Source organism: Arvicanthis niloticus (assembly GCF_011762505.2).
Source record: "Arvicanthis niloticus isolate mArvNil1 chromosome Y unlocalized genomic scaffold, mArvNil1.pat.X SUPER_Y_unloc_2, whole genome shotgun sequence".
Taxonomy (NCBI): Eukaryota; Metazoa; Chordata; class Mammalia; order Rodentia; family Muridae; genus Arvicanthis; species Arvicanthis niloticus.
Window position 1 is genome coordinate 4,691,382 of NW_023044979.1, and position 144,179 is coordinate 4,835,560.

At 41.0% G+C, this 144,179-nt stretch overlaps 1 protein-coding gene and 1 pseudogene across 1 annotated transcript; both read right to left on the reverse strand.

Annotated features, from left to right (window-relative positions):
* Positions 1–14,282: 14,282 nt before the first annotated feature.
* Positions 14,283–75,139, reverse strand: LOC143433994 (uncharacterized). The gene is given in 8 exon segments (XM_076928150.1): positions 14,283–14,315; positions 20,057–20,836; positions 46,300–46,956; positions 71,898–72,089; positions 72,242–72,569; positions 73,706–73,766; positions 73,966–74,092; positions 75,101–75,139. Coding segments are annotated over 8 exon segments (2,217 nt in total).
* Positions 75,140–104,234: 29,095 nt separating this feature from the next.
* LOC117695996 (bcl-2-like protein 2 pseudogene) lies at positions 104,235–104,834 on the reverse strand (annotated as a pseudogene).
* Between the last annotated feature and the right edge of the window lie 39,345 nt (positions 104,835–144,179).

Sequence of the window (144,179 nt, forward strand, 5' to 3'; positions counted from 1 at the left end):
ACTGTACTAACCAACAGAAGCAGCTTAACATCGCTAATGACAAGGTCTCCTTGTAGATTACTAAGATAATGTCTTCCTGCCAATCTCTTCTCCCAGCTTTCAACATTAGCAAGCATTCCCTCTTGAACATAACAAACAAACAAACAAACATGTCAATAAAAGAGGCAACACTCAGCCAAAGCTCTTTTCAAATCCATACATAAAACAGTAGCCCAGGAACAAAACTCCCACCCAAACAAGACAAATCCAACATCAGTAACCAAATCAATAATCACTTCAAACCCAGAAGACTAGACACCAACATTGAAATATAATAAATAAGAAGCAGGAAAATATGGCAACAAGAAATCCAAGCTATCCTACCACAGCAGGTCCTGAGAAATTAAAAAATGCAACAGATATGGTACAAAAGAGGTGGTTTGGGGGAAGGGATAGAGATGAACAAGAGAACCTGCAGACAGGCAGAGAGACAGGGAGCAGAAAGAGAGAGAGAGGCCTGAGAGTAGAGAAATAGAATAGAGAGGGGCATGTGCAGAGAACAGAGACAGGGGACAAACAGAGAGAGCTGTGTAGCTGGTGGTCCCTGTATATAAAGCACACCTGACAACAGCAGCAGGTGATGGAAACAGGGAATGACTTAAGAAGTTGCTAAGTCCCTGAGAGCAGAGCATTGAAATTGCCTGTGCACTGACAACTGCAGAGGCAAGGTTCACCCAGGGAAAAGGAAAGGAAGAGAGAGTCTCAGACATTAAAGATGAATAGGACAAAATGGTTACATCAGTCAATAATAAAACAGGTTGAGTCTCAAAGTTTCCTGGCACTAAACAACTAGGAAACCTAGGAATTCCAAATGTTTTGGGCAGATTCAGAATCAGCCAAGATAGTGAAGTTACTCAGAGGTCACCTCCTGATCTAACATGTGAGGAGCATCACCAGGGACCTCACAGGTGGTCACATCTGGCTGATGCTTCCCATGCAGCCCCAGAAAGGACCCAGCACCCCAGCTCCCACTGCTCAGCTGCCTGCCCCTACCCATTGTGGGCAGTGATCCTGTGCTCACCATGACTTGATTTCAGAGCTTTCCTGAGGTCTCCACACAGCACCCACAGCACAGCTGTCACAGAGCAAGCACAGATGACCATTCAAGCCTGAACAGGCACAGGAAACTTGCAGAGTGCCCCCCCTAGAAGAATCCGCCTCCTTGTCTGATTGGTAGGTCTGTCTGGGAGCCTTGATTGGCCAATGAGTCTTACCACTCCTCAATGTTAAAGTGTGCTTGCAGACCAGGGTCAGGCCTTTACCAGAGCTCAGGAGGGGTTTGCACTCCATTAGCTTTTGTTTCTGACTTCAAAGAGGAATCTCATCCCACCCAGCCCTGGGGGAGAACCCAGCATTGCAGCTCTGGCTGTTCAGCTGCCTCCTCCTCCCCTCTGAGAGCAATAATCCTGCACCTACTTGGACCTGACTCCAGACCTTACCTGAGCTTTCCTCAGAACACTTGCCTTCTTCTTCCTGTAATCAGGATGAACAGCTTCCATAGCCCAGTACTCAGTGTGGAATGGAGGTATCAATCTGACCCTCAAGTCGAAGGATGCACTGGTTATTTCTTTAGAATTCTGTCTAAACTCCATCCCAGTTACCTGGCAACAGCCAGGTATGCTCCTCCCCACAGTTACCTGGCAACAGCCAGGTAGGACTGACCCCCTGTAAAGGTAGCTGCTCACCCCTTCCTCTCCCTTTTGATCTCTTGCTCTCTCTTTATCTTGCCATCTTAGGTTCATCAATTGCCCACTCTCTCCCATTCCCTTCCCCCCTATTTCTCCACATGCTCAAGCCAGGCCTCTACTTTTCTACTTTCTGCCTCTCTCGTTCCTTGCCTCTACTACCCTCTTAACTCCCCTCCCCATGTCCTAAATATACTATATTCTATACTATAATGTCATCTGGCTGGTTCATCAGGGAGAAAAGATATCTCAGCCCGAGTCAAGAGTCTGCTGAGACAACCCTTTACCCCACACCTGCCCCCACATACATAGAGCACATTCAGTCTCTCTTTAAAGAGGTAACTATGGGGAGCAGCATACCTGGTTGTCACCAGGTAACTGTGAGGTAGAGTTTTAGACAGAATGCTAACACTAAAGAGGGATTTTAGGAAACAAGAGTCTAGTTTTGTGGCTTCATGCTGGGCTCAGTAAACTACAGCTTCCTTTACCAGATGACAGGTTTCAATCAACCCTGAAGAAAAGCCAGAATCAAAAGGGAAACACAGGTGAGCACTATTGGTAGCCAGCACATCTTCATTAGTGGGAAAGTGGAGAAAAACAACAGTTGTATTAGTACAGGTTCTGTAGATAAACATAGCTCAAATCATAGAGAGAATAAATCTTTGTATACAGAAAGGCTATTTAATAGAATGTCCCAATAAATGCTGTTGGACAAGGGAAATTAGAAAATCAAGGACTCGTTGATTTCATGCTGCAAGGTATTACAGCTGATCTTCAGTGTATGCCAGAATTCTGAAGAAATAAAGACTTACTAATACCAGTTTTAAAATGCGAATAAACAAACAAATCATCGTTGTTTTGTACAAAAAAGTAGGGCCAATACAAAAAACAAAAACACTGCCCTGTTCAATATCCTTTATATATGTAGGTTGTCAAAAGAATCTATAGCCCAGATTAAAGGTGGATCTGAACATCTCAAAACATCAAGATTAATAAAGGGTTTCTCACTTCAAAAATTGTAATAAAAAATATGCCCCACAGCAAGCATGGTTTGAGTTAAGGTTAGGGGATTAGACAATCATGGATAGGATTAGAATAAGGGTTTGTAGAATTTGATTTAGGAGGTTAGGAAATTCAGAGGTGAGGGTTAGGATAGGGTTAGGCTCAGGGTTAAGGTTAAGGTGGCTACCATTATTCTTGATGGTCCCACTGAGTCAATATTATCCCTATTACACAAAGAAGAAATATTGTTGGGAGTTGACTTTTAACAGAAAGTGGCTAGATCAACTTTGCAGCCATCTGGAACCATGTACCCTGATGAAAGACTTGGTTTTCAAAAGCATATAACAGCTGAAGCACACTCTGATAAGAATATTGTTTATCCCACATAGCTTGTTTTGCTGTTTAGTGACCCCAGCTGCATGGTGCACATGGTAAAGTGTTTTCTCCTGTGTTCTCCTGCTTGTATTTATAAATACTCCAGATTTCCTTTCAATAAATGAAACAGGATGAGAGAGAGGGGACGAGACTTAAGACCTGACCACACACCCTGTCTTGTCTCCAGTATTTGTGTCTCCTGCCCCTCCGACCCACTCTCTCTCTTGACCAGAGCACTTCGCTCCCAAAGTGTTGAGGCAGAGTGCAACCCTCAACAAAATATCATGCCTAAAAGGTATTAATTTTATATCTTAATAGTTTGTTTAATTCTTATTCTAATAGCTTCTTTCTTACTTATAGAAAGGCTTCTCAAAAGAATCTAAAAGTTTTCCCCAGCCATTTGCCTCCAAAACTAGCATACTAACAAAGGAAGCAAAGACTTTGATATTCACAGAACCCCACAGATAATCAAAGGATAAGTTGCCAAGAGCCAGACAGCCTGCTGCCAGCAAAGAACATTTATGCTACCCTATGCTGGGTCTCACTGTCAGCTACTGCTGCAGTTAACTTTCCTCTGAGATAAAGTTCTCTCAGTACTCTTCTGCTCTAGACATGTCTGGTTTACTTTCTTCCCAACCTAAAAATATACTTACTAAAGATTTCTCTGTGAAGTTTTCACTTGACAATGGGAATTTTGAAACAGGAATCCCAGACAAGCAATAGACACAAATTCATGGCTTATAAAATTCGACTTTTTATTAATTACATGTAGAATATACACATGAGACATGGTTTGTTATTCACATGATGTACTTAATAGCCAATGAATTACAAGTAAATTAAACTTGTTAACTCGAGTGTAGTTCAGTTTGTTCCTAATGAAAATAAACCTAAAATTGATTTGAAGAGACAAAAATATATTTATTCAATATATCCACACAGGAACAATAAATATAAAATGATAATATGGGTCTGAATCTTTCCTTGGAATAGGTAACATGTTTTAAAGAGTTTACTACTCCTAGACCAGAAGATGTTATTAATATTAGACATTATCCTCTCTCAAATAAGACTAACACATCTATGTTTTTTAGCTATGATATATACATATTTTAAATTTTATGCAGACATAAACATGTTAATAGCGTAAAAGATATTTAAATCCAGTAAAACCTCTTTAAAAACAGATAAATATACAAAGATAGGCAGATCCAGCACAGGGCTTATCTTATCTTCTAAATTAAACCACAGCCATTTTTATACCTTCAGCTTTGTTGAATTAAAATAATCACAGCAGGGCTTTTTAAATGTTACTAAACCTCTATCAAAAGAAATGACCTGGCTGGCCAGTATTTGTACAACTCAGAAGGGGAATAACTGTTTAGGTAATGTAAATTTGTCTCCAGATATATTCAGTAAAGTATTTTTAATGTGACTGATTGAAGGATGTCTACAGTATCATAAGAAACACTTTGTCAATTTTCTGTATGTAAAACCAATTATTTCACCATTATCCTATGGTGAACTATAATAATTTTGAAATGCAGTGCCACTGAGATCTTAAAAAGAGGGGATATAAATTGCTTATTTCCCACCCCTGAATAAATATTCTCACAATAGATTGTGAATTTTTTAAGCCTATTGTATGCTATGGTATTAATATTTATAAAATGTTAGAGTGATCTAAAGATCTAAATGGTTTCAATAAAGAAGGAGTTATGTATAGATTATGATGGAAATTTCGTAAATGAGAAGAAAAGGCATACAAAGCTGTTGGAGGTTCTGAAACAATAAATGAAGTATTTAAGGCACTTAGATCATAAAAAGTTTTGGGAAATACCTATGGGATTAAAGTATCTGTCTTCAGATCAACATTTATGACAAACTGGCTGTGATCTAAGTTTTATCCTATCCTGTGTCCAGTGTGCATTGAGGAGAGTCAAAATACAGGGATGATTCCCTCAGAGTTTCTATGGGAAGTCACACTCAGACCAAGCAAGGATATGGAGTAATATTCACTAAGAGGGAAAATAGTACAAAGAAAAGCTTGAAGATAAGGAGATTCTTCAGAAGATCAAGGGACAACCTAGACATGAAATTTCTATAGAGCTTAACAGAAGGTCAACAGAAGTTGATTTTGCTAATTATGTAATCTTAAGAAGGCATATGTAAAGTATGATAACTTCCAAAATGCAGTGTGTCTCTTTAGTAATTCAAGGGACAAAAGTCCTCAAAAATTATGTTTGATCTTGTGAAATGTTATTTAGAAAATAAATTCTAACTCTTGATTCTCTTTGTCATATATAGATGCATCTCAATATCCCAGATGAAAGAAAAGTCTATGGAATACTTCAGCATGGCAGGGTCTATATACAGCTGAGGAAAACTGAACAACCTTATTAAATACTGAGGCCAAATCTAAAACCTATATTTACCAAATATAAAACACCATCTCATTAGCAAAGAGAACTTCTCAATAATAGATTGTGTTCTTTGTTACACTAACCATGCATGCTCACTGATTTAAATGTGATGTATGAGCTTCTTCCATCAAATGCACAGATTTATAGAATTATTCAGGTATCCTATCTCACGTCCTTGAACTTCAACTGTCTTTTCTTATAATGCAGCAGATACATGGGCTTCATGTGCACAGGGAATCCAGAATGTGACTTGTGTGCTGAGTTTAATCAGCTCTGCAAAAAGATATTTATTAGATCAGGACAGCCACCTGGGTTCAGGGACATTATCCAGACAAAGTCAGGCAGAGAAATGGAATTTCTGCTGATAAAGGATATAACGACCCAGCTGCCTCACATTGGGCATCAAACTGTAATGGCCCACTCTGTTCTGCTTGTCTGGGTCTAGCGAGAGAGAGAGTGTGGGGCAAGCGACTTAAAGAATGAGGACAAGACAGAGGTTCTGATCAAGTCTCTAGTCTCATTTATTCTCTCTCTCCTGTATTGTCTCTCTCATTGTCTCTTGTATTCTCTCTATTGAAGGGAAATCTGGGGTATCTATAGGCTTTTGCCATGTGCCTTGCAGGTGTGGATATGATGTGAACCTTGCAGCTCTGAGCACTAAACAGCAAAACAAGATATGTGGAATATCAGAATGTGCTCAGCTATTGTAGGCTGTTGAAAAACAAGTCTCACGTCAGGGGATATGGCTCAAGATGGCTGAAAAGCTGATAGCCACTTTCTGCTAAAAGTTGGCTCCCAACAAAAGGGAGTCCTCCATTTTGAGCTGAGTTCTACTGAGACTTGTGGCATGCGACCTTCATACAGGTTCTCCAAAACCTTGATTCCTGAAATCATGGATCTTGGCTGTGAGAGAAACTGTATCAAATACTGAAAGCTGATTCAAAATACATACAGCCTAGGACCCTGCCCAGCTCTCCAGGTGGATGTCCCATAATTGGCTGTGTAAAAGTGTCTTCTAAAGGTCATTGTATTTTTCTATCAGTTCAGCACTTTCAAGGTAACAAGGACTATGATAATAATGGTAATTAATACCATTATAATTAATGATCATTGGCCCACTGTCTCACTTCTCGGATGTGAAATGAGTTCCTTGGTCAGAAGCAATACTGTGTGGAATGCAATTGTGGTGAATGAGGCACTCAGTATGTCCATGGATCGTGGATTTGGCAGAAGCAATGTATGCATGAAAGTCAAAATCATAAGCAGAATATGTATCATTCCAGGAAGTAGAAAGCTTTGTTCTTTGCCCAAGAGAAAAGATCCAATGTACTCCATCTGCCATCAAGTCACTGGCTGGTCAACCCAGGATATAGTTCCATATCTAGGGCTCAGTGTTGATCTCTACTGCTGGTAGATCTGGAACTCACCAGCAGATGTGCACATGTCAGGCTTGGTGAGAGGACAACACTATTGTTGTATACATGCATAAACCCCACTGCGTCCACCATGGCCAGTATGTTCATAGTCCCATTGGAAAATGATAGATATAGCTGAGGACACAGCTGACTTCCCACAGAATAGATCACCCTATCTACTTGGTTACTGAGTGTATACTAAGCTGAACTTACCTTTTGATCAGCATTTACATGGGACATAAGTATCTTTACATCCTTTGACCATTTTGAGAGATCTATCCACATACTTCTTCCTTTTATGTCTTTCTCAACAATATTCTCATCATTCTGTTTGCAAGTCTCTGACAGTTAAGTCATCCCAGTGTTTATAGCTGATGATTCAGTGAATAATCACATATTTCCATGAGCATGACTACTGCATGAAGCTCTGAACTGTGGTGATTTCCCTTTACTGGTGTCTTTCAGGATTGTCCCAGAAACATGTTTTCATGCTGCAGTTGTTCACTTCTTGATGGGGCCTGCATAACAGGCAGAACCCTTAGTAAAGCAGGACCTAGTTATTTCTTCCTTAGTCACTTGATGATAGGGCCTTTGCCTGGAAGTTCTAGGTGCATGTATAATACCAGGGGCATTGTACAGGAATAGAAACTGGGCTTCTACACAAATCAGGTACCTAGCATCAGTTTCCAAGTTGCCCTCTCCCTAGTAAAACCGAAGCCTATCTCCACTCTCTAGGCTAATCTCAAACAAGACTAGAGTTTTCAAGTTACACCCTCAACAATTCCAGGGTCTCCAGGTTATTCCCCCAACAAACCTGCACCTCTGGTTACAAGAGCATGCCTAACAATCACTAATGCAGAGGGGAGGTGAACTTAAGTTTATGAGGTGACTCCCAGCACCAGCCAATTATGTTAAAGGCCACAGCAGCTTTCCAATTAGATGCTTGCACAAATACTTTCTACTTGCTGCTTACAATAAAGCCTTTCCCCACAAACATATGGAGATCCACCATCACCAAAACATTCCTGGCTGATGCTGATGCATTGGGGATGGGGGCAAGCTAGGTCAAATAGAATAAAGACCCTGCTGTGAGTTGCATCAGATTCGCTCCTGTTTGTGTCTTTTTGGGGATCACTAACATTTTTGTGGAACGACATGTTCAATTTCTACTAAGATGGAATAGCAGGCCAAGATATTTCTTCTCAAGGGAAGGTAGTTGGATAGAGTTGATGGTAGAGCCTTGTTCCAATATTCAAAATCTATCATTCACAATAAACACCTGCCAAAGGCTCCAAACAACATTCCCTTGCAGCACTGAGCAGCAGAGAAAGGATTGGGTGCTCAAAGCGATTTTCAATCACATACAGAGGCAAGCCTCAGCTACAGGCAACATTCCCATGAACAGAAAGAAATAATAAGCAGGAGTTTTAAAAAATGAAAAATTATTCTTTTAAAAAATAAAAGATTTATTTAGTTTATGTATAAGTACACTATTGCTGCCTTCTGACACACCACAAGAGGGCATTGGATCTCATTACAGATGGTTGTGAGCCACCATGTGGTTGCTGGGAATTGAACTAAGGACCTCTGGAAGAGCAGTCAATGCTCTTAACCACTGAGACATCTCTCCAGCATCAGAGGTTTGCCAATTTGCCCTCCCCCACCACTCCTCTTCTAATATCTCAACGCCCATAATCAGCTTGAAGAAGCTAATGATGAGTCAGCGCCCCTATTCCCTGGGCTTGGGGACTAAGGTGGTAAATGTTGGGCTGTCTTTCTAGGGAAAAGTAGTGGTTTTGTGGGAATAGAGAGGATTAGCTAGGATTTATCGCATAGCCATAACCTATTAGTAGAAATCTGTATAATTAGTATCAAGATGAAGATATAAATTCTTAAATGGCACCAATTTACTTTGATTACAAATTTTAAGGTTTTCATTGGTACGAGCTTCTTATTGATATAAAAGTGAGATGAATATTGTTACTCTCATAGGCATTGTACCAGTATAACACATTTAGGAATACAAGGCTTAGACCCAGTCCTTTAACTTTTTTTAACTGATTTGAGATGGACAGCCTGTGAGTTAAGGGACTATAGCAAATTCATGGCTTGGAGTTTATTGTTAGGGTGTTTCCTATGTTTTATTTAGAGATAGCTGAGTGGAATTAACAGACAACAGTCCAGATTACCTTACGTGGATAGTTGGTTTTCTTTTTCTTTCTTTTTTTTTTTTTTTCGAGACAGGGGTTCTCTGTATAGCCCTAGCTGTCCTGGAACTCACTCTGTAGACCAGGTTGGCCTCGAACTCAGAAATCCGCCTGTCTCTGCCTCCCAAGTGCTGGGATTAAAGGTGTGTGCCACCATACCTGGCTGTTGGTTTTCAAAACATCAGAAATCCACAGAATTGATGTGACAAACATTTCTGTATTAATGTTCATTTTGGTTAGAGACCTGTCTGCTCCTGACAGCTTCCTATATTGAATCCTAAGAAGAAATTGAGCATCTTTGGAGTTACTCCAGTTGTGGTGAGACAGCCACTAGACAAGAATTGCCTCTTCCCATCTACAGACAAAGTACACTATTGCTGCCTTCTGACACACCAGAAGAGGGCATTGGATCCCATTACAGATGGTTGTGAGCCACCATGTGGTTGCTGGGAATTGAACTCTGGACCTCTGGAAGAGCAGTCAATGCTCTTAACCACTGAGCCATATCTCCAGCCCAGAAAGAAATTCTTAATGACTTGGGATTGAAAAGGAACCGACAAGAGAGTACAGAAGTGTAGCATTTGAAATCAGTAATTGACGTTTAAAACAAATATATGTAGAATGAATTTGGTAGCATTCCTTCTGTTTCTATTTTGTGGAACAGTCCAAGGTGTATTGGTCTTAGCTCTTCTTTGAAGGTCTGGTAGAATTCTGCACTAATACAACCTAGTCCTTGTCTTCTCTTGGACAGGAGGTTTATAATGCCTGCTTTGATTTCTGAAGGGGTTATACTACAGTTTAGATAATCTACCTGATATTGATTTAATTTGAGTTCATGGTATTTGTCTAGATCATTATCCTTTCTTCTGGCTACACATTTCATCTAGATTTTCCAGTTTAGAGAAAGAACTGATGATTTTTTAAAAAAAATTCCTCAGTTTCTCTTGTTATGTCTCCCTTTTCACTTCTGATTTTGTTAATTTGGATACTGTGTCTGTGCCCTCTGGTTAGTCTGGCTAAGGGCTATTCTATCTTGTTGATTTTTATCAAATAACCAACTCTTGATTTTTTTACATCTGGACATTTTCCTCTTTGTTTCTAATTGGTTCATTTCTGCCCCAAATTTGATTAGTTCCTACTGTTTATGTATCTTAGGTGTGTTTGCTTCTGTTTGTTCTAAAGCTTTCTGGTGTGCTGTTAAGTTGCTTGTGTAGGATCTCTCTGGTATGTTTATGAGGGCACTTAGTGCTATGAATTTTTGTCTTACCACTGCTTTTACTGTGTCCCATAAGTTTGGGTATGCTGTGTCTTCATTCTCATTGAATTCTAGAGTATAGTTTTTTGTTTCTTTATTTCTTCCCTGAGCAAGTTATCATTGTGTAGAAAGTTGTTTAGTATGTGGTTTCTGATGTTTTTGTTATTACTGAAGTCTAGATTAGTCTGCAGTGATTTGATAGGGTGCATGAGAAAAATTTTGGTCTTCTTGTATCTGTTGAGACTTGATTTGTGACAGATTATATAGTCAATTTTGGAGAAGATACCATGAGGTGGTGAGGAGAATATGTATATACATACACATACACATATATGTATAATTGTATGTCTCCCTTTTCATTTCTGACTTTGGTAATTAGGATATTGTCTCTGTTCTTTCATTAGTTTGGCTAAAAGTTTATGTATCTTGTGTATTTTCTCTCTCCCTCTCTATCTATCTATTAATCTATCAATATATCTATATCTATCTAAAAAAAGTTCCAATTGATATTATTGTAGGATAAAGAGTTCCATTTTGAAGAATCAGAATAAGGACTTAAGGAGGTGAAGAGGAGGGCAACCCCATAGGAAGAACAACAGTGTCAACTAACCTGGACACTTCAGGGCTTCCAGAGTCTAATCCAAAAACCAAAGAGCAGATGGGATGATTCATGGCCCCGGGCATGTGAGCAGCAGAGAATTGCCCTGTCTGGCCACAATGGGAAAGGATGTACTTAACCCTATAGAAACTTGATGCCACAGGTAGAAAGGAAGCTGGTGGAAGTGAGGTCCCAGTGGGTGGGCTGGTGGAAGAGAAACTTCTCAAGCTGCATGGAGGAAGATGGGGAGAAGACCTCAGGGAAGAGGGACCAGGAAAGGAAGGCAACTTTGGAATGTAAATAATTTTTTAAAATTTAATTAAAAGATGAAAAAAAAAGAAATATAATTGAAAAGAAATATACCTACATTGACTTTGACTAAGTATAGGCAGTTTCCTGGCAGAGAAAATGGCATTAATACAGTATTCTTTGACCTGGCTGCTATGTGCAATGTTAGCTTCTATGATCTGTAACATGACACACACAGTTACAGCCAATGGCCTGTGTCTCAATCATCTGACCTGACTTAAAACAGAAAGTGCATACGCCATATCTCCACAGTTGGAAATTCAATATTTTTTGGATTATGCTAAAGTTACTAAATTATATACCTATCAATCTAGTTTTCTTCATTCACCTGACATGAATAAATACAAGATGGCAAATTAGAATATTATTACCCTGTCACCATCCGGGATTTTTTTTTTAATGGTGACTCCATGGTTAGTGATTGGAAGCAATGTTATTAAAACCATCATCTCAACAAAGTAACTTATTTAAAAAGTGCTTCATTTGCCTCCCTGTTCAGATTAAGGTGAAAAAAAAAACAACAATGGCGTTAATAAAACATTGGGTTAAATGTAAGCTGAATACGTCACAGAATGGAGCCTATGGTGGGTCCCACCATAAATTTTATTGTGTGGACACAAACTATTTTATATCATGTACATTGACCTAAAATAGACCTTTTCACTTCCAGAAATTATAGCCACATTCCATTCCCTGATGTTGGTACTTGATTATGTAATAAAGAGTAACATTTACCACCCACTGGTTAATGAGTGAGAGCCCATTTATATTGCCAAAGAAGATCTTGAATATTCCGACATAGCTGAAGCACAAGAAAAAGGCTTTGAAACCAACTGTGTGAAGATAATAGAGGTCCTTGAAGTGGATATGATGAAATCACTTAAAGAAATTGAGGAAAGCAAAAACAATTGGAGGAAATCAATAAATACCTCAAACACAGCCAGGAAAACACAAATAAAAAGTGGAGGAAACCAACAAATCTTATAAATAAAGCCAAGAAAAACAAACCAAGAATAGAAGGACACAAAAATGTTGAATACCTAAAAGTGTAAATAGAAACAATAAAAAAAGTACAAACTGAGGGAATGATGGAAACAAAACATTAGGACTGCAAAAAGTAATTATGGAGGCAAAATTCACAAACAGAATACAGAGATGGAAGACAAATCTCAAGCACTGAAGATACAATAGAAGGGATGGAAATATCACACAAAGTAAATATTAAATCTAAACCTTCCTGACATAAAATATCTAGAAAATCTCAACATTATGAAAGGATAAAACATAATGATACTAAAACTAGAGGAAGAATATTAGATCAAATTCTCAGAAAATATTGATGACAAAATCTTAGAAGAAAATTTTCCTAACATAAGGAGGGAGGTACCTATCAAAGTAAAAGAATCATCAAAACACCGAACAGAATGAACCCTAAAATGAAGTCTCCTGTATAATAATCAGAACATCCAGTACAGAGAAAGAATACTAAAACTTGCAAAGATCAAAAGGCAAGAAACATATCAATGAGGATCTATTAAAACTGCAGATGACCTCTCACTTGATTCTGTAAACATAAGAAGGTCTTGGACATATATGCTACAGAAACTACAGATGCCCAGATTATTATATGTAGAAAAAAGCTGGCCAGGAAGTGGTGGTGCACACCTTTAATCCCAGCACTTGGCAGGCAGAGGCAGGCAGATTTCTGAGTTTGAGGCCAGCCTGGTCTACAGAGTGAGTTCCAGGACAGCCAGGGGTACACAGAGAAACCCTGTCTTGAAAAACTGAAAAAAAACAAACAAAAACAGCTTAATTGCTATTAATGGAAAAAATCAGATAGTCTATGCTAAAGTCAAATTTACATTCTATCTATCTACACATACAAACTTACACAAAATTATATACAAAGAATCCAACAAAGGAAGTTAACAATACACATGAAACACAGGTAGTAAATAATCTTTTATTATCTGCAAAAGAAAGGAAAGCACACAGATACCCCAACACCAGCACAAGCAGCAGCAGCAGCAGCAACAACAAAATACAAGGAGTTAGCAATCACTGTTCATTGACTCTCTCAGTATCAAAGACCACAGTTTACCAATAAAAAGACAAGACTAACAGAATAGATGCTAATAAATATCTAACTTCAATTGCATAGAAGAAATATAGCTCAACATCAAGAAAAAGCATTAATTCAAGTTAAATAGGTGTAAAAAGACACTCCAAGCAGATGGACCAAAGGAGCAAGCTAGTGAAGTCATTTTAAAATATAACAAAATAAATTTTAAATAAAATTAATCAAAAGAATTAGAGAAAAACACTACAAATTTCTTAAAGGAAAAAATTACCAAAAATGTCATTTCAAGTTTTAACATCTATGCCTTAAACATGTGTTCACCAACCTTCATAAAAGATAGTGTTTTAAACCTAATATCACATAACACTCATACACTTATATTCCAAGATTTCAATACTCCATTCTCACCAGTGGACAAATTCTCCATACCAATAAAAAAACTGAGAAATATTTCAGCTACCTGACAACATGAACACAAGTCAAGCTGATACTTAGAAAACATTCTACTGAAATATAGGAGAATATGCCTTCTGCTCAGCACCTCATGAATCTTATGTATAAACTGAACACATATTCAGACACACTGCCAAACTCAATACATACAAGAAAATTGAAATAACACCATGAGTCCTATCAGACCACCATGGATTAGATCTGGATATCAACAAAACCAGAAAGAACACAAAGTTTAAAAACTCATGGAAGCTGAACACCTCACTATGAATGAAAAATAGCTTAAGACAAACATAGAGGAAGACATTAGAGACTTTCTAGAATTCAATACAAATGAATATGAAACATGAACAATTTTACAGAATACAAAAAAAACATGAAACTGTTTCTAAGATGAAGGTTCATAACTCAAAATGCCTACATGAAAAATTTGGAGAGCTCTCATAATTGCAATTCAACAGCACGCTTTAAGTTCTAGAACAGAAACAAGTGAGCAGTGGAAAAAAGGATTAGACATGAGTAAATTATCAAGTTGGGGGCTAAAATCAACAAAATAGAAAGAGAGAAATGCAAAGAATTAATGAAACATGGAGTTGCTCCTTTGAGCCTTTTATTAGATAACATAGTCAAACCCTTATTAAATGATGGAGAATATCCAAATTAATGAAATCAAAAATGAAAATGGGGACAAAATAATAGACAATGAAGAAATCTAAAGACTGGTAATGACATAGTTTTAAAAAGCCTCAACTCCATTGAACTGGAGTTACTAAAATTAATGGAAAATTTGCTCAATAGGTTCCTCTTACCAAAGTTAAATCAAACTAAGATAAACAACTCAAATTGCCTAAACATCTAGAAAAAAAAGAAGTCATTACCAAAAGGAGCCCAGGGCCATGAGTTTTAGGGTAGAATCCTACCAGACTTCCAAATAGGAGTTCATGAGAATACTCCTCAAAGTATTAAACAATATAGAAAAAGAAAAAACTTTAGCCAATTTGTTTCATGAACCCATGGTTACTCAAATATCCAGTCAATATAAAGACTCAGTAACAAACGAGAATTATAGACCAATTTTTCCTTAAAACCAAATATGTAAATATATTTAATAAAACAAAAAAATACAATAAAATAGAAACCACCTCAAAAGACCATTCATCATAATCAATGACATAGGCTTCGTTCAAGAGATGCAGGGATGGTTCAACATAATGTGATTAAAGTGTATGAAGAAAAGTTAAAACCTCTTAGATGATGAAAAATTATCTGACAATATTTAACCCCACTGTATGACACAGTTCTTGGAGTGATTAAAGATACAAGGAACATACCTAAACATAATAATGTCACTTTACTGCAAACTTATAGCCGATGTTAAATTATGGAGATAAATTCTAATTAATTCCACTAATACACAAAGAAGAGAAGGTGATCCATTCTCTCCATATCTATTCAAAATACTATCTAAAATTTTAATGTTAACTAGTCCTATATTGAAATTACAATTTACTGTTAACTAGACCTTTACTGCAATTTACAATTTAATGTTAACTAGTCTTATATTGTAATTTACAATTTAATACTAAGTAGCCCTGTATGGCAATTTACAGTTTAATGTTAACTAGTCCTATATTCCAAGTCCTATATTGCAATTTACAATTTAATGTTAACTTATTTAACATTAAATTGTAAATTTAAGGGGGGAGTAAAATTATCATTATCTGCAGATGATATGATAGTAAGCACAAGTGAACTAAACCTTTCCAAAGGCAATTCCCAGAGCTGGTAAACACTTTCAGCAAAGTTGTTGGATACACGATTAACTAAAAAAGAAAAAGAAAAACCAGTGGCCTTTGTATGTACAAATGAGTTTGCAAGTGTAAACAAAATAGAGAGACATCTTAAAGTTTGAACTGATGTTTGACACTTGTTAAATTTTTATTCTACATAATAGATAACCTTTAGTAACTCAATGTGTGTTGGGTAAGATCATACAAATTATTTGTAGTCACAGATTACTTTTGATATTATTGAAGGTGCTCAAAGACTACTGCAATATACAAAGACTTTAATGGATTCATGACTTACTAAAGAGTTTAGACTTCTATAAAGATATCAGAAAGTACAAGACTTTAACACATTGACCACGTTTATGGGTTTATCGCATTATGACTTTTTCTCAGGTTTCAAGGACGACTGCCACATGCAAAGGCTTTACCACATTGCTTATTCATAGCATTTCTCTCCAGGATGTATTCTTCTATGTTCATAGATGACTGTGTTGTGAAAAGATTTTATCTCATTGATAAAATTTGTAAGATATGTAATCAATATGTGCTGTTATATATTCTAATTTGTTTATAGTATACAAATGTTGGGAAGAAGCAAAAGAAACTTGCTCTAAGGACTGCCTTTTGTTACCACTCTTCATTTAATCATAAACTGAAACTAAGTTTAAGTTCCAGGTCATAGGGGACCTGTGTACTTAATAATATCTGACCAGCTTTTATTATTCATGGTATGTTCCCTGAAACATAACAACTGTTTCTAACCATAATTTCTGTTATTCATTTTTTATTTCTTAAAATATAATGCATGTTCCTAACCACAAAATAACAAATGGCTGACAGTGTAGACCATATAACATACATTCTGTATCTTTTGACATAAAGTAAGAACAGAAAAAAACGTGATTTGAAGAAAAATGTAGCTGTAACTTGGCAAAGGACTTTGTGTTTTTGACGTTTGGAAGTTATATAACTTTCTGGTTCAGGGTGGGGCTGAGGCTGGGGTATTGTAGCTGAGATTCTGAGTGTAATTTTCTGGCCCTGATTTATCAGTACTGACTTGATTGCAATAAATTCTTAACATTTGCCTTGTCCTGTGTTTGAGTTGTGTTGGATTTCAGTGGACCTCATGATGTAACGGCTTTAGCACAGTATGTTAGCACTGTCCAGTATGAATAGTTTCATAATTATGAAGACTACAGAGGTGTGCAAAGGCTTCATTATACCAAACATATTCATAAGGTTTTTCTCTAGCACACATTCTTTCATGATAATGAAGACTAGAGAATTGTGCAAAGGCTTGACTGTATTAAATACACTAACAGGATTTCTGTCTTAGTGTTTCCATTGCTATGAAGAGAAATCATGAACAAGGCAACTCCTATAAAAGCAACAGTTTAATTGGGACTGGCTTACAGTTTCAGAGATTTAGTACTTTTTTTGTCATAGCAGGAAGCATGGCAGGCATGCAAGAAAACATGATGCTGGTGAAGAAGCTGAGAGTTCTGGTTCTTGATCCAAAGGCAGCCAGGAAGAGACTGTTTGCCAGGGAGTTAATAGGAGGGTCCATTCTGCAGTGGGTAGAACTTCAAAGCCCACCCCCATAGTGATGTACTTCCTCCAACAAGGCCACATCTTATAATAACTTCCTCCCACTCCCTGAGCCAAGCAAATTTATACTACCACATTCTACTGCCTGGCCCCCATATGATTGTGCAAACACATGATTGTTTGGAGACCATATTTAAAAATAGCATAATACAAAATATCTGAGGTTCAAATTAAAAAGTCCTCATCATCTATAGAAGTCTCATAAATGTTAAAAGTCCAAAGTTCAAAGTCTCTTCTTAGATCATTCCAATCATGTAACTATAATCCCCTCTACTTTCAAAAATACCACATAATATTCATCCAAATTCAGAGGACATACTTTACCATACCTAATCACCATTGTGAGCAAATACTGGGCACAAAAGAACACCAAAACCCAGTAAGGCAATCTCTAATGTCTGATGTCAAAGTGTTCTTCAGATCTTCAACTCCGTCTTCCGTGATCACTGCAGCACAATTCTTTCTCTTTGGCTGATTATATTTCTTGAAAGTAGTTTTCCTGAGAAGGTATCCCATAGCTTGGGAATCTAAAACACTTGGGGTCTCCAAAGTAACTTCAAAATTACAGCTTCTTGTTCCAGTATCTGGGATCCACAGACGATCTTCTGCCCTCCTCAAAAGAAGCTGGGTCTCTCTCCAGCTCTTCTTTCTATAGTATACTAGGTTCTGCTTGACTCTACTCAACTGCTGCTGCTGTTCTTTCTGCTCATCCCATGGGACTGACAACTTCAATATGCTGGGTTCTTCTGTGACAAACATTCTTGGCTGCACTCCCCTCACGCTCCCTTCATGGTGCCAAGCCTCTGCTGCACTGCATGAAATATTTATGCCTTAAAGCCAGTGCCACCTGGGTGAGTCTTACACAGGACTGAGTCAAGCTGCACCACAAGGGACAACCTTGGCTACCTCTGGAATACAACTTTTTTCTCCTCTCAGAAAACACTTACCAGAAGATTTCACCTCAGTGGTGCTGGTTTCTTAGTTCATCCCCACTAATTTTTTGACTATGGCTAACTAGCATCAATTGTCTCAGTCGTCCCTTCTATTATTGCCTTTAAAGCCCGATCCACATGTACAAGGTTCCTGAGTTCCTATACTTGCTGTGGCTGGAACACTGCCCCTTCTATTACTTCATCACCAGCTTTCCATTTTTCAACAACTTCATTACTTAAGCTCAGCTGTCCTTGAACTTGCTCTGTAGATTAACCTGAACTCAGATCTGCCTGGCTGTGTCTTCTGAATGCTGGGTAATACATGTGTAACACTTTGCCCATACCTAAACTTTTCCTTAGTTACAAAGTGTTCTGTACCAGGAAGACTTGAATCAGAGATCTGCTTGATGTTTATCTGGAATTTAAAGAATATACCTCCATGCCTGTACTTAATTATTTTATTTTAGATCTTAAAATGATAACCTGGAATAGTAATCAAAATCCAGCAATTGTAAATTACACACATACTGGTAACTCTTATGTCCACATGAAAATAATAACTAGGTAATAAGAATGTCTAACACAATACAGTTCTCTTTCATACAACTTCACATCCATAAGTTTAGGTGGATGGAATCTTGCCCTAATATCACTGTTCCTTTTATTCCATTTAATATCATTGATCACAGAATTCAGCTTCATTCAACTTCCTGGTTAGGATTTCTCTTTTGAGCTAACATTTTATATTTTTTTCTTTCTAAGATTACTATACTTGCTCAAATCGTCATGAGACTAAACATAGCTCAAAGGCTTTGCTGGCTTCACTGAGACTTCCTTTGTCAATGCAACGAACATCAACCTCTTTACCTTATCTTCAAGGACACTCTACTGACATGGGCAAAAGGCAGCAACATTCTTCTACAAAACATCATAAAAAGTATATACAAAATTCAAATCACCCTCAGTACATATGTGTTTCATATTCTTACTAGGACAGCCCATTACGTTCCACTTAATGCATATACAGATCCAAAGTAAAAATCCACATTGCTCCATAAAAAAAAAAAAAAACACAGTCAGGCCTATCATAGCAATGCTGAAGTCTGGGGTACCAACTTCTGCCTTAGATAGAATTTCCATTGCTAAGAAGAGACACTGTAGCCAGGGCAACTGTGTTAAAGGCAAATACTTAATTGGGCCTGGCTTACAGTTTCAAATGTTTAGTCCATTGCCATCATACCAGGAATGTCAGCATGCAGTCAGCCATGATGCTGGAGAAGGAGCTGAGAGTTCTGCATCCTCATGTGAACACATCCAGGAAGAGACTGTCTTCTAGCCTAGTGGTAGGAGGGTCTGTTTTGTACTGGCTTGAGCTCCAAAGATCAGCACCATACTAGTTCAATTCCTTCAAAAAGGTAACATTTCCCACAAGGCACATCTCTTAATATTGCTACTTCTTAGGGTCAAACAAACTTAAGTCCCCAGAGTTTATTTCTACTAAAAATCCTTTCATGCTTTTAAAAATGGTTAGGATATGCAGAGGCTTTCACCTGTTGATTACTTTCAGATGCTTTCTCTCTCAAATGTGTTCATTTCTGTATTCAGAAACCACTGTGGCATGTAAACAATTTCCCAACTTTAGAAAAATCAAAAGGTTTCTTCTCAGTTTGTGTTCTTTTATGTCTTTGGAGACTACAGAGATAATCACAGGTTTTACCACATTCATTACATCTGTAAGGTTTCTCTAAAGCCAGTGTTCCTTTAAGTGTTTGGAGACTACAGTGACATACAAAGGCTTTATCACATTGACTACATTCATAAGGTTTCTCTCCTGCATGTTTTCTTTTGTGTATTCAGAGATGACTGTGTCCTGGAAAGGCTTTACCTCATTTAGGACATTCAGTTTCTCTCCAGTATGTTTTTGGAGATGACTGTGACATGAAAAGGCTTTAAGACATTGATTATATTCATAAGGTTTCTCTCCAATATGTGTTGTTTTATGATATTGGAGACCACTGTAATATGAAAAGGTTTTACCACATTGATTACATTCATAAGGTTTCTCTCCAGTATGTATCCTTTTATGACATTGGAGACTACTGTGATATGAAAATGCTTTACCACATTGATCACATTCATAAGGTTTCTCTCCAGTATGTGTTCTTTTATGTCTTTGGAGATGACTGTGACATGAAAAGGCTTTACCACAGTGATTACATTCATAAGGCTTCTCTCCAGTATGTGTTCTTTTATGTCTTTGGAGATTACCGTGACATGAAAAGGCTTTACCACATTGATTACATTCATAAGCTTTCTCTCCAGTATGTGTTCTTTTATGAGATCGGAGACCACTGTGACATGAAAAGGCTTTACCACATTGATTACATTCATAGGGTTTCTCTCCAGTATGTATTCTTTTATGAGATTGGAGAAGACTGGGCCTTGCAAATGCTTTACTACATTGATTACATTCATAAGGTTTCTCTCCAGTATGTGTTCTTTTATGAGATTGGAGATGATTGTGCCATGAAAAGGCTTTACCACATTGATTACATTCATAAGGTTTCTCTCCAGTATGTGTTGTTTTATATTTGAGACCACTGTGGCATGAAAAGGTTTTACCACATTGATTACATTCATGAGATTTCTCTCCAGTATGTGTTCTTTTATGAGATTGGAGATGACTGTGACATGAAATGTCTTTACCACATTGATTACATTCATGTGGTTTCTGTCCAGTATTACTTCTTTCATGCCTGCAACAATAATGGGCACATGTGAAAACTTTACCACATTCATAGATTGATCAATCTTTTTACAAATATGTATAAATTTTACAGTTGGTCTACTAATAAAGAACACTCAGATCTTAAGGGTTTATCACTTTGATGTTCATGGTTGTACTTGCTCACTGTGGGTTGCTTTAACTCTCTGAAAATACCTGTGATGGTAAGAGCATTTATTACATGGCTCATATTTACAGAATCCTTTTTCTATATGAGATTTCTATATGATGTTTTTAACATGTCATAAGAAATATGGAATAACTCGGAGCATTAAAACACTGATTGCATTCTTAGATTTCCTGTAGTGTGCATAAAACAACAGCAGCACTGTGAACCAGGATGACAAAAGAATTTACAAACTTCTAGTACCCATAGAGATTTTCTGCAGTGTGATTTTGGGGATGTTCCCAGTAAAGTCAGGAAACCAATTAATTGCAAATGGCTATCATATTCAGAAAGTCTCCCAAAGGCAGAATACTACATGTCTTCTCATTGTTCTGAAGTAGATAGATTTACATTGTTCCTTTTAGTATCTCTATGCTCACATGGTTTCATCCATTCTGACAGTTGATACACCCATTAAAAAAGAAGAACAAATGAAAGGTTTCCACATTGAATTCACATGCATTGACTTTTTGTTCATTGTAGACATGATTAATGTTTCTCCAGGACGTCATTCTTGACTCTCAAAAACTGACAAATCACTAAACTTAAAATTTTCACTACAAGTATATGAGTATCATCGACTTTATCATGAACTATTTGCTTATTAGAAGGTTATGGATACATGTTTATCACTATTCAATGTGCAACATCTAAATATTATGAGACTATACAAATTGGTAGTTCCACAACATAGCTCTAATGGAGATACAAATCAAATAAACTGATCGCTTAAGGCATTGTTTCCTTCTCTTGTTTCTTACAGAATTGCCTTGCAAACACCAATCACATAACTGACATTGAGGTACATAATTTTGGGTGAATTTATAATCACAGCTACAATAAAAGGACTGATATTTTACACACTTGCTTTCCACTACAGCTTCCAGATCATATTAAACTTTCCTCACAGGCATATTTGTATCAGCTTATACATTAAAATTACCTTTCATGACGTCTAGACATTTGACGTTGTTCTTCAGTATGATGCCCTTCCAAATTATAGCCTAAAACACGGTACCAGAAAATGAAAGATATGGGATTGGAATTAGGCAAAATTCAAGTTACTCTGAATTTTCACAGCAATGAACCTGATTTATTCAACTCAATATTACTTGTTCTCTATTGAAATAAGATATGATCATCAGTAACCCAGAAACATTTTCCCTTATATTGAGAAGCAAAAATAAATTCACAGTCTTACCTATAGCAGTGAGGTTCCAGTAGGTCTCAAGCATCACATCTTTGTAGAGATTCTTCTGGGAAAGATCCAGCAAATTCCACTCTTCTGCAGTGAAGTTCACATGCACATCATCGAAACTCAATGCTTCCTAAAATATCACATACATGTGTACAACACAAAGCCTGATACTGACATCACTACAAAGTAAATTATGCTTCCTAGACAATATAATCATATAATTCAGGTGATTCCTCCACTTATTTTCTAACACACAAATTATAATATAATCACCATGTCAGTTTAGAAAAAACTTGAAATATAAGGTTCACCTGTGTCACTTCTGAACCCTTTGAATAGGATATACCTTTGCAACACAAATGGCAACTGAGAGGGATATGCAGGGGGAAACAGATCAACTGTACTGAGCACACATCTGAAAAGCTGTATGAACAATTACTAACTACAAATGTGATGGGCAAGCTGTGTGTATTTGCTCATGTCTTTAATCACAAAGGTACAGGTATGTCATTGAGCTGGATGCCAGCAAGGGCCATGCAATGAGTTTTAGGACAGCAAAAGTTAAATGTTAGGAACATCACTCTGCTACAAAAATAAACCAGGGAAAAATGATAGAATGAACTCACAGTTCATTACTGAAGTTTCTGCAAAGAATTATAAATTCACTGCAGTTCTGTATTTATCTTACATAAACATAAAGTGAACCAGTTCAAACAGCAACATTAATTAAATTATACTAGAAGGGCATGCATGTTTAAACAGTTAAAAATAGATAGATGAAAATATTGGTAATATATATGTTGATCAGAAATAAAGAACATAGTTCAAGAGATATATTGAAAGGTCTTGCTAGTCTTCCACATAATGGTGGTCAATTTCAAGCATACACATGTGGACCAACACCTGTCCATTTCTTCAGCATCAGGAGTTCTGAGGCCATCTTCTGACAACAGTAAAGATGAGGCACACATGATATGCATATTCATGTACCCAGCCATAATACACTTATTTATTCAAAAATTTCACAACAAACATAAGAGTTAGTCAGAACATCATACACCTGCAATTCAATGAATCTGAAGCATCAGATAATATTGATGATATGAGCAGAAGCCATCAGGAGAAATAGAATATAATCTATATATTAGGCGGAATTTCAAAATTAAATATGTGGATGAAGACCAGCACAAAATCATGTGCTTATTGAACAAAAACATGTCAGGGGGCTTCTGTGGTTTCTATATCTACAATCAAGACAGAAATGGCTACACTGAAAAATTTGGTCTACAAAAACAGAAACAGAATGAATTAAATTAAAAATATAAAACCACCAGGTTTGCAAAATAGCATAGCATTGAACAGCAAATGTGTGCACAGTATCTTATGTGATTGAGGGACAGAGTCCAAATGGGGAATGTATGGGAGCATGAGAAGAAAGCTGAAGTATCAGATTCAACCACAACACTGGAGACACACAGAACAAAATTTATCCTGTCTAAAAGAAATGCAGAAGTAAAGCTGGAGCAGAGACTGAAGGAGTGGACAATGAAAACTCGCTCAATTGGAGACAAACATGTCAAGCCTGAATTTATGACATTATTAAGGATAATCTGTGATGCTCCCACACAGGATTCTTGCATAATTGTCCATTGAGAGGCTCCACCCAGCAGCTGACTGAAGTAGAAGCAAAGATCCACAGTCAAACATTGCATGCACCTTGGTAACTCTGATGGAAAAGATGGGAGAAGGTCCTCAAGAGGACAGGAACTCCATAGGAAGACCAGTAGACTCAATTAACCTTGACCCTTGGGGACATTCAGAGACTGAGACAAAAACAATAACACACACAGGCTGGACAAAGGACCGGTGGCTTGTAACTAGCAGATGTGCAGGTCAGTCTTCATGATGGTCCTACAACACCTGTAGCAGGAGCTTTCCCTAAAGCTGCTGTCTATCATTGGAATCTGTTCCCATAACTGGGCTGCCAGGTCTGGCCTCAGTGAAGAGGATACACCTAACCCAATAGAGACTTGATGCACCATCATGGATACCCAGGAGCCCACACCCTCTGAAAGGACCAACAAGAGATACAGGAGGAACTCTGTGAAGGCAGGTGGCTTAAAGTAGGAACTCCACTAATTCAGAGCCATTTTATTTATAATAACTTGAAAGTGGAAATATTCCAGATGCTACTCAACCAAAAGATGGATATAGAAAATGTGGTTCATTTTTAAAAAAGGAAAAACTATTTAGCTATTAAATACAAGGACATCATGAATTTTGCAGGCAAATGGATACAGCTAGAAACTATCTTCTCAATTGAGGTAACCCAGACCTAAAAGAACATGCATGTATGTACTCACTTACAAATGAATAATAATCATAAAATACAGGAAACCCACACTACATTTCATAGACACAAAGAAACTAAACAACAAGTAAGGCCAAAATGAGCACAGTTTAATCTTACTCAGAAGGGGGAGTAAAGCTATCATAGGAGGCAGATGGAAGAGAGAGAACTGCATGGGAGAGCAGATAAGAAAGGGGAAATCGGGGAGAACTAGCAACAGGTGTGGTGAGAAACAAGAGAGGATCAGAGGGGAAAATGAACCAAAATCCTCAGCTGGCTGGGGGTGGGAGGGGGTATATTTAGAATCTGTCAAAGACCATAAATAAGTACCAAGGAGTCTAAGGTTGATCTTAGTTGAGATGTATAGCAGTTAGATATGGATGCTGAGGAGGCCACATCCTGCATCAGGCACGACGCTTAATGGAGAGTTAAAGACCTCAACCAATCCAAAAATCTTTCTACACAAAATTTGTCCTGTCCACAAGAATACAATCTACAACATAGATTCTGTACAGCAGCAAAATAACGTTGTTGTTGATCTAACTTGCTACTCTGCTGCTGTGATTGAATCCTCTAAGCAAAAGCATCTCAGGTAATAACTGGTTGTTGTACATGGTTCTGTCAGATCACAGTCTATCATTTTGGGATCTTAGATTAGAACCTGAAAGCCAAAAGTATGGACAATTAACTCAGTCATTCTGGATTTCTGGCGGGGCTGAAAACTTATAGCCTCGTAGCCAATCCTGGCTATTTTCCTTGAGAGAAAAGTTTTGAGTGGATGGTTTTCAGCTGACACTCATTCTAAAGCCAAGGAAAAATCCAGGTTCAGCACTAAGAGTTTTAGTTAGGAGAGATGACAGGGGTTCTGGTTAGTCAACAAAATGATGGACTGGGTATTAGGACTATCTTGTACCTCACTGGTACAAATTGGCATAATTGTGCTCTAATTGTATTTTGAGGGAAAAGTTTTATTTTGACAGGAAGGATGATATGTAAGAGGAAATAAGGTGGGAATGAGTACCGAGAGGAAGAGAAGGAGTAAGGAGAGGAGGAGAAAAAAAGAGGAGAAGCTAGGTGATGAGAGAGAGAAAGAGAGAGAAGGGGGGGCATGGAGGCAGTTGTTCACATGTCTCCACCAGTCAAATATAGTTTATATATCTAGGTTGCGTATTGGGGTACGCTTCTGATTCAGCATTAACAAACTTATAATGCCTTTAATTAATATTTTTAAAAAGGTGTATAAAAGCAAAAAGAAAAAAAGGACATGGGATAGGGGTTTTCTTGGGGGTGGGGGTAGGGAAAGGGGATGGCATCTGAAATGTAAATAAAATATACAATGAAAAAAGCATGGACAAATACTGTCTCCTGGCATGCTCTCTTGCTTGCTCACTGTCTCATGCTCAGACTGCTCTCTCATCCAGCCCAGGACCACTTGCTTAGAGATATTGCCACCCTCAGTGGAAGAGCCTTCCTAATCAATCATCAACACTATCTCTCACAGACACAGCAACCAGCCATTCTGATGAGTGCACGCCCTCGATTGAGGGTCCTTCAGATGACTGTAGCTCTGAAATGCTGAGAAATTAAGACAACTATGACACAGACACAATAATAAATAAGAAAGTTGTAACATCCCAAAACCCATGGGCTAACCATATCAATACAAGAGGCCATGCTACCCCATGAGGGAGTTGGAGTTGTGGCTGAGCAAGGACAAAATAGGGAGGGCACCTGTCTCAGAGCAGGGAAGGATACACTGGAATCGGGAGTTCAGAGACTGTGCTGACCTGGAGTGAGCTGTCTTTAACCCTGGGTTCTCAAGCCAGTGCTACCAAAGAGGAGGCTAAAACAGCTGGAAGATGGATAGAGAAGCAGATTATACCACAAAACCGGAAATGACCACTAACAAAGGACAAGACCTCTGGTCCAAGGAAGATATGCTAAATTTTTTAGAATGAAGAACGACTTTCCATCTCATGACACCTCCAAGTTCAAAACTAGAGTCACATATGAACTGGACAGATGGTAGTTCAGGAGGTGGGAAATGAGGTCTTTGTCTTTCCAACCTGTAAAATAAGGTAGACAGAGCCTGATTTTGCCCTGGATGCTGTCTCGAAGAGCTCTCTGTCATGGATTAGTCAAAGGGGGTAGAAGGATTTAACCCAAGGTGTGGGGCTAGTTACTAAATCGATTAGGATGGAATCTGTCTCATTTCCTCAGAGAATAACAAATTGCAACACACAAAATGGATAGCCTCAAAAGGGCAGTACAATATATGCCAACCCTTGTCCAGAGGAGAAAATAAAGATAGGAAGGTAGTTGTGAGCCATGTAGCAAAATTCTAACATCCCCAGAAATTAAGACCATAGGCACACCATCCCCTACACCAGGCTCTGAAACTTCTTCCAAGACCTTTGTGGCTTCAACTCTCCAGTGCATTCACTATACTGTGCTACCACATTCATTTTAGTCATCTCCCTCCACAGATACTAAAAAAAAAAATCCAAAAACCAAAGCACACAGACAAAAATCTGACAGAAAAGGAACTGACACAAAGAACAATAACACATCTGTTACTTTTTTTTCCGAGACCGGGTTTTTCTTTGTAGCCCTGGCTGTCCCAAAACATACTCTGTAGACCAGGCTGGCATCAAACTCAGAAATTCACCTGCCTCTGCCTCCCAAGTGCTGGGATTAAAGGCGTGCACCACCACTGTTCAGCAACAATGACACATCTTAACAGGCAGCCTTTCAATCCTTCAGCTGGGATTTCTGAATGCTTTGGGGTTCCAGTCAATGCACCAAGATGTCGTGCCCAAGTCAATGGCACCCCAGAGACCACCAAGAACCTATTGCAATGCTAATACACAAAGGTCTGTACTATGAGCTCAGTAACAAGAATTCACACCAGTCAATCTCACATCAGGTCCAAATTGAGAGACCAAGTCTAAGGGTCCTGAGTATTTATTGTAGTTACAGCAAGATTGGGCATTAACATACAGGTCAGCAACTTAATTTTTTTTAGAAATGGCATGTCTGGCATAATTGGCAAGAACAAAACAGGGGACAAAACCATCTGACAACTATAATGGGTAGGCTAACCTATTTTTTCCTCTTTAAGATTTATTAACCTATATGTAGCTAAACCTTGCAGTTGTACCTTGATTGGCTGTTGATAAGAGGGTTTGTCATAGGATGTCTGCTCAAGTGGACTTTGTGCAATCTCAAAAACAGAGTTGGTTTGACTTCATAAACTCATTTTTTTGACTAAGCCCCTTATTATCAAAACATACTACTGTTTACCTGCAAGCCATGCCTGACAGTAGAAGAGGTACTTTATCCAAAGACCTACCTCACTGTCTGTTACTGCAAACCCTAATATCAGTTGCTCTTACAACTGGCACAGAATACCTGTGGTCATAAACTTTGTAAAAGAATACTAGTGGAAATTACTTCTCCCCATGTGCATGCCTCTAAAGATACTGCAGACAATCCCCAGTTGCCCTTCCTTTCCTGCTTCATCGTTGTATCATAGCCCCCACTTGGGCAGATAGTTCCTGTTCACCCACATGCCATGCCAGAAAGGACACAAGGTAAACTTTCCATAGATCTACCACAATATTTCTTATCCCAAATGCAATTTTCATAATTTTACTGTACTAAACACCAGAAGCAGCCTAACCTTGCTAATGACAATGTCTCCTTGTAGATTACTAAGATCATCTCTTCCTGCCCACATCTTCTCCCAACTTTCAACATTAGCAAGCACTCCCTCTGGAACGTAACAAACAGGTCAGTAAAAGAGGCAGCACTCAGCCAAGGCTCTCTGCAAATACATACATTAAATAGTAACCCAGGAGAAAACTACCACCCAAAGAAGATAAATCCAACATCAGTAACCAAATCAATAATCACTTCAAACCCAGAGGCCTAGACACCAGCATTGGAATATAATAAATAACAATCAGGAAAATATGTCAGCAAGAAATCCAAGGTATCCTATCACAGCAGGTCCTGAGAAATTAAAAAATGTAACATATATGGTACAAAAGAGGTTGTTTGGGAGCAGGGAGATGAGTGAGAATCTGGGGAAGGGATAGAGATGCACAAGAGGACCTGCAGACAGGCAGACAGACAGGGAGCAGAGAGACATGAGAGCAGAGAAAGAGAATAGAGAGGGGCATGTGCAGAGAACAGAGACAGGGAACAAACAGAGAGAGCTGTGTAGCTGGTGGTCTGTGTATATAAAGCACACCTGACAACAGCAGCAGGTGATGGAGGCAGGGAATGACTTAAGCAGTTGCTAAGTCCCTGAGAACAGAGCATTGAAATTGCCTGTGCACCGAAAACTACAGAGGCAAGGTTCACCCACAGAACGAGAAAGGAAGACAGAGTCTCAGGCATTAAAGATGAATACGACAATGAATACATCATCCAAAAAAATGTGGATTTTAAACATTTTCTGGCCCTATACAACCAGGAATTCTGCAACATGTGAGAAGGGAAAAACTACAGATGACTGGAATAGAGAAAGAAGAATATCAGCCAAAAGGTCTAGAAATTATTTTCAATGAAATCATAAAGAAAAAAATTTGTAAACCAAAAAAGATTCCTGTTAATGTACAAGAAGCATCCAAAACACCCAACAGACTGGAGAGGAAAAAGGTCCCTTTACCACATAATAAACAAACACTGAATGTAAAAAATAAAGCAATAGAAAAACCTGTAATAAAGAAAATTAACAAGGTGGGTGGTGATGGTGCAAGCCTTTAACCCCAGCACTTCAGAGGCAGAGGCAGGCGGATTTCTGAGTTCAAGGCCAGCCTGGTCTACAGAGTGAATTCCAGGACAGCCAGGGCTACACAGAGAAACCCTGTCTCAAAAAAAAAAAAAAACCTAAACAAACAAAAAACCAAAACAATCAACAAAAACTAAACAAAACAAAAACAAGTAATGTATGAGAGCAGATATGTTAGATTTATGCCTGACTTCTTAAAAACAGGTTTTGTTTGTTTTTCTGAGACAGGGTTTCTCTGTGTAGCCCTGGCTGTCCTGAAACTCACTCTGTAGACCAGGCTGGCCTTGAACTCTGAAATCCCCCTGCCTCTGCCTCCCAAGTGCTGGGATTAAAGGCATGAGTCACCACTGCCCAGCTATACCTGTCTTCTTAATGTATACTATAAAAGACAAAAGAATTTGGACACATGTGCTGCAGAGTCAGAGAAACCACCCGAGTTTCTACAGGAAAGCAACTGGTCCAAATGTTTTGGGCAGATTCAGAATCAGCCATGACAGTGAAGTTACTCAGAGGTCACCTCCTGATCTAACACATGACGGACATCACCAGGGACCTCACAGGTGGTCGGTCACATCTGGCTGATGCTTTCCATGCAGCCCCAGAGAGGACCCAGCACCCCAGCTCCCACTGCTCAGCCGCCTACCCCTACCCATTGAGGGCAGTGATCCTGTGCTCACCATGACTCGATTTCAGGGCCTCACTGAGGTCTCCACACAGCACCCACAACAGAGCAGGGCACAGATGACCATTCAAGGCTGCACAGCAAACTCGACCTTGCAGAATGGCACCCGGAAGAACCCTCCTTCTTGTCTGATTGGCAGGTCTGCCTGGGAGCCTTGATTGGCCACTGAGTCTTACAACTCCTCAAGGTTAAATTGTGCTTTCAGACCAAGGTCAGACCTTTTCCAGATCTCAGGAGTGGTTTGCACTCCATCAGCATTTGTTTCTGTCTTCAAAGAGGAATCTCACCCCACCCAGCCCTGGGGTAGAACCCAGCATTCCAGCTCTGGCTGTTCAGCTGCCTGCTCCTCCCCTCTGAGAGCAATGATCCTGCACCTACCAGGACCTGACTCCAGACCTTACCTGAGCATTCCTCACAGCACTTGCCTTCTTCTTCCTGTAATCAAGGTGAACAGCTTCCATAGCCCAGTACTCAGTCTGCCATGGAGGTAGCAATCTGACCCACAGGAGGAAGGATGTCCTGGTTATTTCTTAGCATTCTGTCTAAACTCCACCCCAGTTACTTGTCAACAGCTAGGTATTCTCCTTTCTGCAATTACGTGGCAATAGCCACATAGATCTGGCCCACTATAAAAGTGGCTGCTTGCCCCTTCCTCTCTCTGTTGATATATTAATCTCTATTTTTCTTGCCCTCTTATGTTCATTAATTCCCCAGTCTCTCCCATTCCCTTCCCCCCTCTCTCTCCACATGCTTATGCCTGGCCTCTACTTCTCTACTTTCTGCCTCTCTCTGCCTTTCTCTGTCTCTTAACTCCCCTCCCCATGTCTTAAATAAACTATATTCTATACTGTACTGTCTTGTGGCTGGTCCCTCAGGGAGAAGAGATACCTCAGCCTGAGGCATGAGTCTGCTGAGACTTTACTCCACACCTCCCCTCCACACACATAGAACACATTCAGTCTCTCTTAAATCTGTGCGGGGCTGGATACCTGGCTGTCATCAGATAACTGTGAGGTAGAGTTTTAGACAGAATGCTAACACCATTAACACTAAAGAGGAGTTTTAGGAAACAAGAGACTTATTTTGTGGCTTCATGCTGGGCTCAGGGAAACTGCAGCTTCCTTTCACCAGATGACAGTTATCAATCAACCATAAAGAAAGCCAAAATAATAAGGGAAACACAGTTGAGCACTATTGGTAGCCAACACATCTTCATCAATGGAAAAGTGAAGAAAAACCAGAGTTGTATTAGTAGAGGTTCTGTAGATAAACATATCTCAAATCATAGAGAGAATGAATCTTTCTAAGTATGTAAAAAGGGGATTTAATAGAATGCCACAATAAATAAATAAATTCTCACTCCCGATATTCTTTTTGTCATATATAGATGTATCTCAATATCCCAGATGGAAAAAAAGCCCTTTGCTTACTTCAGCATGGCAGGGTCTGCATACAGCTGAGGAAAACTGAACAACCTTATTAAATACTAAGGCCAAATCTAAAAGCTATATTTACCAAATATAGAAGACCATCTATATTTATATATATATAAATATATATATATATAACGATCTAAGTGTACTTCTCTCTAATAGACTGTGTCCTTCACTACACTAACCATGCCTGCTCCCTGATTTAAATGTGATGTAGGAGCAGCAGGTACCTGCTCTTCATGCAGTCTGATGAAGCAAACAGCTGGCTCAAGTTATATCCTTTTGTGAAGGGCTGTGGAATATTGTCCAACTCATAATAGATGCACATTTCACCTTATAAAACATAACCTATGTTAATAATGATGCTAGGAGTATTTCCTCAAATTTTAATTCTTCATATATTACACAAGGTTGTAATAAAAGAGAATCAGTGGTTGAATATGAACTTGTAATGGGTTGTCCAAAATTCCTCAATATTTCTTTACCAAAATTTGACTTGTCCACAAGAATACAATCTACAACATAGATTCCGTACAACAGCAAAATAACCCTTTGATACCATGTTGTTGTTGTTGCTGTTCTAACTTGCTAATCTGCTGGTGGGATTGAATCATCTGAGCAACAGCATCTCAGGTAATAAGTGGTTGTTGTATATGGTTCTGCCAGATCACAGTCCATCATTTGGGAGCTTAGATTAGAAACTGAAGGCAAAAAGCATGGACAAACACTGTCTCCTGGCTTGTTCTCTTGCTTGGTCACTGTCTCATGCTCAGCCTGCTCTCTCATCCAGCACTGGCCTACTTGCTTAGGAATATTGTCAGCCTCAGTGGAAGAGCCTTCCTAATCAATCATCAACACTGTCTCTCACAGACATAGCAACCAGCCATTCAGATGAGGGCACGCCCTCGACTGAGGCTCCTTCAGATGACTGTAGCTATAAAATGTTGAAAATTTAAGACAACTATGACACAGACACAATAATAAATGAGGAAGTTGTAACAACCGAAAATGAATGAGCTAACCATATCAATCACAAGGGCCCTGCCACCACAAGAGGGAGTTGGAGTTGTGACTGAGAAAGGACAAAATAGGAAGGGCACCTGGCTCAGAGCACTGTAATTGGGGGCTCAGAGGATGTACTGACCTGGGGTGAGTTTCTTTAACCCTGGGTTCCCAGGCCAGTGCTACCAAAGAGGGGGCTAAAATAGCTGGAAGGTAGACAGAAAAGCAGATTGTCCCACACAACTGGAAATGGCCACCAACAAGACAAGACCTCTTGTCCAAGGAAGATATGCTAATTTGGTGAGACTTGATGAAGAATGAACTTCCATCTTATGACAGCTCCAAGTTCAAAACTACAGTCACATATGAACTGGGCAGAGGGTAGTTCAGGAGGTGGAAAATGAGGTCTTTGTCTTTCTACCCTTTAAAATAAGGTAGGCAGAGCCTGATTTTGCCCTGGATGCTGTCTTGAAGAGATCTCTGTCATGGACTAGTCAATGGATCTAGGTCCTGTTGTTAAGGATTTAACCCAAGGTGTGTGGCTAGAAACTAAATTGACTAGGGTGGAGTCTGTCTAATTTCCTCAGTCAGAGAATAACAAATTGCAACACACATAGCAGACAGCCACAAGGGGGGGCAGTAGAGGCTACCCAGCACATTCCTCCACTTGGACAGAGGAGAAAATGAAGACAGGATGGCAGCTGTAAGCCCTGTAGCAGGGCTCCAAGTCTTCCCAAAAATTAAGACCAGAGGATCAACGTCCACTATACCAGGCTCTGGAACATCTTCGAAGCACTTTGGGGCTGCGACTCTCCAGCGTATCCACTGTAGCAGGGTTCCAGGTTCAATTTAGTCACCTCCCTCCACATATACTCAAGAAAAACCTGAAAACCAAGGCACACAGACTCATATCTGGCAGAGAAGCCACTGACACAGAAACAATGGTGGATATTAAAAACTGGCCTTTCATTCCTTAAGTTGGGAGTCCTGGGTGTCTTGGGGTTCTAGTCAAAGCTCTAAGATGTTATGTCGAAGTCACAGAGACCCCAGTGACCAACAAAGAGCCTATTGTAATGCAAACACATGGAGGTCTTTATTATGAGGTCTGTAATAAGGGTGCTTGCCAGTCAGCCTCACATGAGATCAAAACTGACTGACCAGGTCTAGGGGTCCTGGGTATTTATTGCAGTTACAGTAAAATTGGGACATTAACATAAAGGTCAGTAACTTAATATTTTAAAAATTACATGACTGGCATAATCTGCAGGAACCAATCAAAGGGGCAAAATCATCTGACAACCATGATGGGTAGGCTAACTTTTTCACTGTAAGGTATATTAGTTATCTATACCCTTCAGTTGTACCTTGACTGGCTGTTGACAAGGGAGGTTTGTCATAGGATGTTTGTTTAAATGGACTTTGTGCACTCTCTAAAAAAAACTGATTGGGCTTTATAAACTCATCTTTGTGCCTGAGGTCCTGATTTTTGAAAGATGCTCCTGTTCAACCACAAGCCATGCATGGCAGTAGAAAAGGTAGTTTTTCCAAAGACCTACCTCACTATCTGTTACTACACTCTCTGGAACTGTTTTTCTGAGCAGGTCCCCCACAGCTCTGAAATTTCAAAATATTAGGGTTTCAAAGGTAACTTCAATATTACAGCTTCTTGTTCCAGTATCTGGGATCCACACATGATCCTCTGTGCTCCTCAAGAGATTGGGTCACTTCACCAGCTCTTCCATCTATACCACTGTAGGTTCTGGTTACTCTACTGCTGCTGCTGTTATTTCTGCTCATCCCATGGGACTGACATCTTCAATATGCTGGGTTCTTGCCCTTTGACTAGGATTCACTGCATTCCTGTCATACACTCCCTTCACCATGCCAAGCCTTAGCTGCTCTGCATGAGATTCATTCATGCCTTAAAAACCAATACCACCTGGGTGATTCTCACACATGATCAACTCCAGGTGCACAAGGTACAACCTTGGCTATCTCTGGAACACAACATCTGTTCCTCTCAGAAAACACTTACCAGAAGATGTCACCTCAGTGGTGCTGGTTTCTTCTTCATCATCATCACTAATTTTCTAACTACAGCCAACCAGCATCAATTGTCTCAGTTGTCCCTTCTATCCTTCCCTCTAAAGCAGAGCCACATAGACAAAGCTGCTGAGTTCCTCTGCCTGCTGAGGCTGGAACATGGACCCTTCTACTACATCATCACCAGCTTTATATTTTTCAACAACTTCACTGTCTAAGCTTGGCTGTCCTTGAACTTGCTCTGTAGATTAACCTTGAACTCAGATCTGCATGGCTCTGTCTCCTGAATGCTGGGTAATATGTGTGTAATATTTTGCCTGTACCTAAGCTTTTCTTTACCTAAAACTTGTTCTGTACCAGGAAGACATGAATCAGAGATTTGCTTGATGCTCATCTATTGGGATTTAAGGCATGTAATGCTTGTACTTAAGTATTTAATTTTAGGTCTTAAAATGAAAGCCCAAAATAGTAATCACAGTCCATCTATGGTCAGTTTCACACATACTGGTGACCCTTGTGTCCTCATGAAAATGATGACCATGTGGCAATTGAAAGATATAAAAATTTATAAAGGGTATGGAAAGTTTGGATAACCCCCTAGAGCTGAGCCAAGAATGCAGGCCAGCCAGTTCACTAGCTCCAGCTTCCAGGAACCAGCTGACCACAAAGAAAGCAGAACTAAAACTACAGGTCAGCTGGGGTCATTGCAGGAACTGGCTGACCACAAAGTAGATGGTTGAGGAAGATTCAATTCCTGAGAAAAACATGTACAAGATGTTTCCCACATAGGGGACTGAATAATGGGCTGGGACTGTCCACTATTTTTATTATATTCTTCTTTGGTTTCCCATTCACACCCCTGGTTTGTGTTTTTTTCATTTAAATTCCCTTCTCCCCTGGCCTCGATATCAACACCCCTCATTATGAGTCTTGACCTCAGCCTGGCTGATTCCTGAAATAAAGTCTTTTTCTGTTTGCTGGCCTCGATCTTCCAAGACTAGAGTGAGGGTCTCCCCTTCTGGGGGTCTTTCAATAAGGCCCAACACAATACAGTTCTCCTTTATATAAGTCTGGGGGCATGTCCATAGGTCTGCCAGCCAGTAACTGGAGGCATCTCCAGTCATGCCCCTGCCTCAGATTCACAGGTGCCTCCACGCACTCACTGGTAGCCTGGAACATCTGCTTCCACCCACCTGACACTGTACCTGGAAGCTCCGGTCATCTCCCCATTCTTTGGCAGCGGTGATTGGATCACGTTGTGCGGTTTGTGACGTCAGAAGGAGCCCACTGATGCCACCGGGACCCCCGTGCACCACAGCAGTGGCAGTGGAGGTTTCCAGGCTAGTGGTGAAGGAAATCGGCTCCAAGGGGAAATCCAAACACCTGGCGTGTGCGCCCCCAAGCATTCATGGGAAATGTAGTCTCTGGCTAGACGCCATCTTGCTTTTTCCTTGCGACATTATGGGATATGTAGTTTGAAGGCCGGCTGCCATCTTGGATTGAGTTTGCTACACTTATGCAGTTAGTTCTCCGACAACCATCTTAGCACTAGTTCTTATGGGAAATGTAGTCTCAGGCCAACCGCCATCTCTGTGTAGCCCTGGCTGTCCTGGAACACACTGTGTAGACTAGGCAGGCCTTGAACTTAGAAATCCACCTGCATCTGCCTCCCAAGTGCTGGGATTAAAGGCATGAGCCATCAACTATTAATCATTATTGGCTATTAATTAGAATTGATTATTGATTATTGGTTAGCATTGACTGCTGAAGTGTAGGTTACCCTAAAACTAATTATGAGCCAAGGCTGACCTCAAGCTCACTGACCTCAAGCTCTCCTGCCTTCTCCTCCCAAGCATTGGAGCATTGGAATTCATGCACCACCACACCTGGCACCAAAGAGTAATTGTTTATTATTATTATTATTATTATTATTATTATTATTTTGGTTTTTCTCTGCATAGCCCTGGCTGTCCTGGAACTCACTCTGTAGACCAGGCTGCCCTGAAACTCAGAAATCTGCCTGCCGCTGCCTCCCAAGTGCTGGGATTAAAGGTGTGTGCCACCACCACCAGGCCGAAATAAGTACTTACTAATACCAGTTTTAAAACACAAATAAACAAACAATTCACTTTGTTTTGTAAAAAAAAAAAAGTAGGGCAAGTACAAAAAACAAAACACTGCCCTGTTCAATGTCCTTTATATATGTAGGTTGTCAAAAGAATCTGTAGCCCAGATTAAAGGTGGATCTGAACATCTCAAAAGAGCAAGATTAATAAAGGGTTTCTCACTTCAACAGTTGTAATTAAGAAATATGCCCCACAACCAGCAGGATTTCAGTTAGGGTTAGGGGATTAGACAGTCATGGTTAGGATTAGGATAAGGGTTTTTAGAATTAGGTTTAGGAGGTTAGGAAATTCAGAGGTGAGGGTTAGGATATGGTTAGGCTCAGGGTTAAGGTTAAGGTGACCACCACTGCCCGGCAGAAATTAATTTTAATATTTTATTATTAACTCTTCTTGTTTTCCAATGCATTTTCACATCTAAAAACATTAAGTAAAAAAGGGATATATACAGATGTATGTACTCGCCAGGTGGTGGTGTTGCATGCCTTTAATCCCAGCACTTGGGAGGCAGAGGCAGGGAGATTACTGAGTTTGAGGCCAGCCTGGTCTTCAGAGTGTGTTCCAGGACAGCCAGGGCTACACAGAGAAACCCTGTCTCGAAAAACCACACACACACACACACACACACACACACACACACAAACAGATGTATGTACTCACATACCACCTTCTCTAACCAGTATCAATGAAAATATTTGAGGTGAAAGTAAGACGGTTTAATTTAGCTTAGGCTAGCCTCAAATTCATTAGACAGCCGAGCTGGGTCTTGGTGTTATGATCTTACTGACTTATCTGTTGGGTTCTGAGATTAAAGGCATGCACCACCACAGGGAGCAGCATGTTTCCTTTCAACTTCCACGTCTAATAATTGGTCACTGGAACAATCTTTCCCTCTCATCTTCTTTAAAGGAAAGGCATCTGAAAGCACATTATGACCTTTTCTAGAAAGAACCAGAGCCAGGACTACTGAGTATCCTCTATCATCTTACTTTCGATTCCATTTCAATCATTGGACACAAATCATAATTACAGCCATCTCTGGGTCTCTTGTTCTGGAGGGTGTCCCATGATGATCTCCTGGCTGGGGACAGGGTGAGAGCAGGGAGGGCTCGCTACTGTCTCCACGCTGCCTCCAGCCTGCATCTCCACTGTCTGTAGGTCTCCGGCCTGATGCAGGAGGTTAGGTCCAAGGACGCAGAGTATGGGCAGGAGGGGAGATTGCCTGCTCCCACTGCCACCTCCGCTTGTTCACTGCTGCTGTCACTGACCCATCTCTCCCAGGTGCTGCCCTGTCTCTCCATGCTGAGCTGGTCCAGGCCCATGCTGGGCTGCTAAGGAGCCAGCTGGCAAGGAGGTAGCTTGGTGTTTCAGGCAGGTTCCAGGAGAGCAAATCTCTTCCCAAGTGTTCCAGCTCTCATGACAGAAACTCTCGGACATCAGGATGATTCTTGAGCACTTTACTTCCCCTAAATAGAGCCCTTATATACAGTTTCAGGGTGGGTTAGGGTCTGGCAGCAGATGACGCCTATTGGCTTGGCCTGGAAGTTTGGAGATACCCCATCTGCATGTGGAAAAGCCTGGGGCACTGTTCCTTGTGACTGATGACCATAAACCTCTCTGTGACAGGGATTGTTGCAGGGCTGAAGCTGAGTGAAAAGAACCAGGGCCTGGGAGCAGAGGGAATTCCTGCCATCCAATAATGGTCTGGGGTTCCAAGCTCCTTCTCAACCAAGCACCCAGCTGTTTCTCACAGCCCACCACCCTACAGCCATCTTGTTGTGGTAAATATTACTTGGGGATTTCTAATCCTAACCCTAACCCTAACCCCTAATCTGATCTATCTACAAAAACAAACCTACACAAAGTGTAGAGGGAAGAATCCAACCCAAGGAGATTAATGATAGACATGAAAAAACAGGTAGTAAATAATCTTGTTATCTACAAAAGAAGGGAAAGCACAAACACACACCCCAACACCACCACCATGACCAGCAGAAGCAGTAACAACAACAACAAAATATCAGGAGATAACAATCACCATTCATTGACTCTCTCAATATCAATGACATAAGATGACTATAAAAAGACACAGGCTAACAGAATGGATGCTAACACAAACTTATCCTTCTATTGCGTATAAGAAATATAGCTTGGGCTGAAGAGGATGGCTCAATGGTTAAGAGCACTGGCTGCTCTTCCATAGGTCTTGAGTTCTATTCCCAGCAGCCACATGGTGGTTCACAACCATCTGTAATGGGGTCTGATGCCCTCTTCTTGTGTGTCTGAAGAGAGCAATGGTGTACTCATATACATAAATTAAATAAATAAATCATTAAAACATTAAAACTGTAAAAAAAAAGAAAGAAAAAGGAATGATAACCCAACATCAAGAATAAGCATTACTTCAGTGTAAAGGGTTGTAAAAAGTTATTCCAAGAAAATAGACCAAAGAAGCAAGCCATTTTAAAATAATTTTTAAAAAATCAAAAAATTGGAGAAAGATACGACATATTCATCAAAGGGAAAAAACTACCATAGATGACATTTCAATTTTTAACATCTATGCCTTAAACATATGGTCACATACTCTTGTATAATAAAGAGTTTTAAAGTAAATATCACATGATAACCTTCATACATTATACTTACAAATTTCAATACTCCATTCTCACCAATGAATAAATTCTCCAGACTGAAATTAAACAGAGAAATACTCCAGCTAACTGATAGCAAGAACATGAATCCAGCTGAAATTTGGAGAACATTCTACCAAAATATAAGAGAATACACCTTCTGGTTAGCACTTCATGAAACTCACTTGTAAACTGCAAACATATTCAGACACATTGCAGGTCTCAATACATACAAGAAAGACAAGCTACCACCATGTATCTTATCAGATCATCATGGATTACAGCTAGATATCAACAAAACCAGAAAGAACACAAAGCTTACAAACTCATGGAAACTGCAACCTCACTACTGAGTGAAAACTAGGTTAAGACAGAAATAAAGGAAGAAATTAGAGACCTTATAGAAGTCAATGCCAATGAATATGCAACATGCAGAATCTTATGGAACACAAAGAAAATGATACTGTCTCTAAGATGAACGTTCATAGCACAAAATCTTTACATGAAAAAATTGAAGAGCTCTCACACTGGCGATTTAAGCGCATAAAGTCTAGAACAGAAAGAAGTGAGTGAGCAATGAAGAAAAGAAGTAGACATCAAGATATTGTCAAATTGGGATCAAAATCCATAAAATAGAAAGAGGAGAATAGAAAGAATTAACGAAACGTGGAGTTGGTCCTTTGAGCCTTTTATTAGACAAAATAGAAGCACTTATTAAAAGACAGAGAATATCCAAATTAATGAAATCTAAAATAAAAATGGTGACAAAATAACAGACAATGAAGAAAGCCAGAGAATGGTAAAGCCATAGTTTTAAAATGCCTGTACACCACCAAATTAGAAATTCTAAAAGAAAAGGCTAATCTCTTCAATTTGTTCCACTTACCAAAGTTAAATCAAACTAAGGTAAATAACTTAAAAAGACCTAAACAATTAGAAAAAGAGAAGCCATTACAAGTCTGCCAACAAGTAGAGGCCAGGTCCATGAGTTTCAGGGTAGAATCCTACCAGACTTCTAAAGAGGAGTTCATGAGAATACTCCTCAAAGTATTCAACAATATAGAAAGAGAAGAAACCTTAGCTGATTTTATTTTGTGAATGCATGGTTACTCAAATATTCAATTAATATAAAGACCCAGCTACAAAAAAAAGAATTACAAACCATTTTCCCTTAAAACCACAGATGCAAAAATATTTAATAAAATAAGTTAAATTACATAGAAAACACTTCAAAAGATCATCCTCCATGATCAATGAGGCAGGCTCCATTAAAGAGATCCAGGAATGGTTTAATATAATGTGCATAATGTGTAAGAAAATAAAATGAGTGTTCATCTGATTAGATAATGAATGATTCTGTGACAATATTTAATCTCACTTTATGATAAAGTTCTTGGAGTGATTAAGGATACAAGGGACATACCGAAACATAATGTCACTTTACTGCAAACTTGTAACCAACATTAAATTAAATGGAGAAACATTCATATTAATTCCACTAATTCACAAAAAAGAGTAGGTGATCCATTCTCTCCATATCTATTAGAAATACTATCTAAAAGTTTAGCAACAGCAATAAAACTGAAGAAGATAAAGGTAATACAGATTAGAAAGGAGAAAGTAAAATTATCTTTTTTTTTTTTTTTTTTTTTGGTTTTTCGAGACAGGGTTTCTCCGTGTAGCCCTGGCTGTCCTGGAACTCACTCTGTAGACCAGGCTGGCCTTGAACTCAGAAATCCACCTGCCTCTGCCTCCAAAATGCTGGGATTAAAGGCATGCACCACCACTGCCTAGCCAAAATTATCTTTATTTGCAAATGATACAAGTGGACCAAAACTTCCCAAATGTAATTCCTAGAGCTGATAAGCCCTTTCAGCAACATTGTTGGATACATGATCAACTAAAAATACAAAGAAAATGCAGTGACATCACAAATGACTTTGCAAGTGCAAACAAAATAGACAGACATAATAAAGTTTGAATTGATTGTTGATGCTTGTCACATTTTTTTCCTCAGAATAAATAACCTTGAGTAACTCAGTGTGTTGGGTAAGATCTTACCAATTTCTTTGTAGTCACAGATTACTTTTGGTATTCTTGAGGATCTTCAAAGACAACTGTGATACACAAAGGGTTTAATAGATTGATTTCATGCTGAAGACTTTACTCTTATATGATACCAGAAAGTACACAACTGCGGGGCAGTGGTGGCACACTACTTTAATTCCAGCACTTGGGAGGCAGAGGCAGGTGAATCTCTGAGTTTGAGGCCAGCCTGGTCTACAGAGTGAGTTCCAGGACAGTCAAGGCTATACAGAGAAACCCTGTCTCAAAAAAGCAAAAAAAAGTATACAACTTGAACACATTGACTACATTTATGGGATTTCTCTGCATTACGACTTTATCTCATGGTTTCTAGGACGACTGCCACATGCAAAGGCTTTACCACATTGCTTATGAATAGCATTTCTTTCCAGAATGTATTCTTCTATGTTCATAGATGACTGTGTTGTGAAAAGGTTTTATCTCATTGATAAAATTTCTATGTATATCTTCAATATGTGTTCTGTTATATATTTAAATAGGTCTATAATATACAAATGTTGGGAAGAAGCAAAAGAAACTTGCCCTAAGGACTGCCTTCTTGTTACCAACTTCCATTTAATCATAAACTGAAGTTAAGTTTAAGTTCCAGGTCATAGGAAACCTGTGTACTTAATAATATCTGACCATCTTTTATTATTCATGTTTTGTTACCTAAAACATAACAACTGTTCCTAACCATAATTTGTTATTCATGATTTATTTCTCAAAATATAATTCATGTTACTAACCACAAAAGAACAAAAAGTTGTGATAATGTAGACCATATAATCTACATTCTGTTTCATTTGTCATAAAGTAAAAACAAAAAAATGTGATTGGGAGAAAAATGTAACTAACTTGGCACAGGACTTTGTGGTTTTGACTTTTGGAAGCTATATAACTTTCTGGTTCAGGGTAGGGTTGAGGCTGAGGTATTGCAGCTAAGCAATAATTTTGTAAGTATAATAATTTTTAAGTATAATTTTGAGTTCCTGATTTATCAGCAGTGACTTGATTACAACAAAATCTTATCATTTGCCTTGTCCTGTGTTTGAGTTGTGTTGGAATTCAGTGGACCCCATGATATAAAGGCTTTAGCACAGTATGTAACCACTGTCCAGTATAAATAGTTTCATAATGATGAAGAATACAGAGGTGTGTAAAGGCTTCATTATACTAAATATGTCCATTAGGACTCTGTGGGTGTGTCCTGAGTCATAGAGGGCGTGTTTAAGACTCAGGGGGTGTATCCTGAGACACAGGGGGATGTGTGTAAAACTCAGTGGGCATGTCCTGAGACACAGGGTGCATGTTTAGCACTTAGGAGATCAGTCCTGAGTCACAGGGGGATGTGCTTAAAACTGAAAGGGCATGTCCTGAGTCACAGGGAGCATGTTTGGGACTCTGTGGGCATGTTTAAGACTCAGGAGACACAGGGCAGTGGTGGCTGGTGGTGCATGCTTTTAATTGCAGCATTTAGGAGGCAGAGGCAGGCAGATTTCTGAGTTCAAGGCCAGCCTGGTCTACAGAGTGAGTTCCAGGACAGCCAGGGCTACACAGAGAAACCCTGTATCAAAAAACAAAACAAAAAAAAAAAAACCAAACACACAAAAAGACTCAGGAGGTGTGTTCTGAGTCACAGGGGGCATGCTTAGACTCTAGCATGTATTGTGCAAAGGCCTGACCATATTAAATACACTCACAGGGTGTCTGTCTTAGTGTTTCCATTGCTATGAAGAGAAATCATGAACAAGACAACTCCTATAAAAGCAACAGTTCAATTGGGACTAGCTTACAGTTTCAGAGAGTTAGTCCTTTTTCATCATAGCAGGAAGCATGGCAGGCATGCAAGAAAACATGACGCTGGTGAAGAAGCTGAGAGTTCTGCATCTTGATCCAAAGGCAGCCAGGAAGAGACTGTCTGCCAGGGAGCTAATAGGATGGTCCATTCTGCACTGGATGAAACTTCAAAGCCCACCCCCACAGTGATGTACTTCCTCCAACAAGGCCACATCTCATAATAACTTCCTCCCACTCCCTGAGCCAAGCATATTTATACTACCACATTCCATTGTCTGGCCCACATATGATTGTGCAAACACATGAGTGTATGGAGACCATATTTAAAAATAGCATAATACAAAATATGTGAGGTTCAAATTAAAAAGTCCTCATCATCTATAGAAGTTTAATAAATGTTGAAAGTCCAAAGATCAAAGTCTCTTCTGAGATTTATCCAATCATGTAACTATAATCACCTATACTTTGAAAAAATAGCACATAATATCCATCCAAATTCACAGGATATAGGTCACTATTACTAAATGCCTTTGTAAGGAAATACTGGGAAAAAAGAAGACCAAAAGCCAGCAAGGCAATCTCCAAACTCTGCAACCCCATGTCTGATGAAAAAGTGTTCTTCAGATCTCCAACTCCTTCCTGCCCTGCTCACTGCAACACAATTCTTTCTCTTTGGCTGATTATATTTCCTGAAAGTAGTTTTCCTGAGAAGGTATCCAATAGCTCAGGAATCTAAAACTCGTGGGGTCTCCAAAGTAACTTCAAAATTACAGCTTCTTGTTCCAGTATCTGGGATCCACAGATGATCTTCTCTCCCCCTCAAAAGAAGCTGGGTCTCTCTCCAGCTCTTCCCTCTATAGTACACTAGGTTCTGCTTGACTCCACTCAACTGCTGCTGCTGTTCTTTCTGCTCATCCCACGGGACTGACATCGTCAACATGCTGGGTTCTTCTGTGACAAACAGTCTTCACTGCATTCCTCTCATGCTCCCTTCATGGTGCCAAACCTCAGGTGTACTGCATGAAACATCCATGCCTTAAAACCAGTGCCACCTGGGTGAGTCTTACACAGGAAGGAGTCAAGCTGCACCACAAGGGACAATCTTGGCTACCTCTGGAATACAACTTCTTTTTTCTCTCAGAAAACAGTCACCAGCAGATGTCACCTCACTGATGCTGGTTTCTTTTTCATCACCACTAATTTTCTAACTATATGCAACCACCACCAATTGTCTCAGTTATCCCTTCTATTTTTTCCTCTGAAAGAAGAGCCACATGGACAAAGCTGCTGAGTTCCTCTGCTTGCTGGGGCCCAAACATTGCCCCTTCTATTACTTCATCACCAGCTTTATATTTTTCAACAACTTCACTGCCTAAGCTCGGCTGTCCTTGAACTTGCTCTGTAGATTAACCTAGAACTCAGATCCAAATTCTGAATGCTAGGTAATATGTGTGTAACACTTTGCCCATAAATAAACTTTTCCTTACTTAAAACCTGTCTGTACCAGGAAGACTTGAATCAGAGATGTGCTTGATGTTTATCTGGGATTTAAGGAATATACTCCATGCCTGTACTTAAGTATTTTATTTTAGATCTTAAAATGATAACCCAGAATACTAATCACAATTAATCAATTGTCAACTTCACACATACTGGTAACTCTTGTGTCCACATGAAAACAACAACTAGGTAATAATAATGCCTAACACGATACAGTTCTCCTTCATACAACTTCACATCCATAAGTTTAGGTGGATGGAATCTTACACTAATGTCATCATTCCTTTAATACCATTTAATATCACTGATCACAGAATTTAGCTTCATTCAACTTCCTGGTTAGATTTTCTCTTTTGACCTAACATTTTATACTTTTTCTTTCTAAGATTACTATGCTTACTCAAATCATCATGAGACTAAACATAGGTCAAAGGCTTTGCTGGCTTCACTGAGACTTCCTTTGTCAATGCAATAAACATCATCCTCTTTACCTTATCTTCAAGGACACTCTACAGAAAAAGGGCAAAAGGCACCAACATTCTTCTGCAAAACATCATAAAAACTATACACAAAGTTCAAATCACCCTCAGTACATATGTGTTCTACTAGCATGGCCCAGTCAGTTCCAATTAATGCATATGAAATCCAAAGTCTAAAAATTCACATTGTTCCATAAAACAAAACAAAATACCAGGTCAGGCCTATCATAGCAATGCTTAAGTCTGGGGAACCAACTTCTGCCTTAGATAGAATTTTCATTGCTAAGAAGAGACATTGTAACCAAGGCAACCGTGTTAATGGCAAATATTTAATTGGGCCTGGCTTACAGTTTCAAATGTTTAGTCCATTGCCATCATAGCAGGAATGTCAGCATGCAGGCAGCCATGATGCTGGAAAAGGAGCTGAGAGTTCTGCATCCTCATGTGAAGGCATCCAGGAAGAGACTGTCCTCCAGACAAGTGGTAGGAGGGTCTGTTCTGTACTGGCCTGAGCTCCAAAGACCACCACACTAGGAATTCAATTCCTTCAAAAAGGTAACATCTACTCCAACAATGGACATCACTTAATATTGCCATTACTTAGAGTCAAACAAATTAAGATCACCACAATTTATTTCTAATATAAATTCTTTTATTCTTTTAAAAATGTTTAGAACATGCAGAGGCTTTAACATGTTGATTACTTTCAGAAGGTTTCTCTCTCATATGTGTTCATTTCTGTATTCAGAAACCACTGTGGCACATAAACCATTTCTCAACTTTAGAACAATCAAAAGGTTTCTGCTCAGTTTGTGTTCTTTTCTGTCTTTGGAGACTACAGAGATATGCACAGGCTTTACCACATTCACTCTATTCATAAGGTTTCTCTAAAGCATATGTTTTTTTAAGTGTTGGGACAGTACAGTGACACGCAAAGGCTTTATCACATTGACTACATTCATAAGGTATCACTCTGCACATTTTCTTTTGTGTATTTCGAGATTACTGTGTTATAGAAAGGCTTTACCTCATTCATGACATTCAGTTTCTCTTCAGTATGTGTTCTTTTATGATAACGGAGACCACTGTGCCATGAAAAAGCTTTACCACATTGATTACATTGATAAGGTTTCTCTCCAGTATGTGTTCTTTTATGATATTGGAGAGCACTGAGCCATGAAAAGGCTTTACCACATTGATTACATTGATAAGGTTTCTCTCCAGTATGTGTTCTTTTATGTCTTTGGAGAGAACTGTGACATGAAAAGGCTTTACCACATTGATTACATTCATGAGGTTTCTCTCCAGTATGTGTTCTTTTATGGTTTTGGAGATTACTATGATACGAAAAGCCTTTACCACATTGATTACATTCATAAGGTTTCTCTCCAGTATGTGTTCTATTATGACATTGGAGACTATGGTGACATGAAAAGGCTTTACCACATTGATCACATTGATAAGGTTTCTCTCCAGTATGTGTTCTTTTATGATATTGGAGAGCACTGAGCCATGAAAAGGCTTTACCACATTGATTACATTCATAAGGTTTCTCTCCAGTATGTGTCCTTTTATGTCTTTGGAGATTACTGTGCCATGAAAAGGCTTTTCCACATTGATTACATTCATAAGGCTTCTCTCCAGTATGACTTCTTTCATGTCTGCAACAATAATGGGCACATGTGAAAGCTTTACCACATTCATTAGCCTGATCAATCATTTTATTAATATGAATAAATTTTACAGTTGGTCTAATAATAAAGAACACTCAGATCTTAAGGTTTTATCACTTTGATGTTCATGGTTGTACTTGCTCACTGTGGGTTGCTTTACCTCTTTGAAAATACCTGTGACCATAAGAATATTTACTACATGGCTCATATTTATAGCCTCATTTTTCTATATGAGATTTCTATATGTTGTTTTTAACATATCAAAAGAAATATGGGATAACTCAGAGCATTAAAACACTGATTGCATTCTTAGATTTTTCTGTAGTGTGCATCACACAACAGCAGCACTGTGAACCAGGATGAACAGAGGCATTTCCAAACTTCTAGTACATATAGAGACTTTCTGCAATGTGACTTTGGGGATGTTCCCAGTAAAGTCAGAAAATCAATTAACTGCAAACAGCTATCATATTCAGCAAGTTTACCAAAGGCAGAATACTACATATCTTCTCATTGTTCTGAAATAGATAGAGGTACATTTTTCCTTTTAATATCCCTAGGCTCACATGGTTTCATCCATTCTGACACTTGATATACCCATTAAAAAAGAAGAATAACTGAAAGCTTTTCACATTGAATGCACACACATTGACTTTTTGTTCATTGTAGATATGATTAATGTTTCTCCAGGACAAAATTCTTGATTTTCATAAACCTACCACACTATAAACTGAATAATTTCACTAGAATAATGAATATGTCCAATTTTATCATGGAGTATTTGCTTATTAGAAGGTTATGGATACATGTTTATTACTATTCAATGTGCAACATCTAAATATTATGAGACTACACAAATTGGTAGTTCCACAACATAGTTCTAATGTAGATACAAATCAAATAAAGGAATCTCTTAAGACATTGTTTCCTTCTCTTCTTTCTTACAGAAATGCCTTGAAATCACCAGTCAGATAACATTGAGGTACATAGTTGTGGGAGAAAATTATAATCATAGCTACAATAAAATGACTGATATTTTACACACTTGCTTTCTTTTATAGCTTCCAGATCATATTAAAATTTTCTCACAGGCATATTTGTATCAGCTGAGACATTAAAATTACCTTTCATGACTTCTAGAAGTTTGACATTGTTCTTCAATATGGTGGACTTTCAACTTATAGCCTGAAACCAAGGTACCAGAAAATGAATGATATGGTATTGGAATTAGGCAAAATTTAAGTTACTCTGAATTTTCACAGCAATGAGCCTGATTTATTCAACTCAATATTACTTGTTCTCTATTGAAACAAGAGATGATCATCACTAACCCAGAAACATTTTTCCCTTATTTTGAAAAGCAAAAGAAAATTCACAGTCTTACCTATAGCAGTGAGGTTCCAGTAGGTCTCCAGCATCACATCTTTGTAGAGATTCTTTTGGGAAGGATCCAGCAAATTCCATTCTTCTGCAGTGAAGTCCACATGCACATCATCGTAAGTCACTGCATCCTAAAATATCACATACATGTATACAACAGAATGTCTGATACTGACATCACTTCAAAGCAAAGTTATGCTTCCTGGACAATATAATCTTATAATTCACATGATTCCTTCACTTATTTGCTGACACACAAATTATAATATAATCACCATGTCAGTTTAGAAGAAACTTGAAATATTGACACTTGGACCCTTGACACAGGGTTCACCCATATCACTCCTGAACCCTTAGAATAGGATAAAGCCTTGCAGCACAAATGGCAACTGAGAGGGACACACAGGGGAAACAGGTCAACTCTACTGAGAAAACATCTGAAAAGCTGGATGAAAAATTACTAACTACAAAAGTGATGGGCAAGCTGTGTGTATTTGCTCATATCTTTAATTGCAGAGGTACAGGCAGGTGTATGTCATTGAGCTGGATGCCAGCACCGTCTATGCAATGAGTTTCAGGACAGCAAAAGTTACATGTTAAGAACCTCACTCTGCTACAAAAATAAACCAGGAAACAAAAATGCTAGAATGAACTAACAGTTCTTTACTGAAGTTCCTACAAAGAATTATACATTCACTGCAGTTCTGTATTCATCTTGTATAAACATAAAGTGAACCAGTTTAAACAGCAACATTAATTAACTTGTACTAAAAGGGAATGTATGTTTAAACAGTTAAAAATTAACAGATGAAATTATTAGTAATGTATATATTTTGTTTTATTGTTTTTTTTTGTTTTGTTTTGTTTTTTTCCGAGACAGGGTTTCTCTGTATAGCCCTAGTTGTCCTGGAACTCACTATGTAGACCAGGCTGGCCTTCAAGTCAGAAATCCACCTGCCTCTGCCTCCCAAGTGCTGGGATTAAAGGCGTGTGCCACCACCGTGTGGCAGTAATGTCTATGTTGATCAGAAATAAAGAATGTAGTTCAGGAAATGTAGCTCAGGTGTTGTAAGATCTTGCTGGTCTTCCACATAATGGTGGTCAATTTCTAGCATACACATATGGACCCACACCTGTCCATTTCTTGAAGATCAGGAGTTCTGAGGCCATCTTCTGACAACAGTAAAGATGAGGCACACATGTCATTCATATTCATGCATCCAGCCATAATACACTTATTTATTCAAAAATTTCACGACAAACATAAGAGTTAGGCAGAACATCACACACCTGCAATTTAATGAATCTGAAGCATCAGATAATATTGATAACATGAGCAGAAGCCATGGGGAGAAATAGAATATAATGTATATATTAGGCCAAATTTCAAAATTAAAGATGTGGGTGAAGAGCAGCACAAAAGCATGTGCTTATTGAACAAAACTATGTGAGGGGGCTTCTGTGGTTTCTATATCTACAATCAGGACAGGAAAGGCTTCACAGGGAAATTTGGTCTAGAAAAACAAAAACAGAATGAATAAAGTCAAAAATATAAAACCACAAGGTTTGCAAAATAGCATAGCATTGAACAGGAAATGTGTGCACAGTATCTTATGTGATTGAGGGACAGAGTCCAAATGGGGAATGTATGGGAGCATGAGAAGAAAGCTGAAGGATCAGATTCAACCAGAGCACTGGAGACACCCAGAACAAAATTTATCCTGTCTAAAAGAAATGCAGAGGTAAAGCTGGAGCAGATACTGAAGGAATGGCCAATAAAAACTCATTCAATGGGAGACACACAAGGACAAGCTCGAATCCATGACATTATTAAGGATACTCTATGATGCTCCCACATAGGATCCTTGCATAATTGTCCATTGAGAGGCTCCACCCAGCAGCTGACTGAAGCAGAAATGGATACACAGTCAACCATTGCATGAACCTTGGTAACTCTGATGGAAGAGTTGGGGAAAGGATTGAAGGCCCTGAAGAGGACAGGAACTCCCAGGAAGAGCAACAGACTCAACTAACCTTGATCCTTGGGGACATTCAGAGACTGAGCCACAAACAATAACACACACAGGCTGGACAAAGGACCCTGGCCCATATGTAGCAGATGTGCAGCTCAGTCTTCATGATGGTCCTCCAACATTTGTACCAGGAGCTGTCCCTAAAGTTGCTGTCTATCTTTGGAATCAGTTCCCTTAACTGGGCTGCCACGTCTGGCCTCAGTGGAGAGGATGCACCTAACCCAATAGAGACTTGATACACCATCACGGATACCCAGGGGCCCACACCCTCTCAAAAGTCAAACAGGAGGTACAGGAGGAACTCTGTGAAGGCAGGTGACATAGAGTAGGGTCTCCACTAAGTTCATAGTCATTTGATTTATAACAGCTTGAAACTGGAAAGAATCCAGATGTCCCTCAACCAAAATATGAATATAGAAAATATGATTCATTTACAAAATGAAACATTATTTAGTTATCAAATACAAGAATATCATGAATTTTGCAGGCAAATGGATACAACTAGAAATTATTATCTCAGTGAGGTAACCAAGATCTAAAAGCACATGCATGTATGTACTCACTTACAAGTGAATAATCATAAAATACAGGAAACCCACACTACACTCCATAGACCCAAAGAAACTAAAGAAGAAGGAAGTCTGAAATGAACACAGTTAAATCTCACTCAGAAGGGGGAGTAAAACAATCATAGGAAGCAAATGGAAGAGAGATGGATGAGAGAGCAGACAAAAAATGGGAATTGAGGAGAACCAGGAAAGGTGTGGTGAGAGACAACAGACGGCCAGAAGCAGAAAATGAATCAAAATCTGCAGCTGGGTGTTGGGGACGGGGTACATTTAGGATGTGCCAGAGACCATAAAAAGGTGCCAAGGAGTCTAAGGTTGATCTTAGCTGAGATGCATAGCAGTTAGATATGGACACTGAAGAGGCCAGCTCTTGCAGTCAGGCAGGACACACAATGGAGAGTTAAAGACACCAACCAATCCTATTGTCTTTCTACCCAAAATTTGTCCTGTCCACAAGAATACAATCTACAACATAGATTCTGTAAAGCAGCAACATTAGGCTGTTGTTGTAGTTCTAACTTGCTACTCTGCTGCTGTGATTGAATCCTCTAAGCAAAAGCATCTCAGGTAATAAGCGGTTGTTCTTCATGGTTCAGTCAGATCACAGTCCATCATTTTGGGAGCTTAGATTAGAAACTGAAGGCAAAAAGCATGGACACACACTATCTCCTGGATTGCTCTTTTGCTTGGTCACTGTCTCATGCTCAGCCTGCTCTCTCATCCAGCCCAGGACCACTTGCTTAGGGATATTGCTACCCTCAGTGGAAGAGCCTTCCTAATCAATCATCAACACTATCTCTCACAGACATAGCAACCAGCCATTCTGATGAGGACACACCCTCTAGAGAGGTTCCTTCAGATGACTGTAGCTCTGAAATGCTGAGAACTGAAAACAACTATGACAGACACAATAATAAATGAGGAAGTTGTTACAACATAAAACCAATGATTTAACCATATCAATTACAGGAGCCCCAGCCACCACAAGAGGGAGTTGGAGTTGTGGCTGAGCAAGAACAAAATAGGGAGCTCACCTGGCTCACAGCAGGGAAGGATTCACTGGAGTGGGGAGCTCAGAGGCTGTGCTGACCTGGGGTGAGGTGTCTTTAACCCTGGGTTCCCAGGCCAGTTCTACCAAAGAGGAGGCTAAAACAGCTGGAAGGTGGACAGAAAAGCAGATTGTCCCACACAACTCAAATGACCACCAACAAAGGACAGGATCTCTGGTCTAAGGAAAATATGCTAAATTTGTGAGAATCGATGAAGAACAACCTTCCATCTTATGACAGCTCCAAGTTCAAAACTACAGAGTCACATATGAACTGGGCAGAGGGTAGTTCAGGAGGTGGGAAATGAGGTCTTTGTCTTTCTACCCTGTAAAACAAGGTAGGCAGAGCCTGATTTTGCCCTGAATGCTGTATCGAAGAGCTCTCTGTCATGGACTAGTCAATGGGTCTAGAAGGATTTAACCCAAGGTATGGGGCTAGTAACTAAATTCATTGGGGTAGTGTCTGTCTCATTTCCTCAGTCAGAAAATAACAAAATGCCACACAAAAAATAGATAGCCACAAGGGGACATAAAGACTACTCGGTAGATTGCTCCACTTAGAGGAGAAAATGAAGATAGGAAGGTAGCTGTCAGCCCTGTAGCAGGGTTCTAAGTCTGTTCTAACCTCCCCAGAAATTAAGATCATGGACACACCACCCCCTACACCGGGCTCTGAAACTTTTTCCAAGCCCTTTGTGGCTTCAACTCTCCAAGGCATCCACTATACTTTGCTTCCACAGTTACTTTAGTCATCTCCCTCTGCAAACAATCAACAAAAAATCCAAAAACCAAGGCACACAGACACAAATCTGACAGATAAGACACTGACACAAAGAACAACAATGACACTTCAGCCTTCAGTTAGGATTCCTTAAGGTTTCAGGGTTCCAGTCCATGCACCAAGATGTTGTGCCCAAGTCACTGGGACCCCAGAGACCACCAAGAACCTATTGCAATGCAAATACACAAAGGTCTGTACTTTGAGCTCAGTAACAAGGATTCTCCACAATCAATCTCACATCAGGTCCAAACTGAGAGACCGAGTCTAGGGGTGCTGAGTATTTATTGTAGTTACAGCAAGATTGGACATTAACATACGGGTCACCAACTTAATTTTTTAGAAATGGCATGTCTGGCATAATTTGCAAGAACCAAACAAGGAGATAAAACCATCTGACAACTATGATGGGTAGGATAACTTTTTTCCTCTTTAAGGTTTACTAGTTATCTATTTGTAGCTAAACCCTGCTGTTGTACCTTGACTGGCTGTTAATAAGAGGGTTTTGTCATAGGATGTCTGCTCATGTGGACTTTGTGCAATCTCAAAAACAGAGTTGGTTGGACTTCATAAACTCATCTTTTTGACTAAGCCCCTTATTATCAAAACATACTACTGTTTACCTGCAAGCCATGCCTGACAGTAGAGCAGGTACTTTATCCAAACACCTACCTCACTGTCTGTTACTGCAAACCATAATATCAGTTTCCCTGACAACTGGCACAGAAGACCAGTGGCCTCACCTTTGGAAAAGAATATTAGTGGAAATTACCTCTCCCCTTGTGCATGCCTCCTAAAGATACTGCAGGCAATCCCCACTTGCCCTTCCTTTCCTGCCTCATCCCTGTATCATAGCACCCACTTGGGCAGATACTTCCTGTTCACCCACATGCCATGTCTGAAAGGACACAAGGTAAACTTTATTTAGATCTACCACACTATTTGTTATCTCAAATGCAATTTTCACAATTTTACTGTACTAACCAACAGAAGGAGCTTAACATCGCTAATGACAAAGTCTCCTTGTAGATTACTAAGATCATCTCTTCCTGCCCACCTCTTCTCCCAGCTTTCAACATTAGCAAGCATTCCCTCTTGAACATAACAAACAAACATGTCAATAAAAAAAACACCACTCAGCCAAAGCTCTTTTCAAATCCATACATAAAACAGTAACCCAGGAACAAAACTCCCACCCAAACAAGGCAAATCCAAAATCATTATCCAAATCATTAATCACTTCAAACCCAGAGGACTAGACACCACCATCGGAATATAATAAATAATAACCAGGAAAATATGTCAGCAAGAAATCCAAGCTAACCTATCACAGCAGGGCCTGAGAAATTAAAAAAACAGATATGGTACAAAAGAGGTTGTTTGGGGACAGGAAGATGAGTGAGAACCTGGAGGAGGGATAGTGGCACAGAAGAGGACCTGCAGACAGGCAGACCAACAGGGAGCAGAGAGACCTGAGAGTGGAGAAAGAGAATAGAGAGGGGCATGTGCAGAGAACAGAGACAGGGAACAAACAGAGAGAGCTGTGTAGCTGGTGGTTTCTGTATATAAAGCACACCTGACAACAGCAGCAGGTGATGGAGGCAGGGAAAGACTTAAGCAGTTGCTAAGTCCCTGAGAGCAGAGCATTGAAATTACTTGTGCACTGACAACTAGAAAGACAAGGTTCACCCAGGGAACAGGAAAGGAAGAGAGGGTCTCAGACATTAAAGATGAATAAAACAAAATGGATACATCAGTCAATAATAAAAAAAGGTTGACTCTAAAAGTTTCCTGGCATTAAACAACTAGGACAACTAGGAATTCCAAATGTTTTGGGCAGATTCAGAATCAGCCATGACAGTGATGTTACTCAGAGGTCACCTCCTGATCTAACACGTGAGGAGCATCACCAGGGACCTCACAGGTGGTCACATCTGGCTGATGCTTCCCATGCAGCCCCAGAGAGGACCCAGCACCCCAGATCCCACTGCTCAGCCGCCTGCCCCTGCCTATTGTGGGCTGTGATCCTGTGCTCACCATGACTCAATTTCAGAGCTTTCCTGAGGTCTCCACACAGCACCCACAGCAGAACTCAGAGCAGGGCACAGATAACCATTCAACCCTGCACAGGAACAGGAAAATTGTAGAGTGGCACCCAGAAGAACCTGCCTCGTTGTCTGATTGGCAGGTCTGCCTGGGAGCCTTGATTGGCCAGTGAGTCTTACTACTCCTCAAGGTTAAAGTGTGCTTCTGGGCCAGGGTCAGACCTTTTCCAGAGCTCAGGAGGGATTTGCACTCCATTAGCTTTTGTTTCTGTCTTCAAAGAGGAATCTCACCCCATCCAGCCCTGGGAGAGAACCCAGCATTGCAGCTCTGGCTATTCAGCTGCCTGCACCTCCCCTCAGAGAGCAATGATCCTGCACCTACCAGGACCTGACTCCAGACCTTACCTGAGCTTTCCTCACAGCACTTGCCTTCTTCTTCCTGTCATCAAGGTGAACAGCTTCCATAGCTCAGTACTCAGTGTGCAGTGCAGGTACCAATCTGACCCACAAGTCAAAGGATGCACTGGTTATTTCTTTAGAATTCTGTCTAAACTCCACCCCAGTTACCTTGCAACAGCCAGGTATGCTCCTCCTCATGGTTACCTGGCAAAAGCCAGGTAGGACTGACCCCCTGTAAAGGTGGTTGCTTACCCCTTCCTCTCCCTTTTTATCTCTTGTTCTCTCTTTATCTTGCCATCTTAGGTTCTTCAATTGCCCACTCTCTTCCATTCCCTTCTCCCCTCTTTCTCCACATGCTCAAGCCAGGCCTCTACTTTTCTACGTTCTGCCTCTCTCTGTCTTTGCTTGCCTCTACTACTCTCTTAACTCCCCTCCCCATGTCCTAAATATACTATATTCTATACTATAATGTCATCTGGCTGGTTCATCAGGGAGAAAAGATACCTCAGCATGTCTGCAGAGACATCTCTTTACCCGACACCTCCCCCACATACATAGAAAACATTCAGTCTCTTTTTAAAGAGGTAACTGTGGGGAGCAGCATACCTGGTTATCACCAGGTAACTGTGAGGTAGAGTTTTAGACAGAATGCTAACACTAAAGAGGGATTTTAGGAAACAAGAGTCTAGTTTTGTTTCTTCATGCTGGGCTCAGGGAAACTGCAGCTTCCTTTCACCAGATGATAGGTATCAATCAACCCTGAAGAAAAGCCAGAATCAAAAGGGAAACACAGGTGAGCACTATAGTTAGCCAGCACATCTTCATTAGTGTAACAGTGGAGAAAACAACAGTTGTATTAGTACAGGTTCTGTAGATAAACATAGCTCAAATCATAGAATAAATCTTTGTATACAGAAATGCTATTTAATAGAATGTCCCAATAAATGATGTTTGACAAGGGAAATTAGATCAAGGAAATCAAGAACTGGTTGATTTCATGCTGCAAGATATTACAGCTGATATTCAGTGTATGCCAGAATTCTGAAGAAATAAGTACTTACTAATACCAGTTTTAAAATGCAAATAAACAAACAAATCATCTTTGTTTTGTACAAAAAGTAGGGCCAATACAAAAAACAAAAACAGAAACAAAAACACTGCCCTGTTCAATGTCCTTTATATGTGTCGGTTGTCAAAAGAATCTATAGCCCAGATTAAAGGTGGATCTGAACATCTCAAAAGAGCAAGATTAATAAAGGCTTTCTCACTTCAAAAATTGTAATAAAAATATGCCCCACAACAAGCAGGATTTGAGTTAGGGTTAGGGGATTAGACAATCATGGGTAGGATTAGAATAAGGGTTTGTAGAATTGGATTTAGGAAGTTAGGAAATTAAGAGGTGAGGGTTAGGATAGGGTTGGGCTCAGGGTTAAGGTTAAGGTGGCCATCATTATTCTTGATGGTCCCACTGAGTCAATATTATCCCTATTACACAAAGAAGAAATATTTTGGGGAGCCGACTTTTAGCAGAAAGTGGGTAGATCAACTTTGCAGCCATCTGGAACCATGTACCCTGATGAAAGACTTGGTTTTCAAAAGCCTATAACAGCTGAAGCACACTCTGATAAGAATATTGTTTATCCCACAGAGCCTGTTTTGCTGTTTATTGACCCCAGCTGCATGGTGCACATGGTAAAGTGTTTTCACCTGTGTTCTCCTGCCTGCATTTATATATACCCCAGATTTCCTTTCAATAAATGAGACAGGAAGAGAGAGAGAGGGGACGAGACTTAAGACCTGACCACACACCCTGTCTTGTCTCCAGTATTTGTGTCTCCTGCCCCTCCGGCTCTACTCTCTCTCTCTTGACCAGAGCACTTAGCCCCCAAAGTGTTGAGGCAGAGTGGAGCCCTCAACAAAATATCATGCCTAAAAGGTATTCATTTTATATCTTAATGGTTTGTTTTATTCTTATTCTAATAGCTTCTCTCTTACTTAGAGAAAAACTTCTCAAAAGAACCTAAAAGTTTTCCCAGCTATTTGCCTCCAAATCTAGCATACTAACAAAGGAAGCAAAGACTTTGATATTCACAGAACCCCACAGATAATCAAAGGATAAGTTGCCAAGAGCCACACAGCCTGCTGCCAGCAAAGAACATTTATGCTGCCCTATGCTGGGTCTCACTGTTAGCTATTGCTGCAGTTAATTTTCTTCTGAGATAAAATGCCCTCAGTACTCTTCTGCTCTAGGCATGTCTGGTTTAACTTCTCCCCAACCTAAAAATATGCTTATTAAAGATTTCTATGTGAAGTTTTCACTTGAGAATGAAAATTCTGAAACAGAAAACCCACAGACACAATAGACACAAATTCATGGCTTATAAATTTTGACTTTTTATTAATTACACGTAGAATATACACCTGAGACATGATTTGTTATTTACATGATGTACTTAATAGCAAATGAATTAAAAGTAAATTAAATTGGTTAACTTGACCCTAGTTCATTTTGTTCCTGATGAAAATATAAATTGATATGAAAGAACAAAAATATATTTAATCAATATATCCACACAGGTAGAATAAATATAAAATGATAATATTGGTCTGAAACTTTCCTTGGAATAGGAACAACTGGAAGCAGCAGCCAGGTACATTTTTTTTTATTATGAATACCCTCCCCATTTCACCATTGTTTTGCGGAGAGGATTCAGTCCTGCATGGTGGAAATCTGCTAGGTAGCCATGTTGGTCACAAGTTAGTCTGTGGGGCTTACTCTGTTGCTGACCTCCAATTCCTCTGTCATTTTTATGTGAATTTAGTCAAGGACAACATTATATGAATAATAGAAACAGCTATGATATACTGAATGTCTATCTCCTTAGAGCTAAGCTCCATAAAGATTATCACAGCTGATCTGCACAGTCACCATGTAGGAGAAGTCCTAGTATCCTCCTTTGTGTATAAGGAGACCAAGGCTCAGAATGGTTCCTCTATCCCTTCTAAATTCTCACAGGAATGAAGTAGCAAAATGAAAAATCAAAGTCAGACCTGAATGTTAAAAGAATGTTTACCATTGTACATTTTTCTGTTTGTTCATTGGGCTCCTAGATGGCATTTCTGAAAGCAAATCCTGAATGCAATTCATGATCCCCATACACCTGAGGTTTTCAATAAATTATAAACACTGCAGACTGCTGCAGACACAAAAAGATGTTCAGGCTTGCGTATGACTACTTTTCTCAGCTTCCTATCCTGATGTCAAAGGTGCCCAAGGTCTGGACCCTATTCTAGTTTATAAAGCAAGATGGATGATTCATTTTGACAAAACAGTGTGAGGTGATAAGTGGTGACAACATACAGTATTGATTTAAACTTATGGAGTGTTTTCTGGAAGTTTCCATGTAGCATTGTTGGATTAGAGCTGATACACACACACACAAACATACACACAGACACACAGACACAAATACACACACATACACAAACACACACACACACACACAATTTTCTGAAGTGGACTATAGTTGCAAGTAACTGAAACCATGGCTAAGTGTACTAAATATTATTCCAAATATGCCTTAAAATTTCTGATTCTGGTTCAACTGGTAACCAAACTAAACTCTGCTCCTCTGCAAGAGCAGCAAGCACTCTCAACAATTGTGCCATCTCTTTAGCCCCAGCTTATTCTGAAAGTAGAACTTAATAGATCCCTTGCCATTTTCCCCTAAATAACAAATAAAACAACTCAAGTGTTAGACACTCCAAAGGTTACCTTACCAAGTAATACTAAGATTGTCTAAGTGAATTTGCCCTTTACTGGTTAACTGATTGCTAATACTAATGGCTAATTTAGATGGCTGTTTTCTGCAGGTACCCTTGCATGCCAGCAGAGGGCATCAGATCCATTTGTCATGAGCCACCATGTCTTTTCTGGAACTTGAACACTGGTTTTCTGAGCCATCTCACCACTATCTGTTTACTGGTTAACTGCCCAAAATCAAGGACTTAAAAATTGGATCAACTAGTTAATCAAAAAATAGTTGAACAAGTGACATGGCAAGACCACATTTTTGTGAGGAATGGTTGCAGAGTGCTTTCTACATGATCCTGAATCATTTAGGTTTGGGCTCCTCTGGAATGTTCCACTATTTTTTATGTTATGTATCCTTGACAACCCCTCACCCCCCTTCTCACTCCTCTGATTTATGGTTTTTGCTTTTTAAAAAGCCCCTCAGCTTGCTGGTCTTTTGTCAAACTCTACTCCTGTGAGAGTGAGCTGTTTGACTGTTGGTTGCCAACTCTTCTCCCTAATAAACCTCTGCTGATTGCATCCAGGTATGGTATCATGTGAGTTTGTGGGTGGCCGTTACTTCTCAAGACTGGATTTAGGGTCTCCCAAGTTTGGGGGTCTTCATTCCTAACAATAATCTCTGTTATTCATGTTTTATTTCTCAAAATATAATCCAAGTTACTAACCACAAAAGAACAAATGGCTGTGATAATGTTGACCATAAAACCTACATTCTGTATCATTTGACATAAAGTAACAACAACAAAAAACCAAACGTGATTGGGAGAAATACGTAGCTGTAACTTGGCACAGGACTTTGTGGTTTTGACTTTTGGAAGCTATGTAACTTTCTGGTTCAGGGTGGGGCTGAGGCTGGGGTATTGCAGCTAAGCTTCTGAGTGCAATTTTATGGCTCTGATTTATCAGTAGTAACTTGATTACAATAAATTCTTATCATTTTCCTTGTCCTGTGGTTGAGTTGTGTTGGATCTCAGTGGACCCCGTGAGGTAAAGGCAGTATGTAACCACTGTCCAGTATGAATAGTTTCATAATGATGAAGACTACAGAGGTGTGCAAAGGCTTCATTATACTAAACATGTCCAATTAGGACTCTGTGGGTGTGTCCTGAGTCACAGAAGGTGTGTTTAAGACTCAAGGATGTGTCCTGAGACACAGGGGGATGTGTGTAAAACTCAGTGGGCATGTCCTGAGTCACAGGGTGCATGTTTAACACTCAGGAGGTGAGTCCAGAGCCACAGGGGGCAAACTTAATACTCAGGGGCATGTCCTGAGTCACATAGGGTATGTTTAAGATTGAGGGGGCATGTCCTGAGACACAGTGGGTATGCTTAAAACTCAGGGGTTGTGTCCTGATACACAGTGGGTGTGCTTAAGACTCAGGAAGCATGTCCAGAGTCACAGACAGTTTGCTTAAGACTCAGGGGTGCATTTCCTGTGACACAGGGAGCCTGTTTAGAACTCTGTCCAGAGTCACAGGCAGTGTGTTTAAGACTCAGGGAGAATGTCCTGAGTCACTGGAGGCATGTCCTGAGTCACAGGGGGGCATGTTCATGACTCTGGGGCGTGTTTGAGACTCAGGGGGCTTGTTTAAGACTCAGTAGGTGTGTCCTGAGTCACAGGGGTAGTGCATAGACTCTTAGCACATATTCTTTCATGATAATGAAGACTAGAGAATTGTGCAAAGGCTTGACCGTATTAAATACACTCACAGGGTTTCTGTCTTAGTGTTTCCATTGCTATGAAGAGAAATCATGAAACAGGCATCTTCTATAAAATCAACAGGATAATTGGGACTGGCTTACAGTTTCAGAGATTTAGTTTTTTTTTTTTTTTCATCATAGCAGGAAGCATGGCAGGCATGAAAGAAAACATGATGCTGACGAAGAACCTGAGAGTTTTGCTTCTTGATCCAAAAGGCAGCCAGGAAGAGACTGCCTGCTAGGGAGCTAGTAGGAGGGCCCATTCTGTACTGGGTGGAACTTCAAAGCCTTCAGTGATGCACTTCCTAAAAGGCCACATCTGATAATAACTTCTTCCCAATCACTCCCTGAGCCAAGCATATATATACTACCACATTCCACTGCCTGGCCCTCATATGATTGTGCAAACAAATAAGTGTATGGGGACCGTATTTAAAAATAGCATAATACAAAGTATGTGAGGTTCAAATTAAAAGGTCCTCATCATCTATAGAAGTCTCATAAATGTTAAAAGTCGAAAGTTCAAAGTTTCTTCTGAGATCATTTCAATCATGTAACTGTAATCTCCTATACGTTCATAAATATAGGACATAATATCCATCCAAATTCACAGGATATAGGTCACCATTCTTAATCACCATTGTGAAGAAATACTGGGCCAAAAGAAGAACAAAAGCCAGCAAGGCAATCTCCAAACTGTGCATCTCCATGTCTGATATCAAAGCATTCTTCAGATCTCAAACTCCTTCCTGCTTTGCTCACTGCAACACAATACTTTCTATTTAGCTGATTTTATTTCCTGAAAGTAGTTTTCCTGAGAAGGTATCCCACAGCTCTGGAATAAAAAATTCTTGGGGTCTCCAAAGTAACTTTAAAATTACAGCTTCTTGTTCCAGTATCTGGGATCCACAGATGATCTTCTGTGTTCCTCAAAAGAAGCTGGGTCTCGTCTCCAGCTCTTCCCTCTATAGTGCACTAGGTTCTGCTTGACTCCACTCAACTGCTGCTGCTGTTCTTTCTGCTCATCCCACTGGACTGACATCTTTCAGAATGCAATGTGTCTCTTTAGCAATTGAATGTACAAGAGTCCTCAAAAATTATGTTTGATCTCGTGAAATGTTATTTAGAAAATAAATTCTCACTTTCGGTTCTCTTTGTCATATATAGATGCATCTCAATATCCCAGATGAAAGAAAAGTCCATGAAATATTTCAGCATGCCAGGGTCTACATACAGCTGAGGAAAACTAACAACCTTATTAAATACTGAGGTAAAATCTAAAACCTATATTTACCAAATATAAAACACCATCTCATTATCAAAGAGAACTTCTCACTAATAGACCATGTCCTTCATTACACTAACCATGCCTGCTCCCTGATTTAAATGATGGCAGGAGTTTCTGCCTGTGTTCAGGACAGCCACCTGTGTTCAGGGACATTATCCAGAAAAAGTCAGGCAGAGAAATGGAAGCCCTGCTGATACAGGGAGTCCTCCAATTTGAGCTGAGTTTCACTGAGACTTGTGGCCTGCGACCTTCACACAAGTTTTCCAAAACCTTGATTCCTGAAATCGTGGATCTTGGCTGTGAGAGAAACTGTATCAAATACTGAAATCTGTTTCAAAACACATACAGCCTAGGACCCTGCCCAGCTCTCCAGGCTGTCCCATAATTGGCTGTGTAAAAGTGTCTTCTAAAGGTCATTCTATTTTACTATCAGTTTAGCACCTTCAGGGTAACAAGGAATATGGTATTAATGGTCATTAATACCATTAGAATCCATGATCATTGTCCCACTGTCTCACTTCTCTGCTGTGAAATGAGTTCCTTGGTCAGAAGCAATTTTCAGAATCCAGGACCCTTGCCTCTTACCCTCACCCCCTACTCCCCACGTGCACAATGTCTCCTGCAGCTTCATCTCCCTAGCAACACAAGGTTCTGCTTGATAGTTACAAATAGATTTTTAGATGTAAAGCAGTGTACCGTATCTTTTGAAGTAAGCAGTTAGACCGCCATTGTTTCAGGGCACAGGCCAAGAAGATTCTGTACTTTCCCATCACCTGGATCCCTCTTACCCTTCCCTTTGAAAAATGTATTATAAATAAGCACTTTGTGCCCAAATATATGACCCTTGACAAGCATTTGCTTTCTTGAGTCCATTCTCTCTCTCGCGCCCATTCTTCCAGGTTGCAATCCTCCTCGTCCCTCACGAATAACCTAGGGCCTGCAGGTCGGGTCAGGTGGCACCCAAACGTTGGGACTCGAGGCACGGATTCCTCCGGATGGAGCTTTGGCAGAAGGTGTGCGCACGTTATATTGAGTGAGACAGGATCATCGCCCGTGACCTGTTGTCCTCGGGGTAAGTTTCATTCCGTCCCATAAAGAATGGGCCATTCATTGTCGAAGGAGCCATCCTTTATAAAGGACCTCTGTCTCAGACAGAGAGGAATTAGGGTTAAGAAAAAAGATCTTATTAATTTCTTTGTGTTTATTGATGAACAGTGTCCTTGGTTTATGCTTGACAGTCCTATCATACACCCTAAGAAGTGGCAAAAAGTGGGTCGTGAACTAAATGAAAAAATTAAATGTGAAGGTGATGGTGCAGTTAATCCAACAATTTTCTCATTCTGGGGTATTATTAGGGACATTACTGAGGATGCAGACAAAGATTCGGGTAAGCACCAGCTCTTGTTGGTTGCAGAATACTGCTTATCACAATCGTGCCCTGGCTCCGCTGGTTCCTCTCGCCTGCCATCTCAGGCCTCTGTTCCTTTTACACTTATTGATATGCCTCATGAGCCTCAGCTTCCCTCCTCGTCCCATTCTCCTCATATTTATCCTGATTTGTTGGCTTTAGATTCTTCTCCCCCGGCCACGCCTGTGCGCACTTGTCATAGTTCTGCGCCCACGGCTCCTTTGGCCCCACAATATGTGCCTCTAGCCACTGGCGATCCTTACATCCCTCACTCTCCAACTTCCTACTGTAATCCTGTTCTTCGGAAGCCCCCCGCCTCCATCTCCCGCCCCTGTTACCATTGCTGCACTTCGTTTGCCCTCTCCCCACCCGACTTGCTTTGTCTCCACCCTCACCCCTCCAGCCGCAGCTTCAGAGCCCCTGCCATTGCCAATCCGGCCACAACCTCCGCTTCTAATTCACAGCCTTTGAATTCTGCCATTGCTGCTGTCCCCTCCCCCCCCTAACGCCAGTTCCCTCAGCTTCTATATCGCTCCCTACTTCTGTGGTTTCGCCTTCTCCTGCTACCCTGCCTGTTTCTCTCACTGACATGAAAAATCGCCTTTCTTCCCAGGTTCATGATTTGGCAGAGATCCTCCAACTTCAGGATCAAATTTCACAGCTCTTAACTCTTTATTCTTCCTCCTCCCCTGCACAGGGCTCTCAATGTTTGGTTTTCCCTGTTACTCGCTCTCAGGGTATACCTCCCCAGACCCCCGCAGCTCCTGATTCCAGCTCATCACAGACTCCGCCACTCCCTCCCTCTTCTTGGTCTAGTACTCGGTGTTCACACAGTCACACACCTGCAGCTCCTTCTTCCTCTTTGCGACCCGTGCCCCCTTCCTCTTCACGTTCCTCTCATAAACCTTCCCAGCCTTCCTGCCCCCAATTAGGGACCGAGGCTGAGTCTTCTGGAGATGAGGGTGATACAGAGCTGGAGGATGGAAGCGGGGACGAGGTTGGAGCTGGGACAGAAACTGTAAATGTGGACCCTGCGGAGATTCCTACATTCTATAAAAAACTCCGCTTTAAGCAGTTAGAAAAATTAAATTCTGCTGTCAGGAATTATGGGCCCAATGCTCCCTTCACTCTTTCTCTTCTTGAAAGCCTTGGGGCAGGTGGCTATTTAACACCCAATGGGTGGTTGACAGTTGCCCAGGCCATATTAACTCGGGGTCCTCTGATGTCTATTGGGTCCAAAAACTTTCACAAGAGCGCCCACAATTAAAACTTAAACTTAATGGCAAAACCTTTGATGGCATTCTTGACTCAGGAGCAGACTCCACAGTTATTTCACAGGCCTATTGGCCCTCCTCTTGGTCCTGCCAGCCTTCTTTAACTCACCTTCAGGGCATTGGCCAGTCTAACAACACCCTTCAAAGCTCCCAATTGCTCACTTGGGAGGATCCTGAGGGTAATACTGGACATGTTAGACCATTCATTGTACCTGGCCTCCCTATAAACTTATGGGGTCGAGATATATTAAGTCAAATGGGAGTTCTTATGTTTAGCCCCTCTGCAACTGTTACCCACCAGATGCTGGACCAAGGGTTCATCCCTGGACAAGGCTTGGGCAAACGCAACCAAGGGATCCCCACCCCAATTACAATTACACCCAAGACCTCACGCTCAGGACTAGGTTATGATTCAAATTTTTCCTAAGGACGATTGCTCCTCCTGCACGCCAGGCAGATAAGATCACCTGGAAGTCAGACTCCCCTGTCTGGGTCGACCAATGGTCCCTCCCTCAACACAAACTTTCCACGGCCATGCAGTTGGTGCAGGAACAATTAGATGCTGGCCACATTGTACCCTCCACTTCCCCTTGGAATACACCCATTTTTGTTATACAAAAGAAAAGGGGCAGATGGACACTGCTCCAGGACCTCAGAGAAATTAATAAGACTATGGTTCCAATGGGAGCCCTCCAGTCTGGCCTCCCCTCCCCCATGGCAATACCTAAGGGTTACAATAAAATGGTTATTGATTTGAAAGATTGCTTTTTCTGCATCTCCTTACACCCAGAGGATTGCAAACGTTTTGCCTTTAGCCTTCCTGTTGTTAATTGCATTGGGCCATCTCCATGATTTCAGTGGAGAGTCCTACCTCAAGGCATGGCCAATAGTCCCACCCTTTGCCAAAAGTTCGTGGCTCAGGCCATCCATCCTTTTCGCATTAAATACCCTGAGTTATATATTGTCCATTATATGGATGACATTCTTCTGGCTAGCCCTGATGAGATCTCCTTGCTCAGGATGGGCCAGGAGTTGGTAACTGCCCTCCAAGACCTCGGGCTGCAGATTGCCCCCGAGAAGGTCCAGCTACAGCCCCCACATTTATTCTTGGGTTTTGAGCTTCATCCCTCTAAGGTTCTCTCTCAAAAAATTGAACTTAGAAAAGATTCCTTACAAACGCTTAATGACTTTCAACGCCTCTTGGGAGACATAAATTGGCTGTGCCCTTATTTAAAATTAACAACTTGAGAACTTTAGCCTCTATTTGATATTCTTCAAGGAGATTCTGACCCCTCCTCCCCTCGAGCCTTAACCCCTGAGGCCACCTCTGCCCTTAAGCTTGTGGAGAAAGCCATTCAACACCAAACTGTTACCTATTATTCTCCAACCTCCCCCTTGTGGCTATTGGTTCTTCTCACCGTGTTTACCCCCACGGGATTATTGTGGCAGACTAAACCTTTATATTGGCTTCATTTGCCTGCCACCCCTCCTAAAGTGCTACCTGTTTATCCCTCCTTGGTGGCACAGATCATAAGGATGGGAAGAGAGACCTCCCTGAAGCTTTTTGGTAGAGATCCTGACCTTGTCAGCGTTCCCTATGATGCCGCTCAAGTTCGGTGGCTACTTCAGACCTCAGATGATTGGACTATTAACTGTATTTCATTTCAGGGAAAGATAGATAACCACTATCCCTCTGACAAACTTGTACAGTTCCTTGACCACCAAGCGGTGATTTTCCCTAAAGTGACTAAGAACATTCCCATTCCTCAAGCACCACTGATTTTTACAGATGGATCCTCCTCTGGGGTTGCAGCCTTTAATATAGGTGGACAGGTCTCTAAGTTTCAGACCAAATTCTCCTCAGCACAGTAGGTAGAATTGGTTGTTGTTATTCAAGTCTTTAAGACCTTCCCAGATTGTGCCTTTAATCTTTTTACTGACAGTGCATATGTAGCTCAATCAGTGCCTTTGTTAGAGACCGTTCCCTTTATAAGGCCGTCTACCCACGCTTCCCCCTCTTTTCTGAGCTTCAAGAAATAATTTTGGCTAGGTCCCATCCATTCTTTGTAGGTCACATACGTGCCCACTCTGGTCTTCCTGGACCCTTAAGTGAGGGAAATGACCTAGTTGATAGTGCCACCCGAGGGTCTCCACTTACCTTGGCGACCTTGGCCTTGCCTTCTGATCCTGTACAACAGGCACAAAAAGCCCACCAATTGCATCATCTAAATGCCCAGACCCTCTGACAGATGTTCTCTATTACCAGAGAACAGGGACACCAAATAGTGTGTCAGTGCCAGGGATGTCTCACCCTCCTACCTGAGTTACATTTGGGGGTGAACCCTCATGGCCTCACCCCAGGAGAGATATGGCAAATGGATGTTACTAATTTTGCCCCTTTTGGTAAGCTTAAATATATACATGATTCTATTGATACCTTTAGTGGTTTTCTTTGTGCCTCACTACAATCTGGTGAGGCTACCAAAAATGTTATTAGTCATATGATTTCTTGCCTTGCCTTTATGCCCATACCTAAGATACTTAAGACTGATAATGGCCCTGGATATACCAGCATCTCCTTTAAACAGTTCTGTGCCCAGCTTAATATTAAACATGTCACTGGTATTCCATATAATCCCCAAGGACAGGGCATTGTAGAAAGGGCACATCAGACCTTAAAGAACATGCTCTTAAAATTACAACATTCAGGGGGCATTTTATACCCACAAAGGGGAATCATAAAATTTTGTTAAATCATGCACTATTTGTTCTCAATTTTTTGACCTTTGATGAAAAAGGAAAGTCTGTAGCAGATAGATTCTGGCATCCTACTACAGCAGACTCCTATGCCAAATCATGTGGAAAGATCCGTTGACATAAAGTGGAATGGTCCTGACCCAGTCCTTATCTGGGGGAAGGGACATGCGTGCATATATGATTCAAAGAACAAGACGCCAGATGGCTACCAGAAAGACTGGTAAAGTTGCCTAACTCTACCCCAGGGATACCCCCTGAGAATGGTTCTTAACTGTGCTTCCTTTCAGAAAGATGCATCCAGTTGCCTTATTTCTCCTACTCCTCCTGCTCATACTTCAGATTTATCCAACTGTGAGTATTAAATACCAACACTCCCCATATCAGATTTATAACTTTACTTGGGTCATAATAAATCAAGCGGGAGACAGTGTTAATTCCAGCTCTTCACTTGGAACCCAGCCTTCATGGCCCTCTTTAGAGGTGGATCTTTGTGCTCTTGCCCTGGGAGCCAGTGCAGATTGGGGGACCCCCTCTCATTATTGGCCCCACTATCAGCCTGTTATGATGGCCAATTATGATGGCCACCTTATAGGATTTAATTCCTTTGATAGGAGAATCTCCTTGGCCAATGATTCATCTGGCCTTTATGTATGCCCTGGGCCTACTCACCGTGGTCACTCTCAAAATTATAAATGTGGCTATAGCTCTGATTATTATTGTGCATCTTGGGGCTGTGAAATCACAGGAGATGCATATTGGAGACCCCATTCTTACTGGGATTATATCACTTTAAGGAGAAAGTTTCTACATACATATTTACAGGATAAACTAGGAATTAAGACTGCCCAACCATTTAGATCCTGGTGTGCATTCAAATGGTGTGTCCCTCTTCTTATATCCTTTACGGATGTAGGAAAGAGTAAAGACTGGACAGGCCAAGGGTATGAATGAGTCTGCGTCTAAGAGAATGCTCGACCTTTTCACTCACCTGCTCAGACCCGGGACTCATTTTTAGAATTAAGCTCCTTAAGAGTATCCCTAATAAAAATGTTGCTGCTGTGGGCCCTAATCCTGCCCTACAGCACCCTTGGCCACCAGCCAAGCCTGTCACCAGGCCTGGAACTATTGCTCCAGCCATTTTATCTCTCCCCACCTCCCCCCAGGTTGCCTTATTCCAGCCCACTATATCTGCGGGTCCTCCCAATTCTGCTGACCTTATTATTTCTTTGGCAAATGCCTCCCTTGAAGCTATTCATAATACCAGTGAATATCAATATCGAGAATGTTGGATTTGTTTTTCACCTACTCCCCCTTTTTATGAGGGAATAGCTATTTTTACCCCTCCCTTTTTTCTGATAATAGCAATTTATTATTATGGGCCACTTCACCTCAGGGAGGTCTCACTCTTGGTTGCATCTCGGGCATGGGCCTTTGCCTTTTGGGGCCCTCTATGCTTCCCCCCCAAGATTTGGTCCCTATTTGCAATCAGATATTGATTTTAAATAACACCTTTTTATATACCCTGATATCCAATGATATATATTTTGCCTGTGCTTTTGGTTTGATTCCTTATATATATAATTCAATTCCAGTTTTTTTTATATTTTAGAGATTGTGTAGTTATTATTTTCCCATATTTCTTTATATATGATCCAGAGTCCTTCATTAACATCATAGATTGAAGAGCTTCTCTGAGAACCAGGAGAGAACCTCTGACTGCCCTCACCTTGTCTGTCATACTAGGAATTAGTGCCATTGGTGCAGACACGGATATAGCTTCCTTGGTGACATTTAATAATCACTATACTTATCTCCAATCCCTCATTGACAAAGATTTAAATAATTTGAGGGAAGGAATACAAGACCTTAAGGACTCTGTGGCTTCTCTTTCTGAGGTGGTGTTACAGAACAAGAGAGGACTTGACCTTGTCTTCCTTGAGGAAGGGGGTCTCTGCGTGGCCTTCAAACAAGAATGTTGCTTTTACTCTGATAAGACAGGCCTTGTCCAAAATAGCCTGGACAAAGTCAAAAAGAGTTTAGAGGAAGAAAAAGAGACAGAGAACAACAAGAATCATGGTATCAAAATTGGTTCTCTACTTCACCTTGGCTTACTACTCTATTGCCTAGTTTATTAGGACCTTTTGTTGGTATTTTATTGCTTTTGTCTTTTGGCCCTTAGGCCTTTAACCGTCTCACAAGTTTTGTTAAGAACCAGATTGATGCTGCCATTAAGAAGCCGGTTGAAGTTCATTACCATCAACTGAAGACTGAGGGAGATCCAGAAGTGATTCTGCCAGAGACAGGCGCAGCTGCCAGCCCCCCTGCCTCCCCCTATGGCCAACCCCTAGATTTCCACACCCTCAAGAAAAGTTCCTGGCATGCCTGGCTCTGCCCTCATTTCTCTCGCTAGGGTGCCTGGCCTCTTGATCATCCTGACAAAAATTGGCTTTTTTCTAAACTAAGGCCTGCCTTTGATGTGGTCCTCTAATATCAGGGAGTCTTCAATTATGACAATATTACACCCCAAATGACAAATGGCTGATAACCTAGACATTCACACAGGGATTAGGATGGCTGTGAGTTAGCCCAATGACGGGATTATTGTAGGTCCACTTCCCAGGGGCCCACCCAATGCAGCCAGAAAGGAGTGCGTGGTGCTGGGAGTGGGTGCAGCCTACATAGCCTAAGACAGGGTCCTCACCCTCCTTTCACCCACCTCGAGGTCCCTTGATGTTGCCCATTGTCAATAGCCTAAAGCCTTCGACCATCAACGTGACTCGTCTCACATTAATGTCTTGGGGTTATGAAGTCATCTAAGACCCCCCCACAATTTGACCTCCAAATTCTAAACTCATGTAGTTGGGATTGATCACAGCATGCCCTCTCCATCTAAACAGAGAAGGGGGAGATGTCAGAAGCCAGGACCCTTGCCTCTTACCCTCACCCCCTACTTCTCCCCACCTGCACAATGTCTCCTGCAGCTTCATCTCCCTAGCAACCACAAGGTTCTGCTTGATAGTTACAAATATATTTTTAGATGTAAAGCAGTGTACCGTATCTTTTGAAGTAGGCAGTTGGACCGCCATTGTTTCAGGGCACAGGCCAAGAAGACTGTGTACTGTCCCATCACCTGGACCACTATTGTTTCAGGGCACAGGCCAAGAAGATTCTGTACTTTCCCATCACCTGGATCCCTCTTACCCCTCCCTTTGAAAAATGTATTATAAATAAGCACTTGTTGCCCAAATATATGACTCTTGACAAGGATCTGCTACCTTGAGTCCATTCTCTCTCTCGCCCGTTCTTCCAGGTTGCAATCCTCCTCGTCCCTCATGAATAACCTAGGGCCCGCAGGTCGGGTCAAAGGAATATACTCCATGCCTATACTTAAGTATTTTATTTTAGATCTTAAAATGATAACCCAGAATAGTAATCACAATCCATCAATTGTCAACTTCACACATACTGGTAACTCTTGTGTCCACATGAAAACAACAACTAGGTAATAATAATGCCTAACACGATACAGTTCTCCTTCATACAACTTCACATCCATAAGGTTAGGTGGATGGAATCTTGCACTAATGTCATCATTCCTTTAATACCACTTAATATCACTGATCACAGAATTTAGCTTCATTCAATTTCCTGGTTAGATTTTCTTTTTTGACCTAACATTTTATACTTTTTCTTTCTAAGATTACTATGCTTACTCAAATCATGATGAGACTAAACATAGGTCAAAGGCTTTGCTGGCTTCACTGTGACTTCCTTTGTCAATGCAATGAACATCATCCTCTTTACCTTATCTTCAAGGACACTACAGAAAAAGGGCAAAAGGCATTCTTCTGCAAAACATCATAAAAACTATACACAAAGTTCAAGTTACCCTCAGTACATATGTGTTCTACTAGCATGGCCCAGTAAGTTCCAATTAATGCATATGAAATCCAAAGTCTAAAAATTCACATTGCTCCATAAAACAAAACAAAATACCAGGTCAGGCCTATCATAGCAATGCTTAAGTCTGGGGAACCAACTTCTGTCTTAGATAGAATTTCCATTGCTAAGAAGAGACATTGTAACCAAGGCAACTGTGTTAAAGGCTGTGTTAATATTTAATTGAACCTGGCTTGCACTTTCAAATGTTTAGTCCATTGCCATCATAGCAGGAATGTCAGCATGCAGGCAGCCATGATGGTGGAAAAGGAGCTGAGAGATCTGCATCCTCATGAGAAGGCATCCAGGAAGAGACTGTCCTCCAGACAAGTGGTAGGAGGGTCTGTTTTGTACTGGCCTGAGCTCCAAAGACCACCACCCTAGGAATTCAATTCCTTCAAAAAGGTAACATCTACTCCAACAAGGCACATCTCTTAATATTGCCATTACTTAAAGTCAAACAAATTAAGATCACCACAATTTATTTCTACTATAAATTCTTTCATGCTTTTAAAAATGATTAGGACATGCAGAGTCTTTAACATGTTGATTACTTTCAGAAGGTTTCTCTCTCATATGAGTTCATTTCTGTATTCAGAAACCACTGTGGCACATAAACCATTTCCCAACTTTAGTACAATCAAAAGGTTTATGCTCAGTTTGTGTTCTTTTATGTCTTTGGAGACTACAGAGATATGCACAGGCTTTACCACATTCACTCTATTCATAAGGTTTCTCTAAAGCATATTTTTTTAAGTGTTTGGATAGTACAGTGACACGCAAAGGCTTTATCACATTGACTACATTTATAGGGTATCACTCTGCACATTTTCTTTTGTGTATTTCGAGATTACTGTGTTATGGAAAGGCTTTACCTCATTCATGACATTCAGTTTCTCTTCAGTATGTGTTCTTTTATGATAACGGAGACCACTGTGCCATGAAAAAGCTTTTTTATTATGACATTGGAGACTATGGTGACATGAAAAGGCTTTACCACATTGATTACATTGATAAGGTTTCTCTCCAGTATGTGTTCTTTCATGATATTGGAGAGCACTGAGCCATGAAAAGGCTTTACCACATTGATTACATTCATAAGGCTTCTCTCCAGTATGTGTCCTTTTATGTCTTTGGAGATTACTGTGCCATGAAAAGGCTTTTCCACATTGATTACATTCATATGGTTTCTCTCCAGTATGACTTCTTTCATGTCTGCAACAATAATGGGCACATGTGAAAGCTTTACCACATTCATTAGCCTGATCAATCATTTTATTAATATGAATAAATTTTACAGTTGGTCTAATAATAAAGAACACTCAGATCTTAAAATTTTATCACTTTGATGTTCACGGTTGTACTTGCTCACTGTGGGTTGCTTTACCTCTTTGAAAATACCTGTGATCGTAAGAATGTTTACTACATGGCTCATATTTATAGCCTCATTTTTCTATATGAGATTTCTATATGTTGTTTTTAACATGTCAAAAGAAATATGGGATAACTCAGAGCATTAAAACACTGATTGCATTCTTAGATTTTTCTGTAGTGTGCATCACACAACAGCAGCACTGTGAACCAGGATGAAGAGAGGCATTTCCAAACTTCTAGTACCTATAGAGATTTTCTGCAATGTGACTTTGGAGATGTTCCCAGTAAAGTCAGAAAATCAATTAACTGCAAACAGCTATTATATTCAGCATGTTTACCAAAGGCAGAATACTACATATCTTCTCATTGTTCTGAAATAGATAGAGGTACATTGTTCCTTTTAATATCCCTAGGCTCACATGGTTTCATCCATTCTGACACTTGATATACCCATTAAAAAAGAAGAATAACTGAAAGCTTTTCACATTGAATGCACACACATTGACTTTTTGTTCATTGTAGATATGATTAATGTTTCTTCAGGACAAAATTCTTGATTTTCATAAACCTACCACAGTATAAACTGAATAATTTCACTACAATAATGAGTATGTCCAATTTTATCATGGAGTATTTGCTTATTAGAAGGTTATGGATACATGTTTATCACTATTCAATGTGCAACATCTAAATATTATAAGACTATACAAATTGGTAGTTCCAAAACATAGTTCTAATGTAGATACAAATCAAATAAAGGAATCTCTTAAGACATTGTTTCCTTCTCTTCTTTCTTACAGAAATGCCTTGCAATCACCAGTCAGATAACATTGAGGTACATAGTTGTGGGAGAAAATTATAATCATAGCTACAATAAAATGACTGATATTTTACACACTTGCTTTCTTTTATAGCTTCCAGATCATATTAAAATTTTCTCACAGGCATATTTGTATCAGCTGAGACATTAAAATTACCTTTCATGACTTCTAGAAGTTTGACATTGTTCTTCAATATGGTGGACTTTCAAATTATAGCCTGAAAGCAAGATACCAGAAAATGAATGATATGGTATTGGAATGAGGCAAAATTTAAGTTACTCTGAATTTTCACAGCAATGAGCCTGATTTATTCAACTCAATATTACTTGTTCTCTATTGAAACAAGAGATGATCATCACTAACCCAGAAACATTTTTCCCTTATTTTGAAAAGCAAAAGAAAATTCACAGTCTTACCTATAGCAGTGAGGTTCCAGTAGGTCTCCAGCATCACATCTTTGTAGAGATTCTTTTGGGAAGGATCCAGCAAATTCCATTCTTCTGCAGTGAAGTTCACATGCACATCATCATAAGTCACTGCATCCTAAAATATCACATACATGTGTACAACAGAAAGTCTGATACTGACATCACTTCAAAGCAAAGTTATGCTTCCTAGACAATATAATCTTATAAGTCACATGATTCCTTCACTTATTTGCTGACACACAAGTTATAATATAATCACCATGTCAGTTTAGAAGAAACTTGAAATATTGACACTTGGACCCTTGACACAGGGTTCACCCATATCACTCCTGAACCCTTAGAATAGGATATAGCCTTGCAACACAAATGGCAATTGAGAGGGATATACACAAGGAAACGGATCAAATGTACTGAGCACACATCTAAAAAGCGATATGAACAATTACTAACTACAAAGGTGATGGGCAAGCTGCGTGTATTTGCTCATGTCTTTAATCACAGAGGTACAGGCAGGTGTATGTCATTGAGCTGGATGCCAGCACCATCTATGCAATGAGTTTCAGGACAGCAAAAGTTACATGTTAAGAACCTCACTCTGCTACAAAAATAAACTAGGAAACAAAAATGATAGAATGAACTAACAGTTCTTTACTGAAGTTCCTACAAAGAATTATACATTCACTGCAGTTCTGTATTCATCTTGTATAAACATAAAGTGAACCAGTTTAAACAGCAACATTAATTAAATTTTACTAAAAGGGAATGTATGTTTAAACAGTTAAAAATGAACAGATGAAATTATTAGTAATGTATATATTTTGTTTTCTTGGGTTTTTTTTTGTTGTTGTTTTGTTTTGTTTTTTCCGAGACAGGGTTTCTCTGTATAGCCCTAGATGTCCTGGAACTCACTATGTAGACCAGGCTGGCCTTCAAATCAGAAATCCACCTGCCTCTGCCTCCCAAGTGCTGGGATTAAAGGCGTGTGCCACCACCGTGTGGCAGTAATATATATGTTGATCAGAAATAAAGAATGTATTTCAGGAAATGTAGTTCAGGTGTTGAAAGATCTTGCTAGTCTTCCACATAATGGTGGTCAATTTCTAGCACACACATGTGGACCCACACTTGTCCATTTCTTGAAGATCAGGAGTTCTGAGGCCATCTTCTGACAACAGTAAAGATGAGGCACACATGACATTCATATTCATGCATCCAGCCATAATACATTTATTTATTCAAAAATTTCACGACAAACATAAGAGTTAGGAAAAACATTATGTACCAGCAATTTAATGAATCTGAAGCATCAGATAATATTGATAACATGAGCAGAAGCCATGGGGGAGAAATAGAATATAATGTATATATTAGACCAAATTTCAAAATGAAAGATGTGGATGAAGAGCAGCACAAAAGCATGTGCTTATTGAACAAAACTATGTCAGGGGGCTTCTGTGGTTTCTATATCTACAATCAGGACAGGAAAGGCTTCACAGGGAAATTTGGTCTGGAAAAACAAAAACAGAATGAATAAAGTTAAAAATATAAAACCACAAGGTTTGCAAAATAGCATAGCATTAAACAGCAAATGTGTGCACAGTATCTTATGTGATTTAGGGACAGAGTCCAAATGGGGAATGTATGGGAGCATGAGAAGAAAGCTGAAGGATCAGATTCAACCACAACACTGGAGACACCCAGAACAAAATTCATCCTGTCTAAAAGAAATGCAGAGGTAAAGTTGGAGCAGAGACTGAAGGAATGGCCAATAAAAACTCATTCAATTGGAGACACACATGGACAAGCTCAAATCCATGAGATTATTAAGGATACTCTATGATGCTCCCACACAGAAGCATTGCATAATTGTCCATTGAGAGGCTCCACCCAGCAGCTGACTGAAGCAGAAATGGAGATCCACAGTCAAACATTGCATGAACCTTGGTAACTCTGAGGGAAGAGTTGGGGAAAGGATTGAGGGCCCTGAAGAGGACAGGAACTCCACAGGAAGAGCAACAGACTCAACTAACCTTGACCCTTGGGGACATTAAGAGACTGAGCCACAAACAATAACACACACAGGCTGGACAAAGGACCCTGGCCCATAAGTAGCAGATGTGCAGCTCAGTCTTCATGATGGTCCTCCAACATTTGTACCAGGAGCTGTCCCTAAAGCTGCTGTCTATCTTTGGAATCTGTTCCCTTAACTGGACTGCCACATCTGGCCTCAGTGGAGAGGATGCACCTAACCCAATAGAGACTTGATACACCATCATGGATACCCAGGGGCCCACACCCTCTCAAATGTCAAACAGGAGGTACAGGAGGAACTCTGTGAAGGTAGGTGACATAGAGTAGGGTCTCCACTAAGTTCATAGTCATTTGATTTATAACAGCTTGAAACTGGAAAGAATCCAGATGTCCCTCAACCAAAATATGAATATAGAAAATATGATTCATTTACAAAATGAAACATTATTTAGTTATCAAATACAAAGACATCATAAATTTTGTAGGCAAATGGATACAACTAGAAATTATTATCTCAGTGAGGTAACCAAGATCTAAAAGCACATGCATGTGTGTACTCACAAGTGAATAATCATAAAATACAGGAAACCCACACTACACTCCATAGACCCAAAGAAACCAAAGAAGATGGAAGTCTGAAATGAACACAGTTAAATCTCACTCAGAAGGGGGAGTAAAACAATCATAGGAAGCAAATGGAAGAGAGATGAATGAGAGAGCAGACAAAAATGGGAATTGAGGAGAACCAGGAAAGCTGTGGTGAGAGACAACAGAGGGCCAGAAGGAGAAAATGAATCAAAATCTGCAGCTGGGTGTTGGGGACAGGGTACATTTAGGATGTGCCAGAGACCATAAAAAGGTACCAAGGAGTCTAGGGTTGATCTTAGCTGAGATGCATAGCAGTTAGATATGGACACTGAAGAGGCCATCTCCTGCAGTCAGGCAGGACACACAATGGAGAGTTAAAGACACCAACCAATCCTATTGTCTTTCTACCCAAAATTTGTCCTGTCCACAAGAATACAATCTACAACATAGATTCTGTAAAGCAGCAACATTAGGCTGTTGTTGTTGTTGTGTTAACTTGCTAATGTGCTGCTGTGATTGAATCCTCTAAGCAAAAGCATCTCAGGTAATAAGCGGTTGTTCTACATGGTTCAGTCAGATCACAGTCCATCATTTTGGGAGCTTAGATTAGAAACTGAAGGCAAAAAGCATGGACAAACACTGTCTCCTGGCTTGCTCTTTTGCTTGGTCACTGTCTCATGCTCATCCTGCTTTCTCATCCAGCCCAGGACCACTTGCTTACAGATATTGCTACCAGACAAAGAGTCTTCCTAATCAATAATCAACACTATCTCTCACAGACATAACAACCAGCCATTCTGTTGAGGGTACGCCCTCTAGAGTGGTTCCTTCAGATGACTGTAGCTCTGAAATGCTGAGAACTGAAAACAACAATGACACAGACACAATAATAAATGAGGAAGTTGTTACAACATAAAACCAATGATTTAACCATATCAATTACAGGAGCCCCAGCCACCACAAGAGGGAGTTGGAGTTGTGGCTGAGCAAAGACAAAATAGGGAGCTCACCTGGCTCACAGCAGGGAAGGATTCACTGGAGTGGGGAGCTCAGAGGCTGTGCTGACCTGGGGTGAGGTGTCTTTAACCCTGGGTTCCCAGGCCAGTTCTACCAAAGAGGAGGCTAAAACAGCTGGAAGGTGGATAGAAAAGCAGATTGTCTCACACAACACAAATGACCACCAACAAAGGACAGGATCTCTGGAAAATATGCTAAATTTGTGAGAATCGATGAAGAACAACCTTCAATCTTATGACAGCTCCAAGTTCAAAACTACAGAGTCACATATGAACTGGGCAGAGGGTAGTTCAGGAGGTGGGAAATGAGGTCTTTGTCTTTCTACCCTGTAAAACAGGGTAGGCAGAACCTGATTTTGCCCTGAATGCTGTATCGAAGAGCTCTCTGTCATGGACTAGTCAATGGGTCTAGAAGGATTTAACCCAAGCTATGGGGCTAGTAACTAAATTCATTGGGGTAGTGTCTGTCTCATTTCCTAAGTCAGAAAATAACAAAATGCCACACACAAAATAGATAGTCACAAGGGGGCCATAAAGGCTAGTCAGTAGATTGCTCCACTTAGAGGAGAAAATGAAGATAGGAAGGTAGCTGTCAGCCCTGTAGCAGGGTTCTAAGTCTGTTCTAACCTCCCCAGAAATTAAGATCATGGACACACCACCCCCTACACCAGGCTCTGAAACTTTTTCCAAGCCCTTTGTGGCTTCAACTCTCCAAGGCATCCACTATACTTTGCTTCCACAGTTACTTTAGTCATCTCCCTCTGCAAATAATCAACAAAAAATCCAAAAATCAAGGCACACAGACACAAATCTGACAGATAAGACACTGACTCAAAGAACATCAATGACACTTCAGCCTTCAGTTAGGATTCCTTAAGGTTTCAGGGTTCCAGTCCATGCACCAAGATGTTGTGCCCAAGTCACTGGGACCCCAGAGACCACCAAGAACCTATTGCAATGCAAATACACAAAGGTCTGTACTTTGAGCTCAGTAACAAGGATTCTCCACAATCAATCTCATATCAGGTCCAAACTGAGAGACCGAGTCTAGGGGTGCTGAGTATTTATTGTAGTTACAGCAAGATTGGGCATTAACATACAGGTCACCAACTTAATTTTTTAGAAATGGCATGTCTGGCATAATTTTCAAGAACCAAACAGGGAGACAAAACCATCTGACAACTATGATGGGTAGGATAACTTTTTTTTTCTCTTTAAGGTTTACTAGTTATCTATATGTAGCTAAACCCTGCTGTTGTACCTTGACTGGCTGTTGATAAGAGGGTTTTGTCATAGGATATCTGCTCAAGTGGACTTTGTGCAATCTCAAAAACAGAGTTGGTTGGACTTCACAAACTCATCTTTTTGACTAAGACCCTTATTATCAAAAGGTGCTACTGTTTACCTGCAAGCCACACCTGACAGTAGAACAGGTACTTTATCCAAACAACTACCTCACTGTCTGTTACTGCAAACCTTAATATCAGTTTCCCTGACAACTGGCACAGAATACCAGTGGCCTCACCTTTGGAAAAGAATATTAGTGGAAATTACCTCTCCCTTTGTGCATGCCTCCTAAAGATACTGCAGACAATCCCCACTTGCCCTTCCTTTCCTGCCTCATCCCTGTATCATAGCACCCACTTGGGCAGATACTTCCTGTTCACCCATATGCCATGCCTGAAAGGACACAAGGTAAACTTTATTTAGATCTACCACACTATTTGTTATCTCAAATGCAATTTTCACAATTTTCCTGTACTAACCAACAGAAGCAGCTTAACATCGCTAATGACAAAGTCTCCTTGTAGATTACTAAGTACATCTCTTCCTGCCCACCTCTTCTCCCAGCTTTCAACATTAGCAAGCATTCCCTCTTGAACATAGCAAACAAACATGTCAATAACAGAGGCACCACTCAGCCAAAGCTCTTTTCAAATCCATACATAAAACAGTAACCCAGGAACAAAACTCCCACCCAAACAAGACAAATCCAAAATCAATATCCAAATCAATAATCACTTCAAACCCAGAGGACTAGACACCACCATTGGAATATAATAAATAACAACCAGGAAAATATGTCAGCAAGAAATCCAAGCTAACCTATCACAGCAGGGCCTGAGAAATTAAAAAAAAAAACAGATATGGTACAAAAGAGGTTTTTTGGGGGCAGGAAGATGAGTGAGAACCTGGGGAGGGATAGTGGCACAGAAGAGGACCTGCAGACAGGCAGACCAACAGGGAGCAGAGAGACCTGAGAGTAGAGAAAGAGTATAGAGAGGGGCATGTGCAGAGAACAGAGACAGGGAACAAACACAGAGAGCTGTGTAGCTGGTGGTCCATGTATATAAAGCACACCTGACAACAGCAGCAGGTGATGGAGGCAGGGAAAGACTTAAGCAGTTGCTAAGTCCCTGAGAGCAGAACATTGAAATTACCTGTGCACTTACAACTATAGAGACAAGGTTCACCCAGGGAACAGGAAAGGAAGAGAGGGTCTCATACATTAAAGATGAATAAAACAAAATGGATACATCAGTCAATAATAAAAAAAGGTTGAGTCTAAAAGTTTCCTGGCACTAAACAACTAGGGCAACTAGGAATTCCAAATGTTTTGGGCAGATTCAGAATCAGCCAAGATAGTGAAGTTACCCAGAGTTCACCTCCTGATCTAACAAGTGAGGAGCATCACCAGGGACCTCACAGGTGGTCACATCTGGCTGATGCTTCCCATGCAGCCCCAGAGAGGACCCAGCACCCCAGATCCCACTGCTCAGCCGCCTGCCCCTGCCTATTGTGGGCTGTGATCCTGTGCTCACCATGACTCAATTTCAGAGCTTTCCTGAGGTCTCCACACAGCACCCACAGCAAAACTCAGAGCAGGGCACAGATAACCATTCAAGCCTGCACAGGAACAGGAAAATTGTAGAGTGGCACCCAGAAGAACCTGCCTCGTTGTCTGATTGGCAGGTCTGCCTGGGAGCCTTGATTGGCCAGTGAGTCTTACTACTCCTCAAGGTTAAAGTGTGCTTCTGGGCCAGGGTCAGATGTTTTCCAGAGCTCAGGAGGGATTTGCACTCCATTAGCTTTTGTTTCTGTCTTCAAAGAGGAATCTCACCCCATCCAGCCCTGGGAGAGAACCCAGCATTGCAGCTCTGGCTGTTCAGCTGCCTGCACCTCCCCTCTGAGAGCAATGATCCTGCACCTACCAGGACCAGACTCCAGACCTTACCTGAGCTTTCCTCACAGCACTTGCCTTCTTCTTCCTGTCATCAAGGTGAACAGCTTCCATAGCTCAGTACTCAGTGTGCAGTGCAGGTATCAATCTGACTCACAAGTCAAAGGATGCACTGGTTATTTCTTTAGAATTCTGTCTAAACTCCACCCCAGTTACCTTGCAACAGCCAGGTATGCTCCTCCTCATGGTTACCTGGCAAAAGCCAGGTAGGACTGACCCCCTGTAAAGGTGGCTGCTTACCCCTTCCTCTCCCTTTTTATCTCTTGCTCTCTCTTTATCTTGCCATCTTAGGTTCATCAATTGCCCACTCTCTTCCATTCCCTTCTCCCCTCTTTCTCCACATGCTCAAGCCAGGCCTCTACTTTTCTACGTTCTGCCTCTCTCTGTCTTTGCTTGCCTCTACTACCCTCTTAACTCCCCTCCCCATGTCCTAAATATACTATATTCTATACTATAATGTCATCTGGCTGGTTCATCAGGGAGAAAAGATACCTCAGCATGTCTGCAGAGACATCTCTTTACCCGACACCTCCCCCACATACATAGAAAACATTCAGTCTCTTTTTAAAGAGGTAACTGTGGGGAGCAGCATACCTGGTTATCACCAGGTAACTGTGAGGTAGAGTTTTAGACAGAATGCTAACACTAAAGAGGGATTTTAGGAAACAAGAGTCTAGTTTTGTTTCTTCATGCTGGGCTCAGGGAAACTGCAGCTTCCTTTCACCAGATGACAGGTATCAATCAACCCTGAAGAAAAGCCAGAATCAAAAGGGAAACACAGGTGAGCACTATTGTTAGCCAGCACATCTTCATTAGTGTAACAGTGGAGAAAACAACAGTTGTATTAGTACAGGTTCTGTAGATAAACATAGCTCAAATCATAGAATAAATCTTTGTATACAGAAATGCTATTTAATAGAATGTCCCAATAAATGCTGTTTGACAAGGGAAATTAGATCAAGGAAATCAAGAACTGGTTGATTTCATGCTGCAAGATATTACAGCTGATATTCAGTGTATGCCAGAATTCTGAAGAAATAAGTACTTACTAATACCAGTTTTAAAATGCAAATAAACAAACAAATCATCTTTGTTTTGTACAAAAAGTAGGGCCAATACAAAAAACAAAAACAGAAACAAAAACACTGCCCTGTTCAATGTCCTTTATATGTGTCGGTTGTCAAAAGAATCTATAGCCCAGATTAAAGGTAGATCTGAACATCTCAAAAGAGCAAGATTAATAAAGGCTTTCTCACTTCAAAAATTGTAATAAAAATATGCCCCACAACAAGCAGGATTTGAGTTAGGGTTAGGGGATTAGACAATCATGGATAGGATTAGAATAAGGGTTTGTAGAATTGGATTTAGGAAGTTAGGAAATTAAGAGGTGAGGGTTAGGATAGGGTTGGGCTCAGGGTTAAGGTTAAGGTGGCCATCATTATTCTTGATGGTCCCACTGAGTCAATATTATCCCTATTACACAAAGAAGAAATATTTTGGGGAGCCGACTTTTAGCAGAAAGTGGGTAGATCAACTTTGCAGCCATCTGGAACCATGTACCCTGATGAAAGACTTGGTTTTCAAAAGCCTATAACAGCTGAAGCACACTCTGATAAGAATATTGTTTATCCCACAGAGCCTGTTTTGCTGTTTATTGACCCCAGCTACATGGTGCACATGGTAAAGTGTTTTCACCTGTGTTCTCCTGCCTGCATTTATATATACCCCAGATTTCCTTTCAATAAATGAGACAGGAAGAGAGAGAGAGGGGACGAGACTTAAGACCTGACCACACACCCTGTCTTGTCTCCAGTATTTGTGTCTCCTGCCCCTCCGGCTCTACTCTCTCTCTCTTGACCAGAGCACTTAGCCCCCAAAGTGTTGAGGCAGAGTGGAGCCCTCAACAAAATATCAGGCCTAAAAGGTATTCATTTTATATCTTAATGGTTTGTTTTATTCTTATTCTAATAGCTTCTCTCTTACTTAGAGAAAAACTTCTCAAAAGAATCTAAAAGCTTTCCCAGCTATTTGCCTCCAAAACTAGCATACTAACAAAGGAAGCAAAGACTTTGATATTCACAGAACCCCACAGATAATCAAAGGATAAGTTGCCAAGAGCCACACAGCCTGCTGCCAGCAAAGAACTTTTATGCTGCCCTATGCTGGGTCTCACTGTTAGCTATTTTTGCAGTTAATTTTCTTCTGAGATAAAATCCTCTCAGTACTCTTCTGCTCTAGACATGTCTGGTTTAACTTCTCCCCAACCTAAAAATATGCTTATTAAAGATTTCTATGTGAAGTTTTCACTTGAGAATGAAAATTCTGAAACAGAAAACCCATAGACACAATAGACACAAATTCATGGCTTATAAATTTTGACTTTTTATTAATTACACGTAGAATATACACCTGAGACATGATTTGTTATTTACATGATGTACTTAATAGCAAATGAATTAAAAGTAAATTAAATTTGTTAACTTGACCCTAGTTCATTTTGTTCCTGATGAAAATATAAATTGATATGAAAGAACAAAAATATATTTAATCAATATATCCACACAGGTAGAATAAATATAAAATGATAATATTGGTCTGAAACTTTCCTTGGAATAGGAACAACTGGAAGCAGCAGCCAGGTACATTTTTTGAATTGTGAATTCCCTCCCCATTTCACCATTGTTTTGCAGGGAGGATTCAGTCCTGCATGGTGGAAATCTGCTAGGTAGCCATGTTGGTCACAAGTTAGTCTTTGGGCTTACTCTGTTGCTGACCTCCAATTCCTCTGTCATTTTTATGTGAATTTAGTCAAGGACAACATTATATGAATAATAGAAACAGCTATGATATACTGAATGTCTATCTCCTTAGAGCTAAGCTCCATAAAGATTATCACAGCTGATCTGCACAGTCACCATGTAGGAGAAGTCCTAGTATCCTCCTTTGTGTATAAGGAGACCAAGGCTCAGAATGGTTCCTCTACCCCTTCTAAATTCTCACAGGAATGAAGTAGCAAAATGAAAAATCAAAGTCAGACCTGAATGTTAAACGAATGTTTACCATTGTACATTTTTCTGTTTGTTCATTGGGCTCCTAGATGGCATTTCTGAAAGCAAACCCCAACTGCAATTCATGATCCCCATACACCTGAGGCTTTTCAATAAATTATAAACACTGCAGACTGCTGCAGACACAAGAAGATGTTCAGGCTTGCGTATGACTACTTTTCTCAGCTTCCTATCCTGATGTCAAAAGTGTCCAAGGTCTGGACCCTATTCTAGTTTATAAAGCAAGATGGATGATTCATTTTGACAAAACAGTGTGAGGTGATAAGTGGTGACAACATACAGTATTGATTTAAACTTATGGAGTGTTTTCTGGAAGTTTCCATGTAGCATTGTTGGATTAGAGCTGATACACACACACACACAAACATACACACAGACACACATACACAAATACACACACATACACAAACACACACACACACACAATTTTCTGAAGTGGACTATAGTTGCAAGTAACTGAAACCATGGGTAAGTGTACTAAATATTATTCCAAATATGCCTTAAAATTTCTGATTCTGGTTCAATTGTTAACCAAACTAAACTCTGCTCCTCTGCAAGAGCAGCAAGTACTCTTTACAATTGTGCCATCTCTTTAGCCTCAGCTTATTCTGAAAGTAGAACTTAGTGAAATTGCCCTTTACTGGTTAACTGATTGCTAATTCTAATGGCTAATTTAGATGGCTTTTTTCTTCAGGTACCCTTGCATGCCAGCAGAGGGCATCAGATCCATTTGTCATGAGCCACCATGTCTTTGCTGGGACTTGAACACTGGTTTTCTGAGCCATCTCACCACTATCTGTTTACTGGTTAACTGTCCAAAAAGCAAGGACTTAAAAATTGGATCAACTAGTTAATCAAAAAATAGTTGAACAAGTGACATGGCAAGACCACATTTTTGTGAGGAATGGTTGCAGAGTGCTTTCTACATGATCCTGAATAATTTAGGTTTGGGCTCCTCTGGAATGTTCCACTATTTTTATGTTATATATCCTTGACAACCCCTCGTACACACACCCCCTTCTCACTCCCCTGGTTTATGGTTTTCACTTTTTCAAAAAGCCCCTCAGCTTGCTGGTCTTTTGTCAAACTCTACTCCTGGAAGAGTGAGCTGTTTGACTGTTGGTTGCCAACTCTCCTCCCTAATAAACGTCTGCTGATTGCATACAGGTATGGTGTCTTGTGAGTTTGTGGGTGGCCGTTACTTCCTGAGACTAGAGTAAGGGTTTCCCAAGTTTGGGGGGTCCCCATTCCTAACAATAATCTCTGCTATTCATGTTTTATTTCTCAAAATATAATGCATGTTCCTAACCACAAAAGAACAAATGGCTGTGATAATGTTGACCATACAACCTACATTCTGTATCATATGACATAAAGTGACAACAACAAAAAAAATGTGATTGGGAGAAAAATGTAGCTGCAACTTGGCACAGGACTTTTTGATTTTGACTTTTGGAAGCTATATAACTTTCTGGTTCAGGGTGGGGCTGAGGCTGGGGTATTACAGCTAAGCTTCTGAGTATAATTTTGTGGCTCTGATTTATCAGTAATGACTTGATTACAATAAATTCTTATAATTTCCCTTGTCCTGTGGTTGAGTTGTGATGGATCTCAATGGACCCTGTGATGTAAAGGCAGTATATAACCACTGTCCAGTATGAATATTTCATAATGATGAAGACTACAGAGGTGTGCAAAGGCTTCATTATACTAAACATGTCCATTAGGACTCTGTGGGTGTATCCTGAGTCACAGAAAGTGTATTTAAGACTCAAGGGTGTGTCCTGAGACACAGGGGGATGTGTGTAAAACTCAGTTAACGTGTCCTGAGTCACAGGGTGCATGTTTAGCACTCAGAAGGCGAGTCCAGAGTCATAGGGGCCATGCTTAAGACTCAGGGGCATGTCCAGAGTCACAGAAGGTATGTTTAAGATTGAGGGGGCATGTCCTGAGTCACAGTGTGTATGCTTAAAACTCAGGGGGTGTGTCCTGATACACAGGGGGTATGCTTAAGTCTCAGGAGGTGTGTTCTGAGTCACAGAGGGTGTGTCCTGAGTCACAGTGGGGCAAGCTTAAGAATCAGGGAGCTTGTCCAGAGTCACAGAGAGTTTGCTTAAGACTCAGGGTAGTGTGTCCTGTGACACAGGAAGCTTGTTTAGAACTCTGTCCAGAGTCACAGGGGGTGTGTTTAAGACTCAGGAAGAATGTCCTGAGTAACTGGAGGAATGTCCTGAGTCACAGGGAACATGTTCAGGGCATGTTTAAGACTCAGGAGGCATGTCCTGTGTCACTGGAGTCATGTCCTCTGTCACAGGGGGCATGCTTAGACTCTAGCATGTATTCTTTCATGAGAATTAAGACTAGAGAATTGTGCAAAGGCTTGACCATATTAAATACACTCACAGGGTTTCTGTCTTAGTGTTTCCATTGCTATGAAGAGAAATCATGAACAAGGCAACTCCTATAAAAGCAACAGTTTAATTGGGACTGGCTTACAGTTTCAGAGATTTAGTCCTTTTTCATCATAGCAGGAAGCAAGGCAGGTATGCAAGAAAACATGATGCTTGGGAAGAAGCTGAGAGTTCTGCATCTTGATCCAAAGGCAGTCAGGAAGAGACTGTCTGCCAGGGAGCTAGTAGGAGGGACCATTGGGCTGGGTCAAACTTCAAAGGCCAACCCCACAGTGATGCAATTCCTCCAACAAGGCCACATCTCATAATAACTTCCTCCCACTCCCTTAGACAAGCATATTTGTACTACCACATTCCACTGCCTGGCCCACATATGATTGTGTAAACACATGATTGTATAGGGACCATATTTAAAAATAGCATAGTATAAAATATGAGAGGTTCAAATTAAAAGGTTCCATCATCTATACCAGTCTCATAAATGTTAAAAGTCCAAAGTTCAAAGTCTCTTCTGAGTCCATTCCAATCATGTAACTACAATCCCCTATACTTTCAAAAATAAAGCACATAATATCCATCCAAATTCACAGGATATAGGTCACCATTCCTAATCACCATTGTGAGAAAATACTGGGCCAAAGAAGACAAAAAGCCAGCAAGGCAATCTCCAAACTCTGCATCTCCATGTCTGATGAAAAAGTGTTCTTCAGATCTCCAACTCCTTTCTGCTCTGCTCACTGCAGCACAATTCGTTCTCTTTGGCTGATTATATTTCCTGAAAGTAGTTTTTCTGAGAAGGTATCCCACAGTTCTGTAACCTAAAACTCTTGGGGTCTGCAAAATAACTTCAAAATTACAGCTTCTTGTTTCAGTATCTGTGATCCACAGATGATCTTCTGTGCTCCTCAAAAGAAGCTGGGTCTCGTCTCCAGTTCTTCCCTCTATCTTACACTAGGTTCTGCTTGACTCCACTCAACTCCCGCTGCTGTTCTTTCTGCTCATCCCACAGGACTTAAATCTTCAACGTGCTGGGTTCTTCTGTGACAAACAGTCTTCACTATGTTCATCTCATGCTCTCTTCATGGTGCCAAGCCTTAGCTGCACTGCATGAAACATTCATGCCTTAAAACCAGTGCCACCTGGGAGAGTCTTACATAGGACTGCGTCAAGCTGCACCACAAGGGACAACCTTGGCTACCTCTCGAATACAACTCCTTTCTCCTCTCAGAAAACACCAGAAGATGTCACCTCAGTGATTCTGGTTTCTTCTTCATCCCCACTAATTTTTTTAACTACACCCAACCAGCTTCAGTTGTCTCAGTTGTCCCTTCTGTTTTTGCCTCTTAAAGCAGAGCCACATGGACAAACCAGCTGAGTTCCTCTGCTTGCTGGGGCTGTAACATGGCCCATTCTATTGCTTCATCACCAGCTTTCTATTTTTCAACAACTTCACTGCCTAAGCTCAGCTGTCCTTGAACTTGCTCTGTAGATTAACCTGAACTCAGATCTGCCTGGCTGTGTCTTCTGAATGCTGGGTAATACATGTGTAACACTTTGCCCATACCTAAGCTTTTCATTACCTAAAACTTGTTCTGTACTAGGGTGACTTGAATCAGAGATCTGCTTGATGTTCATCTCCTGGGATTTAAGGTGTGTACCACCATTCCTGGACCTAAGTATATCCTATATCCTTTTAGACTTTAAATTGAAAACCCAGTATAGTAATCATAATCCGTCAATTTTCAATTTGACACATACTTGTATTTCCTTATGTCCACATAAAAACAATAAACCAGTTAATAATAACGCATAACATTATACAGTTCTCATCCACACAATTTCACATCCATATGTGTCGATGGATGGAATCTTGCCATAATATCACCATTTCTTTAATACCATTGTGTATCTTTGAACACAGGATTTAGCTTCATTCAACTTCCTGGTGAGATTTTCTCTTTGAAGCTAACATTTCATATTTTTCCTTTCTAAGATTACTAAGCATGAGCAAAACAATCACCATGAGAGTAAACACAGGCCAAAGGCTATGATTGGCTTTCCTGAGACTTCCTTTGTCAATGCAATTAACAAAATAAACCTCTTTATTTTCAGATGAGAGCAAAAGACAACAACATTCTTCAGCAAAGCATTAAAAAACTATATACAAAGTTCAAACCACCCTTAGTACATATGTGTTCGAATAGCATGGCCCATGAAGTTCCACTTAGTGCATGTACAAATCAAAAGTCTAAAAATCCACATTGCTTCCAACAAAAGTATGGTCAGTTCTACCAATAAAAATAGTTAAGTCTGGGGTACCAACTTCTTTCTCAGATAGAATATCTATTGCTAAGAAGAGACATTGTGACCAAGACAACTGTTTTAAAGGCAAATAGTTAATTGGGTCTGTCTTACACTTTCAAGTATTTAGTTCATGACCAACATAGCAGGAAGAATGTCAGCATGCAGGCAGCCATGATGCTGGAGAAGGAGCTGAGAGTTCTGCATTTTAATGAGAGGGCAGTCAGGAAGAGACTGTCTTCCAGCTGAGTGTTTGGAGAGTCTGTTTTTTACTGGCCAGAGCTCCAAAGACCACCACTCTAGGAGTTCACTTCCTTCAAAACAGTAACATCTACTCTCACAAGGCCAAACACACTAACATTGTCACTTCTTAGAGACAAGCATATTCAAATCACCACCATTCATTCTTACTATACATTCTTTCATGCATTTAAATACGATTAGGACATGCAGATGCTTTACCACTGATTACTTTCAGAAGGTTTTTCTCTAGTATGTGTTGACGTTTGTATTCAGAGAATACTGTGGCAAGTAAAGGACTTTCCAACTTGAGGACATTCACAAGATTTCTGTCCAATTTGTGGTCTTTTATGTCTTTGGAGACTACAGTGATAGGCACAGGCTTCTCTACCTTTGTCACATTCATAAGGTTTCTCTAAAAACAGTGTTACTTGAAGTATTTGGAGAGAACATTGTCATGCAAAGACTTTTCCACATTCATGGCATTCATTCAATTTCTCTGCAGTTTGTGTTCTTTTATGTATCAGGCGATACATATGATGCATGTGATGCAAGGGCTTAACACCTTGATGACACTGAGTCACTCTCGTGAATGTGTTCCATTATGCATCGCAGATAAAAGTGAATTGTCAGTTTTTCCACAGTGATTACATTAATGAGGCTTCTCTCCAGTGTGATTAATTTGTGTATGTGTAAAGATCTATGACATGCAAAGGCTTTACCACATTGTGAATATTCAAGCAGTTTTCTCTTTGGTATGTTATCTCTCCTGGCACTGCAGATGACTGTGACTTGCAAATGCTTTACAACAGTGATTACATTCATGAGGTTCCCCTCCTGTTCCTGTTCTTTTATAATAATAGAGATGCTAAAGTTGTGAAAAGTCTTTACCACGTGGATCACATTCATGTGGTTTCTTCCAATATGGGATCTTTTATGTTTTTGAGACCAGTGGGGCATGCAAAGGCTTTAGCACAATGATTACATTCATAGTTCTGTCCAATATGGGTTCTTTTATGTTTTGTTGTGTAAAGCCTTTACTACATTGATTACAGTCATAATGTTTATCTCTAATGTGTGTTCTTTTATGTTTTTGGAGACTACTGTCACATGAAAAGGCGTTACCACACTGACCACATTCATAAGGTCTCTCTCTGATATGTGTTCATTTATGATATTAGAGATGACTCGATAGTGCCACATTGATTGCATTCATAAGGTTTCTCTCCAGTATGTGTTCTTTTATGGATTTGGAGGGAACTTTGTTGTGTAAAGCCTTTACCACATTGATTGCATTCATAAGGTTTCTCTCCAGTATGTGTTCTTTTATGGATTTGGAGACAACTGTGAACTGAAAAGGTTTGACCACATTGATTACATTCATAAGGTTTCTCTCTAGTATGTGTTATTTTATGTCTTTGGAGATGATTGTGACTTGAAAATGCTTTACCACTTTGGTTACATTCATAAGGTTTCTCTCCCGTATAACTTGTTTCATGTCTGCAACAGGAATGGGCACATGTGAAAGCTTTACCAGATTCATTAGCCTGATCAATCATTTTAGAATATGAATAAATTTTACAGTTCATCTAATAATAAAAAACACTCAAATCTTAAGGTTTTACTGCTTTGATGTTCATGGATGTACTTTCTCACTGCAGGTTGCTTTACCTCTTTGAAAATTCCTGTGATGATGGGAACATTTATTACATGGCTCACATTTATAACACCATTTTTCTATATGAGATTTCTTTATGTTGTTTTAACATGTCATAAGAAATATGGGACAACTCAGAGCATTAAAACACTGATTGCATTCTTAGTTTTTCCTTTAGTGTGCATCACACAACAGTAGCACTGTGAACCAAGGTTTAACAAAAAGAATTTACATATTTCTAGTACCCACAGAGATTTTCTGCGGTGTGACTTTGGGGATATTCCCAGTAAAGTCTGGTAACCAATTAATTGCAAACATTTATCATATTCAGAAAGTCTACCAAAGGCAGAATATTACATATCATCTCATTGTTCTGTACTAGATAGGGGTACATTGTTTCTTTTAGTATCTCTATGCTCACAGGGTTTCATTCATTCTGACAACTGATACACCCATTAAAAAAAAGAACAAATAAAAGTTTTCCACATTGAATTCACACACATTGACTTTTTGTTCACTGCAGACATGATTAATGTTTCTCCAGGACAACATTCTTGACCTCATCATAAACTAAAAAGTTTCACTATAAGAATATGAGTATCACCAAATTTATCATGGAGTATTTGCTTATTAGAAGGTTATGGATACATGTTTATCACTATTCATAGTGCAACATGTAAATGTTATGAGACTATACAAATTGGTAGTTCCACAACATAGTTCTAATGGAGATACAAATCAAATAAAGGAATCACTTAAGGCATTGTTTCCTTCTCTTCTTTCTTATGGAATTGCCTTGGAAACAGCAATCAGATAACTGACATTAAGGAACATAGTTTTGGGAGAATATTATAATCATAGCTACAATAAAAGGACTGATATTTTATACAACCGCTTTTCTTTGAATCTTCCAGATCATAGTAAAATTTCCTCACAGGCATATTTGTATTAGCTTAAATATTAAAATTACCTTTCATGACTTCTAGAAGTTTGATGTAGTTGTTCTTCAGTATGATGGTCTTCCAAATTATAGCCTGAAACCAAGTTACCAGAAAATAAATGATATGGTATTGGAATTAGGCAAAATTCAAGTTACACTGAATTTTCACAGCAATGAACCTGATTTATTCAACTCAATATTACTTGTTCTCTACTGAAATAAGAAACAATCATCAATAACTCAGAAACATTTCTTTGAAATTGAAAAGCAAAAGAAAATTTACAGTCTTACCAATAGCAGTGAGGTTCCAGTAGGTCTCAAGCATCACATCTTTGTAGAGTTTCTTCTGGGAAGGATCCAGCAAATTCCACTCTTCCTCAGTGAAGTTTACATGCACATCATCAAAACTCACTGTTTCCTAAAATATCACATACATGTGTACAACACAAAGCCTGAAACAGACATTACTGCAAAGTAACAGCATGCTTCCTAGACAATATAATCTTATAATTCACGTGATTCCTCCACTTATTTGCTGACACACAAATTATAATCACCATGTCAGTTTAGAAGAAACTTGAAACATTGACACTTGAACCCTTGACACAGGGTTCACCTGTATCACTCCTGAACCCTTTGAATAGGATATAGCCTTGCAACACAAATGGCAATTGATAGCGATATGCAGGGGGACACAGATCAACTATACTGAGCACACATCTGAAAAGCTGTATGAACAATTACTAACTACAAATGTGATGGGCAAGCTGTGTGTATTTGTTCATGTCTTTAATCACAGAGGTACAGGCAGGTGTATGTCATTGAGCTGAATGCCAGCTCGGTCTATGCAATGAGTTTCAGAACAGCAAAAGTTACATGTTAAGAACCTCACTCTGCTACAAAAATAAAGCAGGAAACAAAAATGATAGAATGAACTCACAGTTCTTTACTGAAGTTACTGCAAAGAATTATACATTCACTGCAGTTCTGTATTCATCTTGCATAAACATAAAGTGATCCAGTTTAAACAGCAACATTAATTAAATTTTACTAAAAGGAAATGTGTTTTAACAGTTAAAAATGAACAGATGAAAATATTAGTAATGTATATGTTTTTGGTTTTGGGTTTTTTTGTTGTTGTTGTTTTGTTTTGTTTTGATGTTTTCCGAGACAGGGTTTCTCTGTGTAGCCCTGGCTGTCCCGAAACTCACTTTTTTAGACCAGGCTGGCCTCAAACTCAGAAATCCACCTGCCTCCACCTGTTAAGTGCGGAGATTAAAGTCATCCACCACCACTGCCTGTCAACAATGACACATCTTAACAGGCAACCTTTCAATCCTTCAGCTGGGATTTCTGAATGCTTTGGGGTTCCAGTCCATGCACCAAGATATTGTGCCCAAGTCACTGGCACCCCAGAGACCACCAAGAACCTATTGCAATGCAAATACACAAAGGTCTGTACTATGAGCTCGGTAACAAGAATTCACACCAGTCAATCTCACATCAGGTCCAAACTGAGAGACCAAGTCTAAGGGTGCTGAGTATTTTTTGCAGCTACAGCAAGCTTGGGGCATTAACATACATGTCAGCAACTTACTTTTTAAGAAATTGTATATCTGGCATAATTGGCAATAAAAAACCAGGGGATAAAACCATATGACAACTATGATGGGTAGGCTAACCTTTTTTTCCTCTTTAAGGTTTATTAGTTATCTATATGTAGCAAAACCCTGCTGTTGTACCTTGACTGGCTGTTGATAAGAGGGTTTTGTCATAGAATGTTTGCTCAAGTGGACTTTGTGCAATCTCAAAAACAGAGTTGTTTGGACTTCATAAACTCATCTTTTTGACTAAGCCCCTTATCAACAAAAGATACTACTGTTTACCAGCAAGCCATGCCTGAGAGTAAAACAAGTACATTATCCAAAGACGTACTTCATTGTCTGTTACTGCAAACCATAATATCAGTTGCCCTTACAACTGGCACAGAATACAAGTGGCCCTCACCATTGGAAAAGAATACTAGTGGAAATTACCTCTCCCCTTTTGCATGCCTCCTAAAGATACTGCAGACAATCCCCACTTGCCCTTCCTTTCCTGCCTCATCCCTGTATCATAGACCTAATTGGGCAGTTAGTTCCTGTTCACCAACATGTCATGCCTAAAAGGACACAAAATAACTTTTCCATAGATCTACCACAATATTTGTTATCCCAAATTCAATTTTCACAGTTGCCTCTAGTAATGTACTAAACACCAGAAGTAGCCTAACCTCACTGATGACAAAGTCTTCTTGTAGATTACTATGATCATCTCTTCCTGCCCACCTCTTCTCCCTCCCAGCTTTCAACATTAGCAAGCATTCCCTCTAGAACATAACAAACAGGTCAGTAAAAGAGGTAACACTCAGCCAAGGGTCTCTGCAAATCCACACATTAAACAGTAACCCAGGAACAAAACTCCCACCCAAACAAGACAAATCCAAAAATAAGTACCTAAATCAATAATCACTTCAAACCCAAAGGCGTAGACACCAACATTGAAATATAATAAATAACAACCAGGAAAGTAAGTCACCAAGAAATCCAAGCTGTCCTATCACTGCAGGTCCTGAGAAATTAAATCATGCAACAGATAAGGTACAAAAGATATTGTTTGGGGGAAGGGATAGAGATGCACAAGAGGACCTGCAGACAGGCAGGCAGACAGGGAGCAGAGAGACAGACCTGAGAGTAGAGAAAGAGAATAGAGAGGGGCATGTGCAGAGAACAGAGACAGGGAACAAACAGAGAGAGCTGTGTAGCTGGTGGTCCCTGTATATAAAGCACACCTGACAACAGCAGCAGGTGATGGAGGCAGGGAATGACTTAAGCAGTTGCTAAGTCCCTGAGAGCAGAGCATTGAAATTGCCTGTGCACTGACAACTATAGAGACAAGGTTCACCCAGGGAACAGGAAAGGAAGAGAGGGTCTCATACATTAAAGATAAATAAAACAAAATGGATACATCAGTCAATAATAAAAAAAGGTTGAGTCTAAAAGTTTCCTGGCATTAAACAACTAGGGCAACTAGGAATTCCAAATGTTTTGGGCAGATTCAGAATCAGCCAAAATAGTGAAGTTACCCAGAGTTCACCTCCTGATCTAACAAGTGAGGAGCATCACCAGGGACCTCACAGGTGGTCACATCTGGCTGATGCTTCCCATGCAGCCCCAGAGAGGACCCAGCACCCCAACTCCCACTGCTCAGCCGCCTGCCCCTGCCCATTGTGGTCTGTGATCCTGTGCTCACCATGACTCAATTTCAGAGGTTCCCTGAGGTCTCCCCACAGCACCCACAGCAGAACTCAGAGCAGGGCACAGATAACCATTCAAGCCTGCACAGGAACAGGAAACTTGTAGAGTGGCACCCAGAAGAATCTGCCTCCTTGTCTGATTGGCAGGTCTGCCTGGGAGCCTTGATTGGCCAGTGAGTCTTCCTACTCCTCAAGGTTAAAGTGTGCTTCTGGGCCAGGGTCAGATGTTTTCCAGAGCTCAGGAGGGATTTGCACTCCATTAGCATTTGTTTCTGTCTTCATAGAGGAATCTCACCCCACCCAGCCCTGTGGGAGAACTCAGCATTGCAGCTCTGGCTGTTCAGCTGCCTGCACCTCCCCTCTGAGAGCAATGATCCTGCACCTACCAGGACCTGACTCCAGACCTTACCTGAGCTTTCCTCACAGCACTTGCCTTCTTCTTCCTGTCATCAAGGTGAACAGCTTCCATAGCTCAGTACTCAGTGTGCAGTGCAGGTATCAATCTGACCCACAAGTCAAAGGATGCACTGGTATTTTCTTTAGAATTCTGTCTAAACTCCACCCCAGTTACCTTGCAACAGCCAGGTATGCTCCTCCTCATGGTTACCTGGCAAAAGCCAGGTAGGACTGACCCCCTGTAAAGGTGGATGCTTACCCCTTCCTCTCCCTTTTTATCTCTTGCTCTCTCTTTATCTTGCCATCTTAGGTTCATCAATTGCCCACTCTCTTCCATTCCCTTCTCCCCTCTTTCTCCACATGCTCAAGCCAGGCCTCTACTTTTCTACATTCTGCCTCTCTCTGTCTTTGCTTGCCTCTACTACCCTCTTAACTCCCCTCCCCATGTCCTAAATATACTATATTCTATACTATAATGTCATCTGGCTGGTTCATCAGGGAGAAAAGATATCTCAGCATGTCTGCAGAGACGTCTCTTTACCCGACACATCCGCCACATACATAGAAAACATTCAGTCTCTCTTTAAAGAGGTAACTGTGGGGAGCAGCATACCTGGTTATCACCAGGTAACTGTGAGGTAGAGTTTTAGACAGAATGCTAACACTAATGAGGGATTTTAGGAATCAAGAGTCTAGTTTCGTTTCTTCATGCTGGGCTCAGGGAAACTGCAGCTTCCTTTCACCAGATGACAGGTATCAATCAACCCTGAAGAAAAGCCAGAATCAAAAGGGAAACACAGGTGAGCACTATTGTTAGCCAGCACATCTTCATTAGTGTAACAGTGGAGAAAACAACAGTTGTATTAGTACAGGTTCTGTAGATAAACATAGCTCAAATCATAGAATAAATCTTTGTATACAGAAATGCTATTTAATAGAATGTCCCAATAAATGCTGTTTGACAAGGGAAATTAGATCAAGGAAATCGAGAACTGGTTGATTTCATGCTGCAAGATATTACAGCTGATATTCAGTGTATGCCAGAATTCTGAAGAAATAAGTACTTACTAATACCAGTTTTAAAATGCAAATAAACAAACAAATCATCTTTGTTTTGTACAAAAAGTAGGGCCAATACAAAAAACAAAAACAAAAACACTGCCCTGTTCAATGTCCTTTATATGTGTCGGTTGTCAAAAGAATCTATAGCCCAGATTAAAGGTGGATCTGAACATCTCAAAAGAGCAAGATTAATAAAGGCTTTCTCACTTCAAAAATTGTAATAAAAATATGCCCCACAACAAGCAGGATTTGAGTTAGGGTTAGAGGATTAGACAATCATGGGTAGGATTAGAATAAGGATTTGTAGAATTGGATTTAGGAAGTTAGGAAATTAAGAGGTGAGGGTTAGGATAGGGTTGGGCTCAGGGTTAAGGTTAAGGTGGCCATCATTATTCTTGATGGTCCCACTGAGTCAATATTATCCCTATTACACAAAGAAGAAATATTTTGGGGAGCCGACTTTTAGCAGAAAGTGGGTAGATCAACTTTGCAGCCATCTGGAACCATGTACCCTGATGAAAGACTTAAAAGCCTATAACAGCTGAAGCACACTCTGATAAGAATGTTGTTTATCCCACATAGCCTGTTTTGCTGTTTATTGACCCCAGCTACATGGTGCACATGGTAAAGTGTTTTCACCTGTGTTCTCCTGCCTGCATTTATATATACCCCAGATTTCCTTTCAATAAATGAGACAGGAAGAGAGAGAGAGGGGACGAGACTTAAGACCTGACCACACACACTGTCTTGTCTCCAGTATTTGTGTCTCCTGCCCCTCCGGCTCCACTCTCTCTCTTGACCAGAGCACTTAGCTCCCAAAGTGTTGAGGCAGAGTGGAGCCCTCAACAAAATATCAGGCCTAAAAGGTATTCATTTTATATCTTAATGGTTTGTTTTATTCTTATTCTAATAGCTTCTCTCTTACTTAGAGAAAAACTTCTCAAAAGAACCTAAAAGCTTTCCCAGCTATTTGCCTCCAAAACTAGCATACTAACAAAGGAAGCAAAGACTTTGATATTCACAGAACCCCACAGATAATCAAAGGATAAGTTGTCAAGAGCCACACAGCCTGCTGCCAGCAAAGAACATTTATGCTACCCTATGCTGGGTCTCACTGTCAGCTATTGCTGCAGTTAATTTTCTTCTGAGATAAAATCCTCTCAGTATTCTTCTGCTCTAGACATGTCTGGTTTAACTTCTTCCCAACCTAAAAATATGCTTATTAAAGATTTCTCTGTGAAGTTTTCACTTGACATTGAAAATTCTGAAAGAGAAAACCCACACAAGCAATAGACACAAATTTATGGTTTATAAATTTTGACTTTTTATTAATTACATGTAGAATATATACCTGAGACATGATTTGTTATTCATATGATGTACTTAATAGCAAATGAATTACAAGTAAATTAAATTTGTTAACTTGACCCTAGTTCATTTTGTTCCTGATGAAAATAAAAATTGATATGAAAGGACAAAAATATATTTAATCAATATATCCACACAGGTAGAATAAATATAAAATGATAATATTGGTCTGAAACTTTCCTTGGAATAGGAACAACTGGAAGCAGCAGCCAGGTACATTTTTTGAATTGTGAATTCCCTCCCCATTTCACCATTGTTTTGCAGGGAGGATTCAGTCCTGCATGGTGGAAATCTGCTAGGTAGCCATGTTGGTCACAAGTTAGTCTTTGGGCTTACTCTGTTGCTGACCTCCAATTCCTCTGTCATTTTCATGTGAATTTAGTCAAGGACAACTTTATATGAATAATAGAAACAGCTATGATGTACTGTACTGAATATCTATCTCCTCAGAGCTAAGCTCCATAAAGGTTATCACAGCTGATCTGCACAGTCACCATGTAAGAGAAGTCCTAGTATCCTCCTTTGTGTATAAGGAGACCAAGGCTCAGAATGGTTCCTCTACCCCATCTGAATTCTCACAGGAATTAAGTAGCAAAATGAAAAATCAAAGTCAAACCTGAATGTTAAAAGAATGTTTACCGTAGTACATTTTTCTGTTTGTTCATTGGGCTCCTAGATGGCATTTCTGAAAGCAAACCCCAACTGCAATTCATGATCCCCATACACCTGAGGCTTTTCAATAAATCATAAACACTGCAGACTGCTGCAGAGGCAAGAAGAGGTTCAGACTACTTTTCTCAGCTTCCTATCCTGATGTCAAAGGTGCCCAAGGTCTGGACCCTATTCTAGTTTATAAAGCAAGATGGATGATTCATTTTGACAAAATAGTGTGAGGTGACAATGTACAGCTAAGAACAGTATTGATTTAAACTTATGGAGTGTTTTCTGGAAGTTTCCATGTAGCATTGTTGGATTAGTGCTGATACACACACACACACACACACACACACACACAGACACACATACACACAAATACACACACACACAATTTTCTGAAGTGGACTATAGTTGCAAGTAACTGAAACCATGGCTAAGTGTACTAAATATTACTCCAAATATGCCTTAAAATGTCTGATTCTGGTTCAATTGGTAACCAAACTAAACTCTGCTCCTCTGCAAGAGCAGCAAGCACTCTTAACAATTGTGCCATCTCTTTAGCCCCAGCTTATTCTGAAAGTAGAACTTAATAGATCCCTTGCCCTTTCCCCTAAATAACAAATAAAACAACTCAAGTGTTAGACACTCCACAGGTTACCTCACCAAGTAATACTAAGATTGTCTAAGTGAAATTGCCCTTTACTGGTTAACTGATTGCTAATACTAATGGCTAATTTAGATGGCTTTTTTCTGCAGGTACCCTTGCATGCCAGCAGAGGGCATCAGATCCATTTGTCATGAGCCACCATGTCTTTTCTGGAACTTGAACACTGGTTTTCTGAGCCATCTCACCACTATCTGTTTACTGGTTAACTGCCCAAAAAGCAAGGACTTAAAAATTGGATCAACTAGTTAATCAAAAAATAGTTGAACAAGTGACATGGCAAGACCACATTTTTGTGAGGAAAGAATGGGTTGCAGAGTGCTCTTTCTACATGATCCTGAATCATTTAGGTTTGGGCTCCTCTGGAATGTTCCACTATTTTTATGTTATGTATCCTTGAAGACCCCTCACCCCTCCTTCTCACTCCCCTGGTTTATGATTTTCGCTTTTTAAAAAGCCCCTTAGCTTGCTGGTCTTTTGTCAAACTCTACTCCTGCGAGAGTGAGCTGTTTGACTGTTGGTTGCCAACTCTCCTCCCTAATAAACCTCTGCTGATTGCATCCAGGTATGGAGTCTTGTGAGTTTGTGGGTGGCTGTTACTTCCTGAGACTGGAGTAAGGATCTCCCAAGTTTGGGGGTCTTCATTCCTAACACTAATCTCTGTTATTCATGTTTTATTTCTCAAAATATAATGCATGTTCCTAACCACAAAAGAACAAATGGCTGTGATAATGATGACCATACAACCTACATTCTGTATCATTTGACATAAAGTAACAACAACAAAAAACCAAACGTGATTGGGAGAAAAATGTAGCTGTAACTTGGCACAGGACTTTGTGGTTTTGACTTTTGGAAGCTATATAACTTTCTGGTTCAGGGTAGGGCTGAGGCTGGTGTATTGCAGCTAAGCTTCTGAGTATAATTTTGTGGCTCTGATTTATCAGTAATGACTTGATTACAATAAATTCTTATCATTTTCCTTGTCCTGTGGTTGAGTTGTGTTGGATCTCAGTGGACCCCGTGATGTAAAGGCTTTAGCACAGTATGCAAACACTGTCCAGTATGAATAGTTTCATAATGATGAAGACTACAGAGGTGTGCAAAGGCTTCATTATACTAAACATGTCCATTAGCACTCTGTGGGTGTGTCCTGAGTCACAGAAGGTGTGTTTAAGACTCAAGGGTGTGTCCTGAGACACAGGGGGATGTGTGTAAAACTCAGTGGGCATGTCCTGAGTCACAGGGTGCATGTTTAGCACTCAGGAGGCCAGTCCAGAGTCACAGGAGGCAAGCTTAAGACTCAGGGGCATGTCCTGAGTCACAGAGGGTATGTTTAACATTGAGGGGGCAAGTCCTGAATCACAGTGGGTATGCTTAAAACTCAGAAGGTGTCCTGATGCACAGAGGGTGTGCTTAAGACTCAGGAGGTGTGTCAAGAGTCACAGGGGGCATGAACTGAGTCACAAAGGGGCAAGCTTAAGAACCAGGGGGCATGTCCAGAGTCACAGAGAGTTTGCTAAGACTCAGGGGGGGCGTGTCCTATGACATAGGGAGCCTGTTTAGAACTCTGTCCAGAGTCACAGGGGTGTGTTTAAGACTCAAGGAGAATGTCCTGAGTCACCGGGAGCATGTTCAGGACTCTGGGGGCGTGTTTAAGACTCAGGAGGCGTGTCCTGTGTCACAGAGGGGGCGTGCTGAGACTCGAGCACATATTCTTTCATATAATGAAGACTAGAGAATTGTGCAAAGGCTTGACTGTATTAAATACACTCACAGGGTTTCTGTCTTAATGTTTCCATTGCTATGAAGAAAAATCATGAAAAAGGCAACTTCTATAAAAGCAACAGGATAATTGGGACTGGCTTACAATTTCAGAGATTTAGTCCTTTTTCATCATAGCAGGAAGCAAGGCAGGCATGAAAGAAAACATGATGCTGGCGAAAAGCTGAGAGTTTTGCTTCTTGTCCAAAGGCAGCCAGTAAAAGACTGTCTGCCTGGTAGCTAGTAGGGGGGCCCATTCTGCACTGGGTGGAACTCCAAAGCCTTCAGTGATGCACTTCCTCCAAGGCCACATCTCATAATAACTTCCTCCCACTCCCTGAGCCAAGCATATTTATACTACCACATTCCACTGCCTGGCCCCCATATGATTGTGCAAACACATGAGTGTATGGGGACCATATTTAAGAATAGCATAATACAAAATATGTGAGGTTCAAATTAAAAGGTCCTCATCATCTATAGAAGTCTCATAAATGTTAAAAGTCCAAAGTTCAAAGTCTCTTCTGAGATCATTCCAATCATGTAACTGTAATCTCCTATACATTCATAATATCCATATAATCCATATCCACATAATGTCCATCCAAATTCACAGAATATAGGTCACCATTCTTAATTACCATTGTGAGGAAATACTGGGCCAAAAGAAGACCAAAAGCCAGCAAGGCAATCTTCAAACTCTGCATCTCCATATCTGATGTCAAAGTGTTCTTCAGATCTCCAACTCCTTCCTGCTGTGCTCACTGCAACACAATACTTTCTCTTTGGCTGATTTTATTTCCTGAAAGTAGTTTTTCTGAGAAGGTATCCCACAGCTCTGGAATCTAAAACTCTTGGGGTCTCCAAAGTAACTTCAAAATTACAGCTTCTTGTTCCAGTATCTGGGATCAACAGATGATCTTCTGTGCTCCTCAAAAGAATCTGGGTCTCTCTCCAGCTCTTCCCTCTATAGTACACTAGGTTCTGCTTGACTCTACTCAACTGCTGCTGCTGTTCTTTCTGCTCATCCCAAGGGACTGACATCTTCAATGTGCTGGGTTCTTCTGTGACAAACAGTCTTGACTGTGTTCCTCTCATGCTCCCTTCATGGTGCCAAGCCTCAGCTGCACTGCATGAAACATTCATGCCTTAAAACCTGTGCCACCTGGGTGAGTCTTTCACAGGACTGAGTCAAGCTGCACCACAAGGGACAACCTTGGCTACCTCTGGAATACAACTTCTTTGTTCTCTCAGAAAACACTTAACAAAATATGTCACTTCAGTGGTGCTGGTTTCTTCTTCATCCCCACTAATTTTCTAACTACAGCCAACCAGCATCAATGGTCTCAGTCGTTCCTTCTATTCTTTCCTCTAAAAGCAGAGCCACATGGACAAAGTTCCTGAGTTTCTCTGCCTGCTGGGGCCCAAACATCGCCCCTTCTATTACATCATCACCAGCTTTCTAGTTTTCAACAACTTCACTGCCTAAGCTCGGCTGTCCTGAACTTGCTCTGTAGATGAGCCTTGAACTCAGATCTGCATGGCTCTGTCTTCTGAATGTTGAGTAATATGTGTGTAACACTCTGCCCATATCTAAACTTTTCATTACCTAAACTTGATCTGTACCAGTATGACTTGAATCAGACATCTGCTTGACGTTCATCTCCTGTTATTTAAGGTGTGTACCACCATGACTGGACCTAAGTATATCCTATATTTTTTTAGATTTTAAATTGAAATCCCAGTATCGTAATCACAATCCATCAATTCTCAATTTGACACGTACTTTTATCCTCTTATGTCCACATAAAAAGAATAACCAGTTAATAATAATGCCTAACATTATACAGTTCTCATCCATATAACTTCACCTCCATATGTTTAGGTGAATGGAATCCTGCTATAATATCACCATTTCTTTAATGCCATTGTGTGTCTTTGATCATAGGATTTAGCTTCATTCAACTTCCTGGTGAGATTTTCTCTTTGAAGCTAACATTTCATATTTTTCCTTTCTAAGATTACTAAGCATGATCAAAACAATCACCATGAGAGTAAACACAGGCCAAAAGCTATGCTTGGCTTTCCTGAGACTTCCTTTCTCAATTCAGTTAACAAAATAAACCTGTTTACCTTCAGATGAGAGCAAAACACAGCAGCATTCTTCAGCAAAACATTATAAAAATTCTATGCAAAGTTCAAACCACACTTAGGTCATATGTGTTCTACTAGGACAGCCCATGAAGTTCACTTAATGCATGTACAAATCCAAAGTCTAAAAATCCACATTGCTTCCAACAAAATCATGGTCAGGCCTACCAATCAGAATACTTAAGTCTGGGGTACCAACTTCTGTCTGAGAATTTCCATTGCTAAGAAGAGACACTGTGACCAAGGCAACTGTTTTAAAGAAAATAGTTAATTCAGTTTGTCTTACACTTTCAAATGTTTAGTCCATTGCCATCATAGCAGGTAGAATATCAGCATGCAGGCAGCCATGATGCTGGAGAAGGAGCTGAGAGTTCTGCATCTTCATGAGAAGGCATCCAAGAAGAGCCTGTCTTCCAGCCAAGTGGTAGGAGGGTCTGTTTTGTACTGGCCTGAGCTCCAGAAACCACAACCATAGTAATTCACTTCCTTCAAAAAGGTAACATCTACTCCCACAAGGCACATCTCTTAATATTGCCACTTTTTAGGGTCAAGAATATTTAAATCACCACAGTTTACTTCAACTATGAATTATTTCATGCATTTAAATATGATTAGGACGTGCAGAGGCTTTAACATGTTAATTACTTTCAGATGGTTTCTCTCTCATATGTGTTCATTTCTGTATTCAGAAACCACTGTGGCATGTAAACGATTTCCCAACTTTAGAACAATCAAAAGGTTTCTGCTCAGTTTGTGTTCTTTTATGTCTTTGGAGACTACAGAGATATGCAGAGGCTTTACCACATTCATTACATCTGTAAGGTTTCTCTAAAGCGTGTGTTCCTTTGAGTGTTTGGAGAGTACAGGGACATGTAAAGGCTTTATCACATTGACAACATTCATAAATTTCACTCTGCACATTTTCTTTTGTGTATTCAAAAATGACTGTGTCCTGGAAAGGCTTTACCTCATTCATGACATTCAGTTTCTCTCTAGTATGTGTTCTTTTATGTAATGGGTGATGACTGTGCAGTGCAATGGCTTAGCACCTTGATGACACCGAGTCACTCTCTTGAATGTGTTTTATTATGTAGTCACAGATAAAAGTGAATTGTCAGTTTTTCCCCAGTGATTACATTAATGAGGATTCTCTCCACTGTGATTTCTTTGTGTATGTGTAAAGAATTATGACATGCAAAAGCTTTACCACATTGTTAATATTCCATTAGGTTTTTAATCATAAAAACTTAACTATTCATAGGCCCGCTCCCACCCCACTTCTAACGTAAATTTTTAGAAATTTTAATCTTCAGTATCATCATAACTTTCGCTTTCCTGACCTTAAGCTCAGTATCGATGGCATAACACGAAAATCTGAACAGCACTTATCCTTTCTCTAACAAAAGTTCACCAGCGTGGATGAAGAAAAACCAATTTAAGAAAGACCCCTACAGATATCAGGGCCCCCAGTGTCACAGCCCCTGTCAGTATTGTCTTTAATGCCATCCAGTTCCCTTCCTGTAGACACCATGTCTTTTTCAGGGCCCTGTTCCCGTACAGGGCTGTGAACTCCGTCCAGCCGCCATTGTTGTGGATCCAGTCAGCCAGGTGTATTTCTAGATAGGCCACCATCCAATCCTGTATCTGCCTCACCAATGGCTCTAAGTTTTTGTTGATACTCTCAGCACACAGGGACGCCCCAAAGACAAAGAATGCCACAAGACGGCCCCAATTGGGGCCTCCTTGGAATAGTTCCTCGGAAACCTGGATGAAGCATTGTTGGGCTGAGCCTGGGGTCACCTGTAGTTGAGCAACCAGATCAGAGAGGGTGTGCTGGAAGCGGGTCTCAAATTCATCTCCAGCCGCCCGCATGGCTTGGTGTAGCGGGTTGGTTGTTGGGCCTTCTCCTGGGCCAGCTCCTCGGACATAACCCTTCTGCCTTAGCTTGTAGCCTACAAAGTCGGCCACTAGAGCCCGTGTATCTGGGGTTGAGGCTGGGGTCGTCATCAGGTGCGTTCAGCTGGGTTCCAAGTTTCCAGCTCAGTGATGTCAGACTGAGTTTCCTGCTTGGAACTGGTGCTCAGGCCTCCGGTCTCATATGTTGAGCCACCTAGAAAGCTTTCATGCAGGAAAACAGGGATTTGGAAAGAACAATATTAGGATTGAGTGCCCTGAAGAAAAAAAAGAAAATAGAAAAAAAAAGAAAGAAAAACAATTAAAAAAAAAAAAAAAAAAAAAGAAAAAAGAAAGAGGAAAAGGAAAAAAGAATAAAAAGAAAAAAAGAAAAAAGAAAGAGAAAAAAGAAAAGAGAAAAAAAGAAAAAAGAAAAAAGGAAAGAAAAATAGAAAAAAAGAAAAAACAAAAAAGGAAGGAAGAAAAAAGAAAAAAAAAGAAAAAGAAAAAAAGAAAAGGATTGCGTGCCCCCCTGTCTCAGTGAGCAGTGGCAGCTCCCACACTGGATTTAACCAGTCCCGGGGGTGTTCTGAACCTGGAATGAGGCAAAGGGAAGGAGTACTGTCTAATCACTCCCACCAGTCTCCAAGGCCAAGTCAGTCCAGGTCTCTGTTAGAGTTCTATTCATTTTCTCTACCTGTCCTAAAATCTGGAGCCTAAATGCACAATTTCTAATTCATCCCCAGCTGGGTGGCCAGTTCCTGACTTACCTGGACAACAAAGATGGGTCCATTATCAGGTCCTATTACCTTATTAGGTATTGCATACCAGGGAAAGTTTTTTCTAAGATATTAGAAATATAAAATCTAAAATTAAAAATAAAATATAAAATTTAAAATATTACTATACTTACACTTTATATTTATATTTTATTTTTATATTATTTTATATTTTACTTTTTATTTTATATTTTATACTTTATATTTTATATTTGATATATTTTATATTTTATTTTATTTTTGTACTTTGAATTTAAATTTTATATTTTACATTTCATATTTTATTATATATTTTGAATTTTAAACTTTATTTTATACTTTATATTTTACTTTATTTTATTAATTTATATTTTAAAATTGTATTTATATTATATTTTATATTTATGTTTTATATTTTACATTTTATTTTATTACATATTTTAAATTTTAAACTTTATTTTATTTTATACTTTATATTTTATTTTTAATTTATATTTTAAATTTGTCCTGCCAGGACTGAGTTAGCATCAGTGATGCCTTCTTCAGTTGGTCCCTATTACCTGTTATGTTGGTCATGAACTAAACACTTGAAAGTGTAAGACAGACCCAACTATTTGCCTTTAAAACAGGAAGTTGATAAGAAGACCATCAGAGTTAATTAACCTGGGCCCTAGGAGACTCTCAGAGACTGAGTCACCCACTAAACAGTGTACACAGGATGGACAGAGGTCCCCAGTATATATGTACTCTATGTGCTACTCAGTCTTCACATGGGTTCCCCAACAACCAGAGTGGGGGATGTCCCTTAAGGTGTTGCCTGTCTGTCCACACTGTTCCTCATACTTGGCTGGTGTGTCTGACCTCAGTAGGAGAGGATGTGCTTAACCCTGCAGAGACTTGACATGCCGTGACTGGGGGATACTCAAGTGGCCCCCAACCCTCCCTGGGGAGAAAAAAAAGGAGTCAGGGATGAGGTACTGTGGAAGATGGAATGGAGAGGGGGTAGTAACTGAGATATAAGGAAATATATAAATAAATGGGAAAAGTAAACAATACATATAAATAAAATAAAAATATACAAATCAGCATATTAGTTTTAAATTGTACCCTACTCAATGTCTCAGGGCATAAGCCAAAGTAGGGAAGATTTTTGACAAAAGTATCACACAAATGACCTCTAACTAAAGTTTTCTCAGAGTCTATTTTCCACTGAACAAGCATGACCTCAACTACCTTTGGCTGCATTACTGTCAACACCCCAAGCTTCCATGTCCTATGAGAACAACTGATTAAGATCCATGTACAGCTCTCTATGATTTTGCCATCTCAGTTTGTGATATTCTCCACATTCCTTCAAAAGAGAACATAGATTCTGTCCAGCAGCATAATCACATCTGGATACCATTTTGTTGTTGTTGTTGTTCTAACTTGCTACTCTGCTGCTGTGATTGAATGCTCTGAGCAAAAGCATCTCAGGTAATAAATGACTGTTGTACATGGTTCTGTCAGATCACAGTCCATCATTTTGGGAGTTTAGATTAGAAACTGAAAGCAAAAAGCATGGACAAACACTGTCTCCTGGCTTGCTCTCTTGCTTGGTCACTGTCTCATGCTCAGCCTGCTCTCTCATCCAGCCCAGGACCACTTGCTTAGGGATATTGCCACCCTCAGTGGAAGAGTCTTCCTAATCAATCATCAACACTATCTCTCACAGACATAGAAACCAGCCATTCAGATGAGAGCACTCCCTCGATTTAAGGTCTCTCAGATGACTGTAGATCTGAAATGCTGAGAACTTAAGACAACTATGTCACAGACACAAAAATGAGGAAGTTGTTATAAAACAAAACCAATGATTTAACCATATCAATTACAGGAGCCCCTGCCACCCCACGAGAGACTTGGAGTTGTGGCTGAGCCAGGACAAAATAGGGAGGGCATCTGTTTCAGAGCAGGGAAGGATATACTGGAATGAAGAGCTCAGAGGCTGTGCTGACCTGGGGTGAGGTGTCTTTAACCCTGGGTTCCCAGGCCAGTGCTACCAAAGATGTGGCTAAAACAGCTGGAAGGTGGATAGAGAAGCAGATTGCCCCACAGACTTGGAAATGGCCTCCCCAAAGGACAGGATCTCTGGTCCAAGGAAGATATGCTACCTCTGTTGGAATGAAGAACAACCTTCCATCTAATGACAACTCCAAGACTACAGAGTCACATGTAGACTGGGCAGAGGGTAGAATGAAATGGGAGGGAAAATGAGGTCTTTGTTCTTTTCACCCTGTAAAACAAGGTAGAAAGAAAGTGATTGTGCTCTGGATGCTGTCTTGAAGAGTTTTCTGTCATGGACTAGTCAATGGGTATTAGTTTTGTTGGTAAGAAGGATTTAACCCAAGGTGAGGGGTCAGTAACTAAATCAACTGGAATGGAAACAGTCTCATTTCCTCAGTCACAGAATAATAAAGTGCTACACACATAACAGACAGCCACAAGGGGGCGGTAAAGGCTACCCAGCAGATTCCTCCACTTGTACAGAGGAGAAAATGAAAACAGGATGGCATAGGCCAGCCTTGTCTACACAATGAGTTCCAGGACAGCCTGGGCTACACAGAGAAACCCTGTCTCGAAAAACAAAACAAACAAACAAACAAACAAAAAAGACAATAAAAATAAATCATTTAAAAAAAAGAAGAAGAAGAAAGAAAACAGGATGGCAGCAGGTGTGAGCCCTGTAGCAGGTTTTGAAGTCTGCTCTAACCTTCCCAGAAATTTAGACCAGAGGCACACTGTACAGAATACCAGTCTCTGGAACATCTTTGAAGCACTTTGGGGCTATGACTCTCCAGTGTATCCACTGTAGCAGGGTTTCACATTCAATTTAGTCATCTCCCTCCACATATACTCAAGAAAAACCTGAAAACCAAGGCACACAGACACAAATCTAGCAGGCAAGCCACTGACCCAAAAACAACAATGGTGCATGTTAACAAACAGCCTTTCAATCTTTTGTTTGGGAGTCCTGAGGATCTTGGGTCAATACACTAAAATGTTAGGTCCAACTCACAGAGACCCCAAAGACCAACAAGGAGCCCATTGCAATGCAAACACAGGGAGGTCTTTATTATGAGTTCTGTAATAAAAATTCTCACCAGTCAGCCTCACATGAGATGAAAACTGAGAGACCAAGTCTAGGGGTGCTGGGTATTTATTGTAGTTACAGAAAGATTGAGACATTAACATACAGGTCATCAACTTAATATTTTCAAAACTACATGTCCAGCATAATCTGTAGGAACCAATCAAGGGGGCAAAACCATCTGACAACCATGATGGGTAGACTAACTTTTTCTCTGTAAGGTGAATTAGTTATCTACATGAAGCTTAACCCTGCAGTTGTACCTTGACTGGGTGTTGACAAGGGGGGGGGGGATTGTCATAGGATGTTTGCTCAAATAGACTTCGTGCACTCTCTAAAACAGAATTGATTGGGCTTTACAAACTCATCTTTGTTCCTGAGGTCCTTATTATTGAAAGATGTTCCTGTTCAACCACAAGCCATGCACTGCAGTAGAAAAGGTACTTTATCCAAAGACCAGCTTCACTATCTGTTACTGCAGATCCTAATATCAGTTGCACTTATTCTGAGACAGAATACCAGTGGAAGTTGCCTCTCTCCCTGTGCATGCCTCTTCTAGGTAAGATAGACAATCCCCACCTGCCCTTCCTTTCCTGCCTCATCCCTGTGTCTCAGCCCCACTTGTGCAGACAGTCCCTGTTCAACCACATGCTTTACCTGCCAGGACACAAGGTAAGCTTTCTATAAATCTACCACACTGTCTGTTATCCCAGATGCAATGATCACAGTTTCCCCTAGTACTGTACTAAACACCAGAGGCAGCTTTACCTCTGTCCTGACTATGTCTCCTTGAGGATGCTAAGATCATCTCTTCCTGCCCACCTCTTCTCACTGCTTTCAACATTAGCAAGCATTCCCTATTGAGCATACCCACCAAACACGTAAGTAAAAGAAGCAACACTCAGGAAACTCTCTCTGTAAATCCAGACATCAAACAGCAACCTAGGAACAAAATGTCCAACCAAGCAAGAGAAATGCAGAAATCAGTACGTAAATCTATAATCACCTTAAACCTAGAGGACTAGACATCAGTATAGGAATATAAAAAATAATAACCAGGAAAATATGTCACCAAAATATCCAAGCTATCCTATCACAGCAGGTCCTGAGAAATAAAAACATTCAACAGATATAGTACAAAAGACATTGTTTAGCCAGGCGGTGGTGGCACACGCCTTTAGTCCCAGCACTTGGGTGGGAGGCAGAGGCAGGTGGATTTCTGAGTTTGAGGCCAGCCTGGTCTACAGAGTGAGTTCCAGGACAGCCAGGATTACACAGAGAAACCCTGTCTCAAAAACCAGAAAAAAAAAAAGAAAAAAAAAAGAAAAAAAGAAAAGAAAAGACGTTATTTGGGGGAAGGGAGATGAGTGAGAACCTGGGGAAGGGATAGAGGCACAGAAGAGGACCTGCAGACAGGCAGACAGACAGGGAGCAGAAAGAGAGCCCTGAGAGTAGAGAAAGAGAATAGAGGGGGCATGTGCAGAGAACAGAGACAGGGAACAAACAGAGAGAGCTGTGTAGCTGGTGGTCCCTGTATATAAAGCACACCTGACAACAGCAGCAGGTGATGGAGGCAGGGAATGACTTAAGCAGTTGCTAAGTCCCTGAGAGCAGAGCATTGAAATTACCTGTGCACTGACAACTGCAGAGGCAAGGTTCAACCAGGGAACAGGAAAGAAGAGTCTCAGACATTAAAGAATAGAACAAAATGAATACATTGGTCAACAAAAAAAAGTGGATTCTAAAACTTTCCTAACCCTAAACAACCAGGAATTCTGAAACATATGAGAAAGGAAAACTACAGATGATTGGAATAGAGGAAGAAGAATCTCAGCACAAAGGTCTAGAAAATATTTTCAATAAAATAATAATGCAAATTTTCCTAAACCAAAGAACATGCATGTTAATGTACAAGAAGTATCCAAAAGACCCAAGAGATTGGAGGGGAAAACAGTCCCTTTACCTCATAATAATCAAACACTAAACATAAAAGTAAAGCAACATAAAAATCTGCAATGGAAAAAAATAAGAAAAACTAAACAAAACTAAAACAAGTAATGTATGAAAGCAGATCTGTTAGATTTATGCCTGTCTTCTTAAAAACAGGTTTTGTTTGTTTGTTTGTTTGTTTGTTTGTTTTGTTTTTGAGACAGGGTTTCTCTGTGTAGCCCTGGCTGTCCTGGAACTCACTCTGTAGACCAGGCTGGCCTCAAACTCAGAAATCCACCTCCCTCTGCTTCTCAAGTGCTGGGATTAAAGGCGTGAGCCACCACTGCCCAGCTGTGCCTGTCTTCTTAATGTATACTATAAAAGACAGAAATGTTTGGACACATGTGCTGCAGAGTCAGAGAAAGCACCCAGGTTTTTATAATAAAGCAACTGGTCCAAATGTTTGGGGCAGATTCAGAATCAGCCATGACAGCTGATTTTACATGAAGTTACTCAGAGGTCACCTCCTCATCTAACACATGAGGGGCATCACCAGTGGCCTCACAGGTGGTCACATCTGGCGGATGCTTCCCATGCAGCTCCAGAGAGGACCCAGCACCCCAGCTCCCACTTCTCACCCCCCTGCTCCTACCCATTGTGGGCAGTGATCCTGTGCTCACCATGACTCGATTTCAGAGTTTCCCTGAGGTCTCCACACAGCACCGACAGCAGAGCTCAGAGCAGGGCACAGATGACCATTCAAGCTTGCACAGGCACAGCAAACTTGCAAAATAACATGGGGAAGAACCCGCCTCCTTGTCTGATTGGCAGGTCTGCCTGGGAGCCTTGATTGGCCAGTGAGTCTTACCACTCCTCAAAGTTAAAGTGTGCCTCTGGGCCAGGATCAGACCTTTTCAAGAGCTCAGGAGTGGTTTACACCCAATTAGCATTTGTTTCTGTCTTCAAAGAGGAATCTCACCCCACCAAGCCCTAGGGGAGAACTCAGCATTCCAGCTCTGGCTGTTAAGCTGCCAGCTGTTCTGCCCCAAGAACAATGACCCTGCACCTACCAGAACCTGACTCCAGACCTTACCTGAGCTTTCCTTACAGCACTTGCCTTCTTCTTCGTGTAATCAAGGTGAACAGTTTCCATAGCCCAGTACTCAGTGTGCAGTGGAGGTATCAATTTGAACCACAAGTGGAAGGATACCCCAGTTTTTTCTTAGCATTCTGTCTAAACTTCACCCCAATTACCTGGCAACAGCCAGGTGTGCTCCTCCCCACAGTTACCTGGTAAGAACCAGGTAAGCCTGACCCCCTGTAAAGGTGGCTGCTTACCCCTTCCTCTCTTTTGATCTCTTGACATTTTATTCTCTTTCTCTTGCCCTCTTGGGCTCTTCCCTTCCCCCCCTCTCTCTCCACATGCTCATGCCTGGCCTCTACTTCTCTACTCTCTGCCTCTCTCTGCCTTTTTCTGCCTCTTCTACCCTCTTAACTCCCCTCCCAATGTCCTAAATAAACTATATTCTATACTATACTTATACTGTCTTATGCTGGTTCCTTAGGGAGAAGAGATATCTCAGCCTGAGGCAAGAGTCTGCTGAGACATCCCTTTACCCCACACACATAGAACACATTCTATCTCTCTTTAAAGAGAGAAAGCTGTGGGGAGGATACCTGGCTGTCACCAGGTAACAGTGAGGTAGAGTTTTAGACAGAATGTTAACACCATTAACATTAAAGAGAAATTTTAGGAAACAAGAGTCTAGTTTTGTGGCTTCATGCTGGGCTCAGGGAAACTGCAGCTTCCTTCCACCAGATGACAGGTATCAATCAACACTGGAGAAAAGCCAGAAACATAAGAGAAACACAGTTGAGCACTATTGTTAGCCAGCACATCTTCATTAGTGGAAAAGTGGAGAAAAACAACAGTTGTATCAGTACACATTTTGTAGATTAACATAGCTCAAATCATAGAGAGAATGAATCTTTGTATACAGAAAGGTTATGTAATAGAATGTCCCAATGAAGGCTGTTGGACAAGGTAAATTAGAAAACTCAAGGGCTGGTTAATTTCATGTTGCAGGATATTACAGCTGATCTTCAGTGAATACCAGAATTCTGAAGAAATAAGTACTTACTAATACCAGTTTTAAAACACAAATAAACAAACAAATCACCTTTGTTTTGTAAAAAAGTAGGGCAAATACTAAAAACAAAACCAAAAACATCACCTGTCCAATGTCCTTTATATATGTAGGTTGTCAAAAGAATCTGTAGCCCAAATTAAAGGTAGATCTGAACATCTCAAAAGAGCAAGATTAATAAAGGGTTTCTCACTTCAAAAGGTGTAATTAAGAAATATGCCCGACAGCAAGCAGGGTTTGAGTTAGGGTTAGGGGATTAGACAGCCATATTTTAAAATTAAAGATGTGGATGAAGAGGTGCACAGAAGCATGTGCTTATTTTATTGTATTGATATTGATAGAGTCAATGCATAGGAAATGTGGCAATACCTCGGTGTTACAATAGCTTTAGCATTGGTGATAATATATTGCTTGTTGTGCATTATTAAAGAGCAATTAAATATCAAACCTCTGTCTCTGGCATACTCTCTCGCCTCTCGGGGAACTGACCATCTCAGAGTCAATCCTGTATATGATTCCTGAGTGGAGACGACCTGTCCCTCCTCTTCCCAAGGGGACCCTAAACCCTTATCACAACCTGCTCATGACAGATAACATACTGGGCTGCAGACAGCTTGTTTGTTGTGTTAATCCTCTACCTCTTCTTCTACTAGAACCTTTAAAATGTTAAGGTTTAATGTATTTTCATAATATTAATTCTTAACACAGTTCACAACTGAAGTGACCCATTGGCTTAAACATTTTTTTGTTTGTTTAGGTTTTGTTTGTTTAAACTAATGTAAGTTTTAAGCCTACAATGTAAATTGGCTCCTGAAGGTTGCAGAATGCCACAGTTGGCAGCTCCAGGCACTAAGAACTTCAGAAAGGATTACCTCAACCTTCTTATGTTCTGAAAGTGTTTTTATTCTTTAAATGTGTTTGTGACAAGCTGAGCTCCTCATTATCTATTTGCCCAAAGTAGCAGTAAATCTGTCTGAGATTCCCATTCACAGAAAATTGAGTGGACCAAGGCTGGGACTTCTCAGAGCTGTCAGCTTGAGCTGGACCTGTGCTGCTTCTTAGGCAGAGTGTATACACATCAACACCTTACCTGGTATTGGACAGCAGAGTCAAGTTCTTTTGTATCCTTGTATCCAGACAACTGGCTACATGACCAAAGATGACCTTGAACTTTTGATTCTCCTACATCTGGGACCCCCAAATTGTTGAGATTACAGTCATGTATAGCCACTGAACAATTTCATGCTTTCTTCACTTGAAGATGAAGTAAATAAGAGTAGAAGTAATACTTTCCCAACTCTTATTTTCCAACAGAAAATATGATCTAAAAATAAATGATCCAGGTGGTGGTGGCGCAAGCCTTTAATCCTAGCACTTGGGAGGCAGAGACAGGTGGTTTTCTGAGTTCGAGGCCAGCCTGGTCTACAGAGTGAGTTCCAGGACAGCCAGGACTACACAGAGAAACCCTGTCTCAAAAAAAAAAAAAAAAAAAAAAAATGACACTTCCAGTGACCACTATTTCATGAACAACCATCTAACTTTGTATTTTACAGGTATATTTCATTCCTCTCAGGACTATTTGGCTTATCTTTCTTAATAGAATGAAGGACAGATAACATTGCATTGAGTGCATGCTTTTCCAAACCTTTTCTTTTCCTTTCCTTTCCTTTCCTTTCCTTTCTTTTCTTTTCTTTTCTTTTCTTTTCTTTTTTTTTCTTCTCTTTTCTTGTTCATTTGTTTATTTTGAGACAGGGTTTCTCTGTATAGCCCTGGCTGTACTGGAACTCACTTTGTAGACCAGTCTGGCCTGGAACTCTGCCTCTGCCTCTGCCTCCCAAGTGCTGAGATTAAAGGTGTGCACCACCACTGCTTGACCCAAACATTTTCAAGTGCCAGGCCTGGTGCATTTCTTGTCATTCATGTCATCATCTGCCAGTATTATAAGGGCACATAGCAGCTCTGGGGAGGAGAAAACTAGCAAGCTCTGCTGGCTTATGAGAGCCACTTGCTTTGTTATATTAGTCATGTAGAACTCTTTGGGAAATGGAAGGACAGTTAAAATTTTGGTGAATGTCTCTTAGTACATTGACCCTGAATGCATATGTCAAGTTTTGGTACAGAGGTGCTACAATAGACACCTTGTCTAGTTCCAAGCCTAGGCTGCTACTTGGATGTTTTTTTGCCACATGTATTGAGACAACATTTGTCTGAGGTTGCTGGTTAGAACTCCTTTCTCCTGATGTGGTACTTCAGTTTATCACATGATGATGATGACTGCTGCAACCCCAAGACTAAAGAATCAAATCCATCATTTTGGGTAGCCCCATTTTCCTGTCACCTGCAAGGCTCTGGATTCATAGTTCCATAGTAGAGTTTTTGCCTGAAAAGTTTAAACTCTAGAATTGCAAAAATTTGGTATGCTCGTTCATATCTTTGAGAATTAGAGTCAGGAGAATCAGAAGTTCAAGGACATCCTCAGCTGTATAAAAATTCTAAGCCGAACTTTAGTTATGTGAGACCTTATCCCAAACAAACAGAGCAAGACTGAAATAGACCATCAGTATACAGATACAAGAATAAGAATGCACTGGTTTCTTTGTGTAGAATGTTAAACACAGAAGAAAAGGAAAGCCTGTCTCATTCAAGTACTGCTGCATGTGGAGTAGTGGCCACTCTCCAGGGAGCCTACCTGTGTGAACTGTGAGGACACAGTGTTCTTTTCTTTAGTTTGCAAATGAATGATCAGATATGTGTCACACAGCAAGTTAGCAGGAGCTATACACTGGACCCTTCACCTCATGATTTTCTCTTTCCCACCTGCCAATAAGTTGAAGCCCATATTTGTATATTTTGGGAAATACCTTCAGACTCATCATTAGGGAGGTCGAGGCATTCTCTTGCAGTTTGTATTCTGGTCTGGAGGTTGTGTTCCAGATTTCAAAAAGCTGTTGGACATGCAGGTGATGACATCGTCAACATTTTTCATCCTGTGCTCTCCCTTGCATTTGCTTCCATTTGAGGTAAATAGGAGGTTAAATATCCAATTTTCAGACTTTCCATTTTTTAATCAATAAAAACCAAATTTTATAATGTCTGTTTTGTGTAAACTCTACCATGAAGTGATCCAGTAGCTAGCACATCTCTAATTTTATATTTTTTATTATTTTATAATCATCAAATAAGACATATTAATGTATTAGTTGTGGCCCTTCAGAACTGCTCAAAAAATTACTTGTTAAGCCTCTGTACATGTGGAAGCCAAATTATGCCCCTGTCAGAGTCCAAAGGGTAAGGCTGTAGAGTTTTTTCTTTTTTCCAAGGGAGCACAGCAGTGTGAACCCATGAGTTCATGTGACATGAATCAAGTCCTTGCATATGTGTGGCCTCTGTGAGAACTGCTGTTTGGCTTCTCCTAAATCCATTGTGCTGTGATATTGTGACTCATCTGTGTACATATGCTACATTTTTAAAAACATGCTGCTTGTACCTTATAATAAGGCTGGCTGAGTGCAGTGGCTTAAAGTAGGATGGAAGCCGAGTTGCTCAGAGACATAACTACATGCAATGTGCACAAAACACCTCCCCTATTTTTCTATTTTAATCCCATTCTCTTGTTTTTTTTTTTTTTTTTTTTTTTTTTTTTTTTTAAATAGAAAGAAATCCTGTCATCTGCTTAAACTCCAGCTGATGAATGTGTTACCTTAGAAGCTTCTTCTGGGATGATACCCCCTGTGATGGTTAAACCTACTTGTCACTTTAAGCAGTTTGAAACACACTTGAACTATTTCCCATGAGTCTGTGAGGAAATTTCCAGAAGCAACTGGAACATGGCTCAGGCAGGTGTAGGATGGTACCCACCCCATAGGCACCATCTTTGGATGGAGTGGATACAAAAAGAGTGGAGAAGCTTGCACAGGAGTCTAAATTCTGTTCACCTGCACTGGGGTCTGGGTCTGTTGCTCCATCACACAGACACCTGACCTGAGTATGTAGCATTGTCTCAGACTTCTCATCCCATTCCCAACTTTTAGGCTTCAATAAAAGTGGGTACTGCATCTCCAGCCTGTCTTTTTCTGAGGTTTCCTGCACTTTGAACTGAGTTGCTGTTATTTAACCTAGATCTCAAGCCTAGAGTTGCCCACTAAAGGACTCCTCCCCCTCTCAAGTATAGGTCAGTCTCATCAAGACTACATTTTGGGAGAATTTGGGGAAGGGGAAAACCTGATCAAAATACATTGTATGACAATTAAAAAAAATAAATAAAAAGATACAGTCAAGAATCCACTATTAATTTAGGAATTCTTGGATTGATCACATACACACAGTGATATAAGTCTAGAAAGAGGGGAAATTGGTTTCTCAGCAAGAGGAGTAAAGTGAGTCAAGTGGTGGCTGCAGTTTCTGGGGGTGGGGGAGGTGTGGAATTTAAGCAAAGGAACCCAGGGACTGGCTGGGCTCACAGGTGCTAGGATCCCCTGCTGTGAAATGAGACAGGATGTCGGCTCTGAGGCAGGGAGCCAGACATGAAAAGCTAAAGGTGCCTGCTTCTTACAAGCAGGTAATCAAAGGATAGGATTCTAAAGTTTGGTTTAATTGTTCTTAAAGATAGAAGGGAATACAGATTTTGCCTGAACCACGTGGGGAATTCTTTCTGTGCTTTGGAACTATTAAGAAGAGCTGCTCACAGGCACTGGGAGTCCTTGCTGTGCAGAGACAGGCTGTTTGGAGGAAGGCAGAGGCAGACAGTAAAAGGCTGCTGGCCTCCAAAAAGCAGCAAAAGGACATCGATAAGGAAAATTGATTTAATTGGTTTTAGGGACAGAAGGGAGTATAATGGTAATCATTTAAGTATACAGAGATATTAAGCTCCACAGAAGAGAGACTGAGTGAAAAACTTCTTTAGAGAAGACTTGAAAAGGTCTTGTCAGGATATGCTCAAATTCTTTAAAAGTGGGTTCCATGGGAATTCTGGGATTGATTCCTGACATGACAGATAAGAAGCCTAAGAATAGACTTATACAGTAAGCAGAAGGGAATTTAATTGTAGATATTAAAATATTGAGGCATTTGATCTTTAAAAATTAGATCAAAGGCAGAAGATAGAGTTTCTAGCCTATTCTCAGACAGTAGAAATTTAGGCCACTGCCCGGCCACTAAAAGTATTTTTGGACACAGGAAATCAATGTGTTCATCCATTGGCACAAAGGCATGGTACAGTGAGTGTTGGACAGAAGGTATGCTATAACTAATTATTGGGTTATATTAAATTTTGTGAACGGTGTTGGAACGTGTGCATTTTTCAGTCTCAAAAATAAACTTTGTCAGTTTTCTTAGTGGAAACAACTGCTGTGCAGAGACAATTTTAAAAATAACAATTTTCCAAATCTTCAGTTTCTTTCCTTTTTTTTTTTTTTTTCTTCCCTTTGGCATTTCATGACATGACGTGCTGGTGGTACATCTAGGAGCTCTGTAACTCCTAAAATTAAGCTGTATCTATCTTTTTCATGTGGGTCCAGAGAAACATGCAGCTTTCTAGGGATGGAGATGGAATACCGAAGTTGAATTTATGAAGGAGAGTGAAAAAGAAGGAGACCCAGAGCGATTTTATTTGAATCTCTCCTGTCTTTCTGGGGACGGGAATGTCAGGTTTGCAAAGTCATTTTTTTTTTATTAGATATTTTATTTACACTTCAGATGCCATCCCCTATCCCCATTCCCCCCCCTTAGAAAACCCCTATCGCACGCCCCCTTTTCCTCTTTGCATTTATACATTTTTTTAAAAATAATGTTAATCATAAGCGTTATAAGTTTGGAATTGTTCAATCAGAGGTGTAACCCACTGACCAACCTAGATATAACAACTATCTTTGACTGGTGGAGATACATGAATATCTGCCTCCCTGTCTCCCCCCTCTTACTCTCTTTCATCACCTAGCTTCTCCTATCCTTCTCCTCCTCTTCTTACTCCTTTTCTTCCTCTTAGTACTCCTCCTACCTTAGCTCCTCCTACACATGACCCTTCCTGTTAAAATGAAACTTTTCTCTCAAAATATAATTAGAGCATAATTATGCCAATTTGTACCAGTGAGGTACAAGATAGTCCTAATACCCAGTCCATCATTTTGTTGACTAACCAGCACCTCTGTCATCTATCCTAACTAAAACATTTAGTTCTGAACCTGGCTTGCAAAGTCAGTTTTGAAAAGAGTACTGAGTGTTTGCAAACTCTTTCAAATGTCTAAGTTGGAGGAAGTAAAGTGTTGGACTTGGGGAGAGGAGTTGGTTGGCTTCTTGTTTGAGTCTTCCAACAATAAAGATTATTGCAATAACAATGGAGTCTCAGATTGGATACCACAGAGGCCTCCTTTGCCAGCCAGCAATGGACCACAAGGCTATGCCATCCCCAACTCGGCTGGAGGACCGGGACTGGTCGCCTGGCTCTCTGCCCTAGCAGCCCCTGTACACTGTGCATACTGAATGCAAGCAGCTCTCGGTGGGGTGAGGAGCGGGGCGGGGCCATTGTGGAGGCGCGAGGCGGTGCTGCGACTGAGGAAGAGAAGGCTGCAGCGCAGTGCAGATGGTGCTGCTCGGAGCCCTGCTGACTGGTTACCTTCTCAGACGTCCTCCCGGCTGCCGTGAGGGCACTGAGTGGAGGTGGCAACAGCGAGGCGCAGGTATGGTGTGTTGAGGCGGTGTGGAAGGTGAGCGACCATCTCCGGGACTGTTGGGTCTGGGAATGGAGGGGAGTCTGGAGGTCTCGGTCAGCGCTGCTCTCGAACCTCAGGCTGCCGAATTGTGTAACCGAGACCCGCGGTTCCCTCTCCGCCGCGGTGCGGCCACCCCAGCTCTGCTGCCTGCACTGCGTGGACCTGTGCGCCCACGGGCCTGACTCTGAGCCCCCGAGACAGTGTTGCAAGTCACTCTTTCCTCCAGGGCTGGTGCGATCCAGGCCATTCATTCTCTGTGCATGCGAGCATCTGCTCCTCCAGTTTTGCAGATCAGGGCAGGGGCGCCAGGGGCCTGCGCTGCGGTTCTCCAGCTTCCTCTCACAGCTCACCTCCAGTATATGGTGTCTCTCTCTGCCTTCCATAGTTTCCATTAATAAAAACCAAAATAAGTCACAGGGTAAGTTAAGCAGAATATTGGAAAAAAAAGCAACTAAAAATACGTTTTACTTTTTTTCTAGTAACAATAATGCCAACTGAAACAATGTGGGTATTCATAGATATTTAGAAATGTAATTTTCTTTTAACAGAACTTGAGAGTATGAGAAAAGTGATTATTGAGAGACAAGTTGTAGGTTCTTTTAATATCTCATCTCCTTGTAAACCTTATACAAAAGCAAGTCTTAAGTTCTAGTGTCATCTTCCTTAGATTGTGGGATTAGTGTTGTCATTTGGTGTCCTTACTTTGCTTGCTGTGCCTCACATAATAAGAATGATCTTTCCCAAGTTCTTTTGAAAAAGAACATGGATTGAACTTTTTGTTCTCAAATTCTTTGAAAAGCTCTACGTTACATACAGGATTGAATTTAAGCTCCTCCCTGCCATCAGGGCAGCTGCCAAGTTACCCTTAGCCTTACCTGTGACTCTCACTATTGGGCTTCAGGATGCTACCCAGGCAGATACACTGGACACCTCTTCTGGCTGGTGGGAGTTGTTTTTGTCTTCTATTGCTGTTCTTTACATGAGAGAACTCCTGATTCCTAAAATAGAAGCAAGTCTCTCTCTTTTTGTTTTTTGCCTCTTTTGTTTGGTATTAAATTAAATATTTTTCTCATTTGTATTTATTATTAGATACACTTTTCACTTGTTAATTATTCCCATTAGACTTGTGGCTCTCCTCTCCCTAACTACAGGGTAGAGATCCATTAGATTATTTATAATTTTATCCCTAGTACTTAGAACTGTGCCTGGTACCTAATAGGCTCTTGGTAAAAATTTCAAACTAAATGGATCCTGTAGTTGATTTGAACATGTGACATCTTCAGTCCAGATCCAGCCGGCCCCCATTTACTGATTGTATGAGCCTGGATTGGTTAGTGATGTCTGGTGCTTCATTTTTTCAGCTGTATATGATGACTATAGTATTACCTACTTCATAGCATTATAGTGAGGAATTGAGTTAATACATGCTAAAGAACATAGGTCTGAGTTTTCTATGCTGTGTGTAGAGGCCCTAGCACTGTGCCCAATGTCTTCCAATGCTCTCTACATTAATATTAAAGTCAAGCACTGAACCTGGCCATGCCATTTGGGCTGGACTGGCTGACTCCTAGGATCTGTGTCTTGTCAGACAAAGTGTTGGAATTGGATAGAAACAGGCAGCAGTGCAGCAGATTTCATGTGGATAAGAGTCTGAACTGAGGCCCACCTGCTGGCAGAGCAGCACTGCACTTATTGAGCACCTCCCTAACCCTTAAAATCAAACAAGCAGACAACCCACACTTTCAAAAATGTTGTTTCTTTTTTTGGTGCACAGTTTTTCTGTGAAGCCCTGCCTCTTCCTGAGTAGCCTATAGATCAGGCTGGTTTCAAAATCAAGTGATCCACGTACCTACCTCTGCATCCACAGTGCTGGGATAAAAAGTGTGTTACCATTGCCTGTCTTCTGACAACATTTTTTATTGTCATAAGATAAAATAGAATTTGTTTTTATATTGTTTTTGAGTGAAAGTTTGTTGCCTACCAAAGTTTATTTGACTTTCTAAATAGTTTCTCTGTATGTCTATAATAAAATAAAAAGTGCTGAGAGTGAAAAAGCCACCAGAGTGGCTTTCCTAGGTTTTGCTTTGTTGTTCTCCTGGAAATATGATTGTGGTGATGGATGAAGTTACTGGGCTTTCTTGTTTCCAGACAGGAAAACATGAAGATCTCCGGGAAGTCTGTTTTTTGAAGTGTTCAGGAAGGAGAGGTGTTTTATCATCTTTAGTGTGATGTTTTCTACCAGTTTGTACATGGAGTTTTTCCTACATGTTATATTTTGGTTCTCAAGTTAGAGCATAATGCAACCTAGTATATTCTACATACTTACCTTTGCTCTCCCTTTTTTTTTCTTTTTCTTTTCTTTTTTTTTTTGAGACAGGGTTTCTCTTTATATTCCTGGCTGTCCTGGAACTCACTCTGTAGACAAGGCTGGCCTCAAACTCAGATATCCACCTGCCTCTGCCTCCCAAGTGCTGGGATTAAAGGCGTGCACCACCACCCCCTGTACTTGCTCTCCTTTTTTTTTAAATGTGTTGTTTTTTTTTTATCGTTTATGAAACCTAAACTAAAAATATTTAATAATAAAAACTTTGAGATTATGCATCAAATTATTCTTAAAAACTCATGGTTCTGCCTATGTTTATTATATTTCTGTAATACTAGATATTTTACTTCATATTTATTTTTGGCAAATGGCTTTTTATAATTCCTTTTATATTTCGGCCTCAACTTTAAGTCAGGATTCTAAGCGTGTGCTTGACACTTAAAAATGAAAGTGATACACTGCTGTCTTTTTAATATTTGTTCCAAAATTTAATAATAATTGGTACATTACAATGTATGGGCTATGTTCCAGAACTCTTTGCTAAGTGGTTTCCCATTTAATATTCAAAAGCACCGTATAAATTCGGCATACTCAGAAACAGGTTCATAGAGATAATAGTACTTGGTTGGGTCACATGTTACAAAGGAACCAGGATATTTACTTACTTCTCTTTGACTCATGAGTCAGGTCCTAACTCTTTTGTGAGATACATTTTAAAAGGACAAAGTTTTGCACATATTTGTAAGTGTATGTTCCTCCAAATTACTGGCAGTTTTTCATTATTTCTGCCTAAGAAGATGTTGTCTGATTCATGAAAGCTGTAGTCATGGGTGTTTGAAGGATGCTTTGATTTGAACTCCAGGCCACATGAGTAGCAAGTTATTTTAACCTGGAAACAATCTGTCTAGTCCCCAGAACTGTAGTTTATAAAATGTTTAATATAGATTTAAAAGTGGACATTAAGTGAGGAGAAACACATGCTAGCATGATAGGCCTGAAGGAAGGAGAGGTAGATGTGGGGAACGAGCTATGTCAACCAAAGACAGAAGTGAGTCTGGGTCAAGAAAAGATGACGGAAAAAACCTTTAATAAATACATAAAATAAGTAATTTATAATGACCTTATTTTATTCTGTGTATGTATGTTTATATGTGTTCGTGTTCATATATGGAGGTCAGAGGACAATGAGTAGGGAGGTTGTCAGACCACAGGGGTTCTGGTGATAGAACTTGGGTCCTCATGCTTAATGACAAGTGCTTTAACCCTCTTTAAAAATTACATTTATTGGAATGGAGAGATGGCTCAGCAATTAAGAGCACTGACTGCTCTTCCAGAGGTCCTGAGTTCAATTCCCAGCAACCACATGGTGGGTCACAACCATCTGTAATAGAATCTGATGTCCTTTTCTGGTATGTCTAAAAATAGCTATAGTATACTCATATAAATATAATAAATACATCTTAAAATTACATTTATTATTTTTATGTGTGTGAGTGTGCAGGAGTTGTGTATGTAGATGTTGTAGAAATTATTTAATCCCAACTCAGGAGTTCTACCCTGCCTTTGGCTATTTAGTTCTCAGATAAAAGACACACACAACCTTTGTATTTACAATAAGCCTTAATTAGCATAAGAGCAGCTATTGATTCTCTAGCTGTTATGTCTCTATCCCAGCCAATAATCCCACTATATAATTTGCCATGTTTTGTCTGGGCTGCTTTTAACTCCAATTATCCAACCCACATGGTCATTATTTGATGACTCACCTAACCCATGGCAGCTTCCTCCCTTTATCTTCTTTTCCCCTCCAGGTTCTTCTTTGATGCAGGGGAAGTCCTGGAATGCTAAAACCTGCTTCTTTCCCTGTGGTGGATAGCCCTAGCCTCTTGTTGTCATGGTAACTCCACTCCTGGGAGGGGCTGTGAAGGAGGAGTGAATCTTGTAAACCTTCTGTCCAATCAAATTTGTTAAATAAAGGCTACAGCTAGTGATTGGGCAGTAGAAGAGGAGTGGGAGGAGCCAGAAGCAGAAAAAAGAGGAAGACCAGGGAGCCGTAGGGGTAGGGGGAGAAGCAGCGGTGTTGGCAGTGGTCGAAGCAGAGGGCAGTTGGTGGAGAGAGAGAAGACGAAGAAGACCTAGGAAACCGCAAGTTGTTAAGAGCTCTCATAGCCGGGAAATAGAGTAGTTTAATCGTAAATCTGCCCAATCTAGGCATGCAGCATTCATTTGATACTTATTGACTTGTGTCTTTTCTTCTATGTACTACCAATGGACGAGAGATTTACTGCAACATGTCCCTTCTGTCCAGGTATCAGGTATTGACTGTTGGCATCTCTATTCAGAAGTCGGAAATAATTTGGGGGCAACATCACATAGCATCACTTGGGTCTATGTGTGGACTCTCTTGTCTCTGGGACGGTTAGGCCTTGGAGGCCTGCAGTTAGCATTATAATACATAGTGACAGACTAAATCTCAACAAGTGGAGGTCAGGGGCATCTGGTAGGAGTCTGGTTTCTGTGTAGGTTCCAGGTATTGAACTGCTTACAGATGTCCCTGGATTCCACTGTACTTAATGTCCTCAGTTGTAAGTAACTAAGTAGAAAACCGGTGGTAAAGATAAGGGAAAAGGTCCTGAGAAGAGAGATAGGACTGGGCCCAAACTAAGCTTATCTCACCATAACCTCGAGATGCCACAGGTTGCTTTCTCTGCATTTGTGTCACATCATGAGTTATGTCATGTGACTAAATGTGCACACCAATTAACTCATTGTATATTTGTTTTAGATAACAAATATTTCTTGTAACTAAGTGAAGGTAAAGTAGACTTTACATCTGGATATGATTACAGTAATTGGATTGTTTACACATCACTCAGGGGCAGTTGCTCTTACTTATTTTGGTGATTGGTGTGTTTGAGATAGGCTCTGGCTGCATAGCTAGCTAGCCTCTGTTGGCGTGAACTTAAAACAGATTTGTAGTTTGTTTTAAGGCTAAAGACTTGTAAGTTAAGTTTTATCTTTTGCTTTATCTCCTTGAACATAGCATGGTTATCGAAAAGGCTCTATCCACTAATTTTGTTATTAGGTGGCTCTCATTTGTATAGTTTATTTCTTTGTGTCTCAGTTGTATTTGTAAATTGACTGTAAAGTGAACAAAAGTGCTGTCATAGTGGAATACAGTTGCTCTAGCCAGTTGCTTCTTGCCAGGGTTACTTCAGTCTACTTCACAGATAAACTAATGTGAGGTTGTTTGTATCAGGCTCTGAACCCAGTGACATCACATCTAGGTGACCCCCACATCATTGCCAAGGCAACAGCCATACATTCCCAGAAGCCACCTGGCTACTTCACCTTTACCTGGGAGAGGCTATGTCACCGCTCATATAAAACAGGCAGAACCCCCTGATCTCACTGTCTTCTTCCCTCTTCTTCTTCTATTTCTCTCCCCACCATCTTTGCCCTGAATAACTTACCCCCCCCCCGGAATTGTTTGGTTTGGTGTTGTGTGTTCTAAGCTGTGTGCAGACTTCTAACAGAGGTGGCCTTTGATTTCTGGGAAGCTTAATTTGTTTACTTCTAGTTTGTTCTTATTTCTAAGATACTAACAACCTAATATAGAGATCAGTATATTTGGAAGATTCTTAGACTCCAGTTCTCATTAATTTAGTATGGTGTTTGTTAAAAATATGGCCCACTTTTCAGCCCCTCCTCTGGAGTTGACAGACTATCTACTCTCAGAGGGGAAAGGATCCCATTTGGGGAGAAGTAGCAGATCTTTGTAAATTTTGTTCTTCTCTGAATCTTAACTAATTTCCACTACTTGGGAGGTGTCTTTGCCTTGGGACAATTTTGTATAGAAAACACAGTTTTAGTTTTCTATGAGGTTTGCTTGGTTTTGTGTTTTTTTTTTTCAGTATTGACACCAAGCCCACTGCCTCTTGAATGGTAGGGAAGTGCTGCACCCGTGATCCATATCCATAGTCTTAGCATCTATCTCAGTGTCAGACCTGTCTACCCTCCTCAGTATACCATCAGCAAGAATTTTCTAACTAACTTTTCTCAGCAGAAACCTGGTGAGCATAAAGTGATCTTATATGAGTTATCAAATGAATTACTATTTATTTATTTATTTATTTATTTATTTATTTAGGTTTTTCTGAGACAGGGTTTCTCTGTGTAGCCCTGGCTGTCCTGGAACTCACTGTGTAGACCAGGCTGGCCTCAAACTCAGAAATCCACCTGCCTCTGCCTCCCAAGTGCTGGGATTAAAGGTGTGTGCCATCAATTATTGATCATTATTGGTTATCAACTAGTATTGATAATTATTGATTACCATTTATTGATTATTGGTTGGCATTGATTTTTGATCGTTATTCCCTCACCGTGATCCCCTACCTCTGCCTCCCTCTCGAGTGCTGGAATTAAAGGTGTGTGCCACCCGTGCCCGGCTGAATTACTATATTTTTATTTCTTATTTATATATTATTTACAACTGAGACTGTGTTCCTGTAGTCTGGTCTTGAGCTCTTGAGCTTTCCCTGAACTCCTGATTCTCATTCAACCTCCCAGACACTGAAATTATAGTTGTACTACCAGGCTTTAAATATGAAGATATATTTGACTATTTGTAGAGAAATGGCATGAGGAGACTGCTTCCAGCTTGCTGGCTTCCAGGCAACCTAGAGTCTTTGTCATTCTCAGCTGACTGAGACAGAGGAAGCTTCCGTTCTCAAGCAGAGAATCCTGGTGTTCTGCCAAGTAAGCTGCAAACCTGAGGAAGCCCCCTTCCCATTCCTTTTCCCATGAGAGAGTAACTTTGTTTACAGTTTAATAGACATCCTGATGGGAAGCAGTGCAGCAAGCAGCAGGCATGGCAGCTGGAGCAGAATGCTGGGAGCTCACATCTTCAGCCACAAAGCAGGAAGCAGAGAGAGCAGACTGGATATGACAACAGTCTTCAACCTCTCAAAGCTCACCTCCTGGGACTTACTTCCTCCAGCAAGGCCATACCTGTTAATCCCTTCCAAACAGCACCACCAGCTGACAAGTGTCCAAATATCTGAGTCTGGGGGACATTCTCATTCACGTGACTGTATATAGTTATATTTAATGGCTGTGACATACACATTAGCAGAATTCTCAAGTCATTTCCTTGCAAAAGTGGGTATATAGATTCAGAGTTTGAACCAGTAATTTTGTAATAGGAATGTCTTTGACTCTTAAGGGATGAAGTTTTTTTTTCGTTTGTTTTGTTTTGTTTTTCAAGACAGGGTTTTTCTGTGTAGCCCTGGCTGTTCTGGAACTCACTCTGTAGACCAGGCTGGCTTCGAATTCAGAAATCTGCTTGCCTCTGCCTCCCGAGTGCTGGCATTAAAAACATGTGCCATCAATTATTGATCATTATTCATTATCAGTTAGTATTGATAATTATTGATTATCATTTATTGATTATTGATTGGCATCGATTATTGACTTTTACTCCATCACCGTCATCCCCCTGCCTCTGCCTCCCAAGTGCTGGGATTAAAGGTGTGCGCCACCACCGTCTGGCCAGGGAAGAAGTCTTGTGGACTGGCATATAATCTAGGTAAGGAGAATTTAAGAGAAGCATGGAAATTCTTGGCTTGATAACAAGGACACCACTGAACACCCTTGAACATGCCTAGAGCAAGTTTAAAAGCAAAACTCTTCTGTCCTCAGAATTAGTAATTTATTCTCAGGGTCTTTTACATATGCCCCTAAAACATATAAATTGTCTTTCTCACTCCAGTGACTTAGCTGACAACCTCTGTGTGTCTTTAGCCATCTTTCATGTATAAAATATGTCATTAATACAAATGTCAGAAAGTGAAACCAAATCAAAGTTGATTTAAAAAACTAGAGACATGTGTGTTGATAAAATATTTTTAAAGACTCTCATAAACCTTTCCAAAGCTGATTTGACTTTCATAGTGTATGTAAGTCTTCATATAATAATCTTTGATATAAACTTATATAATTATAGAAATTTATGTGAATATTGTATTTATGAACCATAATGCAGTGATAGCCTAACTTGTAGCTAGAAGAATTTGACTTTGTGCCTCTTTGGATCTAACAATGACTTAACTGGCTTACTAGTTAGTCCCTAAGCCTGAAGCTTGAGACATGCCAGCATTTAATAATCTGGTGTTTTAAGGTACAGTTAAGTGTTGCCTTACGAATGCCAGTGTTTTTTGTCCTCTGCCCCCCTCTTCCCTTCTCTGCCTTCATGGCTCTGCTCTTGTCTGTCTGCCTCTACCCAGTCTGCAGGCCTCACCCCTCTCCCTTCTCCCAATTAACCTCCTTATACCTGACTTCTTGCATGTAGTAATTTCTCGAGAGCACATCTTGGCATGGGGCTGCAGTAATACTCCCTTGCTGTATTATATTTCAGCCTCATGTATTAAATTTGTTATCACAATAATCAGCCCCTTATGCTGTGTTCTTTTAATGAACTTCTTGGGGGATGCATTTTTTTGTTTGTTTGTTTTTTAAGACAGGGTTTCTCTATGTAGCCTTGGCTGTTCTGGAAATCACTCTGTAGACCAGGCTGGCCTCGAACTCAGAAATCTGCCTGCCTCTGCTTCCCAAGTGCTGGGATTAAAGGCATGTGCCAAAAATTATTGATCATTATTGATTATCAATTAGTATTGATAATTATTGATTAGTGTTTATTGATTATTGATCGGCATTGATTATTGATCGTTATTCCATCACCGTGATCCCCCTGCCTCTGCCTCCCAAATGCTGAGATTAAAGGCGTGTACCACCACTGCCTGACATATGATGTGTTCTTTTAATGAACTTCTTGGAGGATGCGTTTGTATGGTGAATGTGTCATACTGTGTGTGTTTTCTTGAGTGGCTAGTATGACACGGTTTAAGGCCCATTTTAGGTCAGATGATAAAGGGAATATTTTAGTAGATTGTTTAACTAGTTAGGGGTAAAATGTAAGTGACTGTTAGTTGGACTTATCAATGTTTTATGCAAAGTGAATGTTAAGTGTCGTTATTCAGAAGGGCATAGATTCTTTCTCTATTGAACCCTCTGACCCAGTTGAAAAATTGAGAAGTGTTTACATATGAGGCTTAAATTGTAGGGAGGATGTTCTCTGGACAGATAGAACAGATAAAGCATCCTGAGAATAATTCATTTTGATAAGGTTTACTTGGCAGTAATCTTTTGTCTTGCGTTAATTGGACATTTAAATTTTCAAATTTCCCGTTTCCCTTGATAGAAGATCAATGAAGAGTACATTATGGTATAAAATTAACTTATTTTTTTCTCCCTATACAGAAGTTCCAGCCACCATGAGGCAGTGTTGCACGAAGCAAGCAGAAAATGATGGCTGGGAAATAGGTGTGTTTTAATGATTAAAGATATATACATGTCTAGATAATTTTTGTTATTTTTATTTTATGGTATGGTTTCAGGTATAACATGTGACTTTATACACCAACTCTGTATTTTCAGTGTTCATAAACTCTAACTCTTAAAGTTTATTTTACTGTCAAGGATTTTGTCCTGAGGAAGTAGATATTCTTGCACAGAACAATTTAATATATTTTAGTTTATCTCAGCATTGCTAGTAATACCGAGAATTGGGAAAAAATATATAAGTATCTAGTACATAGTATTGTCAGTTAATCATCTCTATATAGTAAAACATTTTCTTTTTCATGTGTCTATTTTGAGAAAATACAGGGAATATATAAAATTTTAATAATCAGTAAAAACAAGGCGTTTGCAGTTTGGACAACACATACCATTGTTGTCACCTCTAGCTTTACTTTAAAGTCATGATAATCAAAACAGTGAAGCCTAATTATTTTACGGTTAAAAAAGTGAGAATGTATTTGTAAATCTGTCAGGGGTCTTTTAAGTTAATTGTGTGGCAGGGAGCTGTAACTGTTGTTTATTGACTTGCCTTTTTTTGGTTGTAGGATGAGTACATGGCTGCCAAGATCCAGATGCTGGAGGAGCACTTCTGCTATGCAGGAGGATGGGACACTGTCTGAAATATTTAGTGGAACACAGAGGTTGAGTACATTTTACTTTTTTGGTGCTCAATTTTATTGTGAACATTTTAGGATTAAGAAAAAATTGTTTTAATCCTCAATTATTTGTAGTCTGTATTATTTACATTTATGTTGCTGTAAAATAAACATACTATGACCAAGGCAATTTATGAAAGAGATTATTTTGGCTTGTGCTTCCAGAGGGATGAGACCATCATGGCAGGGAGCTGAGAGATCACATGTTAAACCCCAAACATGAACAGAGAGAGTGAACTGAAATTGAGGCTAGTCTACATTCTATCCTCAGAGCCTGCCTCTAGTGAGGTGTAGCCTGTTAAATCACCACCAGGGTTCAGATATTTGAGCCTATGGTAGACATTCTCATTCAAACCACTATATTCTACTCCCAGGCTCCAAAGGCTCAGAGGCCATTGCTGTAATGCAAAGTGTATTGAATCCTACTTCAGAAGCCCCATTAGTCTTCCACAGTCTCAATAAAACCCTGTGAGTTTGAATCATGAATTAACTTCAGCATACAATGGCACAGATATACATTACTATTCCTAAAAGGAGGAAAGGGGGAATAGTCAGAAAATGGTGGACCAAACAAGACTGATAAAGCAGAATGTAAACACCAAATCCCCAGCTCAGCAATTCCCAGCTGTGGGCCTTGACCCATATACAAGGGGGTTGCCTAAGAACATCTGAAAATTGTAATTTATATGACATTTCATGACAGTAGCAAAATAACAGTCATGAAGTAGCAATGAAAATAATTTTATACTTGGGGGTCGCTACAACACAAGAAACAATACAATAACAATACAAAACAATAAAGCATTTGGAAGGTTGAAAGCCAGTTCTCTAGCTTAATATCTGATATCAGAGGGCTTAGATGGCTCCATCCCTCCATCTTTTCTGCCTGCAGAATATGTCTCTAACAGGCTGGTTCCACTCCATGTAAGCCACTTTTCCTGACAGATGTCTCACAGCTTTGGCACCTCCAACATCTTGGAGTCTGTAGAGCGACCCAGGCTTCACTTCATCTCTCAAGATCTTCATGCAGGGACTCAGGATTAGGGTTGAGGTCCTTTGTGGTGCATGCTTGTGATTTCCCTGAGAGGATCTGATGGTCTTTCTTTATTGAGAAAGGGTACATACACAGCAGTAACCATTTGGTTTTGCCAAAGAAGTCAGGAGAGGGCCATATTCTCACTCTGGAAAGGGTATCACCTAATTGCACCTTTGTTTTTGCTGTCTCTTCTACCAGCTCTGTCTACTCTTCCTGGGTCTAATCTCTGCAGTGGTTGAATAGTTTGTCTTGTGGGTTGGTGAAGATATCAGGAAATTTTAAGTTATATATAGTGTTAGCTATGAACTTCCTGTCTGAAGAATTATCTATTGTGATGGTTTGAATAGGAATGGCCCCAATAGTTTCATGTTTGAATGCTTGTCCCATAGGGAGCTGCACTATTAGGAGGTGTGGCCTTGTTGGAATATGTGTGGCCATGTTGGAGGAAGTGTGTCACTGTGAAGATGGGCTTTGAGATTTTAATAGATGTTCAAGCTGTGCCCACTGTGGACACAGTCTCCTGTTGCTGCTTACAGATCAAGATGTAGAACTCTCACCTCCTTCTCCAGCACTATGTCTGCCTGGATGCTGCCATGCTTCCCACCATGATGATAAGGGACTGAGAGTCTGAAACTGTAAGTCAGCCCAATGAAATGTTTTCCTTATAAAAGTTTCCTTGGTCATGGTGTCTCTTCACAGTAATAAAACTCTAAGATACCTACTCACCCACTTTCTTTTGCACGGTGAGCCTGTTCCATCAGTTTCTGTCCCCACCCCCAAATCATTTATTTATTTAATTTTATTTTCCATTTTTTGATTCCAAATAACCTCTTTCTGAGTTTTCATTCACCCAATCTAGATTCTTGCCTTTCTGATGATTTTAGCACTTGTCTTTGTTTATTGGGTATTACTCCCCAATTTTTTCTTAATTTTGAGTCTTCTTATGGTCACATTTGTATATGTTTATCCCCCAGCAAATTGTTCACAATATGTATGTCAGTATTGCATTTTTTTTAACCTTAGCAACTGGCTAATACACGATTAGCATTTAAGATCTCTGTTCATACATCAGTGCTACATTGCCTGGTTTAGATGATTTCACTTTGTTTCTCTGGGGCCAGGACTCTTAATGTATGTGCATATTAGCACTGTTCAGTCCTTAGTGTAGTTCCTTGTTATGTAGACAAAAGCTGGAGCTACATTTTCATTACTGTGGTATTGTATTGTCTCTGTGATGATTGAATCATTCAGGAGAGGTTTGTTAAGTTAAAATTAAATACTAATCAACCAAAATAGTTGCATTGCTTAATGAGGGCAGATCATACTGTTTGTTTATTTATTTATTTATTTATTTATTTATTTATTCATTCATTCATTTATTTTTTGTGACAGAGTTTCTCTGTGTAGCCCTGGCTGTCCTGGAACTCACTCTGTAGACCAGGCTGGCCTCAAACTCAGAAATTCACCCGCCTCTGTCTCCCAAGTTCTGGGATTAAAGGCATGTGCCACCACTGCATGGCTGGGTCATACTGTTTATAATAACAAGTTTTGCTGGTAAATGTTACTTTAGAGTGGATCCTAGTACAGTTTTTGGAGTTAGTCTCTAGAATATGCAAAATTTTCTTCAATGTATCTTGGCAAATTTAATTTCTTAGACTTTAGTTACATACACTCTGAGAAGCTAAGAGTGTTAAAACAAAACAAAACAAAACAAAACAAAATCACTGCTTTTTAAATCACTAGTTAAGAAACTCCGTAATTCTCTATAGCACCTTACTCACATGGGAGGAAGTGAAGGAGGAAAAGATTGCAGTAATTACTACTTTAATTTTTATTATTTGCTCTTATTATTTGGTGTCTTTGTTTTTCTCTGGTGTTTGGTTTTTGACTTAGTGGGCCTTTCTGATTTTTTTATTAGTAGGGAGGGGCTGACTGCACAAAGACCCTTGGCTTTTGTGGTTTTGAGCCCTCTGGGTCTTTTGTCTGGGCTATAGCCTGCAGCACGTGTATTGATCACTTGGGTACAGCCCAGTGCAGCATCCTTCCAAGATAGAACCAAGTACAGCAGGGGGAATCACTGGCTCTATCACCTTGTTGGAACAGAATCAAGGTGAGACTTGAACATGACCTCCAGCAGTCACTGGAGTCCAGGGATCCAGTGATGGCATGGGGAGAGTGATAGTGGGTGAGTGAGAAAGTGGGACAGAAGAAGAGGGGCCTGGCCCTGGGCCTGTTTAACTGAGAGCTGGCCAACCCAACCCAAGGGCCACATTTGCCTTAAGCACCTGCAGTCCTGCAGGACTGTAAGACTGGTTCCCTTGATGTGTTTCTCTCCCAGGTAGTCTATTGGCAAGCTGGCATGTGGGCGGGGTGTGTGTTTCCTTTTATCAAGTCAGTGTGGCATAGGTTAAGGACTTAGGTTTTGAATCTAAGGCAATCCAGTTCAGTCTTTGCTTCATGTATTTGAATAATCTCTTTAACCTCTGAACCCCAGTTACTCCATCTGCAAAGTGGCAAGACTAATACTTCTTCGAGCATTCTATGGAGTTTAAAAACTAGCATGGTCCTCAGACACATAGTAGGCCCCGAATGGCAGCTGCTGTTGTCAGGGCCAAATAAGAACTGTAGGTGTCCTGTGTCCTGAGATCACAGAGGACCAGCTGGACCTTGGCCCAAACCCCTCCACACTCAGGCCTCCTTTCCCATCCTGTGGATCAGATCTGAGCTGGCAGACACTGGCAGGAGGACCTGCTGTCCAGGACACATCCATGCCCGAATGGTAAGTCACTCGCTGCATCCCTGCCTGCACTGTGATTATAGGGTACTGAGAGAGCTGCACCCCCTGATACAAGTGAGGCACCAAAAGGAACCAGAGGTTTTCTTCTCTGAGCCTGTCTATTGTGTCTCTCTCAGCTCCCCCACTCCCCTCCTCCTCTATCTCAATAAAGAGAGAAAGAAAGAAAGAAAAGAAAAGAAAAGAAAAGAAAAGAAAAGAAAAGAAAAGAAAAGGAATAGATGAAGGGCTGTCAGCACCAGATCACAACACAGGTTCCACCCATCGGAGCCCTCCCTCAGTGCAGTCTGTGAACACTCTCCCTGTCTGATGCTTCCCTCAGAAGAGAACCACCGAAGTGACCACCCCATTGTCCACTGCTGTGGTCGGAGTCTCCTTCCCCAAGCATCCCTTGGGTCATGTCATACTCCTACCCTGAAACCTTCAGAGGGTCCTGGTAGCTTGTTTTCAGGCTCCTCAGTGTAGCACAAGACTCTTCAGAATTTGACCTTTGCCTGCCTTTGCCTGCCTTTGCCTCATAGACATATGTTTCCAAGTAGCAGCCAAGTCTCTGTTTCCTGCATGGGTCTCTAAATTACCTGCCTTTGTGCCTTTAGTCACATGGCCCATTAGCTTGGAAAGCCTTTATCCTGGTGGGATTAGAGCCATTCTGCAGGGATTAGTTGAAGTGTCAACTCTTCCAAAAACTGCATCTTGCCCAGGAACATGATCCTGCCTCACCTGGCAAACAAGAAATTCAGAAATAATGTTGAATTTGCTCACAGACCCTCCTGTGTCACTGTGAGTGCCTGCAGAACTTAAAACAGCAGTATGAGCTGTCTGCTTTGCATGTGGGGATCCTACCTGAGGCATGGTGGAACAGCTGCTTGGCCCTAACCACTGGGGTAGACATCACTTGAGGGGTGGTTCTTCTTGTTCAGAGTAGGGAATGGGAAATCAAAGTGGCTGGATGCTTTTAACTAGTATCAGGGGGTTCAGAGGGCTTGTCTTCTCTGAATCTTTTGAGGAACACATCAATCCTCACCTCAGATCTCCCACTGTAGCTCAGTGGAGGCCTTCAGGCTTGGCATCCTGTTTGGCCTTCTCCCTGGCACTTTCTGTTGGTCCAGGTTAGCCATATAGGGCCTCATTACAGCCTAAATGAAGAAAGCAAGTGAAGTGCAGAGTTGGAACAAGGGACACCTATTCTACATCCCAGTGGAAAAGCCAGGACATCTGGGGTCTCTGCTGATCAGGGAATAACCTTCAGCCTAGCTATCCCATCTAAGAAAATCAAGATGGTAGGTAAGGGAAACCACCTCCAGGCCTGCCTGCCTTCACTCACTGATGCAGAAAAATGTGCAGACCCCCTGCTGTTGCCCCTCCCATACATGTAGAGGTCTGTTCTTGGCTGTGGAAATGTGGCAGGGAACCGAACAAACACACCTTTGCCCTTCTGAAGGTAGTTTCTAGTCGGTTGATACCATAAACAGTTTCTGTAGTAAAAAGCCGTGTTCCCTTGTGTTTGGGGAATAAGTGGATTGGAGGAAGCAGAAGGTGGTGAGAGTGTGCTGGGGACATCCTAGAGAAGGAGACATCTGAATGAAGGTTAAGAGGCAGGCAAATCGGCCGTGTGGAGATCTGAGGAGAGAATACTCAGGTAGACTGAACACCTAGGCTGAATTCAGGCTCTGAAGTAAGAGAACAGAATGGGTGGCTGGCCAGAGCGAGGAGGGTGGGAAGGGAGGGAGGGAGGAAGAGATCGACGGATTTTTGTAAGAACTTCATTTTTTACGCTGGGGCCATGGGAGGCTGTAGGGTTTTGCCCAGAGCACTGACTTGGCCTGCCTCATGGGACAGGATTACTGCAGTTGTCTCTCTGGGGTGCATGGTCTCTCTGAGGATGCCTCATCAGACTGAGAAAGCTCCCTGCCCTGTTTTCCCTGTTCCTTATTCAGCCTCCATCACTAAGCCCCAAACTCTAACCACTGAGACTTTTACTGGGGGTGGGGTGGGGCTGGAGGGCTCTGGATGGGGCTGGGTTTGTTACAGTGTTTTGCTGAAGTCTGCTTAGATGGCCAATTGAGAGCTTCATATGAGTAAGTAATCAGGGAATTTGCCAGCTGGTGTTAATGGGTTGTTTGCAATTGGCCATGGTGGCATCGCTAAGCATTGTGGGTCAGGGCTTTCCCCTTGGGCTGGTTGGTAAGCACTTAGTATCTATTGCAGTTTTATTATTTCTACTCTGCTGGGCCATGGTTTTGGAAGACAGGGCCTGTCTTTGCTTTCACTTGGCAAAGTGTCTGTGCTCATAGTCTGTGAAGTGTGGAGGAAAAGGGAGCTCTAGATGGAGGTGATGAAGCTGGTGTTCGGGGCAAGCAGCTTCTGTTATGTTTCCCAGGATAGATGGGCTGTGTGTGTCCCCTGAGGTCGCAGTTGATGTGGAAATTCCATGATTGTCCGAGCTTGGTAATCCTGAGGGAGGAGGATTGCTTCCTCTCACTCTAGCTTCTCTCCTTTCCTTTGTTCGTCTCTGTGTGTGCAGGATGTGTGTGAAGTACAGCTCCATGCTGGCCAGCCTTGCACACAGAAGCATAGCCTCACATAACACTGTTCTCAGAAAAAAGCTGCTAGCTCTGTTGTAGAATTCAGGAGAGGTAGAATCCACCTGCTATACAAACTCATTTCTCATTCAGAACTTGGGATGGGTACCTGGCTCATCTCGCAGCGGTCTGGTGTGAGGATCAGATAGGATCAGAAGTATGAAAGTCCCGTAATGAGAACGAATCCTAAGAAATGTTGCTTTTATGCCAGGCCATGGTGGCGCAGGCCTTTAATCCCAGCACTTGGGAGGCAGAGGCAGGGGGATGATGGTGATGGAATAATAATCAATAATTGATGCCAATCAATAATCAATAATGGTAATCAATAATTATCAATACTAACTGATAACCAATAATGGTCAATAATTGATGGCACACACCTTTAATCCCAGCACTTGGGAGGCAGAAGCAGGGGGATTTCTGAGTTCAAGACCAGCCTGGTCTACAGAGTGAGTTCCAGGACAGCCAAGGCTACACAGAGAAACCCTGTCTTGAAAAACAAAAACAAAACAAAACAAAAACAAACAAACAAAAAATCCAAAACCAAAAAACAGAAACAAAAGAAATGTTGCTTTTGCCTGTGCCATCCCTGCGCTGAAACTCCCCCCCTCCCCAGCCATGTTCCTCCTGACAGAACATTGTGTGAGCCTCCCGGCACAAGCCACTGTCATGTAGCCTTCTTCCCCTGTGAGCAGGACCTCTCAGCACTCACAGTGGACAGCAGACGTCCACTCTTTCCCGAGACACTGACTGAGCCAGGGATGTTCCCTGATGACCCAAGGTGGCCAACCCAGGGTGGGCGCTCTGTGGGTGCTGAGGAACTCTAGTTCTCTAGTGGAGTGTGAGTGGTTGTTCTGAAGGGCAGTGTCTTCTAGTACATAGGAAAACTCCCAGATCATCTGTCCTTCATGATCACACTCAGCTTCATTACATGGATAAGAAAATATAAGTGTGCTCGCTCACTCACTCAGTCACTCATTCACTCACTCAGTCACTCACTCACTCACTTATTCAGTCATTCACCGAATGCCCTGTGCTCAGAGAACTACAAGTCTCCTGCCGGGGTCGTCTGGATAGCAGCTAAGGCCCTGCTTCTTCTGTCTGGCCCTCAGTCTCAGTGTGCTTGCTTCAAGCCCATCTCTTCAGGAGATGGGTGGGGTGTGGGTGCCTTTGTCAAGGCTTTTTGCAGGCCTGGGGAGGAGTAGGAGTAGGAGGAGTAGGAGGAAGAGGAGGAGAAGGAGGAGGGAGGTGCCGGTCCCTGTTGGGTCCAACCAACCATGGGTGTGGCTGGCATTTTCTCTGGCAACTGTAGGGAAGGGGCGGAGCAGGTGTGCACTGGAGTCTGGTCTTGCTGGGATATTAGAAGACCTCTTGAGACCAGAGCTTGAGGAATGAGTAATGCACAGCCACCTGGACACACTGAGGCTCACAGAGTCCAGGATGGGCATTTGAGCTTTTTTATAGTTTCTGAAGATGGCTGAATCTGGAGGTGGCTATAGATGCATGGCCTGCAGAGGAGGCCAAGACGGTAGGCAGGCATCCATTGAGGTAAAGGCACAACAGGCAGGCAGTGGGCAGTACTGTGGGTGTCACAGACATGGATGATGACTCTGCTCTGGGGCAATGATGCTCAGCACATGGCAGGGTGAGGAGAAGCCCAGGGAGAGGCAGTAACAGGGAGGGAGCTGGAGGCAGTGTGTGTGTGCCTGTGCCTTCAGAGTGGCGTGTGCATACAGAACGTGCATCCTGGGCATGTGTGGAGGAGGCGTAGCCTACTGGGTCATGGTTGGGCAGATGTCCAATTTGATTGGGCCACAACTGGGATAAATTTCTGTTGACTCAATCTAAACCTTTGGAAAGATTTTCTAGAACGGCTCAAGGTTTCAAGCGCTGTTTGACCTGAGGAAAACTCTTAGGAGATCTTGGGAGGACTGAGTGCTTTCAGGATACACTTCCAGCTGGAGGCACCTTCACTGACTTGAGCCAGCCTGAAGAGGGAGGAGAGAAAGAACCAAAGGACAGTTCTCAGACATGCAACAGGGAGGACCACGCTTATGGACACCGTTAGCCCTCCAGTGGAGATGAGTACCTCTGATGGTTTCTGAGCAAAGCAGACATCAGGGTACATTTCAATCTTCTTATCTGTAGAGCATTGCTAAGTGCTTCTTCTGTTCTGTCTCCTCCAGGCGACTCCAGCACCATCCCTATAGCCTCCAGGCACAGTAGAGGGAACCAGGGACAAGGGACAGGAGACAGGAGACCCTGAAGTCTGCAGAACGTCCCAGCTGCAAGTGAGTCATGATAGTATGTATAATATAGAACTTCGAGGGAGAGAGCCACTCTCTAGAAGATGCAGCCTGCCCTGGTTTGTGATGTGAGCTAAACAATTAATTCATCCCTTCTTAGAACTATGAGCCCTCCCTCTGAGGCAAACCTTATTTGTTTTCCTCATTAGTTTTAGGAAACACACGCATACACAGCAGATTAAAAAAAATGTATCTTTAAACTCCCTTTCCTTCCCTCCCTCCTTGCTCACATCCCCCCTCACTGTGTAGCCAAGCATGGCCTAGAAATCATTGTTTTGACCTAGCTTCCCAAAAGCTGGGATAACTGGAGTAGTGTGTGCCCAGCTTCACTTAGCTCCCCACTCTCCACCTCTTCAGTCATTGTTAGCCTCCATTGTGAATGCAAATTGCAGCTGTGTTTTTGTTTCCTTAGCAAATAGGGGAGTGGCCCCTGTGTAGGGAGTCTCCAGGTAGACTTCTGGAAGGTGGGCCTCTGGTAGCCACCACTCACTCACTCACTCACTCACCCACTCACTCACTCACTCAGAAGGAGGTTGCTTGACAGTACTTCTATAGCCAAAGATGCCAAATGTGGAGTTTAGGACCTGGGTTGAGAACCTGCCCTCTACAGTGGTTGCCCAGCCTGCTTATTTCTGGCCACCACAAGCAGCACCTTGGTCTCCCCTCTAGTCTGCTTTCATGGCTAAGCTTGGGGCTGTGAGATTCTACAACATCCTGTCACATACAGGAGTGGCCATCTTGAGCCAGAAGGTATACACCTGGTGAGGAAAGCATGGGAGACTGAGCCCAGTCTCACCTGGAGCCTAGGAAGTTCTGTAGAGGCACAGAGCACTTGGCGTTTCCTGGGAAGCCCTTGTCTCCTGGCTGCTAGTCAGATCTGGAATGCTGGATTCTCACATTTACTTTTCTTGCCCTTCTTTGAGAATTCTGTACTTGTTGTACTCTTTTCTTTTTTCATTAAAAAATAAATAAATAAATGCAAGGCAGAGAGGCAAAGCTGGTCTGGATGCAGAGAGGCCCTCAAGGCAGACTGTGCCTTCAGGCTCTTTTGGACCTGATAGGATGCAGAGGATTGAGGAGACTGGGAGAGTAGCTTCTCAAATTGGAGATATAAAATACTGCAGCAGCCAGTGCTAACCTTTCACTGTCTCTCTTTTCCCCCTGCTGCCAGGCACAGCTTTCCAGGCCCCACATAGGTAACTAAGCCCCAAGGTGGCCACAGGCTACAACTTTCACAAAGTACTCAAAGTAGTTTGCAAAGTAACCCCTGTTCTCACCCAGGCCTGTCCCCTCAACTGCTTCCTGAGTGGGCCACATTCAGGACCTTCCCCTAACCACTTCAAAAAGCTCTGGTCCAAGGCAGGGCCACAGGGCAGCTTCCCGCTCAGCCTGCTGTGTGGGCTCTGCATCACTCTGTTGGACTTCCATGGGTACAAGTAGAGCCAGGATAGAAGGCTGGTTTCCAGAGCTAGCTAGCTGGTGAGCTCCTGGGACCCCTGGGTGTCCCATCCATCCTGGTGTCTATGCTCAGGAGCCTGACTATAGTGACCTGTTACTAGTGGAAGGTTTCCTTGAGGGGATGGGTGTGATCGCACTCCATCTGCTTTTGTTCTAAGACAGGGTAAAGTCCCTCTCTTCCTCATTGCATTCTTCTGCACTTCCCTCTCTCCATCCTTTATTACCACCCTTTGCTGATTATCTGTCCAGAGTACCACCCCAGCCATCTTCCTCCCTGTTCTCCTAATTCAGCATCCTTTTACCTAATAACCCCAGCCCTAACCCAAATCGGGACATGCTACCTCAGGCTCCGTCTTGCGCCTTTTCTGTTAGAATGGAAGACTGCCAAGGGCAGCAAGTGTTTAAAATCCAAGAGAGGAGGACACTGGGCTTGGAAAGCTACCCAAGCCAACCATTTCCCTTTTCATAAAACAGAGCGGTCACCACACCTATATGGTAGGGTCAGCCTGGTGAATGTAAGGGTTGATGAATTGCATTTTCCCTTATTAGTCTGATAGTGGCTCAGCCCAGGTGTCACAGTAGACTTCACTGTAGCATTGATAAGCATGACCAGGGGGAGCAGGGCCGTGACACTGGACAGCCAGCTTCTCTTATCTGCCCATTAGCATCTGGCTGTCTGGTCCCAAACCCTGGAGGTATATATTCATTTCTAATCAGCCACAATGATGGAGCAGTCCAGGGGCCAGGGGATACTGGTGTGACCAGTGCAGGTATGAACTAGGGTGAAGACATGGGAAAAAATTAACAAGGTAGGGGCTAGCATGGGGACCCTTGGGGACACCTCATTCCACCTGAGATATAATGGTACCATGTTGTGTTCAGACCCTGTCTGCTCTGACTGGTCTCACCCCTGTTGGTTCACTTCACACATAACAAACCTGGGTATCCTGGCCTCCACACTGACAGGAGGAATGGTTGTCATCCAGGCACGAGTTGCCAGGGGAGAGCAGCTCTCCTGACTCTAGTCCAGCTGGTGGGTGCCCTCACCAGAAGTAATGCTCTAAGAGAGAAGCTGTAACCCTGCATCCTGGAGGTGAGGCTGAAGAGGACAGGAGGTGTTAGCTTTCCTGGTCAGACTGCATGGTATTCTCACAGGACCCAGCTCTTTTTTTTCTGTTTTTTTTTGTTTTTTTTTTTTTTTGTTTTTTTTTTTGTTGTTGTTGTTGTTTTTTTTCTGTAGATCCCAGGACCATTGATCCCCAAAGGAGAGATGTTAGTGGTGGTTGTTCACACAGAGCTTTGCTGCTGGGTTCTCTCCTTCAAAAGAGTAAGAGTCAAAACAGATCTCAGAGTTATCACCTCTAGGGTGGGGTGGGGCAAGTGAAGGTGAAGTCCCCCTAATTAGAATCACTGTCCCCCTCTCTGCACAGCCACAGCCATCTGAGTCTATCTGTGCCTCCAGTGACTTCTTCCCCTAAGTAGATTTTGTGCTGCCCAGAGGGCACATAGTAACACTCCTGTGTTTCCTCAAGGGTTCCCTCCCCCTTGGAGCCCAGGTTGAGGGTTCCAGGGTCAACATCTCCACTCCTAGGAAGTGCTTCATCAATCTAGCCATCCCTATGGAGTGCCTTCCAGAGCCTAAGCTCCTTGTTAGATGCTGGGAGCCTGGTAAAAGTTAGCTCCCACAATGATTCATTGCACAAAGGAGAGATTCGGTCTCTGCTCCCCCCCTTCCCCCACACACCTTGCAGTCTTTTAGTTTTTATCTTTTGCCATGACCTGGTGGCCCCAGGTCAGCAATGCAGACTCCTGCATAGCCCAGGGTAGGCTGTCTTCATTGTAGTGCTTTACAAGAGGATCAAGGGGTTTTTTAGATGTTCCCCTGGCAGGCTTTTCTCCAGTCTTTTCTCTGACCTCAGCTCTGAGAGGACCTGGGTGTGACCAAAAGCATTGCTACCTTGCTCTACTGCTGGCAAAAGCAGTGCCCCACTTGAACTGCCTGCACCTTGAAGCCTGCTGCCCCACTGGGGAACACAGAGGCAGAGTTTGCACAGCTGCAGGAGTCTCTCTGAGCAGTGAGTGCCTGTGCACATGGAGGGGGCAGGGCTGGCGGCGCACCCTTGGAGGCCAGAGGGCGCTTTCCTATACCTTTCATCTCTGCCACAGTTTCTCTATCGGTGCGCAGTAGGCATCCCCACAAGTGCAAAAGCTTGGGGTGTGTGTGTGTGTGTGTGTGTGTGTGTGTGTGTGTGTGTAAAAAGGTACCTCTTAAGACCATGTGCCCCAGGCTAGCCAGGCCTGATATTCATAGGGGGGCGGAGGCCAGCCTGGTAGTGGCTGCTGGTTTTTTTTCTTCCAGCCTTTTCTCCTAGCCCTATCTTCTGGCTTCCTTGGGTTCTTGGTGTCTCCAGTTCTCTTTATCTGCTCGCTGCCCTTGCTGGGGCAAGAGACCAGTGCTTTCCCATTGAGGTATTAGTTCATTCCCAGCCACTGAACACACGACATTTAGCAGGGCTCTGGCACATTAGTTTAGGCACACAAGCAGACCGCTAATGCTAGTAAAGACATTGTGTCATTGGGGAAGGGAGTAGCTCCCCTACTGGAACCAGACAAACCTTGACCCCATTGGTTGGATGCAAAGCAGGGGGTGGGGCACAGAGATTGGTGAAGGGGCCCTAGGCAATTTCAGAGTCAAGAGTCAGGGTTGGGATTTAGCAGGGCAAGCCCAGTGGTTGCAGCTGCAGCGGTTCCCGAGGCTTTCTGCCCTTGACCCACCTGGGCAGCCCAGAGCCGGCAGAGGCTCCTCAAAGTCACAGAGCAAAGGAGGCCTAGTGCCCGCAAGGTGGTGGGTCCCAGGGTGGAAGAGGCAGTTAAATTGCCTAGTTTCTTCTCTCCAAAGAAGCCTAGTTATGTAGGGGAGCCCACTCCCCAAGCATGCTTATAGCCGTGCCGAAGAGCCCTCCAGGGCCAGCCGGCTAAGGCTGGGAGTGAGGCGAGTCCCAGAGACAGTGAACCCCCAGAGGTGGTTGCTCTGCTAATGCTTTAGGGTGCAGAGAGGGGGCGTGCGAAGCTCCAAAGCCCACTTGCTCAGAACCCGTCCCCTATCAGGGTGCCCCCTCCATCCCACTCTTGGAGCAATGTACCCCTTCCGCCCCTTGTGCCCCCAGGGAATGAAATCAAGTAGCAAGGATTCTTCGATCCACTGGAGTCCATCTTTGGACAGCAAGGGCTTGGGCTCGGACTTTGTCAAATCGTCCACCTCTGGCCACCTGTTCGACCGTGTCTTCATTGCTGGCACCTTCTGAGACACCGCTGCTTTGCGGATCAGATCTGCACGGAGGCTGACATTAAGACTGACAAGTACAATGCACCCAAAGACAGCAAGTACGTGGGTTTTCCTGGACCTGTCCTTTGTGTTCCTCCTAGAATTTAAGAAGTGCAGCTTGGCCAGGGGCTATCTCAGCTGCTTGAAGCCCACCATGTTCCTCTTCAATGTAATATTCTGGGTAAGTCCTTACCGTTGAGTCTTCTGTTGCTCCACTTCCTTGCTTTCCACACTATGAATGTCCTCTACTTCTGCCTTGCACTATCTTACCCTTCTCTGCCCAAAGGTAAGTGCTTTTAAAAATTGCAGCACCCTCCCAACCCCTGCAGCTTTCTTTTCCCTTTTCCCTCTTGTTTATGGCTGAATGGAGGCTTCAACTTGTCAGTCTTCCTGGAGAGACATGGTCTCCTAGAAAGATGGCAAAGTTTGCCACTGCCTCCTTCTCCTAAGGAAAGGCACACTGAAGTACCTGCACTAGGAAACCTGCATCCATGGGTGTGAGTCAGATCGCGCAGCTGTGCCTCTGTGTTGGTGGGGGACAGTGTGGGTGGTTTCTGAGTTTTTTCTATTGCTCCTGAAAGCAGGCACAGTCTGTAGCATCGTGGGAGTGGGATGGGGGTGTGGAGGCCACAGTCTCCTGCTCACTTAAGGCGCTCCCAGGAAGAGGAGGAAGCAAGGATACAGGATGGGGGTGGGCAGGCTACTGCTTTTGAGGGATTGCTGTGGACTGGGCAGCCAGCAGTCTGGCAACACTTTCCCAGGCTCCAGGAGGCTCCAGGATGAGAAAAAGACAAAGGGAGATGAATTTTTCTAGAGAAAGTGTCAATGGATGGACTGGCTTGGAAATATCCTGTTTTATGTGTGATACTGGTGACTGTGCATGCACAAG